Source organism: Scardinius erythrophthalmus (assembly GCF_964197995.2).
Source record: "Scardinius erythrophthalmus genome assembly, chromosome: 10".
In the NCBI taxonomy this organism is placed as follows: Eukaryota; Metazoa; Chordata; class Actinopteri; order Cypriniformes; family Leuciscidae; genus Scardinius; species Scardinius erythrophthalmus.
Genome location: NC_138230.1, coordinates 40,309,505 through 40,420,220, shown reverse-complemented (window position 1 = coordinate 40,420,220; position 110,716 = coordinate 40,309,505). Strand labels below are relative to the sequence as shown.

At 38.1% G+C, this 110,716-nt stretch overlaps 4 protein-coding genes across 11 annotated transcripts; all 4 read right to left on the bottom strand.

The window, feature by feature from the left end:
* Positions 1-3,342: 3,342 nt before the first annotated feature.
* LOC308697450 (zinc finger MYM-type protein 4-like) lies at positions 3,343-41,990 on the bottom strand. 7 transcript variants are annotated; one of them, XM_081376697.1, is made up of 30 exons: positions 26,202-28,451; positions 22,911-23,027; positions 19,655-19,897; positions 19,477-19,558; positions 19,152-19,370; positions 18,945-19,000; positions 18,704-18,787; positions 17,805-17,883; positions 17,465-17,672; positions 17,251-17,380; positions 15,864-16,079; positions 14,965-15,112; positions 13,691-13,806; positions 13,344-13,571; positions 12,100-12,250; positions 11,795-11,970; positions 9,367-9,535; positions 9,071-9,199; positions 8,906-8,946; positions 8,586-8,715; positions 8,339-8,448; positions 7,169-7,340; positions 6,848-7,054; positions 6,190-6,290; positions 5,386-5,515; positions 5,062-5,213; positions 4,862-4,976; positions 4,545-4,784; positions 4,336-4,459; positions 3,343-3,880 (listed from the first exon to the last, which is right to left on the bottom strand). In XM_081376697.1, exons 1-30 carry the CDS (start codon positions 26,499-26,501, stop codon positions 3,670-3,672), a joined length of 4,584 nt encoding a protein of 1,527 aa, XP_081232823.1. In that variant the 5' UTR covers positions 26,502-28,451; the 3' UTR covers positions 3,343-3,669. The 7 variants fall into 7 exon arrangements, with proteins under 7 accessions (XP_081232823.1, XP_081232820.1, XP_081232819.1 ...); XM_081376694.1 differs by lacking the exons at positions 22,911-23,027; positions 26,202-28,451 and adding an exon at positions 40,846-41,990; XM_081376693.1 differs by lacking the exons at positions 22,911-23,027; positions 26,202-28,451 and adding an exon at positions 39,910-40,265.
* Positions 41,937-77,856, bottom strand: zmym4.1 (zinc finger MYM-type containing 4, tandem duplicate 1). Of its 2 annotated transcripts, none has more exons than XM_081376702.1 (27): positions 77,642-77,856; positions 67,855-68,391; positions 65,510-65,562; positions 65,235-65,399; positions 64,283-64,355; positions 63,946-64,183; positions 62,874-63,003; positions 57,197-57,412; positions 56,965-57,115; positions 56,369-56,484; positions 56,058-56,282; positions 55,578-55,728; positions 55,275-55,450; positions 54,998-55,163; positions 54,763-54,915; positions 52,450-52,487; positions 52,178-52,322; positions 51,995-52,101; positions 51,330-51,501; positions 50,740-50,946; positions 50,245-50,348; positions 46,399-46,552; positions 46,044-46,195; positions 45,844-45,958; positions 45,527-45,766; positions 45,318-45,444; positions 41,937-42,799 (listed from the first exon to the last, which is right to left on the bottom strand). In XM_081376702.1, the coding sequence occupies exons 2-27, from the start codon at positions 68,315-68,317 to the stop codon at positions 42,583-42,585; spliced, it is 4,254 nt and encodes a 1,417-aa protein (XP_081232828.1). In that variant the 5' UTR covers positions 68,318-68,391; positions 77,642-77,856; the 3' UTR covers positions 41,937-42,582. The 2 variants fall into 2 exon arrangements, with proteins under 2 accessions (XP_081232828.1, XP_081232827.1); XM_081376701.1 differs by lacking the exon at positions 77,642-77,856 and adding an exon at positions 73,792-74,149 and having other exon boundaries at positions 41,939-42,799.
* Positions 77,857-79,773: 1,917 nt separating this feature from the next.
* LOC308697459 (uncharacterized protein) lies at positions 79,774-83,999 on the bottom strand. The gene is made up of 3 exons (XM_081376715.1): positions 82,502-83,999; positions 82,199-82,423; positions 79,774-80,454 (listed from the first exon to the last, which is right to left on the bottom strand). Exons 2-3 carry the CDS (start codon positions 82,210-82,212, stop codon positions 79,884-79,886), a joined length of 585 nt encoding a protein of 194 aa, XP_081232841.1. The 5' UTR covers positions 82,213-82,423; positions 82,502-83,999; the 3' UTR covers positions 79,774-79,883.
* Positions 84,000-84,545: 546 nt separating this feature from the next.
* On the bottom strand, positions 84,546-102,432 carry LOC308697453 (piggyBac transposable element-derived protein 4-like). Its single transcript, XM_081376703.1, has 9 exons — positions 102,230-102,432; positions 99,888-100,427; positions 99,708-99,760; positions 99,433-99,597; positions 96,892-96,964; positions 96,555-96,774; positions 95,498-95,627; positions 88,051-88,199; positions 84,546-86,995 (listed from the first exon to the last, which is right to left on the bottom strand). Exons 2-9 carry the CDS (start codon positions 100,351-100,353, stop codon positions 85,405-85,407), a joined length of 2,847 nt encoding a protein of 948 aa, XP_081232829.1. The 5' UTR covers positions 100,354-100,427; positions 102,230-102,432; the 3' UTR covers positions 84,546-85,404.
* Positions 102,433-110,716: the final 8,284 nt, after the last annotated feature.

Sequence of the window (110,716 nt, the reverse complement as noted above, 5' to 3'; positions counted from 1 at the left end):
TTACTAACGGCTCTGTGTGTTCTCCTCACGGGTGGACTGATCGCGCTCAGCTTCCAATGTACGTATCCTTCTTCACACTTGTTTAAAAAAAAAAATCCCAATTTTTTGGATTGATTGATTTTATACTTGGCACAAATTTTGGATCCAAATGAGTAACATTTTAATACACAATTTTATGTAAGCCAATTTTTTTTCATGCAATTGCATTGCGAGCATAAGCAAGAACTTTGCGTTCCCTTGCAAAACTTTTGGGTACTTTGCTAGTGAACGCGAAGTTTTACGGAGTCCCTAAAGGGACATGGTGGTGTAAACAAATAATAATAAGATGGGAGGAAAAAATATTAAATTTTTTTGCGTTCGATTGCGAAACTTTTGAATTCTTTGCAAAATAAAGGTTCTTGGGGAACGTAAAACATTGGCGAGAGAAACCAAAAGCATATAGACATATAATTTTTCCTCCCATCTCATATTTTTTCCATCACCATGTCCCAGTTTAGGGGCTCCATAAAGTTTTTTTTTTGGGGAACACAAAAGCTTTGAAATATATTTTCCCACCACCACGTCCCTTTAGGTGCTCCATAGTACACATCTCACTTTTTTTTAGAATTGTGAGATATAAACTTCTATACAATTTTAATGAAGGGTATCTAACAATAACTTTTTGTTTAGATGTATATACAGAGAAAAAGCTTAAAGATCTCCAGAAGCTCCACTCTGCACTAAATGACAATTTCACAGGTAAATACTATACTAACAATGAAGTAATGTATTATATCATTATAAACACACACCACAGTTGATAGGGAACGGTCTCAACTTTACTTTGAGAGAACTTTGTGGTTCGTTAATTAACGTTAGTAAAACAAGTTATCTGGTCTTTAATAATATTCTCACAAAGTTTGCACAAAAACATTTAAACTTTGTTCATGGAATGTTTTTACCTGAAACATTTGGTTGGATGTTCGCCTAATTATTCCATAACGTTCCCTTAATTTTTGCAAATTGTTCCCTTAATGTTTGCATAACCAAAAATATTTTTTTTCAATGGGAACATTAGCACAACACATTTTTGTAAGCTGGGACTAAGTTTTGTCAATTTAATACAGCATTTTCAGCGGTACTTCAAGACATGCATTACTGCAAACAAAATCTGTCCAAGGCTCTGAATGACAGTGGTAAGTGATCATCATCACAATATTCATCACTATGAAATATGGAAAAGATTGATAACCCATCTCAAATGCTATAAACTTCAGCGTGTCCAAGGGATTGGGAGTATCATGCAGGGAAATGTTACTACTTCTCCAAAAACACCCTGAACTGGAACAAGAGTCGAGATGCCTGTGTCTCAGATGGCGGTCATCTGGTGATCATTAACAGCAAAGATGAACAGGTTTGTGTGTATACTCAAAAAAATATATATTCTAAAGTAATGCAATGTAAATAACAAGCCAACACTTTGTCCTTGAAGGAGTTCCTGATGAGCATTATAACAACAAAATATAAAGATTCGTTCTGGATTGGCCTGTCAGATGAGCAGAAAGAGGGTCAATGGCTATGGGTAGACAACACAGAACTTAGTCAAGATATAAGGTAGATGAAATCTTTGCACTCAAAATGCTTAATTTACAGTTATTTTCGAAACTCCAAATATTTGACCCTTTTGACAGGTGTTGAGAAGAAGCTCACTGAAACGTATCATTTCTTTCAGCTACTGGAGTGAAAAAGAACCAGATAACTGGGAAGGGCCTAAAGGAGACTTCAAGACAGGAGAGGACTGTGTTATCATCATACAAGCTGATCTTAAAAGCTGGTCTGATGGATTCTGCAGTATATCATACAAAAGAATATGTGAGACCAGATCCTCCAGACAACCATAGTGGCCATGGAAAGCAATGTATGGCATTGGATTATTTGGAAAATGTGTATATCTTTCCATTTAGGGGCCCATAAGCCCCAGTTGCTTTTGTTCTGACATCTCTTAATTCTTTCTGGCTGGAAGTCTGGCACACCACAGTTGAACTGGGCAGGAATGAGTAGACAGCTTTGCGGTGTCCTATTCAAACCAACTTCTGCTTGTTATAAGTTTTGAGGCCTTGAGATGTTCTTGCCTCATGCAAAGTTCAGTGAAGTCACTGATTTTGAATCTCAGCTCTCTAAATTGGTCATCTTAGATTTTGAAAATAGTTCAAATTTTGACCAATCTTCACCTAAGTTGGCTCAAGGTGACTTTCATGCAAAAGTTATTGGATTCAAATCGTTCCAAATAGCTTCCATTCAACCTGATGTCTGTCAAAGACGTTAAAAGAGAACTCCGGTCAATTTTAACATTTGAGCTCATTTTTCATACCTGTATTTTCTTCCTGTCTTCGGTTGAAGTCCACAGTAGTCGATTGTCGAGTTCATGCGCGTGAACTCGACAATCGACTACTGTGGACTTCGACCGAAAACAGGAAATAAAATACAGGTATGTGCGCTGGCTGAAATAACATCATTTTTATTCATATCTTTCACATCTACTGCAGCCAGATTCACTCGTGTTCACTCAGAAGGAATCACTCACATGCCTGGGCACTTGAAATGACACATCTAGGATGTTAAGAGGCTAAAAGCAGGTTTAAAACTTGCCCCATTGAAGTCAGCAGGGTGCAAATTTTAAAAAGAGGATAACACGGTGTAGGCAACACCGATTTTTGTCGTTGTTCTCTGTACTGACAGCACTCCAAATTTACAAAAAAAATGAGCTCAATGTTAAAATTGACCGGAGTTCTCCTTTAAGATCGGTGATAATCTAAATCATTTTAGTTTTGGATGTTTCCTAACGCAAATGATCTTCCATTGAAATGCAAAGCTCATTATCATTAAATTCAGCCTGGACACACTTTAGCCCACAGCTGAGCTACCACTGCAGGAAAGATCCTTCAATCAATTCATGACCAATTTTTATGCATTTGCAATCAAACAAAATATGACATTTTTTTCACCTGGATGTATTTCACCTGGATGTAAAATTGCAAGAAACTGTTATAAAACAAATTCTGGTCATTTTTCTGAAGGCCATTGCTTTGCTCGATCACAGGCAGCCGTATTTTGTCCTTTTTTTCTAAATATATGGTCACAAATTGTGTAGTTGTAAGTAAATAAAATAAATTTTTAAATCACCAGCAGAGCGCTGTGACAAACAAAACTTCTTTTACAACATTTCTATCATTGATGTGCTTGACTGCGCAGTCTGAGGCTGTAATAAGTGAATAAAGTAGTGTTTGCATGCATGCATCTTGTGTTAATGTGCAAAATGCAAGTGAAAAAGATCTGTATCTCAAGAAAATAAAGATGAAAGGCTTGCAGCACCAGTTTAATTTTTTAATAAAAACAAAACAAAAACAAGAGTTATCCACAGTAAATTGCAGGAACATTCCAATCTATATGGACCAACATGGTTTGCAATGAACAACAACAACTTCAAAATCTGTTTTTGGAATGATGCTGTTAATGTCTTTAGTGTTTAAATATAATACAAAGGAGGCGACTCGCAGCAACTGTGTGATTTCCATTTTCAGTCTTCTTGTAGTTACAAGGATGCACAATGACAAACCGCTTGCTTTCCAGCATTCAGAACTACAGTCAGTCATGCGTTCAGGTTTTCTCAGTTTTGCTGTATTAAAATGTTCAGAAGTCCGAGTCAGTGTCTGAATCGGTCTCGGTCAGTGTTTTGTCCGTCTCCATGTGCAGTTCTCTGACAGTAAGGATACGTGTGAGCATGCTGTCCAGAGCCTCGTCACTCAGCGAGATGGCTGTAAACCACGTAGGACTGCTGGGTACACAGGAGCGCTCAGGGCTCAGGTAGAATTTGGTCGCATGATGTCTTATGCCTGGTGAACTGGAAGAAACAACCGATAGTATGACAACCAAATACACCATGACTCATTTGATTAAGGTGCCCCTATTATGCTTTTTCAGAAATTAACTTTCATGCAGTGTGTAATATATCTGTTTGTGAATGTTAATGCTCAAAGATCAATAAACACGATAGAAGGAGTCCCAAAAAAAGAAAAAGAATAAGAATCGACTGAACTCGAAATTAGGAAGCTTTAAAATAGCATAATGGGGCACTTTAAAGTAACCAGGAAATCCAAATTGACCTTTTTTTTTTTTTTTTTACAGAATGTTGCAGTGTTTATTATAAATGATTATCCATATCATTAAGTTAATGTGCATTCATAATCATGGAACTAAATATCCTCCACAACTGACTGTGAGTTGGGATTCCAATCAGCCTCAATTGACTATTGCAACTTCTGTTTCATGCTGACTTTAAACAAACAGCTGACATACCATTTTGAGAGATAGAACTCGTATAGCTTGACAGGACAGCGGAGAGGATTGTCTGAATTCTGCCGTATCTTTAGCACTCTCTGCCGTTCATCGTCCTTCTTCCTTTTCTTTACAGGGACACCATCTAAATTGGATAAAATGTATAAGTAGTAACAATTAACAACAACAACAACAAACAAACACTATTAAACGTATGACTGACCACTGACCCAAACTTGTGTCCTCTTTCGGAGGGTAGAAACGCAGGTAGGATACTTTGCTGTTAGCTGGACCCCGAGAGTAGCGTTTGACATTAGCGAAAGAGAGGCGACGGTGCTGCTCCACTGTCTTGTAGTTGAAGAACTTGGTGAAGAAATAGAGCAGCGTGTTGAGCAGCACGCCGGGTGAAAACGCTCCCAGCTGCTTACAGTCCCACAGATACTCCTCCTCCACACGAGAATGAACGTAACCTGCACAAACACACACGGGCGTTTGTAGCACAACAGAGAAACAAGCCAGTCTCGTGTCAGTTTCTTAAAATACTCACCAGTGGGTAAAATAGTTGGTTTCCATCCTTTGAGTAAGTTGGACATTTCAAGGCAGAATTTGGTGTAGAAGAGATCCGAGAAGATGTTCTCCATCCGATTGTTCTCAAACAGGAACTGGAAACATAATCGACGAGAGCCAATTAAACTAAATACAACATGACTGAATGTGTTGAGTTTGTGTGATTTCTTCTTGTTTCACCTGCTGGATGCCCAAGCAGAGGTAAAAGACGCTGTCAGGGCTGTACTTCTCTCCGTTGGGTCGACGAACTTCAGAGATGAACTTGCAGAGACCGTAGCTCAGTTCAGCCGTGCAACACTTCAACAGGTCCTCCTTTATTGTCATAGAATGTGCTATGGATGATGAAGAGGACATGTTTAATGCGTAAATGGCACAAAGTCTGTCTCCCAAGTAAATTTATTTAATAATTAATCTCATTCAAGGTGATGTGGTCCAGTATTGCTTCTGAATTGTAGAAATTAGTTTGCTTTATACCCAACATTTCATCCCCAAACTGAGACCTACAGGCATATTTGGGAGTCTCCATGTTGGGTTGGGCGTTCCTCCAGCGCACCCAGTCCTTCCATACATTGACGCCGTACTCATGTTGCAGTTTAGAAAGGCTGTTTGGAAGCGCTGATGCACATTTACGGCCCTACATGCCAACAAAACACATAATAATCAGACTTTCAGCTTTCCATAATGATAATGGTTAGGGTCTGCACAATAATGGTTAAACTGATAATCATGATCATTTTGCACTAAAGTGACTAAGACTTTTTTCTTTTTACATTTCATCAGAATTATGGCACTTTCGCCTAAGCACAAAACTCACACGAAGGGTTTATTTTCCTAATATCAATTCCTATAATTGTTAACGGTTCTCTATTAAAACAACAACAACAAAAAACATTGTATTATAGCAGAGAGGTTGCTTTAGTGCATTTATTTAAAAACCACATATCAAAACAATATAGTCGAGATTCATAATTGGATTTATTTGTTTGTCATTGAGAAGGTCGTGAAGGAACACAGAATGGCTGTCCATTTTTATTTCAAACACGGTCAAGGTCTCACACAGAGACACACAGAATATGCAGACTTCATTTCAATAGCAGTCTTTTTGTCATTTAATTTTCAGACAGAAGCCCATATTGTGGTTTGATTAATTGTACAACCCAACTTTTGATTTATTCACCCAACATTCTGCATCATACAGTAAATTCCACTATATTCCATTTGCATTTTCTGAATAGCGAAAATCATAGGGTCCTATATGTTACGAGTTTTGATGGAGGTGAGGAATAATGTAGCTTTAGTTGTTCTTACCTTTTTCTTCTGAGGGAAGCCGTCGTTTCCTCTCTTGTGAGATCTTCGTTTGCCAGAATCAGTGTCTTTTTGTGTTTGCTCTCTGAGAAGTTCAATGCTTTCTGAAATGTGAAAGGATAAAATATGATTGGAAGAAAATAAGCAACTTGGATCGTGTTTGTGGGTTTGGACCTTTGAACTAAGGATTTGTAACACTATGGCCCGGTTTCACAGACAGGGCTTAGACTAAGCCAGAATTAGACCATAGATCAATTAGGACATTTAAGTAATTTTTTATAAACATGCTTAGAAAAAAACATTACCGATGTGCATCTTAAAACTAAAAAGGCACTGATATATTTTTAAGATCAGTCAGTGCAAGTTTATTTGAGTGGAAACAGCTCAGAATTACATTTTAGTCTAGGACTAGTCTTAAGCCCTGTCTGTGAAACCAGGGGTATATATTGTGTTACATTACCATGAACATAACATTACCAACTATGACGACTTCCACTTCTGAGAACCCCGGAAATTTTAAAAGGGTCCATTGCCAATTTATTCCAGCAATATGTGTTTTCACGGTTATGCGGTAGGGGACACTGTTGCTGGCGCTGGCTGGCAACTTAAAAAAGATAATAACTCTGGCAGGGAAAGAGTTAATCCCAGGAGAAGCTCTTACCGACTGGGAAATCAGCCTCCAGGTCCATCTGTGGCTCTTCTGCTGAGGTAGAGACAAGGGTCAGTGTGGCAGATCTGGATGGAGGAGGTCTTTCAGGCTCTGGGGGTTGATCCCATGTCTGAGCTGAAGACACAGAGTCCTCCTCCCAACTCAGATTGTTGGAAAGGGCTTCAAAATCGAGGTCCTCCATAATGTTACCAGTCTGATCTGTGTAACACAACAAGAAGCTTCAAAAGATACGTATGTGACCAAAACAAATGTACATTTGCAGATTTAGTACAGAGCCTAAACACCATAACCTTCAAATTTTCCATTACATACCACTAGATGGGATGCATTTCTCCCTCTCTGTATCCTCAGCCACCATCTCCGCCATCATGAGGAGTTCAGCCTCCAGAGGGTCATCAGGGATCTTCTCTTTGATTTCCTGAATGGTCTTCACAATGTGCTCAGCGCTGTCCAGAGTCGTGGGGAAAAACAAGGGCACTGGAACCTGCAAAGAGAAATAGAGGCACATTTACATAATCAGACTACAAAACTACTAGGGCTGCCCCTGACCAAAGTTTTTAAAGTTGACAAGTTCGCTGAAGACATTAGTCGACTATCTCACGTTTATAATATTAATTTAACTACTTAAATATAAACTGGGGGGTGGCATCAGAAAATGATTTCAGTTTGATGGCTGAGAAAGAATATTATATGCAGCATTGTTCTACATTACAGTGAAATACTAAACCATAATAATGAGGCATTAAAATATAAATTAAGCACTTAAGCGCATGCATAAAGCTTGCATAACGTGTTGCAGTGCATCGGCAAAAGTAATGATTATAAATGAGAAAAAACAAAGACTATCTGAGCATGTCAGTGTCAGCTGCACAGGTAAAGTTGATGATGCTGACTCATCTCCACAGTATAGTTGGATGCGCATGAGTCAAATGTCATGCAGTAATGGGGCTACTAATTTAGCTTCCACGATCCGCGCAATTACTTATATGTTTGCCTAAGTAGTTATCTAGGTTAACAATTACATTAGTGTGGCAGCCATATTAAGTTGCTAACGTTAGGCTGTGCCCCTTATGTGTATGTAACTTATGTGTCAAATAAGCAATGTTTGAGGTCGATGAATGTTGGACGACGTTTTAATTTCCTGCCCGACATAATTACCACATGGGTCAGCCGTTAACAAACTGTCCATCACGGACTAAATCTTGCCAATTCCTGTGGAGTTTTTTTTCTGCTACTAACTGACTAAATAAAATTTGGTTGATTAAGCCTCTTCTCGTCGACGAGCATTTATTCGACTACTAGGGAGCAGCCCTAAAAACTACATTGAGCCAGAGCGGCAAATGTTTACAGATATACTTTTAACATGCTTAAAGGATGCATTTTAATATATATATATTTATATATATATATATATATATATTCCTAAAGAAAATAATTTTGGCTTGAAAAGTGAGGACGAGGAAGGGTAGAGAGTAGATGTACCGGAAGTGGAAGCCCTACAGACTTTGGAATGTATTGGGTGTAGAGATGCATGGGAACTGGCACATAGACTGGCACCGGCACAGGCAGGATTATCACTTTAGGCTTTTCATCTGCAGGACAAAAGAGACGTCGACATATGCAACGGGTGTTTCAACATATTTTTTGTTAGCTAAAAAGGAAAAACAATTTGTCAAGAATAAGGTTGCTAAAAAAAGAGAGTAGTCACTGTGACGGAGCTGGTTAATACCTATTTGTGTCTCAGCATCAGTGGTGTGGGGTTTACAGGATGTGGCTTTGTTTTTGCTTATGGATTTATATGTCAAGTCCTTGTTGTTCTGGGTTTGGGATGATGAGACAGGAGCTTTCACAGCATGTTTCTGTGAGCAGAGCAAAGAACAAAAGATCTGTTCACAGCAACTCAGATGCATTGAAAAAAAAATAGCTGAAATAAAAATAACAATTGGAACAGTCTGAATTCAGATTCTGCTCTCAACAAATACAAGTTATAGAAAATCTCATGTTTAAGACTATGGGTGTAAATAGAGATTTATTTCCAGACAAACTCACATGTTCTGTAACTTTCACAGTAACAGCAGCTGGAACAGGGCCTGAGGAAAGGGTTAAATGTGAGTGATTTGAGCCACAAACAATGCATCTCAGTCTTTAACCTTATGCATTATGTATAAGTGTTCAGTTCAGTTTAAATGGTTAATGTTCCTGTGGTTAAATCACCTTTCGGATCGGTGTTTCTGAGAACACCTGGCTGTTTGTTAGATGCATTTGAGAGTGAAACAACACTGGCAATGACTGGTGTGCCCTCTTTAATACTTTGAGAGCTTGCAGAGGTTACTGGAGTCGCACCTGTGGAGAGAGTGACATCACAGGACTCCAGGCTAAAGAAAGTGAAACATTTAGGTTATGCCACACTAACCCCCAGCCAATTACAGAATCTACAGCATGCGAGCAGTGAGAGATAAGCAGACCAACCCAAATATCTAAGTAATGTAAGTTAATATAAGAGAACATACTCTGTGTGGCTTGAGATTGCCTTGTAGCTTTGATGACGGCTCCAGTGACGCCCTGCAGACTGCAAAAGAACATCAGGCACCGCAGGCTGCAGAAATGCTTTATTTCACCCAGCCACTTCACGGTCTCTGTGGTTTTCTTGGCCTGCCTGCACATGGAGCACTTTATTTCCTGTCAAAATTGTGCAGCAGGAACACTTAAATGTTACTTTTTTTAGAAGCCACATTGTTTGCATAATGTCCAAAAGTCCAATGTTGCAGCAACTTGGCACAATGTGATATGGGACAACTCTTCATGGCCTTTTTTCTAACTATCTACATAACTAAACAAGTAACTAAATAACTACATAACTAACTTAACTTAAAATAACTAATTCACTTAACTAAGTCAATAAGTAAATTACTAAGCAAATAAACAAAACAAATAACTACAAACTAAACTAAGGTCGCGTTTACACCTGGTATTCAGATGCGTTTTAGTTCCAGAGGTAGTAGCTCATGTGGTCGAATGCGTTCGAAACATCCACAAAAGGCCGCCTTCTGACCTAATTGGAAACATTGTGGGAAGCGCGCTAGACAGACTGGATTAAAACATTGTCAGCTGATGATCTAAGATTGGTTTGAAGATGAAAAGCGTACCAAGCACAATGTTCTCATACCATTGTCTGGTGGCTGTCAAAACACAAATGAAAGCTGATGCTAGCTTTGTTTTTTCGTCATCTCCTGGCACGTTCACAGGGTTTATACAGAGATTCTTAAATTGAATTTATTACCTTTTTACCACCTATTTTACTACCATCACAATATTTTTACTACCAACACGACTTAAAACTTCAACTGTAGCAGTGTTAAGTGTTAAGTAAAGTGACAAGTAAAGACATGAAATATCTTTCCATCCACATTTTTTTCCAAAACGCTATAAATCAATCCATATTTTTTTCCAAAACGCTATTAATCCATCCAGATTTTTTTTTTCAAAACGCTATTAATCCATCCATATCTTTTTTCAAAAGCTATAAATACATATTGTTTCCCCAAAAATTGATGGTTTGTCTTTTTAAAAAGTATTTTGTCTTTTATTTCGTGTTTGCATTTGAGGAAAAAAACATGTTATGTAGCCTAACCGTTCGTTCTCCATTAAGGATGCTTTTAAAACTTTCACAGAGACATCAAACAGAAAACACAAAGCCTCTCTTTGAAACGAATTTCGTTTTGTATTAATTTTATCTTAATTTTAATCCATGTTTCCTTATTTTGTATAATCACAACACGTTCAGACATGAACCGAAACTCAGCGTATAGGTAGCCTACTCGCCTCACAGACCTAAACAAATGAGAAATATCCTATATCTATTATCTACAGAAAGCTTGAAATTTCTACTTTTAAACAGAACCATTCAAAACTAAATAAAAGTAGGCTATAGGCTAATCCATAAGAAATGCATTTTTCTCCGGCGCGTTCACTTCTGCGAAGATTGCGAGTCAGTGTCAACTTCATCTTTGCAGCTGACACAAAAACACTTGTTTATTAATAAACAATAAAAATGTCGTAATATTGAGAGAGAGAGAGAGAGAGAGAGAGAGAGAGAGAGAGAGAGAGAGAGAGAGAGAGAGAGAGAGAGAGAGAGAGAGAGAGAGAGAGAGAGAGAGAGAGAGAGAGAGAGAGAGAGAGAGAGAGAGAGAGAGAGAGAGAGAGAGAGAGACACACACAAGGTCTCTCCCTCTCTGCCGTGCGCTCGCTACACGGTTTGCATGCGCGCTTTTGCTCGCTTGCTCTAGATTCGCAGGAGATTTGAACTAATTTCCAGGCATCATAACATTACAAAAGGCAATTGTAATATTTTGTTATTACTATTTTGGTATGATGAACATTCACATTTTGAACATTGATATTTACTCACCAAATGGAAAATCTAACCGCACTTGGCGCTTTGCGGGTGTTAATTTCAGACCCTGGCTGCGGGCCAATAAAAACTGGACCGCAGGCCGTAGTTTGGACGCCCATCATGATATAGACCCAGTAAGATGGGGCTTCGAAAATTTACTACCTCGTCAGATGACGTTTACTACTTTTTACTGCCCTCAATTTGGCATAATTTAATTTACTACCTTTTACAACCCCGCGGAAACCCTGGTTCATATGTAAATTGCACAAATTAATTTAGTCCATTAGATAAAAAAAAAAAAAAAAAAAACATTTACCCATCCATAGACCCTCCCCTCGGAGAAATCAGGACAGAAATAGTTGAAAGTGGACAGAAGAGACAGACTAAAATACCAGGTAAAACGGGTATGTCTCCCTCGTCTACTTGTGATCCGATCGATCAAAACACATCTTCATACCAGGAGTAAACAGGGCCTAAATAACTACATAAGATAGATGCACAACTAAGTAAATAACTAAAACAAATAACTAACAAAACAATATTACCTGACGGATTAATGAACTATATTTTGACACGCAATCTTTCCCACAGAACGCCTCTTGCGTGCCATCGAAGACCTCGGTCACCACAGTCTTTGAGGCGCTGTCACAGTAGAAGCAGTTGCAACAGTGTTTCTTCCCCCACCGCTTGAACAGGTTATTCTCAAAGAGTGACTTGCATCCTGTACAGAAATAAATAAATCCACAAATACAAGGTCACATATACAAATTGACAACCCACATTTGTGATTATTTAAAAAACATATTTCCAAACAATAAAATAATAAGATCTCAATAATGCTTTAGCTTACTCTCACTGCAGAAAGAACGGTCAACCTTGTTTATCCTCCTCACAATTTTCAGAGTTTTATTGAGCTTGCAGTTTTCACAGCGAGCCACCACGCTGTTGATCCTTCTGAACTCCTCAATGCAAGCATCATCGCAAAAAGCGTACATTTTCCTCTGGATCAGACCAGAAAAAAAAAAAAAAAGAAAGAGTTTAAAGTCGACAACCAATAGAGTTTGGTTGGTTCTTTTTCTAAGTACTTTTAAATGACCTAAATTAAAGTAGCTGTATAGTTTTTCCTTGAAAATAATACTGTAGTTTGGTTAATAATAATAATAATATTAATAAAAACAGGAACAAAAATAAAACCACTTTCAAGGGGTAATGAGATGAACTTTATTTTATTATGTTCCCTGAGGTTCACTTATGTTATAAAATTATTTTTTTGCACGAAAAAATGTGCAACAACTTATTTTCTACCTTAATTCTGACCCTGAACTGATCCATTTTAAACGGTGATTCCTTTAAAGGAGAACTCCGGTCAATTTTAACATTGAGCTCATTTTTTTGTAAATTTGGAGTGCTGTCAGTACAGAGAACAACGAGAAAAATCGGTGTTGCCTACACCGTGTTATCCTCTTTTTAAAATTTGCACCCTGTTGACTTCAATGGGGCAAGTTTTAAACCTGCTTTTAGCCTCTTAACATCCTTTATGTGTCATTACAAGTGCAAAGCTAATGTGAGTGATTCCTTCAGGGTGATCACGGGTGAATCTGACTGCAGTAGATGTGAAAGATATGTATAAAAATTATGTTAATTCAGCCAGCGCTCATACCTGTATTTATTTCCTGTTTTCAGTCGAAGTCCACAGTAGTCGATTGTCGAGTTCACGCGCATAGGTTATCACGCGCGTGAACTCGACAATCGACTAATGGTCTATTTGCTTTTGACACTCACATTCAGTGTGAAACGTCAGACAGTGGGCAGGGCCTACGGTGCTATGATGTATATTCATCGATGTCTGGCCCTGGAGGCGGTGATATACAAATGTACTGGTCACAGATCCCACAATATCAAACAAGCAATTTTTGGAGCTTGATTGAATAAATGCTATGTTTATAATGAATAGGACACTAAGCTATGATGTTTTAATGGTACAAAGAGGACTTGTATGGCTAATTTTATTTCTCATGTCATGACCCCTTTAAAACCAAGTTTTATAATTGACCTAATAAAACAAGTGTGTCCGGTAGCAGTGAACAGGAGTACCTTAAACTCCAGCAGCTCCGGTCTGTGGAAGAATAAGTTCAGACACTGATAGCAGGGGATCTTGGCGACCGTTTGCACCGGACCACCGGGAGCGCTACTTTTCGCTGATGAGCTGGACTCTGATGAAGGAGGTTTGGGAGCAGCAGGTTTTGGGGTAGATGTGGTGGTGTTGGTTGTAGATGTTGCCATGTTCACCTGTTTGCTAGGTTTTGTCTTACTGGAGGATTCCTGAACCAAACAAAACAAAGATCAACACAAACTAATATCATTCAAATCAAATCGCTCAACATTGACATTTCTTCATAGTTCTTTAGGAATCGTACGTGTCAGATATAATGGTACTATACCTTATATGCTAGAACACAGGAATAAGAGCAGAAGTTCTGAACGGATCCATCAAACATGGCTATGTGGTACTGAGGCACTAGTTTCAGCTTGCAGTTGTTGCATTCCACTGGAATACCTTGTTTGCATCCAGACAATAAAGACATTTTTCAAACATCACACAGAAAAAACAACAGTTGTATGTGTCAATTTTTTTTTATTATTATTATTTTTTTTAATCTAAATAAAATGTATATAGAAACATGCATTAACTGTATATAACAAATGCATTAACTTTAAAAGCAATAGTGTTGACTAAACTAATTAAACCAGTGGAATTTATGATGCCTGGATGACCATCTATACGGTTATGTATTTATCATTATTTAAGGGACAGTTCACACAAAAATGAAAATTCTGTCATCATTTACTCACCCTCAAGTCATTCCAAAACTGTATGACCTTCTCTTTTTCTGTGGAACACAAAAGAAGATATTTTGAAAAAAATGTGCAAGTGTTGTTTGTTTATAGCTCTATACAATAAAAAAAAAAAAGTCAATGGGGTCCAATGTTTTGTCAAAATATCTTCTGTTGTGTTCCACAAAAAAAAGAAAAGAAAATTAAACAGGTTTGAAATGATATGAGGGTGAGCAAATGATGAAAGTTCTTATGGAATTGATTTCATAAAAATCTTAAATATACTCCCATACACTATATTGCACTTTTATACACAAATGGTCAAAATTTGGGGGAGACAAAGATTTTTTTTTTTTTAGAGAAATTATTTTACTCTGCAAAGATGCAATACATGGATCAAGAGACAGTAAAGACATTTATTTTACAAGATTTCTATTTCAAATATATGCCGTTCTTTTTAAATTTCTATTAATCGAAGAATCTTTAAAATAAATCACATTTTTCATTGTTTTCAGCATTCATAATAATTACAAACATTTCTTGAGAAGCAAATAAGCACATTAGAATGATTTCTGAAGGATCAGTAATGATGCTGAAAATTCAGCTTTGCATCACAGGAATAAATTGCATTTTAAAAAAATATAAAAATATAAAACCGTTACATGAAATTGCAATAACATATCAAAATATTACTGTTTTCCCTGTATTTCTGATTAAATAAATACAGCTTTGGTTAGCATAAGAGACTTCTTTCAAAACGATTTTAAAAATCTTACCAGCTTCAAACTTTTAATGGTATTGTAGGTATTGGCTAAAAATGGTATCTGTGCATTCCAACAATTAAGCACACAGAGTTGTGGTAAATATATGTTCATGGTACCTGACGAACTGGTCTGGCCTTTACTCGCTGTGACACAGGAAGCGGAGCAGAAAAGCTCCCTGACGCCCTCTGAGTTGGGACTGTCCACCGCATCTGCAGCCGGGCGCAGGGTGTGACACATTTTGCAGGTGACAAGTTTCAGACTTCTCTAAAAGTGAAGATCAGTTTATTCAATTTATTTCTTTGCACATATAATTCACCGTTAAAGTGCCCCTATTATGCAATTTTAAAGGTTTCTTATATTGTTTTGAATGTCTCCTGCAATAGGTAAAAAAACACTTTAATTTCTCATAATATACTTTGAACATCATCTCATTTCTCTCCTCTGATTGGTCAGACCAGTTTGTTGGTGTGCTGCTTACAGTGCGTGTTGGAAACAAAACACCCATTACTGTATCTGTATTTCAGCTCCAGAGGCTTCCTCAGCAGTGATACAAACAGTAACGATGCCGTCGGATTTTCCATATTAATTTCAGCTAGAGTCTTAAACCTTTTGAAGTGCAGCAATGTGGATCTTCTCGACATGTTGACAACACAAACCACTCTTCCAGTCTCAGCTACAACTACACTGTTTGAGGGTCAAAGTAGATGCTGTTTGTGGGCAGCCGATGAAGACCATAAGCTAGCATTATGCAAATTTGTTATACTGTTACATAGGTATGCAACAGCAAGTGAGACTGGAATTAATGACAACGTTTTCGGTATTTCAAAATTGATTCAGATTCTTTCTTTTAGGAGACAATAACTTTATTTGTCGTGCCCTTTGACCTTTAAAACTCTGCAGACCTTTTTCAAAACAGCTACATTACACACTGCATGAAAGGTAATATTGAAAAAATCATAATAGGGGCACTAGGACTGAAACTTAATGAGTCCTATTACTATTCCTTTGCATTTACCTGTTTAAAGGCTAGGAGGCAGTTTTGTTTGCAGAACTTCATAACTCTGTCCTCCATCCACAGAGACGGACACTGACTGTCTGTGCCATAGCAGTATCCACCACAGTTCACACAGCTGTTCATGTTCAGCTTATTGGAGGAGCGGAACTGGTTGAAGCAGCTGTCGCTGCACAGCTTTTGGATGGAGCCCATGAAGTTCACTTCATGACTATGAGTCTGAGAAATGACACAATTTCAGATCTTTAAAAACTCAACCACAAACATTATAATAATTAGACAATTAGAGCAACAAAATATGCCTTTACACTTTATTAAGTCTATTTCCTATTAAGCACAAAAGAAAAATCACAGCCCTGCTTCTTGAAAAAATAAAAAAAATCTAGTGATTTGCAAAAAGGGCCTAATATTACCTATTTAGATGATGCCAAGTTAAAAAATATCAATAAATCTTTCCATCACATAGTTTTGTATTTTTTAAAGCAGTGAAATGTGAAAGTTTTGGTTTTAATGATAAATGGAAAAATTCCAGATGTACTATTTAACATACAATCTGCAGTGGGGAAAAATGTTTAAATACTAAACGACAATAAGCTACTTTTCTTATGAAACAAGTCTCAACTTTAAAACTCTGTCAATTTTAAATGAATAATTAATATTGTTTTGACACTCTTTAATGTGTGACAGATCGCTGTAGTTCCTCAGTTTAAGCGGACTGTGAAATGATCATCTCTTCCTCTTTACTATTAAGTCATAGCACATATAAATAAACAAACATGAATGAACATCGGAAGGTATGTTGAAAGAAACCGAAAGGCGTCATGTCTCATGTTATTGCTCAATCAGTGGAAATACGGCTAGTATGACGTAATGTTACATTTTCCTCAGAAAAGCCATTCAATGACCATAACTTGTTAGGCTTGGTGCAGTAGTCAGTAGTCGGCTGTGCACCGATTACATTACTTGTGGGGGACCGTGGCACTGCCCCCATTGTTATTTAGCTTTTTTAGAGAAATAAAAACCATTTAGTTGCTCTGCTCCATACAGCACAAGCTGCAGAGTCGCAACAGGAATCAGATTTCACTTATCCCGAGAGTAAGGAGAGAAGACTGACAGGACGATGTCAAAAGATCTGGTGTGCAACAGATCCTCAGCATCATCTGCAAATATCTTATCTTGTAAAATGTGTGGATAGTACCGCCGCTCCCTATACACAGAGTACGTGTGATCGTGAATTCGACAGCAAAAGTGAAAAGCTAACGCACATTCAAAAGCCATATCAACGCGGATACAGATAGCGATACAATAATCGAGCATGAATCGATATCAAATTAAATCGAATCACAAGTTTGTGAATTGAAATCGAATTGAATTGTAGAAGTCTACTCACCATTCCTGTCTTCTGACACACACTGCACTTGAAGTTTAAAGTACTGAGGCATTTCTGACTGCAAAACTCCTTCAAAGTCCCTAACATGTCCACCGGGCCAATTACGGTGTTTTGCTGGTCACAAATCTCTCTGAGGGTAAAGAATGTACATCATCAAGTCAAATCATTCCAGCAATATGCAACTATACAGTTGAATGAAATGTAGTAAGCGTACTTAAGGCAGCAGTGACATGTTTTCGTCTTGCTGCTGCAGAGACATTCAGGTGAGCAGAAGAGTTTAGAAGAGTCACTGCGCTGGAATGCTGTTTGTCCCTTCAGCAGGACCTTATTACAGGCTGTGCACAGCAAACCAATTCGATTAAAAGGTTGAATAGGTTTGGCTGAGATTGATGGTGCCTTTGCTGGGACGCCTTCTGGATCTCCTGTGACATGAAGAGGATAATGAAAGAACTGACTTGAGACCCAAAAAGGTGCTTTTTATCATTTAATAATAATAATAATACTAAAAAAAATGTTTTTATATAGCTAGCTTACAACTACTGTAATGCTTATACCTATGGATGCGGTGGAAGTATTTACTCCAACAGAGAATGCAGCTCGGATCTTCACATCATCGGATGTTTGGTCAAAATCCTGAAAGCAGAAACACATTGGGATAATCCAGTCACTCAAAAATCTGTGTATTCAACAATAATAGAAAATAGGTGGCTAACATCAGAGAATTATAACAAAAAGCCAAAATTCATATAGCTCACATACTTTTTAGACTACATTTAGTCACATATGTATTGGCTGGAAATGCCATATGGTGTCATATCTTCAATATAACTTATAAACAACCACTCAAATGTTTGGGGTCAGTAAGATTTATTTTTGAAAAGTCTCACCAAAACTGCATTTATTTGATAAATATACAGTAAAAAATCATTAAATTATGATATATTACAATCTAGTATAATTTTTTTTATAATGTTGTCTATTTCAGTAAATTTTATATTTATTTCTGTGATTTTTGCAGCATTACTCCAGTCTTCCGTGTCACATGATCCTTCAGAAAGCATTCTGATATGCTGTTTTGGCACTCAAAAACATTTCTTATAATTATCAATGCATTATCAAAACAGTTGTGTTGCTTAATGTTTTTTTTTGTTGTTGTTGTTAGAACAGTGATACTTTTTTTTGAGGATTTTTTGATGAATAGAAAATTCAAGAGAACTGCATTTAATTAAATAAACCGTTTGTGGCATTATGTCTTTTGATCAATTTAAGGCATCCTTGTTCATTAAAAGTATTAATTTCTTAAAAAAAAAAAAACAAAAAAAAAAACTTACTGAGCCCAAACTTTTGAATGGTAGTTCATGTTGCTTGACAAATTCATTTTATGACAAACAAACATATTCTCAGCATTTGGAAAATGCAAATTTAAATTTCAGTAAAGTCTCAAGTAAAGCACCTCATCATCCTTAATGTTTCTCTCTGGGGTCTGTGGTGCTTTCTTCCACTCTTCATCCATTGGTTCATCCTTGATCTCCTTGACCTTTAAAGGTAGAATGACAGAGGTTGCTTAAATTTATTATCAACAGCATGTGTTTGATGGATAAATGTAAGTGATTTTATGTGCTCTATGGATTTTCAAACAAACTCAAACGTATTTTCCCTCAGCTGTAAACATTAAACAGTGATGCTGTGCTGACCGTTAGAGCAGACAATTCCTTATTCCTGGTTTTTACGTCTTTGGCCGCCTTTGTTTCTGTTAAACAGGAAAAGCATACAAATCATGTTAAAATACAACAAAAATAAACAGTATAACACTAATTATTAACTTACTATTATTGTTCAATGTAAAGTTTTGAAGGAACAGGATTTTGAACCAACTAAAATGCAATCCTTGGTTCAATTACCTGAATCTGCTGGACCATCAACTTCCATCTTCTCATTCTGGTCCACTGCCATTTCATTAATGCAGTCCTCAACTTTAGTGATCACAAGCTCTTCTGCAGACTGTGCTGTGTCCTCTGCGTTGATCTCTCTGTCTGATTCAATGGCTTCATCCTTATGCTCACGGTGTCCTGTAAAGCCCAGCTGTGAAACTGTAGACTGTGAGGGGCCAGACTTCATTCCTAAAAGTGGGAAATGATTACATTAATCGTTAACACTTCATAGTTTTGGTCATATGGTGTGTTGGTCACCCCTAACACACAGGAACAAAAATAAGATCCTTCTTGCCTTCTGAAGTAGCAGCAGAATTCATGCTGTCCTTTTCATCAAGACTTTCTTTCATTTGGAGTCCTATCTCTGCAGGATCATTCTGACAGAAAACAGTCAGTGGAGCAATATTACAACTAAGAAGAAAACCTGCTCACTAACACTTTCAACTTGTGAGACAAAATATGTGAGGACTTACCACTTGGTAGTACCATGTGGGGGGAAGAGCATAGTAGGTCTCAAAAACAGACGGAGATGTAGACTGATTTGTAACAGTTAAAATGAGTTTTGACTGACGTTGGCCACCTCGTACAGGGCAGGTTCTGTGGTTCTTTTGCCTTCCTGAAGTTGACTGAAAATCATCTGCGATATTCACCTTCTCATCTTCCTCTATATCTTCACAGTCATCTGCTGACAGGGCGTCTGGATCACTCACAATCTCCTAAAACGGCAGCAAACAGATGGTGTTATATGAATAGTTCAACCAAATATGAAAATGCTGTCATTATTTACACATCCTCATGGAGTTTCAACCCTGCATGTTATTATGATCACCTCTGAACACAACATGAAATGATTATTTTCTGTACAATGGCAGTGTATGTATGTTGACCATGGAGTCTCAAACTCCAAAACTAAATGGAGAAAGTACAAAAGTAGTCCATATGACTCGTGCAGCGTTTTCCAAAACTTCTGAAGCCATACTATAACATTGTGTGAGGAAAAAGAGGAAATTTAAAGGAACACTCCGACTTTTTGGGACTTTAGCTTATATCACAGTATCCCCCAGAGTTAGATAAGTCCATACATACCTTTTTCATTTATGTGCGTTCTGTAAATGTTATTTGACGCACCCACCGCTAGCCTAGCTTAGCACACAGACTGTATGTAAATGGATAAGGTAGCATACTAATCCCAATAAGTGACAAAATAATGCAAACATTTTCCTATTTACATGTTGTGATCTGTATGGTCACAGCGTGTACAAATAACAAGGCTATATGAGACAGAGACCATTTTTAATCGTATAAATACTGGGAATTATATTCTCACTAGGCGTAGGAGCCATGGTAGGAGCACATGCAGCTACTTGTTCGGAGTGATTAGCGCAGCACACGAGACGCCCTGTTGATGGTTCCGTAAACAAAACAAACGTGACTAACTAGCTAGTAGCGAACGTGACTCGTGATCATGGCTGACTTTGAGGAATTGTCAGAGATATTTTACTGGGTATCAAACCAAGATCCAGAACCATATAGTTTCGAGCCAGAATACACAGACGAGGAGTTACACACTTTGGAAGCTGTAAGACAAGATGCCGAACTGATTGATGTCGAGAGGAGAATCAGAACGAACACGGACTGGTGGTGTAAATGTGGATCATGCCAACAGAAACCGAGTGCCTTTGTTGTAATGAATGGGACCGGGTATTGCCATCAATGTCAAGGCTTGATGACAATCAAAATATTTGCGTCACTGCCACGGAAGATTTCTCTGCCCTAATACACCCGGCAGTTGTCATTTTTTCCCCCTCATTGTGACAAGATCAACTGGAAGAAACGCCCCATGCCGAGTGAACCTAAAATGGTCAGCTGTCCCCCAAGTAAGTGATTTTGTTATAATGATCATTCATAGTTCAATGAAATTGTAGTATAGCCATTGCATAGTGTGTCAATACACAAAATATGCACACGTCAACTGACATAGCACATTTGAAATAGCCTTTCATGATCACCTGTTTACTTGTAGCTTAGCTATTCATACAAAGTTACGTAATACGTAATAGTGTCACTACTAAGGTTACATTACATTAGCATGGCACTGTTACAGTATGGCTAATGTTAGACATCTCAAAACATAACGGAACACTTACCGCAGCAACAGGGGATCCAATTTGTCCGGTCTTTATTATCGATGGGATGGCTGTATCCTTTAGCACACGTTTCATGGTCCGTGTGGCAACTTGCATTTTTTCTAAATAGTCGTCTATAGTAAAATGTTCAGAGCAAACGAAATACTTCTTGATGCTGTTTACAGGTGTGTTTGGATCTATACCCAGAACAAGTAGCCATCGATTCATCAGGTCGGCGTTTTTGGTTGGAATTCTATGAAACATCATAGTATTACCTGGTCTCCCCTGTTTATTGTCACAGCTCTTTACAATACAGCGAACACCCATGATTTTAAACTATAAATTTACTATCTAGTAATTGCTGACTCTATTACTCCAACTCTGAGCGAACTCTCTGCTCCTCACCACAGGGCGTCACGTGTGCTGCGCTAATGACTCCGCCAAAGTAGCTGTGCTCCTACGCCTAGTGAGAATATAGTTCCCAGTATTTATACGATTAAAAATGGTCTCCATCTCATATAGCCTTGTTATTTGTACACGCTGTGACTATACAGATCACAACATGTAAATAGGAAAATGTTTGCATTATTTTGTCACTTATTGGGATTAGTATGCTACCTTATCCATTTACATCCAGTCTTTGTGCTAAGCTAGGCTTGGGGGATACTGTGAATAAGCTAAAGTCCCCAAAAGTCGGAGTGTTCCTTTAAGAATTATTAAAGAATTGATTTTTTATTATTGAAGACAGAACAAGTAGCTAACATAGGATTGCATAAAATAGTACAATACAAAAGTGTTTCCCACACAGACTAATTTGTGGCGGTGCGCCACAGAATCGGCCACCACATATTGATTTTCGTTATTAATTTTTGTTACGCTATTTAAAAAGTGCAGCTTATTCGTTCAGCTGCATTTCCTCTCCCTCCGTCTCTGTCACACACACACACTTCCCTCCGTGCACACCACATCTGCCTCCATGAAAACGAGATAATCCGAGATCAACAAAATATTTTATATTCTGAATACAATGTCGTCAGTGTGTTAATGTTGGAGTCCCGACCTGACCCTTAGCAAACAAGCGATTGCGCCTTCAAGTCAGTCAAGTAACATTAGTCGCAAGTTTGCGGTAAAATGCAGTTGGGTTGTCGAGGTCAAAACACTATATAAGCTGTGAATCAAATAAACATTATAAATAATATTATGTCATTTTTAGGGTGTTAAATGTATGGATTTTGGGGTGTGAAGCATTTTTTATAAATATTTAATATAATAAAGATCCGTGTAACAAATTAACGAAAGAATTATTTTGACGTGTAAAAGAAATGTGTCAAGAACTTGATATTTAAAGGAGAACTCCGGGCACTTTAAGTTAATCTTGATCGTTATACCTTTGTGAGTACTGTCTACAGAAAAAAAAGAAGAACCGGATTGGTGCTTGCAACACGGAGCTGCTACAGCTAATGCCCAGAGCTCCCACTCAGCTAAAACGGCAGTTATGGGGGCATATACATAAAGAGTGTCTTTGTCTCGTTAGCAGTAACAGCAAATGCTTGTGTGATTTATCTTCATGTCCAGTGCATGTTTCAGCACCACTTTTCATTGCCTTCTGAGGTGCTGATTGTGGAACATCTTTTAGTCCGATGTATGCACCAAGGCACTCTGTTGCTTGACCTTCATCTGACTCGTGTTCTGTTGGCTGGTATGGTTCCTGTACACTTTCCTAAAAAAATATTGCTTGTCATTACAAAGTCAACACTAAGTAGAGTTACACAAACATAAATACACACTGTGTATTATTAGTAGTAGTAGTATCACTGACTGAACCCTTATAGGCAGTGGGCCAAGTCCGTCTATCTCGTTTAGTTTTTGATTTGACAGTTACCCAGCAGCTGTCTGGCTCATTTTTTTTATTTGTCTGTATGAATAATTCACAAAAAGATTACCGATTGTTTCCAACGCCAATTGTTGCACATTAAAGTATAAAAATAGATTTAATTTCGCTAGCTGATCACAAACGTTGGCCGGAGTGAGATCCAATCAACGCTCGTGTTGTTACCTTGTTGAATTGATTTGGCCAATCACGTTATTCGTTGAACCGGCGTCGCGTCAGTCTGAAGCCAAATCAACTCACCCTGGAGAGACCGGTGTGTCTCGGCAAGACAACGTCAAGGTAAGATTTGTTTTGCAATGATTATACACCCCTATATCTTAATGCTTTTCATATAAGTTGTATTTAAGACTGCAAGCAATAATTTTTTTTTGATGAAAACAGTAACGTTAGCCACGAAAGAATGTGGGTAGTGGAGCAGTAAAGCTGACGTTAGGTCTAACGGTATGTTGCTTAGGCTAATCCAAAAAAATCATTCGGTACATACACAATGAACTAAGCAAAGAGTATTCAAATACGGGATAATTACGGGAAAAATATTTAAACGGGAAGACAGCAGGAAATAAGTCTGACTAGTAAGGGAGAATCACGGGGTAAACGGTATGTCCAGGTTGGTTACAGCAAGCTACCTATAGGCTACAAGTAAGCTAGACTAATTATCAGCTAAAAAGAGTGCAAACCAAAACAAAGAAATGATTTCAAATCAACTTTATAGTGGTAGTCATGGAGTTATTTAAGACAATTATGGTTGATTGTCACGATTGATAGTGGTTGGGCTTCACCTACATAACAGAACAGGTATACTGTAGGCCTATGGTGGAAAAATATTTTAGTTAAAGATGGCTGTTTTTGAGTTATTAACAAAATTATTTGTGGTCAGAATTGCAGTAGTCTTGGCAAGCTCGTTTAAGATGGTTAGCATCTTAATACAAATGTCAAGATGAAAAGTGTGATTTAAAATGAGTAATGTGTGCTTTCTGTGTTTATTTATCTAAATATAATTCAGTTTATCTAACACACAGACACGGACAGGACAACATCATATCTCTCCACACCCAAATGACTACAGAGGTGATCGTTGACAATCACATCAACAGCGCCATGATGGAGCAGGTCAAGATCACGGAGTTGCTTAGTATCCACATCACAGATGACCCATCTTGATCTATCGACACCACCAACAGAACCTGGCCAAGAAAGTCCAAAAACCTCTGCACTTCCTCCCACAGTTGAGGAAGGCTCATCTCCCAAAAATCCATCCTCTTAACTTTCTATAGGGGAATCATAGAGAGCCTCTTCCTTCCACCCCCACCCTCCAGTAACCTAAGGGCAGCTGATTGACTCTTACACAAATACACTGGTAGTTTACACTATGATGCTGCTACATTGGTTTATTTTGAAATTTGCTCTGAACATTTGACCCCACTTACACTGCCTTTGCTACTTGTCATGTCATCCACTTACACAATAATACTATATTAATTAGGGATGAGTCACGATTTTCGAATATTCGATTAGCTGATTTTATTATAGAATAGGATGTGCGGGATGATTGTCTTTAAAAAATCCCCATGTTTTAGTTGTGGTTATAAGTTGCATTCCTAAATTCACATAAAATTTTTATACATTTAATAAATATATTCTTAATATTTGTTGTTTTTGTTTCTATGTTTGAGCTTATTTATCTCAATATTAATAACAGTCTGGTTAATTTTGAGTCTTGAAATGTAAACTCTCAAGGGTTGGATTTTTAAATATATATTGGTTGTGTCAATTCAGAATGACTTCTGAGCAGCAACCTTTTTATTTTGGGTATGTCATGTCGATGTATGCATCACTTGCCAAAATTGGGGCTGACTAGTAAGGGGTTAAACTTATATAAATTAAACGTATGTTTAAGTTTTTTAACTTATATTTAAGCGTCACACCGCTCCGCTTTATTCATATGCTCTCATTTTATTAATACAAATAATTTAGTAGCCTATCCTTGCCTTGTTTTTGAATGAATAAATCAAATAGTGTAAAATACATTTCAGAGAATTTTTTTCTCAATCTTTTCCACTGGCCAAATAGTATTTTTAATTGATTTCTATTTTTAATGGAAACAGATAGACCTTGTTGTGCATTATTTGCACAAAACCATTTTCTCAGACAATCTGCTATTATCATAAGCAATTAGTTCAAACATTAAAACACAGCATGCCAGAGGAGAAGTGTTCACAAGCATTGCATCTACAACAAATATTTATATTTATTGAATATAAAAATGTTGTAACTTCTCAGTAATTATTTCATGTAGTTAAAGTGTTTAACACCATTAATGAGAATGGCATATTTAATCTAAATGTTTATATCAGAGGTAAAACATGTATTATTTTATTTAATTAAACCGTTATTGTGAAAATGCACTGTATTTATGATTAGGACTTTACAGAGATTTACGGTTTTACTTCATCTGCCGTTAGACAAGCTATGCGTCAGTTTCACTATATGGCCCAGCTTTCTGGTCACTGACAAAGATTATATGCCTCCGCTGTAGAATCTGTGTTCATTATTTACATTGGTTGTCAAGGAAACGGGAGGTTTTCTAACGTTATGATTAGTACTCCTGCTTCTTTGCCGGTTTAAAAAAGTAAGAGTTTGTAAGGACATTTTGCGTCAAATGTGCAAACAACAAAGTTGGAAACAATGTCTATAGTACTTATACGATTTTATTACATGACCTCAGCAAAAAAAAACGTAGACAGCTGTGAGGTAAGTATTAAATTCGTAATTTCGAGGTCCGGCCCACCGCCTATTATGAGTAGTAAACAGTTTCACATTGGTTTGACTACATAATCTCTCTCATGTAAAACCATTCTTACCAAATATATGGTGCCCATATAAAAAAATAGTAGTTATAGAAATGCAAGTCCCCCCCCCCCATTACTAAATTTTATTGCTCATTTCATGTATTGCCAGCTTTACAAATAGAAAGGGACACATACAAAGACGTTGTTCACATACCTCCGTTGGATGCGAAGACACCATAGGCATAGCTGATGATGTCAGTACTATGCGATCCTCTCCTTGGTTTATAAAATCATCAGGGGAAAAATGATCGCTGCAGACCCTCCTCAACTTTAGTAAGTTTATGGGTGTGTTGATATCCAGCCGAAGAGCGATCAACCATAACTTCAAGAGAGAAGGCTTATAAATTGGGAATTCGTGAAAACTCACCACTCCCGGATGAGTTCGCGCGAGCATACGTAATTGTTTTCTTTTACGTCGGTTTAAACATCCCGGATAAGCGCAAATTAGTACCATTTCTATTAGCCGTCTTACCTAACGTTACAGTCTCTGTTCTGTGTAAACAATGAGTGACGTACACGCACGAGAGATCACTTCCGGCGCTTTCCGGCGCTTGCGCAGACTAATGGGAGTTTGCACATCAAGTTGAAGTAATTTTTTTAATGAACAGTATCAATTTCAAGTTGAAGTACACAACTAGCCACAACTGCAGAATCGCGAGGTCATGGAAAGGAAGACGATGAAAATTTAAGTTCTTGTATTTTCGCGAACCATTTCTTCTTGACTTGTGTTGTGAGCAACTCCGATTTTCACTCTTCACACACTAACGTTACGCTCCTCCCACCTGCACACTGCTATTTACCTTTTTCAGGCTACAATGAGTTCCCACGGGACTACAGCGCGAGACTACTGCTGTCTAAAACACTATTTAGGTGAATATAAACAATGGCTAAGTTGCTAAACGCATCTTGTTGTCATGTAAGGGCCCTGTTCATGTTGGACAGACATTTCAATTGCATTTTGTGTCTGTTAAAAGGCACAAAGACACTCTTTATGTATATGCCATCATAACTGCCGTTTTAGCTGAGTGGGAGCTCTGGGATTAACTTAAAAATTGCCCGGAGTTCTCCTTAAACTAAGACGAGTTGATACATACCTCTCTCGTCTCAGCGCGTGCACTCAATCGCTCTGGCGCGCGGCGACACTTTGCTACTTGCTAGCACTTAGCTTAGCCCAGTTCATTCATTAGGATCCAAACAGAGATGAAGCTAGAAGCAAACAAACACCTCCACGTTTTCCTTATTTAAATACAGTTACACGACCAAGTATGGTGACACAAAATAAAACGTGACGCTTTTCTAAGCGGGTAAAAAGGATAACTATAATGTCTGGCGGAATAGCACTTTCGACTCGGCGCAGTAATATCAACACTCCTGAAAAATCCCCTCCCCTCTCACTTCCGTCAATAGAACCAACGTGACTTTTACTTCTACCCGTGCTACTAGCAAACCGCAAGAGATCTTTTGCAATAGCGGACTTTGTAGACGATGACGACTGGTTTGTAGCAGACCCAGAGCACACAGATTTCGCAGCTAAGTTTACTCGCGTTAAACTCAAGTTGGATAAGCTAAGGTTACTGACACTTCCAGGACAACCAAATACCATGTAAAAGGACACTTACAGTGTTGGGTGTGAACGAGAATCCACTTTGTTGTGTTCGTGATTTGAGTATTGTCGGTGTGGCCGCATTGTTTAGGCGTAATCCTGTGGAGGTATAGCCTAGTCCTCCTGTGTAAAATGCTCGGAGCAAACACGCCATTTCTCCAGAATCTCCACCGGTGTTGTTGTATCTATGTTCAAAGCAGCTAACCAAGTTTTCCGCCATTTGTGGTGAGTTGGAATTCTGTGAAACATGACGGCACTATATACCTTCGGCTTGTTATCACAACCCTTTACGATGCACGTTAGAACCATGATTGTTCACAAACTATCTTCCTACAACCTGATACTTAGTCAACTCTGCTCAAACTACTATTACTGGTGCGAGTAGCATCCGCTTGCAAAACAAGAGACTGCATTTTCAGGACCCCAGTTCTAGGACCCTAGGTTTTTAGTGACAACGCCACCTTTCGAATTAGAGGACCAGCGAAGATGGATGACAATCAGAGTGCGAGTATCAAATGCGAATCAATTTTTATTTGTTTAGCTTTTGATTTGCTAAATAGTCTTGAATGCATAGCCATCATCATATATTAGCCTTTGAATTGTTAGCACATTCATTTAACGGAACTGTTGCATGATAACCTGTGCTGACTTATTGACAGCAAAATAAACTGTAGCATGTTCGTTCTGAAAGCTTAATTACGCATTTGAATTTAGTTAAAATAATCTTAAAGGAGAAGTTCACTTTTAAAATGAAAATTCTGTCATCATATACTCACCCTCATGTTGTTTCAAACCTGTATGCATTTCTTTCTTCTGCTGAACAGAAAGGAAGATATTTAGAAGATTATCAGTAACCAGACAGTTTTTGGGTCCCATTGACTTCCATAGTAGGAAAAAATATACTATGGAAGTCAATGGGACCCAAAAACTGTCTGGTTACTGATAATCTTCTAAATATCTTCCTTTCTGTTCACTGTTCAGCAGAAGAAAGAAATTCATACAGGTTTGAAACAACATGAGGGTGAGTATATGATGACAGAATTTTCATTTTAAAAGTGAACTTCTCCTTTAATGTTTTCACTGTCACGTGCTCACAGTCAGTCTGTTTAACGTTACCCGCAATACATGTTAAGAAGAGAAGGAAATGAATAGTGGAATAAAGTCGTTATTTTTGTTTGTTTTTGCGCACAAAAAGTATTCTCGTCGCTTGATAAACTTAAGATTGAGCCACTGGAGTCACTTGGACTATATTAACGATCTCTTTAATAACTTTTCTGGGCCAGCAAGTTTCGGTCACATAGCAGCCTATGGAGGATTCAGACATGGCTCAGATTTCATCAAAAATATCTTAATTTGTGTTCCGAAGATGAACGAAGGTCTTACGCAGTTGGAACAACATGAGGGTGAGTAATTACTGACAGAATTTTCATTTTTGGGTGAACTAACCCTTTAACATCCCGCTGAACAGCCAGCAGCCACAGCTTCAGTCGCTCAGAATCATTTAATGGGAAAGTGTGAAAGGGAAGACATTCATTTTGTGGCATTGGTGAGGCACTTTTACGTTTTCTCGTTGGTTTCTCACGATTCTGACATCCAGGAACTGCACACTTTAGCACCATTTTAAACACTACATTGAGACCTAAAGCACAATCAAAGTTGAATTCAATAGATTACATACAGCGCACGTCTTCCTCTGCATGTAAACAAACGGTGTAGCACTTCCGGCTGTCGGGACATCGTCTTCTAAGTTCTCGCGCATGCGTTGTGGCGCTCTCATGAACTCATGGCACGTCAGAGGCCCACACGGAAGAAAATGAATTTTTTGCGCACAAAAAGTATTCTCGTCGCTTTATAAACGTAAGGTTGACCAAATGTAGTTAATTGGACTATTTTAAACATGGTCTTTACTAACTTTACTGTTTACTAACAGATGCAATTACCTAGAAGCCTATGGAGGAGTGAGACAGCTCTCAGATTAAATAAAAAATATCTTAATTTGTGTCCCAAAGATGAATGAAAGTCTTATGGGGTTTGAACTACATGAGGGTGAGTAATTACTGACAGAATTGTTTCGCATTCCTCAATGCATCAGGTCAAAGGTTACGCTTTCGCCTTAAATCTATGCGTATGGCAGTCTGCCGGAAGCTAGATATTTTAGTCGATAAAGTTTTAAATATGGATATTTTTACATGAACACATCGCTTCATTTAATAAGGCGTTTATTAACCCCCGGAGCCATGTGGAGCACTTTTATGATGGATATAGATGCATTTTTATGGACTTCAAAACAGAAACAGCCATTTACTGCCATAAAGCTTGGAAGCGCCAGGACATTTTAAAATATTACTCCAATTGTTTTCATCGAAAGAAGAATGCCATATACACCTAGGATGACTTGAGGGTGAGTAAATCATGGGCTAATTTTCATTTTTGGGTGAACTATCCCTTTAAAAATGGGAAAAAAAAAACAGTTTTGTTTATGTCAGCCATTCTGCCAGTGCCAGCCATTCAAAAATTAACAATGTAGTATCCACAGGAGTGAATCACGCACATCTTATTTTCATTACGGGTGCTGGATCACAAGTATAATCCATGTAATAGTCAGTAACAGATCCGCACACCGAATAAGCTCCCATTCAAAAAATGTTTTATTAGTGACGTTTCGGGCCTCACATGGCCCTTCCTCAGACTAACAGGAAGTGTACAAACAGTTACCCTTTTGAAGTCTGTATCACGTGACCCCACCATCACACAAATTGGATACATCCATCAACATACATTGATATTTACATATTTATACATCGTGTCCAGCAAGGATAAAGAATTATATATTTACATATTGATTCCCACTGTTAAATTGTCTAACATATATATTTTTTGACCATCCCTCATATTCCAGTGTAAAAACATATCAGATGGTACATCACACTTATTACATTATTATGTTAGACAATTTAACAGTGGGAATCAATATGTAAATATGTAAATATATAATTCTTTATCCTTGCTGGACACGATGTATAAATATGTAAATATCAATGTATGTTGATGGATGTATCCAATTTGTGTGATGGTGGGGTCACGTGATACAGACTTCAAAAGGGTAACTGTTTGTACACTTCCTGTTAGTCTGAGGAAGGGCCAGGTGAGGCCCGAAACGTCACTAATAAAACATTTTTTGAATGGGAGCTTATTCGGTGTGCGGATCTGTTACTGACTATTACAAAAATTAACAATGTAACCATATTCAAAACCTTTATTAAAGGGTTAGTTCACCCAAAAATGAAAATTGTCATTAATGACTCACCCTCATGTCGTTCCAAGCCCGTAAGACCTCCGTTCATCTTCGGAACAGTTTAATATATTTTTTATTTAGTCTGAGAGCTTTCTGTCCCTCCATTGAAAATGTATGTACGGTATACTGTACATGTCCAGAAAGGTAATAAAGAGATCAAAGTAGTCCATGTGACATCAGTGGGTTTTTGAGTTTTGAGATTCTGAAGTTTTTGAAGCATCAAATACATTTTGGTCCAAAAATAACAAAAACTACGACTTTCAGCATTGTATTCTCTTCCGGGTCTGTTGTCTTTTTTTAATATTATTTATTCATTATAATGTTCTCTGACTCTGAACTTAAAGTTAAATGCATTTTTTTTTTTTTTAGTGCTTCAAACCATGGTTCTCAACCTTTTTTGGGCCAGCGCCCCCTATCCAATATCCAGGTCCCTGAACATTTTGTGCATTTTAATGTTAAATTCATCAATCTGGTGCACTTTGAGAGTTCAAAATTAAAAGCGCCAACCCATATTCAGTGTGCAAATTAAACAAAGAAAAATTCAAACCTCTTTTAGTTGCGTCTGTCTACACTACATAATAATAGTTATAATATTAATCCCATGACAGTAATAGCCATATATTGTAAGACAAATGCACTGAAAAATAAAGGACGGTCATTAAACGGCAATGTTTGCACCTAGGTTTATTACGCATTTAGGAGAGTATTGCAAGAAGCTGCTTACATTAACCTTACTATCGAAAAATAAATAAATACAATCATGATTTTTCATGAAAAATTATGTTCGAATTGTAGTCCTAAAATACCTTGGTATCATCTTAAAATACCTTGGAATCAGCTTGTTTTTATCAATGGTATAATTAATACAATTACAATTAATTTGGTTTGTCATGATTAATTTGTTCATAAAAAAAAAAATTCTTCTAACAAGATTAAACACATATGAAGAACAATTAAATTATTATTGTATTATTAATTATTCTTATATTTTGAAACTACCCAAGCAGCGTTTCGCGCTCAGATGTGATGGCGGAATGAATACATTACCAAAATGTGATTGCAGAATATATTTAAATTATCCATCAAAGTGTAATTTTCTCCTTACTGTCTTGCGAGTTAACAATAATGCCTGACCAGTAAATTACTTGAACAAAGAAAACATTTTGGCATTAGGGATTGGAATTTGTTAATGCCTAAAAATGTAAAAGTTTGACCTTATACATAGAATTTAGTTTAATTCATTTTAAAATTGGTCGCCAGAGTGAATGGGAACATGATTTATTGAAAATATTTGAAAAAAAATGTAAGTGGCAATAAGTCAATACTTTTTAATGGCTTGTCAACTTTCCATTCCTCCGCTGCGTGATTCTTCTCAGCGCTGGATTGTAGTCAGTGCTTGAGCGCTGGTCTATGACCGAAAAAATAATAGAGTCGTTGCAAAAGTAACGATAGGCTACATGTTGCATTAAACTGGAAGATTTTAGAATGTTAGGCATTCTAAAGGTTTGAATAAGAAATAATATCAAGTCGTCAAAAATACAACTCGTCAAAACTCCGCGAATCACAACAAGCGTATCGGTGAGAACACTCACAGCATACACACACCTGGACTTCACTGCACATCATATTTTTGACATTATTGATACTGCTTTCAATCGTAATGCATTAGAAATTAACTAAAAAAAACTGCCTAGTGCCTCCGACTACGTTTACATGCAGCCAATAACCCGTTCAAAAACGGGATATTAGCAATAACCCGGTCGCGCACGGCCACGTAAACACCGGCAAAAACCCGAATATGCTCATATCCCGGTTTTTAAAAACCCGGATATGATCCCTGGGCTCCCTTCTAACCCGATTATTTGGTCATGTAAACGTGTATCGGCATATCCCGATCAAAAGGAACATTGATTTGTGTTCTGCTCATGTTCTATTCGCAAGGAATCTTGGTCTTTTATAGAGACGGCGCATACAAAACCCTGCGTGCAGTATACCGGAAGTAAACAAGAAGTAGAGGTAAACATGGCGAGACGCAGCACAGCACCACACTTTTGGAGCGAGGAAGAAAGCGCAAACAAAGGCGATCGCTATCTGCCCCGAACTATTTATTATCCGCGTGCTGCTGCTGTTGTTGTCGTCTTTGGATACAGGAAGAAGAATCGGAAATGACGCATATTGCGTCTTAAGGTTGTCCGTACGTCCAGACGCTAACCGTGCATCGCCGTTTACATCGGGATATGCCAATTGATTACAAATTCCATGTATACAGGAGTAACTCTCTCTGCTCACGCATGTAAACGGGTTATTCCGAATGTTTCAGAAACCCAAATAGTGACCTTAACCCGACCATAACCCGAATATTGACAGCTTGTAAACGTAGTCATTGTTCCTTTTGATACGCGTTTACATGACCAAATATTCAGGTTAGAAAAGGGGTACCCCAGGGATCATATCCGGGTTTTTAAAAACCGGGATATGAGGATATTCGGGTTTTTGCCAGTGTTTACATGGCCGTGCCCAACCGGGTTATTGCTAATATCCCGATTTTGAACGGGTTATTGGCTGCATGTAAACGTAGTGGTCTTGCAGTCAGGAGTAGAGCGGGTGCGGACGATTTTTAATCTTATGGATGTGAAATTTGACTAATAATATTAATAGATTAATTACAAAAGCCTCCTTTATCACACAGTTATCAAACTTTGAATAACCAAAAATTACAATTTCAAAAAGCAAAACAAAATTTAAAGAGTACATTTTTAGGGATGTCCCGATCCGATCACGTGATCGGAAATCGGGCCCGATCACGTGCTTTCAGACTCGATCGGAATCGGACGTTACCTCCCGATCAGGACTCGGATATATATATTCTCATTATTTTTTAACACATCTATAGTTATGCGGTGGCACAGAGTTATGCCGGTTTCACACTGCACGCGTTAGCAGAGTGTAAGCAGTGCAGGAGCAGTGCATATGGTGAGCAGGGGCAGGACACGCGCGTTTTGCTTTCACACTGGCAGCTTGTCACGCGCGGCTGAACCGCGGGTTGTGTAGGCTACAGACAGAGTAGGCTACTCTATAATGGATAAGTTGGCATTGCTTTTTCCGTTTTCAAATACATTTAAGAATAAAGACTTGTCAAGAAGCTCACATCTCGCTGAACACATAGCAGCCATAGCTTTAGTCGCTCTGGATCGGTTACCGGGAAAGAGTAAAAGTGAATCCTTTTATCTGTCGGCGTTGGTAATGCACTTTTACGTCGCCGTGGTTGTTTTTGGCGATTAGGACATCCAGGACATGCACACTTACGCACCATTTAAAAAAATATAGCGATACCAAAATACAAACGATGTAGAATAGCTTGAACACAGCGTGCGTCTCCCTCAGACTGTAAACAAGCTCGGGCGAACCGGACAACACGTCAGCAGCGTCACTGCGGAGTCGTGAACAAGGATTGACCAAATACTGTCTGACCAATAAAAGTTAAAGAAATTACATATAAGATTATTCACTCGATTTATCCAGCGAAACAAGTAGTCTCAAGATTTTTTAAGGACATGGAAACTACATGCAGCTTTTGTAATACAGAAGAAGAATCAAAACATGTATTCGTTGAATGTGTATTTACCCAGTTGTTTTGGATTGATGTTGAATATCTGATATTTAAATTCACAAAATTAAAGATTATCTGGTAAAGATATTTTTTTGTTATACAAAAATAAGAGTGTGGAGCAAAATTGTTGTTAACTTAATAATTATGTATGGAAAATACCATATACATAAGCAGAAATGGACAAATAATAAACCTAACATTATATTATTTAAAATTGAGCTTAAACATTATATTGAAGCCCTAAAAGATGCAAGAAATAAAAAAGCGAAACACATGTATAGAATTTTTTAATCCTTTTCTTTGTAATTTTTCCCGTGTAATTTATTTTTTTGTTTCTTTGATTGCTATTATGAATGTAATAAATACCACATTGTGTTCCTCTGTACATGCATGTTATTCTGTAATAAAAAAAAAAAAAAAAAAAAAAAAAAAACGCGGATTGACAACAGACCCGGAAGAGAATGCTGAATAAAGTCGTAGTTTTTGTTATTTTTGGACCAAAATGTATTTTCGATGCTTCAAAAATTCTAACTAACCCACTGATGTCACATGGACTACTTTGATGATGTCTTTATTACCTTTCTGGATACATTTTCAATGGAGGAACAGAAAGCTCTCGGATTAAATCTAAAATATCTTAAACTGTGTTCCGAAGATGAACGGAGGTCTTACGGGCTTGGAACGACATGAGGGTGAGTCATTAATGAAATAATTTTCATTTTTGGGTGAACTAACCCTTTAACATTGTTTCCATAATTCACAATACTGTCCTATAATATAAAATAGTATTTAATCTTTACTAAATGTAAATTTGGCCAATTCCATACAAAAACTTTGGATAATATAAAAAAAAAAGTCAACAACACTCATGTTCCTCAAGCTGTTATTTTATTTTGAAAAATAATACACATATGTTTGTTATTGCATTCTTTATCAATCATGTCAACACTGTTTAATATTCAGTTGGTTTAACGTCAAAACAAATGACAACATTGACGTTACGGGACAGAATTATTTTTTTTGGGCGAACATTTCCCTTAAAATAGCTAATAAAAGATAAAAGGGATTTGGATGCAAAAAAAAAAAAAGTCAAAATGAAAATAAGACAACCGCATAATAATCATTAGCAGATTTTTGGAATTGCGAAAAATAAACAAAATAATGTAAATCAATAGATTATCATAATTCATTGTTAAAGGGACAGTTCACCCCTGACAAATCTGTCATCTTTATTTCGTAACCTCTCATGCCTTGTTCGATCAATAACACCAGGATAATGAGCCTTTTCTAACACACACACACCTCGGTTTGTTGCCCAGGCACAGCGGTTGAATTCAGATATCGTCGAGTTGGTCCTGTGAGATCGTCCGGTGAAAAATGGACACTGCAAACCCTCAATGCGCGGACCGATTCAATGGGTGAGTTTATATCCCGTTTGAGAGCAAGCAGCCACAGCTTCAGTCTCTCTGGATCATGCAGCGGCAATGTGTGGAAAATCAAACTTTCCTCTTGTGACGATGCCGTTGGCCGGAGTCTAATTGCTTTCTCTCGGTTGAAACATCCAGGAAAAGCGCACACACGTACCATTGCGGGAAAAAAAAAAATCTAATTGCGATCTACAGGGACGCACAGCGTAAAGGAGCCATGTTTGAAGAGAAGCGAAACGAGACTTGAAAGCTATTGCATGGCACTAGATATCCGTCTATTCCTCTCAAAGAGCAGCCTTTAGGAGGCGCACGAGGTCACGTGGGCTATTGTTATGGGACTTTCTGGAGCTTGACAGCTGCTGTCATCATCCACTTGTCGTATGGAGAAGGTGGAGAGGCCTGAAACTCTTCTTGTGGTTGTTTACAAAGCAACATATGGTGCAATTCCGCCACCTACTGGATTGGTGCCGCAGTGGTTAACCCTGAAGATAATCGACTTTAACTGGGTTAGTTCACCCAAAAATGAAATTTACTCAACCTCAAGCCATCCTAGGTGTATGACTTTCTTCTTTCAGCTGATCACAGTAAGATATTAAATACTCTTATACGGTTAGACTCTTATACTTAATATTAAATAAACTCTTCCCAGCTTTGTAATATCATTTGAATAGTGCTTGAGTTTTCGAAGCTCCAAAAAGCGCATACATTTATCATAAAAGTAACTCCAGTGGGTTAATAAATGCCTTCTGAAGCAAAGCGGTGGGGTTTGGTAAGAAAAATATCCATATTTAAAACTTAATACACCATAATCACTGGCTTCCGGCAACGGTCGTGGGAGTTAAAGGGTCATGAAACCCCAAAACACATTTTTTGAGATGCAAACAGATACGGGCTGCACATCACTGAAAACATGATCCAGCACTTTGATGCACATATATACATACACACACACACACACACACACACACACACACACACACACACACACACACACACACACACACATATATATATATATATATATATAAAAATCAAGTCTTCTTCAAATGAAATACAAAATAACCCAGATACTAGCAAAGGTACGTCTCTAAGATGTCTGCTAAAGATCGCTTAATCTGGAAAACATCTGTAGCATATAAACATCTTAGAAAAAGCAGTTTTGCATACATTCAAGATCATTTTCTAAATGTCTATTTAACATCTGACAGGAAAAGTCATTTCAGATGAATAGCCTTAAAAATACATCTTGAAGATGCAAATGCAGACATCAAAATATACAGCCAAACGTGACTGATCATGAACGCAACGACACGAGGAATTATTCTGATAAACAGTGGACAAAAAAAACAAAAACAAAAAAAAAAAATCCACACATTTTCATATATTGACAAGAAAACGTAATGCATCAAAAATATTATGAAACATACATACATCTGCTCGCTGTAAAAACGTTATGGGCACAGCCGACGCTTTCAGAAAACGACGCTTTCCTTGCTCGGAGGGGCGGAAATCACTGTCGAAAAAATGATCACTGCACACTCTCTTAACTATGAGAGAATGCGCGGGCGTGTTGACATCCAGCAGCAGCGCGAGACACCACAGCTTCAGTCGCTCAGGATTGTGTACAGGTAATCTGTGGAAAGTCACGTGTTTTCCTTGCGGAAAAAATCTTTTTGGTTTCTTAAGATTTAAACAGCCAGGATACGCACACGAAAGGACCATTTTTAAACAATAAACTGACACAAATACAGATAAATGTGTGTAATTCAACACACCAGAACTTTTGAGCCTTCTTCTTCTGTTATTTAAATGGCGGTTGGCAAACCAACTTTAAAGTGCATTTTCCGCCAACTACTGGTTTGGAGTATGAAGCACAGCGTTAAAGAGACTTCCCAATTTATTTATTTATTTTTTTTCCATAAATTCTATAATTTGTCCCTTATCCTAATATTTCCTTAAGTGAATAATTGCTTACACCCCTTTCATTTAGTGACTGAACTAATTTAAGTCGTTCTCTATTGTATGCTGTGCATTCTAGTGATTTACTGTTTCTGGGTATCCACATTTATCACAATTACATTGTCATGTAATATGTGTCATATCATTACGCCTGCTGGACTCATGGTACGGCAGCAAATTTTCTTGATTATTACGCAGGAATGAGAGTATAGTTCCTATCCATATCAGCCTAGAAAATAGCAACTTTTAATTTTCTGTCGGTCTTATACACGATGTAACTACAGAAGAGTCAAGTTTTAAATAGGAAAAATATCGAAACTCTTTGGTCATTTTTTGAGAGAGATGCTAATGGTTCTGTCCGATTCAATGGTCTATCTATGCTAAGCTATGCTAAAAGTGGTACTACCAGACCCGGCTGAATGGATTCGAAAACGGTAAAACTCAACTGTTTAAATGTAAGTTAAGAGTTTTATCTCTAAAAACAGATAAGCTTATAACGCTAGTATATAGAATAACTAAAAGTAAATCGCTAGTCAATACCACTAACAAGGCTCTTAGCCTCACACTAACACGGTAGCATAATGAGGGTCCCTACATGCAAACCGAAGCATTGTGAACTTTGTAAGTGTACAGACAGTTTAATAAGAAAATACTTTATAAAGACAGTACATTGCGCGTATACAGGCAGGAGCCATCTTGGAAAACAGTCTCGACTAGTCGAGCCACGAACGTCGTGCTAACTAAGTGGGATGGGAATCTCATATGGTCCGCGGTTTCCTGAAGAAAGCACTCAACGCAAAATAAATAAATAAACAATTTTAAAAAAACTGAACGCACCAGAGACTAACTTAGTGCTTCCACGGGATACACACTGTAAATGCAATAAAATAAATGTACAGTTTCAATGAAGGTATACCTACAGATTTACGGCAGAAAGGCTCGACTTTAGCAACAGCAAGCAAATAATGTTTCGTATTCACACATTACCTCGTCCAAATGATCTGCAACAGGTATTTTGGCTCTCGGTACAGCAGTTTTCTTGAGGTGATTTCTTCTGAGAGTATCGGAGGTTCTTTTGGATATGATGAAGTCATCCTTATCGAAATGTTTACTGCAGACGCGGTGGTCTATCTGTCGAAGCGTTTCTACCGGTGTTTCGACATGGAAATGTAATACGACCAGCCAATGCTTCAACATGTAACTATTCTGCAGAGGAAGTCTGTGAAAACTTTCCGGATTGTAGCGCTTCATTTTCGTTTCGCAGCCGGGAAAAGCACAAACACGAACCATTTTCTTGCACACGTACTGTTCACTCACCTTTTCACTAACTTACTTTTGATTCGTTCACATCTCACGTGTAGCCTACAACAACATTTCACGCGAGATTCACCTCTTGGAGTGAAAATGCTTGAGCTATGTTTTTGTTAAAATATTGAAAGTATGAGGCCCCTTATAGTTAGTCACCCCTATATTTCAATAAACAGATATAATTCATGCATTTCCATGTAATTAGATCTCACAAACTTAATTCCTATCGACCAGCTCACTTAGCACGGCGTTCTTGACTCGACTAGTCGAGACTGTTTTCCTAGATGGCTCCTGCCTGTATACGCGTATATGTACGCGTCTTTATAAAGTATCTTCTTATTAAACTGTCTGTACACTTACAAAGTTCTCAATGCTTCGGTTTGCATGTAGGGATGCTACCGTTAGTGTGAGGCTATTTTGAGCCTTGTAAGTGGTATTAACTAGCGATTTCATTTGACTTATTCTGTTTTTTTTTTTTTTAAAAAAACTCTTTAACTTACATAACGCATCCCAGAGAACGATCGACTCGGTAACCATGTGTTTATTACCCCTAGGTTAATTTTTCTCCGGAATTGTCCTTTAACTCTGGGGGAGTTGTAAAATGAGCCTATTTCCCAAAAAAAGAAAAAAAAAGTGGAGTATCTTATCCCTTTAACTTGCCTCTAATATGTCCGGTGGGCCCCCTCGTGGAATAGCATTCCTTTTCAGGTGTACTCTAATCGGGTTTTTTGAGTCCTTCGCTCTACTAGGAAGATGGAAGTCGTCTTCATCGAAATGTCTGCTACAGACTCGGTAGCGCTTCTCCTTTAGCGTCTCGACTGGTGTAGTGGTGTCAATTTTGAGAACGACGAGCCACTGTTGTAGAAGCTCCGGGTCATTGCAGCGAAACGGCAGACCGTGGAAGGTCTCCGGATTGAACCTTTTAGCTTTTATACCGCAGCCGGGATAGATACATGTGTTTGGCATCTTGTCCTATCACGCTGCAGTAGTCCGACTGTCTCACAACAATCCTCTGCTCAGTCACGTGTAAGTTACACAGTTGTTTCCGTCAACAAAGTTTCACGCGAGAGTATAAAAACGTTATTTCTATGTAGTGTTAAATTCAGCTTTTCGCTTATTTACGGGCTTTTCCCAAATCACGGAAGTGACCATCAGGCAAGTGTTATTTAAAGGAACACACCACCGTTTTTTTTGTTTTTGTTTTTTTTTTAAATAGGGGTTATTCACCGTTTGATAGGTGGGCAAACGCATTTTTGTCTCGGTGTTACCTGTTAGCATGTCGTGAGTAAAAGTGAAAAAATTAAAAAACGGTTGCCTTCTCTGTTGTAAGTAACGTTATACTACAACTCCCGAGTCAACAGAACCAGGCTAACTCGGTGAGAGAAATATAGCTAGCCCTCACTCATTTAATTTCACAGGGAACGATAATCGATTTTTTTTTTCAATCCATGCTAAACAGGTTGAACTCAACATGAGGTTATACTAGAGGAGGCAATTTGAACCATACTCCGCATGTGAACCAGGTTCTCCGCACCTATCTTACAACTGAACAAAGACACATATTCACGTAAGAAATAGTAATAAAAGACAACTTACATGTGCACTTTGTTCTTCCTTTGCTTTGAAAATGGATGGGACGGCCGTATTCTTCAGACGTAGTACAGTCTTTCTGGGCCCAAATTGGCTAAATTGTATTTTTTCAACGTAGTCCTCCGGTGCAAAATGCTCTTCGCAAACACGATACTGGTTAATTCTGTAGAGAGGTGTTGAAGGACAGATCTCCAGAGCTGCTAGCCATTGATATCTCAGTTCCACATTTGATGGAATTTTGTGAAACATTAAATTCGTGTATGTCCTTTGCTTGTTCTCACAACCTTTTACCATGCATGTAATTACCATGTTTGCTGTAGCTGCTAACTTCTCAAACTCAACACAATCCGAAAGCGAAGATACTCGGTGTAGATAACGCCGATTTCAGGTGTTGTGTGAAATCTCTGCGCCCAAGTAGCAGTGCTTCACCCCAATGGTCCCAAGTCAATATCTGCCTAGGAAATCGCCTAGTCTTGATCTGCATTGCTATTTGTACTCGCTGTGAATACGAGTAGTAATTCGTTTTTTTTTTTTTTTGGATCACTTTGAGTCACGACATGCTATCCGGCAACAAAGGATTCCATTCATTATGCTAAGCTAGCGGCGGCGCTGCCAGACCAAGGACAATGCATGCACCGAGACAAAAATGCGTTTGCCCACCTATCTAAATGTAGGGGAGACGGCGAATAACCTCTATTTCAAACGGTGGCGTGTTCCTTTAAATAAACTCCTGATGTACTTATAAACTTTACAATGCCTCGTTTTGTGAATGCAGAACCTATTTGTTCTACTGTAGAAGTTTTGTACCATTCCGGGCATTATTAGTAATTTACGAGATACAAACTTGGATCCATTAGCGCCTGCACTAAGCCATTCGGCTGATATCTCTAAATAAGTTCTAACTTAAATAATGTTCGACCAAGGCAAAGGACCCTAGGTTGAAATTACTCCAAACCATCCCTTTAACTTCTCTCATTTGCATCTTTGTATCTCGAACCAGTTTCTTGCTCTTCTGACCTACATTTGTTATTTTGTAAACAGAATATCAATGTGTACATATCTATATTTAAAAATGAGACAGCAATGCTCAAATGCATGTCTGTGGAAAATGCAAGTATGTCATTTTGCTTGTTTTATTTTATTTGAAATGTCAACTTTGTGATGATACACCTTGAACGCCAGTATGTTGAAACATTAAATGAAAGATTCAGTTTTATTGTCTTTTTTTTAATCCAAAGAAATACAGTGTTGCCTATTGTACAGGATTTAATAAAACCTGGAATGGAAAGGTTGCAAAAAGAACGAAAACCCACATTCATTTTTACAATGAACAAAGGTTAGATACACCAGCCACTGTTTTTAATGCCTGTTGTACAAAGATGCTGTCAATGTTATTAGTGTTTCATAATAGACAATGGGCAGTAATCCCTTTAAAGATCACTTGTGTATAATGTGGTACTGTATAAAATTCAGCATTGTCCTCTAAATGTAACCCATACAACCAAAAGAAAAAAAAAACTGTACAGCCTCATAACTACTATAACATGGAAAATACAATGACAAAACACTTGCTTTCCAGTCCTTGGAAACATTATCAATATTCCTTAAGCCAATTCAATGGTATTCAGGTTTTGTCAGCTTTGTAGAATTACACAGAGCCATCTACGAGAAACGTTTCCCCGGGACACCTCCTTCACACTGCAATTTTGATGTGCGCTTTATGGCGTGAGTCTCAGTTCAGCGTCACGGTCTGTAGTCCGTGTCAGTGTCTGAATCGGTCTCGGTGGGCGTTTTGTCCGTCTCCAGGTGCAGCTCTCTGACAGTAAGGATGCGTATGAGCATGCTGTCCAGAATCTCATCACTCAGCGAGGTGGTCGAGAACCACATGGGACTGCTGGGTACACAGGAACGCTCAGGGCTCAGGTAGAACTGGGTCGTGCACTGCCTCACACTGGGTGAGCTGGAGGAAAAATACGAGTGTATTATAGGGCAGCAATGATATTCCCTTATTTTTATAGCATTTACTTTTTAGAAAGTTTAAAAGAACAGCACTTATCTGAAATAAAAATATTTTGTAACATTACACACTACCAGTCAAAAGTTTGGGCTCAGTATGATTTTTTTTTTAAAGAGATTAAAACTTTTACTCAGCAAGGATGCATTGATCAAAAGTGACAGTGATGACATGTGTAGTCACAAAATCAGGGAAAGACACATTTTTTGCTCACCAGCCACTGTGACAATAGTGGTTTTCCAAAGTCAGGGCTCCAGACTGCGACCAAATGGTCGCATTTTGCGACCAAAATTTGAGAGTGTGCGACTAAATTTTACATCCAGTCGCACATGTGCGACCAGTAAATTTCATCTCGTTCATAGTGGGCGACAACCGACGTCGCGTCTGCGATGCTTTGTTTACGACATCACAACAATTATTTTTTTTAACGGTCCTCCATGAAGGGTTCCGAGTGAATGAGTGTGTGTGTGTGTGTGCGCGCGCGCGAATGAATGAGTGTGTGTGTGTGTGTGTGTGTGTGTGCGCGCCCGCGCGCAAGTGAGTGAGTGTGTGAGCGAGCGAGAGAGAGTGAGAGAGTGTGTGCGTGCGTGTGTACATGTGCGAGTGAATATGTGTGTGAGACGGCTCGAGATGACTGGTCGTAAAGCAATGTGTAGTCTGACAATGTTTCTTGTCCAGGACATGACAAGATTTTTAGGAGTCGAGACTCAAAATCGTGTAATCTGATACATTGACTATAGTAACAGACAAAAAAATTGCGTATTCTGAACCAGACATAACTATAACTATGGTATACTGTGGTTATGAAAGTAGCCTACACATCTTTTTACAGCACTTCAAAACTATATCCTATTAAAATATATATATTTTTTTTTATGTGTCGACCAAAACATTTTTGTTCATCCTTTAAAGATTGTCTCTATTTATAAAACTGAAAGTTTCAAGAAGTAGGAAAACTCACACTTATTTTTTTTTAAAAAAAGAAGACTAAATTACCATTGTAAACAGCTGCTGAGGGTGCTTATTGGCTATTTTCACTCCCTAATATCTATTTTGTCACTCATTTTGCTTTTAAAATAATATTAAGACATTATGAAGGATAATAATTAAATTTAACTTTATCTATACACCTCAAATTTAGCTCAGTGCTTTGTCATCCCACAGTGCTACCAAATACTTTCTGTAGAACTTAGAGCCGCGGCCCTCAGATGTTAGTCTGGAGCCCTGTGATCTTAAAATAAAACTGCACCATAATTTCTGTACGCTTAATCTATTTATTATCAAAGCATTTGTCTGTAATAGTTATTTATGGGGAAAATGTGAAGGTGTGCCCCTAAATTTTCTGCTTGCGCTCCTAAAATTTTAAGTCAGGGGCTACAGCGCTCCTAATAAAAAAAGTTAGTCTGGAGCCCTGAAAGTTACTAGCCACTCATCATTTTCACTGGGAAAAACTGCCATATAGATATTTTTAATATCTCATAATTTGGCAGCAGGAATATAAGGCTGCTGTCACTCTAAGACCTGATGCACAGATCCATTATACTGTTACACATGCATTTTCTTTTTCAACCGTTTACGTACACTTAAAACATAACTGACTGTGTTTACGTGAATACTTGCCAAGACTGGCTTTTTGACATTATTTTGTGTGTATTTGACTGTTTAAGCACAATAAGCAGTGAAAGAGAACTCAATTTAGTACCGAGATGCGGCTTTATGTGCGCACACTTTGGGTGTGAGCACAAAATCTGCGAGAATTAGTCAAATTACGTGCAATCCCACGCCAAAATTACACCAACAATGTTCATCGGGAGCAAATGAAACGAGTGAGTGAGGGGAGGAGGGTTTGTACGTGACTCGCTGTCGGAGAGATGAGAGAGTGAGAAAGTGCAGCTGGTATCGTGCATCTATTCTGCGAAAAATTGAGTATTGGAAGCATTTCAGATATTTCAGTATTGATATGTATCGATTTATTTTTTGATAACTAGGCTACATTGCACTTAGTTTATTTCAGGTGCATTTTAAAAGACTACAATTGAAAAAATATGTATAATAAATATAATTCTAATACTATGAATAAAATTCAACCCTCCAAAGTGGCTGATAGGAGTAACATGCCACCGCTGAAATCCACCCGCATTTGGAGGGTGTTAATGTCAAACCCTGTAAGTAAGTAAGTAAGTATATATATGAAGAGTTCAGATGCAAGTGCCATCTGAAATTTTCTTCTAGAATGATCATTTTTATTAAGTTTGTATATTTAAGTTCAGTAATTTCACTTAAATGGCAATGAAAATTACCTAATAATTGCCATTTAAGTGAAATTACTGAACTTAAAAAAATGAGCTTGATAAAAATGATCATTCTAGAAGAATATTTCAGATGGCACTTAGAGGCTTTTGCATCTAAACTCTCATATATAAATTAGCTTTATAAGCTAATTTCAAATTTCAAATGAACATACCATTTTGAGATATAGAATTCATACAGCCTGACAGGACAGCGGAGAGGATTTTCAGAATTTTCCTTTATCTCATATATAGTGTCATTGTCATCCTCCTCTTCCTTTCTTTTCTTTGCAGGGACGCCATCTACATTGAGCAAAAACAAATGATACCACAAGAAGAACACAAAACACACAATCAGGCTATGACGGTATGACTGACCACTGACCAGAGCTCGGGTCATCTTTGGGGGGATAGAAACGCAAACAGGCCACTTTGGTGCTGCCCTTGCTTCGAGAGCAGCGGACGATGTGGCCGAAAGAGAGGCGACGGTGCTGCTCCACTGTCTTGTAGTTGAAGAACTTGGTGAAGAAATAGAGCAGCGTGTTGAGCAGCACGCCGGGTGAAAACGCTCCCAGCTGCTTACAGTCCCACAGATACTCCTCCTCCACACGAGAATGAACGTAACCTGCACAAACACACACGGGCGTTTGTAGCACAACAGAGAAACAAGCCAGTCTCGTGTCAGTTTCTTAAAATACTCACCAGTGGGTAAAATAGTTGGTTTCCATCCTTTGAGTAAGTTGGTCATTTCATGGCAGAATTTGGTGTAGAAGAGATCCGAGAAGATGTTCTCCATCCGATTGTTCTCAAACAGGAACTGGAAACATAATCGACGAGAGCCAATTAAACTAAATACAACATGACTGAATGTGTTGAGTTTGAGTGATTTCGTCTTGTTTCACCTGCTGGATGCCCAAGCAGAGGTAAAAGACGCTGTCAGGGCTGTACTTCTCTCCGTTGGGTCGACGAACTTCAGAGATGAACTTGCAGAGACCGTAGCTCAGTTCAGCCGTGCAACACTTCAACAGGTCCTCCTTTATTGTCATAGTACGCGCTGTGGAGGATGGCATGTTGAAGATTGTGTAGCTTAACTAGTAAAGCATGATGTAAGCAATGGTAAAGTTTATGGTTCAAATCCCTCTGAATGCATATAGTCCAAAAATATATATAACTTGTGAGACACGTTAAGCCACTTTTATGTATAATTGTTTTACATTGTGGAACTTTCTTTTGGGTATAAAGCAAACTGAGACCTACAGCCAAATTTGGGAATCTCCATGTTGGGTTGGGCGTTCCTCCAGCGCACCCAGTCTCTCCAGGCATTGACTGCGTACTCATGTTGCAGTTTGGAGAGGTTTGAGAAGTTGTCTAGAGCTGGTTTGGCTGGAACCACTGCTGCACTCTTGCGGCCCTACACACAAATAAAACATAGTCAAACATGTAATCAGTGATGGTGATAAAAGTATTATAAAAGTTATAAACACTACCACAACTACAAATTAATATTTTTAAAAGTTACAAATTTCATGTTATCTATCCAATGTATTGAATTAAAGAGTATATTTGAACATCAACTGAGTAGCACTTTATTTTACAGCCCTATTGCTCATGTACATACTACGTACTTTTTCAGTAATTCTATAATAACCGAGAAATAACTAGGCACTAATCCTGAACCTATCTCTACCCGTAGCCTTTCTTATTCAAAACATTAGTAGGTAACACTAGGAACCAATAAGTTTCATTAGTTAACATTATTTAACTACCTCAGTTAACATGAACTAAGAATGAACAATACTTCGACAGGATTTATTAATCTTACGAAATATTCATTTAAACATTTACTGATACATTATTAAAATCAAATGTTGCATTGTTAACATTAGTTAATGCACTGTGAACTAACATGAACAAATCAATGAACAGCTGGAATTTTTTTTAACTAACATTAATAAATACTGTAACAAATGTGTTGCTCATTGTTAGATCATGTTAGTTAATACATTAACTAATGTTAACTAATGAACCTTATTGTACCCATTAGTATAACCCAGCATTATCACTACACTTCAAGTCCACCAAAAGAATCGTGTGCAAATTAGCAGAACATCAAGGAAGGAAGGCCTTATTAACCTTTGTTAATATCAATTTCAACATTTACTAATACGTTATTAAAATCAAAGGTTGTATTTGTTAACATTAGTTAATGCACTGTGAACTAACATGAACAAACAATGAACAGCTGTATTTTTATTAATTAACATTAACAAAGATTAACAAATACTGTAACAAATGTATTGCTCATTGTTTTACATTAACTAATGAACCTTATTGTAAAGTGTTACCGTAACAGTTTAAATAGTATCTAAAGAGTTCCTAACGAAAGACAAAACCAGGTTTTTAAATTTATGTTTTTAGATGTTGTCTACTGCTGTTGCATCAGCGTTTCATGCGAGGGAACCTCTGGGAAACAGTCTTAATGATGAAGCTTTGTAGGTTCACTGGCAATGCAAATCTGCCCCTCGCACCAGCCCAGTTTGTATTGGATGCCCACTCTTACACGATTCGGCCGCTTCTGACTCCTCATACAGAGAAGATCCAGCTGCACCTTCAAGGGAGGATGGAACTTAAGATCGGGGTGGCAATGTGGCGTTGTTTGCAGACTATCTGTGTTGCTACTCAGGGTAACACCGTCCACACTCGTACAGTCTGCCGCTGGGGTGCGTGATCCGTCGAGCCGAGTCCTCAACTTCCGTGTCGTCACGTGCCTCTCTCAGCTGCAGCACAACAGCCCTGTGGGCCTCCACGAGCCCCTTGTGAGTGCTTCTCAGATCCACTACAGCTGCCATTGCAATCACGACGTCCCGTCTCAGTTGCGGAGTCAAGTCCCTCAACCAATTCTGTCCTTGATGTCCTGCGCTTGAGACTTGACGATTTGACAACTCCACAATACGAATGTGCGTGAGGATGAAACGGCCTTAAGGGCCCTACACACCGGGACGAATATCGGTGTTTTTCAACGCGTTTTTTGTGTTCACACCCAAACGATTTTCGCTGACGATGAGCCGAGTGAACATGCAAATTCATTCCCTGACATTAGATGGCGCTTAATGTAAAACAGAAACCACTCCATAACAGTTCTCTTTTTATCAAGATGTTTGTAGTCGCTGTCGTGTTTGTCATAGTTTTTTTATGTTCCGACACCAACGAGACCAGCAGCTCTACATTCATCTTGCCTTGCATCTTCCTCGTCTTATTTCTTCCCGGCAGTGTAGACGCTACCTGGTGTATATCTTCTTTGCCATTACGTATATGTGCTCGGCAAGACCGTTTTGTGTTTGAGCGCCCCCAAGTTGTGTTTTACTGTAACTTCAGAAGCTCCAGACATGTGAACAAAAGCGCCAATCTCATTGGTCGGATAGTTTTTGAAGCGGAAACCAAAAAAACGAACCCGAGGCGTTTTAAAAAAAAAAGACGCTTTTACGCGTGGCATTTTTCGCGCCGGTGTGCACACTCACATTGGCGCCCTTTGTTTAGTCACGAGGCGTTAAAGGTGCAATGTGTGATATTTCTGAGGATCTATTGACAGAAATGCAATATAAGATCCATAACTATGTTTTCAGTGGTGTATAAAGACCTTACTTAATGAACCATTATGTTTTTATTACCTTAGAATGAGTCATTTATATGTACATAACCGCGGCCACCCCTTCTATGAAGGTTGCCATATCGTGACGTCATGTTTCTACCTTAGCAGACAGCGAACAGACAGACGCGTTTCATCACTAACTTGAATGAGAAGCAGCAGAAAAAGACGCGGCTTCCTACGTCGGCCACCGTAGCCTCTCATTCGAGTTTGAAATTTCAAGGAAAGGCCGCGAATTATTGACCGATTGCAATTCGCAAATCTCACCACTAGATGCCGCTAAAAATCACACACTGCACCTTTAAACGTCGTCCCGGTGTGAACAGGCCTTTAGTAGAGCAGGAGAAATAGGGCCGTGAATCGCAACTTTTTTTTGTGAACGCAAAAAGGGTGTTCAGTTTCTTTTTACGGAATGACAAAATGTGTTCAAAATCTGCAGTAAGTAATGTTTAAGCACCCCACACTAACCGGATTTAAAGTGCCCTTATTGGCCCAGTCTGTTGTGATTGGTCTACCGCTTACAGTGTGTGTCAGAAACTAAACGGCCATTAATATTAAATTAAGTATCAGCTCCAGAGGCTTTATTTGAATAGTAATGTATACTAATTTATTGAAACAGGTTTAGAAAAAAAAAATCACTTTTTTGAAAGCGAAAATGTTTTGGACGCAACGTTGTTAGCATTCGAAAATCTTTTAAGCAGCTGTAGTTCATCCAGATATTAATACTATGAGATAATTCGCTCAATTTTATTGCTTCGCGTTCCACGCATCCTTTGACAGCAGCAGAACAAGAGCCGTATTAGGGGCTTTCAAACCGGAGGAACCTTTTCATAGTTCCAAGAACTATTGGTGGAAGTACCCGGATTTTGGTGTGTTCGCAACACAGGTACTAGGGACGATTTTAGTTCTAGGATCTCCTTTTGAAGGAAGTAATTTAGCACCTACTTCACAGCACTCTAGGAACTACCAGTGACGTTAGTGTACGCTGATTGGCGAACGCACTTGAAACACCAGCACCCGCCATTTTTAAGAAAGCTGTGTAAACAGGTTATAGCCTATATATGTCCTCCACAAACTAACTCTACGAACACGGAAAGGAGAAATCCAACGCAACTTTAAGGGGACCAAGCCAAACATGATTATGCATTTCTGCTCAGCTAGCAACACTGGACATCAACCACACGCCATACGTTAATACCCTTTCATATACTGTCTACTTTCTATGTATAACAGCTCTATCTAATACCGTATTAAGAAAGGACTGTTAGACAGATCGAAAAATAATTAACACAGAGAACGCGAGTACAAAATGCTCTCAAAATATTGCAGTAAAAACAAACTGATTTATGTCATACACCTCAGTGTGATAAGATAAAAGTTATCCTGCATTGCTATAGTTAAAGTGTTTGAACGTTTTGGTGAAACATTGAGAATAATTCAACAGTAGTTGTTCTTACCCGTTTCTTCTGAGGGAGGCCATCACGTCCTCTCTTGCGAGATTTGCGTTTGCCAGAATCCGTCGCCTCCTTTTGTGTTTGCCCTCTGAAAAGTTCGATGCTCTCTGAAACGTGAAAGGATAAAGATTAGTGCTGTCAATCGATTACAATTTTTATTTTTAAAATGTAACTTTCTGTAATTAAAAGAGATTGATCGCACCTAACATTAACGTTTAATATATTTTTATATTGTAATAATGTCACATTTAATCTCCAAATTAATGTAGAAACAAAGACAGTAGGTCTATATTTAAAATATTTGATTTAACAGGTAGAAAATATACAGAAATTGAATAAAGTTATCAAACCTTTCACAGTCTTCACTGCATAAATTATGAAGTTAAATACAGATTAATCCTTATTAAAACTTCAAAAGTTATTCAGTCAAGAGCAGTTAGTGATTCTGTCTTTGTCTTTTGTTCTTTTAAGACTTTGAATCTCAGTCAAAGCTCTTACCGACTGGGAAATCAGCCTCCAGGTCCATCTGTGGCTCTTCTGCTGAGGTAGAGACTGGGGTCAGTGTGGCAGATCTGGGCGGAGGAGGTCTTTCAGGCTCTGGGGGTTGATCCCATGTCTGAGCTGAAGACACAGAGTCCTCCTCCCAACTCAGATTGTTGGAAAGGGCTTCCAGATCAAGGTCCTCCATTATATTTTCAGTCGGATCTGAATAACAAAACAAAAGGCTAATGAACAAAAAGAAAATGTGTGTGCATGTGTATATATAAAAGTTAGTTAGATCAGAAGACAAAGCGAAGCAAAAAGCAAAGCAAAAAGTCACTCCAAAGGGAGTTATTCTCTATTTCAGTGTGCACTGTTTCTGAACTCCCTGAAGCGGTTGACCAATCACAACACACAGATCCAGCCAACCAATCAGAGCACATTGCGCTTTTCGGAAAGAGGGGTTTTATTTAAACAGGAACTAAACAGAGCGTTACTGACAGACTGGGAAGAGAGGAACTGCAACAATGTAAGTGAAAAATAAGGTGGTTTTTGAACATTCAAGCATGAAAACCATATTAAAAACCTTCAAATTGTCCCTAACTTACCAGCAGATGTGATGCATTTCTCCCTCTCTGTATCCTCAGCCACCATCTCCGCCATCATGATGAGGTCGGCCTCCAGAGGGTCATCAGGGATCTTCTCTTTGATTTCCTGAATGGTCTTCACAATGCGCTCAGCGCTGTCCAGAGTCGTGGGGAAGAACAAGGGCACTGGAACCTGCATGAACAGACAGACACATGATGATTCAAGTATATACTAAGGGTGTAATCAGGGGTGGGAGTCTATAGGTTGCCTTCAAATTTAAAATATGATCTGCAACTTACTTTAATTATAATAGTTTAGGTTTCAGTTTGTCTAGTTTTCACTATTATCTTTAGTATTTTCCCCCCTAAAGTTTGTGGTTTCAGATTTTTTTTTTTTTAATGAGCTAACCAGAACAATAATAATAAGAAAAAACAATGTTCTTAGTAGTCTAGTGATATTTTAGTCATAATACAAGTCTAAGTTTAAATTTGTCATTTTATGAGTGATGAACATTTATTTAAGTTTAGAGTGCTATGTTAGTTTTTTTGCTTTATTTCAGTTAACAAAATAAATCATCATATTGATTCTGGTAGCAAACATATAAAAGTATAATAGTTTCAAAACTCAAAGATGAAGATAAGGAAAGGGAATAACGAGGAGGATGGGAAGAGGTAGAGATACTCACCGGTAGCGGTAACCCCACAGACTTTGGAGTGTATTGTGTGTAGAGATTCATGGGAACCGGAACATACACTGGCACCGGCACAGGAAGCACTATCACGGAAGGTCCATCTAGAAGACAACCGACATGAGTGTCAGCACATGCAATGCCCACTATAAACATGTCTGCAACAGTGCTTCCTAGTACCTGTTTGTGTGTTCATGTCACAGACATTGGGTTTACAGGATGTGCCTTTGTTCTGACAAAAGGGTTTACAGAGTAGGGCCTTGTTCTTCAGGATTCGGGGTGGTGGAGCAGAAGTCTTTACAACGTCTGTCTGTGTGCTGGCCGCCTAGGGACAACACAGATAACGACTGATCAGTGGTTGATTTTATACACATTTCAAGAGGAACGTCAGCTTTTATTTAGATTTAATTGACATGACCAGTCACAGTCTATTGATATTGTGAAAAACTCACATTTACAGAAGTTTTTGCAGTAGCAGCTGGAATAGAGCCTGAGGAAGCAAAAAGGTAATTGTGAGGGATAACACAGAAAATAGTTCACTAGTTGCTTAGTTTGCAAAAAAAAAAAAAAGTATGTAACTGGCAATGTGTTTGGCACCAATATTACAATTCTTACAAATATAGATAAGCTGATAAGTATTTTCATGTTGACCCTTTCAAAAATATATATCGATATTTTCAAAGTTTTGTTGATAATAATTAGATGATATTTTACTGATTGTGTTTTTGTACTGGTACTATGGCTGGTTTAGGCCTGTTGTTGACAGCAGACTCAGATATTCATATTTTTCATATTCTATGCAGTGGTCAGTTCACAGCAGTGACCGAAATTAACATTTTTATTAAGGGGCAATATTTGCCACCTTAAATTGATTTCCAGGGGCATTTTCACCTATATATGGACATTATATGTTATACACTGCCACGAATGACGCAAATTGTCACGTGAACAAGCAAATCCACAAAGGTAGAATAATAAAAATTAATACGTACGCTAATTATGACCGCCGCTAGCGTAGCTAGCGAAAGCGGTCATATAGGGATTGTCAAAGTTTTTTTTTTTTTTTTTTCCCGTCACCTTACTGAATTTTTCGTCAACGATACCAGGGACACCGAAGCACCGGGGAACATGAAATTTGGTGGGCATGTAGCCCCACTACACTTCTACGGAAAAATTTCGTTTGGTCCCCGGGGGCCACTCCCCCCCCGCGCTGGGCCCCCCCAAACCCAAAAAAATGCAGTTTTTCCTAAATAACTACCTGAACCATGGCACCGAGGATGAAGAAATTTTTATGGTATGTTGGTCTACTAGACTTTTACGGAAAAATTTCGTTTGGTCCCCGGGGGCCACTTCCCCCCCCCCCCCCGCGCTGGGGCCCCCGTAAATTTTTCGTCAACGATACCAGGGACACCGAAGCACTGGGGAACATGAAATTTGGTGGGCATGTAGCCCCACTACACTTCTACGGAAAAATTTCGTTTGGTCCCCGGGGGCCACTCCCCCCCGCGCTGGGCCCCCCCAAACCCAAAAAAATGCAGTTTTTCCTAAATAACTACCTGAACCGTGGCACCGAGGATGAAGACATTTTTATGGTATGTTGGTCTACTAGACTTTTACGGAAAAATTTTGTTTGTTTCCCGGGGGCCACTTCCCCCCCTGCGCTGGGGCCCCCGTAAATTTTTCTTTTTTGGTAATTTTTTATGGTATGTTGCTCTTAAGGGCCCACATCAACCTAGGCCATAATCACTCATTTGTGATTTGCGCCCCTCCCATAAAAAATGAAAATGCAATATTATTCTGCTTTAATCGCCCCTATCTTCAGTGGAGATGTTCAGAACTGCACCATATTTCATGTGTATGATTAACTTGACATCCTCTGGGGGTATCCTCTGCTAAGTTTCGTAGAATTTCATCCATGGGGGGGGTATAAAATAAATTCATTTATGTGCACATTTAGTGACTGTACACTCATCGGCCTGTAGATGGTGCGGTTGAGCGAAGGGTTGCTGGTTTAGGATGATACTGTCACACACATACATGCAGGAATACAAACAAACGCAAGCATGCACACACACTGACATCCACGCACAGACACACACCCATACACACACATACAAATCCACATGCACAGACACACACACACAAACACACACGCGCACACATGTACGCACACATACATACACGCACAGACACACACACACACACACACACACACACACACACACACACACACACACACACACACACACACACACACACACACACACACACACACACACACACACACACACACACACACACACACACACACACACACACACACACACACACACACACACACACACACACACACACACACACACACACACACACACACACCTACTTTTTTTAGGTATATACATAAACACGCAATACAGCCAAATTACTCCACGTCATTTATTTTTGTGGAAAGCCAGTGCAGGCCTGAGCGGCGGTCATATTTTGTACCGCGATGCGGTACATCTAGTTAGATAGACATATCTAAATGCTATCTAAGTCAAAGTGTCATCTAAAATTTAAGACCTTTCATAAGTAAAAATAAGACTTTTTATGGCCTGAAATTTGAATGACTTTTAATTTAAATTGCTAATTTAATAAAATAAATCAATATATTTATAATTGACTAATAAATAAGTAAATAAATATCTAATGTCGCCCGATAACCATTTTGGTATCGATATACACGGTGCATCCCTCATGGTACAGGGATGATAGAGGATAGTCACCTTGCAGAGCGCTGTTTCCTAAAACACATGGCTGTCCATTGGATGCACTTGAGAGTGATATAACATTGGCGATGACCGGTGTGGCCTCTTTAGTGATCAGTGATGTGCGATTAACTGTAGCTTGAGGGGCTGGAGACGGCGCTGGGCTTGTCCCTGAGGAAACCAATCATCAATAGATATCAAAAGAGAAGCCACAGAGGGGAAAAAATCCACAAATATCTCCAGGTAGACATACCTTGTGTGGGCAGAGGTTTGCTTGCAGGTCTGACTGGCCCAGTGATGCCCTGCAGACTGCAAAAGAACATCAAGCATTGCAAGCTGCAGAAATGCTTAATCTCGCCCAGCCATTTCACGGTCTCTTTCATCTTCTTGGCCTGCCTGCACATGGAGCACTTTATTTCCTGTCAGAAATGTACTCACTGTTAGTTAATTGAAAGCCATAACCAAGGCATAATGTCTTAAGTGTAATGTTGAAGTTCTCATTAATAATAATAAAAGAGATCAAATATTACCTTACGCATTAATAAGGTATGTTGTTGTAAGCATACGCTCCCACAGAACTCCTCCTCTACTTTATCAAAAACTTCAGTGACTAGAGTCTGAGAGGAGCCACTACAGTAGAAGCAGTTGCGACAGTGTTTCTTCCCCCAGCGCTTGACCAGGTCATGCTTATAAAGTAACTTGCATCCTGTACAGAGATGAAGAAAAAAATAATTATAACATCACATTAACTTGGTATTAAGACATGCATGTGCAAATCAAAAAGAAAACAAACGGTATGCTAATAATATCTTAGTTTTGCTCTTGGCACATACCCTCGCTGCAGAAACAGCGGTCAATCTTGTTTATCCTTTTCACCTCCTTAACAACTTTATCGATCTTGCAGTACTCGCAGCGAGCCATGACGTTGTTGATCTGTTTGAACTCCTCAACACAAGCAGAACTGCAGAAAGCGTACATTTTCCTCTGAAAGGTCAGGAAAGCATGCAGCCAATTAGGTTTATGGTCACTGTCGAGTAGCAAATACTGATCAGATTGTTAATTATACACTTTACAATGCATGATATGTCAGCAGTCATATCAGTTTCAGCCAATAGATTCTAGATTGTGACCTAATAAATGGCCAGTATATCAGTTATTGACTTTAAAATAATAATTGTCGGTGTATCTTGAAAAAAAATGTATGCAAATTGTTGCATGTCATTCCAAGAATTCATTACACCTGTAAAACCATGAACTCCAGTTATGTGAAATATATTTTATTAGTTGCAGTCTACAGTAGTGAACAGGAGTACCTTGAACTCCAGCAGTTCTGGCTTGTGGAAGAATGAGTTCAGACACTGAGAGCAGGGGATCTTGGTGACCGTCTGCACCGGACCACCGGGAGCGCTAGTCGTTGTTGATGAGCTGGACTCTGATGAAGCAGGTTTGGGAGCAACAGGTTTTGGGGTAGATGTGGTGTTTGTGGTGGAGGTTATGGAGTTTACCTGGTTGTTAGGTTTTATCTTACTGAAGGAATCCTGAACAAAGTCAAAAAGTGAAACATTGAAATCTCTAGTTTGACACATTTTGAATCCGACTGATCTGTAAAAGCACTAAACTCTACCTGATATGATACTACGCAGGAAAAGGAGCAGAAGTTCTGGATGGTTCCATCAGACATGGCTAGATGATACTGAGGAGTTAGTTTCAGCTTGCAGCTGTTGCATTCCACTGGAGCACCTGGTTTGAATGCAAACCAAAAGGACATTTGAATATACTTTCCAAAAGAGAAGACCACTAAGAATGTGAATATGTGACCCTTGATCACAAAACCACACAGTTATATATATGTGTGGCAATAGCCAACAATACATTGTATAGGTCAAAATGATTGATTTTTCTTTTATGCCAAAAATCATTAGGATATTAAGTAAAGATCATGTTCCATGAAGAAATTTTGTGAATTTCCTACCGTAAATATATAAAACATTTATTTTTGTGAGTGAATGCAGCACAATCGCGAACATAAATTGCCAACTTTAAAGGCAATTTTCTCAATGTTTCCCAGATTTTCAAATAGTTGTATCTCGGACAAATATTATCCTACCTATACAATAACAAATCATACATTTATTCAGCTTTCAGATGATGTATAAATCTCAATTTATAAAAAATTGACCCATGTGACTGGTTTTGGGGTCACATATGTGGTTGTGTTACCTGAAGAACTGACAGTCTGAACTTTATTTGCTGTAACGCACGAAGCGGAGCAGAAAAGCTCTCGGACTCCGTCTGTGCTCGGACTGTCCACCATTTCTGCAACCGGGCGCATGGTACGACAAATTTTGCAGGAGACAGGCTTCAGACTCTTCTACAAAAGGAAGATCAATTTATTTAATAATGACATCCAACAAAATAACCAACCCTTATTTAGGTATTCCTTTGCCGTTACCTTTTTGAAGGCTAGGAGGCAGTTTTGTTTGCAGAACTTCATAACTCTGTCCTCTATCCGCAGAGACGGACACTGACTGTCTGTGCCATAGCAGTATCCACCACAGTTCACACAGCTGTTCATGCTCAGCTTATTGGAGGAGCGGAACTGGTTGAAGCAGCTGTCGCTGCACAGCTTTTGGATGGAGCCCATGAAGTTCACTTCATGAGTGTAAGTCTATGAGAAATGCAATTGCAACACGCAACCTTTTAAAACTACTGAACTTTATTTTGATATGGATCCTATAAAGCAGCCACAGAAACGGTTATACAATTGTCACAGACAGAAAAAAACAACTATAACATACTTTGTTTATTCTAGAGAAATATAAAGTGACAAATGCAAGTTTAGACTACCAGAACAATAGTGTTTTCTAGAGAAAGATAAAGTAACAATGTATCAAACAGCAAGTCAGTTATGATACAGATTTGCTTTTCATGAACCTAAAGTACACTAAACAGTAGTTGCAGTCCTACAATGTGTGAGCAATATGTACAGTGCAAACAAAGGTTGATTTTCTAACAAATACAAACACAGTGGATTCAGAAAGCATACTAACCCCTTAATTATTTCATATTTTATGTTGCTGCCTTTTGCTAAACGGCACCACACCACAACCAGCTCCATAAAGCTTGATGACAAAGCAAAAACAAGACTGAGAACTTTCCACACTGATCAATAATAAAAAAACTAAAATAATTAAGGGGTCTGAATAATATTTCTAAATTATGCATATAAATATAGGCAGACATTGGGCCATAAAACATTGTTCACAAGACTTTGGACTACTGGATTTTGTAGATCAGAGTCTGTCACAACATGTTGTGAAAATGATTGTGTCCAGTCATTCAGAAAACACTTTAATTTAACTTTTGTGTGACACTTTGTTTCACATCTGGGGAGATAATCACATCTGGGGATGCCACAGCAAGGAAACCAAAAGAAATTATGTGAAGACTAAAAGAAAGAATATCTTAGTTTGTTTGTAGTTTATTTACAATAGTGTACAACATCATACAGAGAGACAGAAAGATAAACAGACAGAAGGTCAAAAGCACATTTTCGAGCACACAGTCACAGAGTTTTGTGCCATTCCTGGAAACAGTTCCTGGTCAACTGAAGACACAAGTGCACGTCACATGCCTGGCATTTCCAAGGTGTTTGCTGCTTCTTGCCATGCGCTGCTTTGCAATGCACACAGATCCGACGTCCAGCAGAGGCAATTTTCCTGGCATCTGAGCTCAGCTGGGCTCCTGGAACAGGCACATGGTCACAAGAGCTCTGTTTTCGGGGTATTTTCAGTGACATATCACAGAGCTCTGCGATAAGTTGCTCCATAAACCCTTTGTGGGTCATGTTGCCGTACAGCTCTTTGTGCAACGTAAAGGAGTTGGTGGCAGCAATGTCCAATAAGTGTAGAAAGATCTTTCTGTACCACTTGAGGGTTTTGTGCTGTGCGGTGTAGTATTGCAACAGCTGATCGGACAGGTCAACGCCCCCCATGTGTTGGTTGTACGCAACGATGGGTGCGGGACAGGGAAAGGTCTTCAAGCTCCATGCTTCTGTTTCTTTCACCCTCCTCTGCACAGTGTCTCCGTTGTAGGCAGGATGGATAGTGGAACAGACAGACACCTCTCGTGTGTCCATCCACTTCACAAACACAAGTGGTCCATCCCGAATCCACCTAATGGATCCCCTGGCGGACTTTTTGGTCAGTGAATTAGCTGCATTCTGGGGGCTGTCCTTCCTGTAGTCTCTGTAAGTCCCACAGGCACCATACTTCAAGGCTAACAGGTCTTTTAAGAGCTTCGGACTTGTGTAGAAATTGTCCATGTACACATGGTACCCAGATCCAAAAAATTTTTTGTCCACAAGAGACATCACTGTATCATATGGTAGTCCATGGCCAGTGGCATTGGTATTCTTTCCAGTGTACACAGAAAAGTCCACAGTGTATCCATTCGATGAGTCTGCGAGGACAAATAGCTTGAAGCCCCACTTGGTTGGCTTGGCTTTCACGTACTGTGTCATTCCCGTGTTTGCTTTGCATGCCACCATTCTTTCGTCCACGGCTAAATTTCTTCTAGGATGATAGCTGGTTTTGCATGCAAGACGGATTGTCTCTATGAGGGGTTTGACCCTGAAAAGGCGGTCATACCCATCTGTGCCCTTCTTTCTGTCATTCTCTCTGTCTCCAGCTGGGTGACTCATGTGCAAATTCCAAGAAATGGTGCGGTATCTGTCCCTTGACATAACTGTGGCGGGAAAAGGCACAGAGAAAAGACTGCCCTGCCGCCAGTAGTCACTGATGGAGCTCAGCTTCACCATGCCCATGTAGAATACCAGACCAAAGTAGCGGTACATCTCAGAAACGCTGATATCATTCCACTTGTACTTGCGACCCCTCGCAATTGACCTGGCGGCCTGAGCGTTTGTGTTGTAGCACAGAGTTGACACAGCGCTTTCAGTGAAAAACAGTTTGAAGAGACTAAGAGGGGAGTGCGAGTCAGTCGCACGCAGCTGCGGTCCAGGTTCCCGTGAGGGCAGGAATCTCAGATTCTGTGGGACCAAGTCGACTTCTGTCTCTGTTTTCCATGACTGATTCGGCATCCTGATTGTCTTGGCTTTCTTTGCAACCGGCATCAGGTCACAGTCATTCTCACATCTGCGAAAAATAAAAATAAAGCAAACACCTGTGAGCATGCTAATAATAGGATCAAAGCAACTACACTATTTAACATTATTGATTGCTAATACTTAAAAACACATGCATATATTTATAGCACATTACAAACATTTACACCTAATCAGATATTTGTATTTTACATTAAATATATTATAAATAATTATATCATTTTTATTTTAATATACAATGACATTCAAAAGGTTTGGGGTAGGTAATATGTTTAATGATTTTGAAAGAAGTCTCAAATGCTTACTGAGGCTGCATTTATTAGATTCATATTTATATTAGATTATTGTGAAATATTAAAATGACTGTTCTAAAGTAATACATGGTAAGATGTAATTTATTCCTGTGATGCAAAGCTGAATTTTCAGCATCAGTCTTTATTGACACATGATCCTTCAGAAATCATTCTAATATGCCGATTTGCTGCTCAAGAATCATTTATTACAGTTGAAAATGGCTTTTCCCCCCAAAAGGTTCTAAAGAATGGCATTTATTTGAAATAGAAATATTTAGTAACTTTATAAAATGTCTTTACTGACACCTTTTAATGTGCATTTAATGCATTCAATGTGTCCTTGCTAAATAACAGTGTTAATTTCTTTCAAAAAACACACCTTAGTGACCCCAAACCTTTGAACGGTAGTGTAATATAGTACATGCTTGTTTTGAACAACATTTAGATGCAATGACAAGTTGCCTAAGTCAAGGGCAACAAATAATTGCACTAAAAATATAACAAACCATCTTATTTTAGTCTGGCAAAAAGCCCAACTAGTAAAATATGTACATGCTTCTCTAAAAATAACATGGGTAGCACTTTATTTTACAGTCCTGTTCCACATGTAGGCTACATACTGTATACTTGCTGTAGTCATTACAATAACTGGGTAACAACTAGGTACTAGTCCCGAACCTAACCTTAACTTTACAGTACTTTATTGGTAAGTACACCAAGTACATTGAAAGTGGACGTACTGTAAAATAAAGTGCAACCATAACATGCTACCTAAAGAAAGAATAGACTTACTCATCAGAACTGAAATCCTCTGCTGGATCAATTCGCTCTTCAAAATGCAACCATTCTTCATCAGACTCGTGCTCTTCTTCTGAGGAATAGGTGAGTTCATCCTCACTGTCCAGGATCTCGATAGGTTCCTCACACGTGCATTGTGCCATCTTCCAAAAGCGATGAAAAGTGAATGAATCGGATGAAGCTATGCTATTTTTATCACATTGATGGGGGAGCTTTTACCATATTTGTATGGCTCGCCCAGGTCAAAACCGAGTGGGAGCGAATATAACGCGATAGATAGATGAGGCAGATAAACGGTAACGTTATGCATCTAACAACTTCAGTACGAGTAAAATGTTCGCATAAATATTAAATATAGCGTGCGTGAATACATCGAGTTGGACCGCAGAACGCTGCGTTTAATGCGCACTCTTTTGTTGATCAATAGATTAACAGCACGGTCTCTATTGTGTGGACCCCTCACTCACCGGCGCTTCACTGACAGCGGCAACACACGCACACACACACACACACACACACACACACACACACACACACACACACACACACACACACACACACACAGAACTGACGCGCTATATGACGACGATATTCATTAATATTATTGTTTTTTTCTTGTCAAAATGACTAACTTCGCTTATTTATTATTTTTGCCGGTCGAATCCTTCGGCAGATGGAGGATAAACAAGCGGCAATCCCATTGGCTATCGCTCACCTATCACCATCCAAGCCAATCAGCTTGGGCGAACGCAGACAAATGTGATGAATATTCATGAGCCCAGCAGCCGGTCAGACCCCAGAGTTTGAGATCACAAAGAAAAAAAAAAAACGGCAGAAAGCACATCCTGAATGTCTTCTGTATTTTACCAGAGCACTTGTTGTTGTTATTGTGAGTGGACATATGAAAGCAGACCCTTTACATTTTCTTACAGTCTCTAATCTGTTTAACCATAAATCAGAGTATTTTAAATTGTTGCCATTGTTATAAGAAAGAAAAAAAGACACAGGAACCTCCAGGGCATTCAAGTACACTAAAAAGTGCTTTTGAGTCAAATATGACTGAAATTAAATACCTGTAGCTCAGTCTTTTTGTGCGATTTATTAAAATAATTGCAGCCAGAAAAGATAATGCAACAAAGTTTTTGTCTTGACATTATTTCACAGTACCTTTATCTCATATCATCTGAATGAAAGGCCTGTTCACACCAACACAAATGTTAAATGTCAAAATTAAGTGTGATTTGTGCAATTTGTCAGTTCAGACATTGGTTTAATTTCACTACTGGTATTTATGAACAACAGCAGCACAGATATCATACATAGTGAGTTTCGATGCTCCCTTTTCAGGGTGCATTGTGGCACTTTTTAGGAAGCGAATGTTTCAGTGCACTCTATTCTTCTGACAGTAGGTGGCGCTTTTAGAAAAGCAGAAATGGGTACCAGTTTCAAAATGGAAAATGGTAAACCTGGTTAGCCAAGAAACAAAAGCACAGCGCAACTTTCTATTTCCTACTTGTCACAGAGAAAGGAAGTTAAACCAAAATGTACATGTTTTCAAAGAGCCGATAAGATTTTTGTATTTGCTGTGGTGAGAAAGCCAGTTCCAGATTCTTCCTCTAGCCATTTACTGTCGCTTAGCAAAATAGTTTGTTTGTGAGTGCCTCCAAGTCAATTTCTCGATGTAACATCAGCAGCAAATGTGCAATGGAAAAGGGATTTTTTTTAACACTAAAAGCATGTAAACGTTTGTGTCTGAACATACACAATAACAGCTGTTCATTTAAATTAAATTAAATCACATTGAATATTTGTCTTGGTGTGAACAGGTCCTTAGAGGTCAAAAACATGATTAAGTTTGCGTGCCGAAGAGTCAGTAGGGGTGCTCCAGTGAACAGATAGAGATGGACACTCACCATTCCTGCTTTCTGACACACACTGCACTTGAACTTTAAAGCGCTGAGGCATTTCTGACTGCAAAACTCCTTCAAAGTCCCTGACATGTCCACCGGGGCATTGACTACATCTTTCGGTTCAACAATGTCTCTGCACAGAAACAGAAATGGTAAAAAGTTAGATAATGCTATATTGTTATATATTATAATGCAACCTTTTAAAATAAAGCAACATGTCATAATTTTAAAGAATTAAAGGGAAATCTCAGCCAAAAATAAAAATCTGTCTTCATTTACTCAACCTTGTGTCATTCTAAACCCGTAAGACTTTCATTCATCTTCGGAACACAAATGAAAATATTTTAATGAAATCTGAGAGATTTCTGTCCCTCCATTGAAAGCACAAAACTCTGATGCTTCAAAACGTTCATAAAGAGATCATAAAATAACTCAAGCTGTTTAATCCAAGTGTTCTGAAGAGACATGATCACTTTATATTATGAACACATTTAATTCAGGCTTAGCTAGATCGGCAAACATAAATAAAAGCTCAACCGTACCTGCTTGAAACGCGAGAAAAGAAATTTGGTTTGCGCAGTTGAGCTTCCATGACCAAATTTAAACGCTCTATGTATGTTCACTAATCAAAGCAATCAAGACTTGGATTAAACTGCTCAATTCATATGGATTTAATTCATAATCTCTTTATGAATGTTTTGATGCATGCAATTTTTGGGTGAATAGACTTTCAATTGAGAGACAGAAACCTCTCAGATTTCATTGAAAATATCTTCACTTGTGTTCTGAAGATGAACAAATGTCTCATGGATTTGGAAAGATATGAGGGTTAGTAAATGTCAATTTTCATTTCTGGTTGAACTCACTAAGTTTTGGTGTGGTAAAAAAAAAAAAAAAAAAAAAAAGGCACAAGACACAAAAATGCCAATTAAGACAAGCCTAATTCATATTCAAAAACAATGTATTTGAATGCTTTGGAAGTCATTTCTGAATGCAAAAGCATAAACATCAAATGCAATGCAACTGGTATGATCATTTGAAAAATGAAGATCTAAAGGTTTTAATGTAGGCATACTTGAGGCAGTGGTAACATTGCTTCTTCTGAGGTATCTTGACCACCATGGTGGAGGTGCTGCAGAGACACTGAGGTGAGCAGTAGAGTTTAGGACAGCCTTTGCGCTGGAACGCCGTCTGTCCCTTTAGCAGGACTTTGTGACATCCTGTGCAGACCACACCGATCGGATTGGCAGGGGCCAGAGGACGAAGGGATAGTGTAGGGCCTAGTGCTGCCTTTGCTGGGTTGTCTGTTGGAACTGCAGTCACATGAAGAGGAATAAGTAAGAAATATAAGATGTAACTTTCACCATTCACCCAGGCAACAAAATATCATAATATATTTTTATAGTTCATACCGATGGATGTGGCATTTCCTCCTACAGAGAACACTGCGCTGATTTTGATCGCATCAGGTGTCTGGTTAAAATCCTGAAAGCAAGAACACAATGGTTGCATGTTTATAATCGCCTGAAAAATGTCATACAGTTTGACTTGTTGACTTATTTCATTAATCTCATTGTGATTATTGTGCACCTTACATACCAATTACATTTTGCTATTTGAATAAGGACGTTTTAGGTGACTACATTTTATTTTCTAGTGCAGTAAAGAAGTGGAGGAAAAGAATATTTAGGAAGGATGCATTAAATTGATCAAAAGTGACAGTAAAGACATGTTACCAAAAAAAAAAAAAAAAAAAAAAAAAAAAAAATCAAATAAATGCTGTTCTTTTGACCTTTCTATTAATCGAATCTTGAAATAAAATGTATCACTGTCTCCACAAAATTACAAATTAGAAACGTTACAATAGCAGCAAATCAGCATATTAGAATGATTTCCGAAGAATCATGTGACAATGCAGACTGAAGTAATGATGCTGAAAATTCAGCTTTGATCACAGGAATAAATTACATTTTAAAATGCATTCAAATATGAAAAACAATCATTTTAAATTGTAACATTTCACAGCATTATTGTTTTTACTGTATTTTTGATCAAATAAATGCAGCCTTGGTGAGCATTAGAGACTTCTTTAAAAAAAAATGTAAAAAAATATGTTGTGTGTTTGTATTTAGCCTGTTTTGACTTTAAATTCAATTAAATTATTAATCACAATTATTCATATTACAATTATTTGTCAGACTAAATCATGACAGGCCTACATATAGGTGTAACATTTATAGAACAGAAATTACCCACATAAACCCACCCTGTATTCAAAACACCTGTTCCTCATTTACATTGCTTAACCTTCGTTACCCCTTTAAAAAAAATACATAAAAGGTGGAAATCACTGGTGAAACTCACAGCTGCGGTGTCGGGTTCATCTTTAATGTTTCCCACTGGCTGCAGATGTGTCGACGCTTTCTCATACTCCTCATCCATTGGCTCATCCTTCACCTTCACTGGTATGGCGATGGAGGGATGGGCCACTTGAGGTTTCAACTCAGTTTTTACCACTGAATGTGTTTGCTGGATTTAGATGAAGAGGGTTTTAGTGTAAGGAGTGTACTTCTCCATGGAGTAACAAATGAACTCAATGAAATTCAATGGTAAAAATAAAATAGTAAAATTGTGCTTACCATGGCAGAAGGCTCAGTTTTCTCACTTTTTATGGGGTTAGCCAACAATTTTCCTGTTAAATATAAAAATTGTGTAACATGCTTATCAATAACATCAATCATTAAAGCTGCAAGCAGCATTTATCGGGGTTCAAGCAATTAAGGCCTTTAAGCACAAAAGCATCAAAAGTTATTAAGTTTTATTTAGCAAGCATGTAACCACTGACATAATAGATGGAAAACACCATTTACAGCCAATACAGGCAATGTACCATAGGAAATATATGGTTTTAAAGCTTTTAAACAGTTATAGCTCCAGCTATCGTCCGATCTCCATAAAATTCCGCTTGTTTATGATGTTATTTTTTTAGGTCAATTTTGGTGAAGTTCTGAGTTTTCATTTGGGATTTATAGGCTTCTTAGTGTATTTTGCCACGCCCCTTTTCTAAATGACCCTGTTACAGCCACCCAAATGCAAAAGTTCAACTTTTTTTCAATAATTATTGATCTAGAGAGTCCAGAGAATTGTCCTAGACTGGTCTGGTTCCGATCGGGACCAGGGACTAGTTCGCAAAAGTAGGTATTGGACAAAATGCGACATAGCAGAAAATTATTCCTGCCTAAATCGAATTTGGAGATAGCCATTTTGTCCGCCTTGAGCCAGGGATCACAGTGGTGTAAGGCACTTGAGTCTAGGGCTGCGTTCCAGTCCAAAATTGTCATGCCCTTCACTTGCTAACTTCCCTTCGTCTCGTTCACTCGGATGTACGTCATTGCGAGTGCCCACTACTGGCGGAAACTGCAATGGGCTGAACTGGAACGTCCTAAGCCCTTGATCACTTGGAATCAGCTGTGGAGTTGATTTATTATTTACATTTTTTTCCCTTTAAGAATTTGTTTAATGCAGCATCCAAATGTTTATAGGTGTGTTTGGGTTGTTTTAAATTTAAAAAAAATTATAATTAATATATCATAGAGTTGTTTGTGTGGTGGTGATTAGACGAGATATGCGGTGACGTCACAATCGTGTTGCATTGTGGGACATATAGGTGCCTGAAGTGTACATTTGAAGCAGACTCGCTCCCTCGGTCAAAATCGAGGGAACGAGGGTCTGTCCATATAAACTTCCCTCGTCCACTTCACGAAGTGGAACGCACTTCAAAATGGCGGCAGGGATTCCCCCGAGGGGAAGTGCTTAGGGAAGTTCGCAAGTGCGTGTCTAAAAGTGGACTGGAACGCAGCATGGGTCAAAGAGTTATGAGCGATTTTGTACTTTTGGTTGCTGAAGCACCACCTATGGGCTAGGGGTGGGAATCACCAGAGGCACCACGATACGATATTATCCCGATACTTAGGTCACGATACGATATTATTGCGATTTTAAACATATTGCGATATTCTGCGATATATTGCAATTTATCACCTTTTTCCAACTTCAAATTATGTCCGCAAAGGAAAACTGTCAACATCTGTTTGTTCATGTCACATCAATTTTATTGCCGAAAAATGTGATTGTCAAGCGGACTAACTAAAAAACACTTACATGAACCTGTGATAACGTGCAAACTGGGTGCCGGTGTGGTGAGAAGTTCGAGCTCGGCCAGATTCGGCTCGAAGTCGTTCATCTTCGGATGCGGCGCCGCGCGCGTTGTTACAAAATCTGCCGTGCAAATGGGCCCTTGCTCACCCAACGCGCGCGACCGCCCACACCGCGATGACGTAATTTTTGCCGCGTGCACCTTCGCGCTCGTGCGGACGTGTCGAGTATAAATCAGGCATTAGAGTGCTCCTTTGTGCTGTGACGATGTCTCCAGCCGTCGAGAAGACTTTCTTTCTCTGATGCTGCCATGTTTATTTTATCTACGTCCTCCTGCACGCTGACAGTCAACCCGACAGTCACCCCGCTGACCTCACCAGAAAACAAACAGCACCATCTAGTGGACTGAATGAGCAATTGATTTTTAGCATTCTACTACCAAAGTTAAATTCTCATGTGTAATTTAAATAATAAAAGATCGATACTTGGCGCCCGTGTATCGATACAGTATTGCCACAGAAAATATCGCGATACTATGCTGTATCGATTTTTTCCCCCACCCCTACTATGGGCCAATCGGTGTCATACTCTGATAGGTTGTCCCCAAATTGAGGCCTACCATCTGGCCAGGTTTCACGTCTCTAGGCCTTACGGTTTGGCCTGCACGATGTGTTTTACGAATCCTTACAATTACAATAGGGTTTCAGCATTTCATGCTTGAACCCCTAAATATAAATAAAAGGTTTGCAACTCATCTCAACAAAACGTTAAAGAAAGCATCTAGTAACATGCAAAAAAAAACCAAAAAAACAAACAAAAAAACACCAACCTGCATCTTCTGGTTTATCTACCTCCATCTTCCCATCCCGATCCTCAGTCTGGTCCACATCTATTGCCATTTCATTCGTAAAGTCCTCAACTTTAGCAATCACAAGATCATTTGAAAACTGTTCCGCGTCCTCTGCGTTGTTCTTGTCTTCGTTCTTCACTTGTTCTGCAGCAGCCTTCTGTTCACAGTGTCCCTGTACACAATTATTTTCTTTTTCTTCACCCTGGTCAGTTGGACTGTCCTTTTCTGGACTGTTTCCTTGGTCCACATCCGGTTGCTGTCTTAAATCCAGATCTTCCTCCATCTCCTCCTCTTCCTCCTTCTCCATCAGGCTGTTTTGAGGGTTTGGCTCATTCACACCTGCTTCAGTGGCTTCCAGCTTGCATGACTCCACCGCATCAGGCTTCTCTTCTGCACCAGATGCATCTCCAGAGAGATGTCCTGTGAAATCCTCACTGGCCATAAGGACACCCGACGCAGACGTAGAGTCCAGGTGTGAAACTGCCTCTGTAGAGTGTGAGGGGCCAGACTTCGCTCCTGAAAGTGGGAAATTATTTAATTTATCTATATGGCAGAGTTCAACAATAAAGGCCCGGACTATAACGACAACACTAAAGATAAAGTTTTAAAAATCATATTAAATTTAAAAGAATGGCAGAGTCCTCACCACAACTATAACGACAAAGAGAAACGATATTGTTGCAATGTTTTTTTTTCCTCCATCCTGCAGCGTGCATACTAGGGTTGGGCGGTATTACGGTAATATCGGATACCGCGGGATCTTAAAATAGCACCGGTATCAGTTTCAATACCGTCATTACCGGCACTTATATAGCCTATAATATATATAATTTATTTATTGCCTAAAAAATGCTTATGTGTGGTTGCAGTTTGGTAATATTTCTGGTTCCAACCGAATGAGAAGGGAGAGGCGGTAAATACTGACGAGGCAATTTGTAAATTGTTCCATAAAAATGTGACCGCGAGAGATGTAAACACCTCTAACCTAATGTCGCATCTCCGAAACTACCACCCACTCACTGCTGCCAGGATGCATTTTGTTCTCGAGTTCATTAAATAAGCGCATTAAGTTTCGTATTTGTTAAAATACTATAATGTTATTTTTTCCATCTTTCTTGATTATGAAAAGTGAACAGCACAAATAAGATGGGATGCATCGGGAGTCAGACGATTTGACCACTTCAATAAATTTCGTTTTGTAAAAGGCCTCTTTAAAACGAATTTCGTTTTGTATAAATTGTATCTTAATTTTAATACATTTTTCATCAACCAATTGCCTATATATTTAATATAATCATGACATGATGGGCGATGGCATGCCGCGGTCACTTGCATTGAAATCTCATAAATTAACCGAAACATGGAGATGGCGATCGTCAATTTCTTTAAACAAAACAATTCAAAACGAAAAGAAATATAGGGTAGCCTACTCTCTGATTAATCCATGATGTGCATTTCTCTCTATGGCGTTCAGATGGCGATCGTCAATTTCTCAAAACGAAAAGACAAAGGCCACTCTGATTATTTGATGTGCATTTCTCTCTAGGCGCGTTCATACGGAGATGTAATCATCAATTTCAGCAAACGAAACCATACAAACCGAAAATATATAGACTAGCCTATACTCTCTGTAATCCATGATGTGCATTTCTCTCTATCGTTCACTATGGAGATGGTGATCGTCAATTTCTTTAAACGAAACAATTCAAAACGAAAAGAAATATAGTCTGATTAATCAATGATGTGCATTTCTCTCTATATGCGCGCTCACTACAGAGATGGCGATCGTCAACTTCCACCTTTGCAGAAAAGTTTTATTAATAAAAATCAAATGGACACGCGTCACCGGATTACAAAGGCACTTCTTGCTTGTTGCACGCACACAGTATTATGTTGAATAATGGTGGGCTCGGGCTCATAATAACAGTTAATGCCGTCGACCGGACTCAGACACAACGTGCACGGCTTGATTTTTTTTTTTTTTTTGCCCGATCTGGCATTCAGTTTCTGAACTGTGTAGGCATAAACCAACAGTTTGGTGACGCCGTCTGGGCCCATTATGTCATAATTTTTAATTAGTCACGGTAATACCGTATACCCCGGTAAAATAGGGAGGGGGTTTGACGGTATCAAAATTCGAATACCGCCCAAGCCTAGTGCATACTAAGGCCTGTTCACACCGGGACGAATTTCACGCGCGATATTCGCCGACGTTTAACGCCTCGTGACTAAACAAAGGGCGCCAATGTGAGTGTGCACACCGATGCGAAAAACGCCACTCGTAAAAGCGTCATTTTTTAAAAAGCGTCTCGGGTTCAGTTTTTTGGTTTGACGCGGATAATTATTATCCGACCAATGAGATTGGCGCTTTTGCTCACATGTCTGGACTGGAGCTTCTGAAGTTACAGTAAAACACAACTTGGGGGCGGTCAAAACGGTCTTGCCGAGCACACATACGTAACTGCGAAGAAGATATACGCCGAGTAGCGTCTACACTGCCGGGAAGAAATAAGACGAGGAAGATGCAAGGCAAGATGAATGTAGAGCTGCTGGTCTCGGTGTCAGAACATAAAGAACTATATGACAAAAAGAGAAGTTACGGAGTGGTATTGCAGAGAAAATGGGCCACTTAAAAATAGGAAAATTCATTTAAGTGAAATGAAATTGTGAGTTTCATTTCACTTAATTGTCTTTCATGTCAGCGCCATCTAATGTCAGGGAATGAATTTGCATGTTCACTCGGCTCGTCAGCGAAAATCGCTTGGGTGTGAACACGAAAAACGCTGGTGAATAACGCGCGCCGATATTCGTCCCGGTGTGTACGGCCCTTTATAAACAGAACGACTACTCCCATGAAAAACTGCAAATGATATAATCGAGTTGATCTCTCTAAACTCTCAAATTACTTATTCACGTGTACAAATGTTGATTATATATATAAAAACATTACATTTTCAGTTTATTGCAAAATATACATACATACATACATACATACATACATACATACATGCATGAAAAAAACTTAGGTCTATCTATATTAGTTTATATTATCTATATCTATATTATCTGTATATATTAGTTTAATATATATTAAACTATCCATTTAAAAGCTATGGAGAAATGTAAGACTTCTCATGTACAAATGTTGATTTTTTAAAAAAAACGTTGATTTTTTATATCTATGTTGCATATATATAAAAAATCAACATTTGTACATGAGAAGTCTTACATTTCTCCATAGCTTTTAAATGGTTAGTTCACACAATAATGACATTTCTCTCACTAATTAGCCTACCGGTACTCACCCTCATGTCGTTCCAAACCCGTAAAACCTTCGATCATCTTCAGAACACAAATTATGATATTTTTGATGAAATCCGAGAGCTTTCTGACCCCCCGCCCATAGACAGCAACGCAACTACATTGATTGTTTTTTTTTAGGTCTTGGTGAAGTGTTTAAAATGATGTTTAAGTGTGCAGTTCCTGGATGCCCAAACCTGGAGAAACCAGCGAGAGTACATAAAAGCGCCTCACCAATGCCGATGATTTCACCAATCAGGAAATCCACTTCGAGATGGTGCAGGCTGGGCACAGCTGTTGATTTGAGAAGTCGTCGTATCTTTCCTTGAATCGGTTTGAAGTCGTCTGGTGAAAAATGTTCACTGCACATCTTCATTTGCTTGACGTATCGAAGCGGTAAACTAACATCCCGCTGAACAGCCAGCAGCCACAGCTTCAGTCGCTCAGAATCATTTAATGGGAAAGTGTGAAAGGTAAGTCTTTCATCTGGTGGCATTGGTGAGGCACTTTTACGTTTTCTCGTTGGTTTCTCGCGGTTCAGGCATCCAGGAACTGCACACTTTAGCACCATTTTAAACACTTCACCAAGACCTAAAACACAATCATTGTGGAATTCAATAGCTTTCATACATCGCGCGTGTTCTGCTTGTAAACAGTGCAGAGCTTCCAGGTTCTATGTCAGAAACGCATGTGTCGTGGTTCCCTCGTGAACGCGCAAAGAGAAGGAATTGTAGAATAAAGTCATTTCTTTGCACATAACTATTCTTCTCGCTTCATAAAATTAAGGTTGAACCACTGTAGTCACATGGACTATTTTAACGATGTCTTTACTACCTTTCTGGGCCTTGAAAGTGGTAGTTGTGTTGCTGTCTATGGAGGGGGTCAGAAAGCTCTCAGATGTCATCAAACATATCTTAATTTGTGTCCTGAAGTTGAACGTAGGTCTTCCGGGTTTGGAACAACATGAGGGTGAGTAATTAATGACAGAAATTTCATTTTTGGGTGAACTAACCCTTCGATTAAGCTGTTCGCAATACTTCATGGGATTGTAATAGAATAAATAACTTTATTCTAGAGCTGCTGTAAAGCTAAAACAATCTCTGTTACTTTAATTTCCTGTATCACTGTAAAGCTGCTTTGAAACAGTCCATATTGTTAAAAGTGTTATATAAACGAAGGTGCCTTGTTGTAGTTCGTTCCCTCACTAAAGCCGTTAAGTAAACAGTCTTAGTTGGTGTACCCTTTTTGTACGATTTTCAAAAACTTTGCTTCAAAATCCGAGTTTGTAATATTATGATTCACCTCGTAGCTTGGTTCATGGCTCTTTAACGAGTTTTTTTTTTTTTTTTTTTATCCCTATGGAAAAGAAAAATACTTCTGGAACCAGCGCTGCTGAAAATGGGGGCGGGAACTATTGAACTCTATTGCGGTAACATTATAGAGTATTTTTACTTTTCATGGACAACCAAATACATTTTTTTTATGAAAAATACATTATATTATTAATAAATTAAGTATTATTATTCTATCAATCTATTTTATTTAAAATTATACAATTAACGTTCCCAAGCAAAATTGTAAATAACTTTTAATCGCATGTGTGGCAACAAAAAAACAACTACTAATAAATATATCCTTATATATCCACAGTTTTATGGATGAAAATATCCACTTTCCTGCAATAGTTTATATAATTCAGATAGCCTAGAGTTATTTTTTTTAAAAAATATTTCATAACTAAAGAAAACTCCTATTTCAAAACAATGGATTTTAATCTACAGCTGCACATAACATGGAGTCTCAGGATTATAAACGTGCATATTAAGCTAATAACAATACTGGCTGGTCATACATACTCAAATTCTTCAAAATAGCATTAATGTATGGAGGTAGATTTGTGTCTTTATTATTCAATCAAAAAAAAGGTTGCTTCAATCAAAAAATATATTTTCAATCAAAAAAACCCGTTTCAATCAAAGAAAAAAAGTGTTTGAATGCAAAAATATATTTGAGACTCAAAAAAATGCATTTGAACACTATTTTTTTTTGCTTGAAAATGTTTTTTTTGATAGAAGTGAAGGTTTTTTTGTTTGAAGCAACTTTTTTGATTGAAGTATTGTTGTTTTGTGTTTGGGCCATATTATGGGTAGGACATTTGTGTCTTTATAATTCAATCAAAAAAGAAGTTGCTTCAAACAAACAAAACATATTTTCAATAAAAAAATCACTTCAATCAAAAAATAAACCTTTTCAATCATAGAAAAAATGTTTTTGAATGCAAAAAAATATTTGAGATTCAAAAAATTGCACTTGAACACTTTTTTTTTGATTGAAAATGTTTTCTTTGATTGAAGTAATCTTTTTTGTGTTTGGACCATGTTATGGGTAGGACATTTGTGTCTTAATTATTCAATCCCAAAAAAGTTGCTTCAATCAAAAAAAAAACATTTTCAATCAAAAAAAAATAATTTCAATCAAAGAAAAAACTGTTTAAATGCAAAAAAAAAAAAAAATCATTTGAAGTGTTTTTTTTTATTGAACTTTCTTTTTTTTTGAATGAAGTGAAAAAAGTTTTGAAGTCGTTTTTTTTTTTAAATCATTTTGACACAAACGTACCGCAGTGGGGGCGGGTGCTTCCCCATTGGTCAGACATGTTTGAGTGACAAGTGTCTACACCAACGACGTCTTTCTGACAAGCAAGTCATGGTCGCCACTCGCCAGCGAGCCAGGAAGCAGTGGTGGAGTTGTTGGTAAGTAGATAAAACCGTATTAAAATGATTGGTGTCACGTTATTAGCCTACTCTGTTTGATATTTCGATTAAACATACAGCTTGCTAACTTAGCTCACGTTGACTAATTTGTGTGATGGTGTTAGATATCTGACGCCTCATATTGTCAGGCAGGCTAGCAGGGTGCGCTAACGGCTAATTGAATTGTTTATTTCACTTAAGTAACGTTACAGAGGCTTGCTATGTGCTAGTGCTATATTGTGTTATAATACGTAACGTCATTAGTGGTCAAACAACAGTCCACAGGCCAACTGTTGCCCACAGCGCTGCCTGTTTAGCAGCAACAGGTCATGCAGAGCCTGAGTCTATCTTCTCACACAGCCCACAGGATTACAGCTATTTGACCGTCCCGCTCTCTCTCTCGCTCACGGGTAGTGGTCTCCCCACCATCACAGTCAAATGCTCGCAGACACAGAGGCAGATGCTGTTATTTTGAGAGCGGGGCTTACATATGCCGTCCCGTACGGAAAATAATGTTGCATACCACCGGTAACATGAATATATATTCCGTTGCTCGGTGCGCAAACTAGCTGTGTCAGGCATTATTTATAAGTAGCCTAATGTCCTGCACAACTCCACATGGAAAACTGGCAGTTCAATGAAGTGATGCTTATTGTCTGACATAGTGTACAAGTAGTTACTAGCTTAAAGTATTGTGCCAATAATGATCCTTCTGGTAAATTTGGCATTCAGTTGAGACACAAAAGCTCTTAGTTTAATGAAAATCCTTGGAAAAGAAGACAAGATGGTTTGTTTAATTAGTATTCATTTATTTATATTTCTAATATCATATAGTATTGTCCTGTCAACCCATTACAAGTCTTGCCTTATTCAGTGTTGATTTATTGACATGTTTATGTAAGATGTTTTATTAGAAGGTGTGTGAGTGAAAGTTGTCTGAAGTTGTATTTTTCTATTTTATTGCTGATTGATAATGTAGGACTCTGGTCCTGGCTTGGCCTAAGTTTTGGTGTCTCTAAATGCTGTGCTCTGTAGGCATGACACATTAATTTCTTTATGTGATACTTTATTTTTTGCATCAAATTATTTGAAGTATTGATAAGCAGTATTGATATCGATACAGGTATTGCTGCACTCTCAATTATAACTGCTCAATAGTGTCGTATGGTTACTTTTATTATACAAGCCATCAATTTTGATGTTAGTTCTTGGCCTAAAAAAACATAATTTGATCAACAGGAAAAACAATTAGTCCATCTGCTGCCTGGAAAGATGTTGCAGTTAATGTAGGTAGCTATCGTTGTCTGTGTGTGTGTGTGTGTGTGTGTGTGTGTGTGTGTGTGTGTGTGTGTGTGTGTGTGTGTGTGTGTGTTGCTGCAGACAGAGACATGAGACAACTTAATTTCAGCTACTTAAGGCTTTAGCTAGTTAGCTACTTTAAAAAAAAAAAAAAAATATCTGGCTAAATGTACGCTATATATAGCATTAATGCCATTATGCTTAACGGTTACACTAACAAGCCATCAAAATTGATGGCTTGTATAATAAAAGTAACTAAAGAAATTAATGTGTCATGCCTACAGAGCACAGCATTTAGAGACACCAAAACTTAGGCCAAGCCAGGACCAGAGTCCTACATTATCAATCAGCAATAAAATAGAAAAATACAACTTCAGACAACTTTCACTCACACACCTTCTAATAAAACATCTTACATAAACATGTCAATAAATCAACACTGAATAAGGCAAGACTTGTAATGGGTTGACAGGACAATACTATATGATATTAGAAATATAAATAAATGAATACTAATTAAACAAACCATCTTGTCTTCTTTTCCAAGGATTTTCATTAAACTAAGAGCTTTTGTGTCTCAACTGAATGCCAAATTTACCAGAAGGATCATTATTGGCACAATACTTTAAGCTAGTAACTACTTGTACACTATGTCAGACAATAAGCATCACTTCATTGAACTGCCAGTTTTCCATGTGGAGTTGTGCAGGACATTAGGCTACTTATAAATAATGCCTGACACAGCTAGTTTGCGCACCGAGCAACGGAATATATATTCATGTTACCGGTGGTATGCAACATTATTTTCCGTACGGGACGGCATATGTAAGCCCCGCTCTCAAAATAACAGCATCTGCCTCTGTGTCTGCGAGCATTTGACTGTGATGGTGGGGAGACCACTACCCGTGAGCGAGAGAGAGAGCGGGACGGTCAAATAGCTGTAATCCTGTGGGCTGTGTGAGAAGATAGACTCAGGCTCTGCATGACCTGTTGCTGCTAAACAGGCAGCGCTGTGGGCAACAGTTGGCCTGTGGACTGTTGTTTGACCACTAATGACGTTACGTATTATAACACAATATAGCACTAGCACATAGCAAGCCTCTGTAACGTTACTTAAGTGAAATAAACAATTCAATTAGCCGTTAGCGCACCCTGCTAGCCTGCCTGACAATATGAGGCGTCAGATATCTAACACCATCACACAAATTAGTCAACGTGAGCTAAGTTAGCAAGCTGTATGTTTAATCGAAATATCAAACAGAGTAGGCTAATAACGTGACACCAATCATTTTAATACGGTTTTATCTACTTACCAACAACTCCACCACTGCTTCCTGGCTCGCTGGCGAGTGGCGACCATGACTTGCTTGTCAGAAAGACGTCGTTGGTGTAGACACTTGTCACTCAAACATGTCTGACCAATGGGGAAGCACCCGCCCCCACTGCGGTACGTTTGTGTCAAAATGATTTAAAAAAAAAAACGACTTCAAAACTTTTTTCACTTCATTCAAAAAAAAAGAAAGTTCAATAAAAAAAAACACTTCAAATGATTTTTTTTTTTTTTGCATTTAAACAGTTTTTTCTTTGATTGAAATTATTTTTTTTTGATTGAAAATGTTTTTTTTTGATTGAAGCAACTTTTTTGGGATTGAATAATTAAGACACAAATGTCCTACCCATAACATGGTCCAAACACAAAAAAGATTACTTCAATCAAAGAAAACATTTTCAATCAAAAAAAAAGTGTTCAAGTGCAATTTTTTGAATCTCAAATATTTTTTTGCATTCAAAAACATTTTTTCTATGATTGAAAAGGTTTATTTTTTGATTGAAGTGATTTTTTTATTGAAAATATGTTTTGTTTGTTTGAAGCAACTTCTTTTTTGATTGAATTATAAAGACACAAATGTCCTACCCATAATATGGCCCAAACACAAAACAACAATACTTCAATCAAAAAAGTTGCTTCAAACAAAAAAACCTTCACTTCTATCAAAAAAAACATTTTCAAGCAAAAAAAAATAGTGTTCAAATGCATTTTTTTGAGTCTCAAATATATTTTTGCATTCAAACACTTTTTTTCTTTGATTGAAACGGGTTTTTTTGATTGAAAATATATTTTTTGATTGAAGCAACCTTTTTTTTGATTGAATAATAAAGACACAAATCTACCTCCATATTAATGCCCTGTTTTATTATACAAGCGCCGTTCTTTTGTCCTTTGTTCACAATTCGATGGGAACGCAAAAATGAAATACTCCATCACGTGGCTTTAAAATATGGATACAAAGAAAGTTGCAGCCAGAACGGAGCGTATAAATGTGAAATACTGCAGGGCATGCATGTTTCTGCAGCGAATCTCTGCAGAGACGATAAACAACACGCGGGCCACCTTTCCAAACAGTTAAAATACTCACCTTTGAGCGCTTGACGTATTCTTCCAACAATCCCTCTCGCGACACAGCCGATACACAACTCCTGAGTGATGCACGGTGAGTCACTACTGTTTTAAAACATCAAAATAGTGGAAAAAGTTGGTAGAACAGGATCAACTAGCTGGATGGACTAGCTGGCTCTCCCGCGAAAGCACTTCCCCTTCTGCGTGCAGCAGTGCATTGTGGGAGATGCACACAACTAGCGGTGGGCGGGCGCATAGACATAAGGGCGGGCGCGCGGGCGTGATCGATTTGAGCACTTCGTTACAATAAAATATTCAACAGCTCATATTGATTATTTCTATTCATACTAGGGCGGTCAAACGGTTAATCGCGATTAATCGCATCCAAAATAAAAGTTTTTGTTTACATAATTTATGTCTGTGTACGAGTATAATTATTTTCTATATATAAATACACACCCAATGCATATATATATTTAAGAAAATGTGTTATTTATATATAAAATATTTATATATAATATAAATATATATACACAGTATATACATGCAAATATGTCTTAAATATATACATGCATGTGTGTGTATTTATATATAGAAAATTATTTTACACCGTACACACACATGTATTATGTAAAAACAAACTTTTATTTTGGATGCGATTAATCGTTTGACAGCCCTAATTCATACTGATTAAGACTTTTTTTTTTTGGATAACAGATTGATAAAAAATATCCGAGAAAAAAAAAGTTGATTGATGTTCAAAAAAAAAAAAAAGTGTAAACAAGTTAGTTTCATTTGACGACTACTAGCTACTTTTAATTTCAGTTGTGATGGTTTAATGGATATAATTAAAATGTAATACCATCATCCAAACAAACAGGAGAATTAAAAAAATATTAATACTCTAAGTATTATAGAACTAAGGGGTACTTATTCTACTATTATCATACAACAATCTTACATTTGGGAGCAATTTAGTGAGAACATACACTGTACCTTTTTGTAATAATTGTGTACCAATACAAACTGTATTAGTTTTTATTTTAAAGGGCTTTTTAAAAATTACAGGATAGATATCTATGCATTTTTAAAATTGGTACCAAATGTGATTGTTGTATCATAATAGTAGAATAAGTACCCCTTAGATCTATAATATTTACAGTATAAATAAAAAAATCTCCTGGTTGTTACCCCTTTATTCCCCAAACTTAAGCACGTTATAGGTACACTAATTACAGAAAGTAACACTGTAAAATGGCTTTAATTATGCAGTACTTTTCAGGCTGTAATCTAAAGCGTTACCAAATTAACATTTGAACTCTCTCTTGTGAAATTAGCATCACCATTTAAGACGAAAGTCTCACCTCAGTCTAATCCTAATCTACATCTCTTTCCCTTGACCCCCGTTCCCCCATTCCTTCTCTCCCTCATGCTGACATCACGAAAATTCACCCAAAAATCTATATGGTTTAATTATCATATTATCATACAACACTATATGTCTGGTATCATTTGAAATGTCTCAGTGCAACTGGTACAAAGCAGGTCTCATTCCTAAAGAAGTTAACCAAAAGGTTAAGTTTTTAAGAGTTTAGAGATATTTTGCTTACAGAGGAGGGTGGGGCTTTCATGCAAATGGCATCATGCCCTTAAAAAGGTGTAAACTGGAGACAGTGATTAATGCAAATTCCCATTGTTAGCATATATTTAGGTTTCTGTCTTGGTCTGAGTATATAAAGAAATTTCTCAAAAGGCTCGGGGTGATTTGTAATGAGATTATTCGGGGCGAATTATGTATTTCCTGAGCCAGGTACATCTTTTACTCAATCTCTGAGCATTTGATGTTCTTGTATTGATTATCTTTGAACTGATTATGTACTTTGCATCCATTGTTACCGTAAATCTGCGTCAGATTAGTGATGGACTAGAGTCCAGTTTTGAGTGGAGCATAGGGCACACCAACTGTGATTTTAGAGTTCCGGCTAATATTTGGCACTAATTTAACTTGGTTTGTAAAGACTAAAAGGGAATTTCCGTTTAGGACAGCAAAATGTTGTTTGACCAACCTAAATAGGGCAAGTCTTATAACAACCTGTGGGGATATTATTAAATTTACTTTATATACTTTATATACAGGACACAACATCTTTTATCATGATTTTGTTTTATTATAATGACATGAATTATACACACATTGCTTGAGAGTAAACATTTGTAATTTCTAGTTATCTATCAGATATCACTAAATATGAAATGCTACACTAAGATGTTGATTGTACCATTTCACCTGACAGTGATTTTTCTAAATCAAACTGCATGGGTTTCTTTGGATATTGTTGAAGCCTCGCCCTCAGTGTGTTGACTTTGCTATCCAGCTCATCCATGATGAAACCCTCATCGACCGACTCACTGTCCCTGTCTTCCCCCGGCCCAGCGCCCTCTGCAGGGAGGAACACATGCAGCTGGTGTGTGTGAGACCGAGACGTGGCAGATGAAGCGCCGTCGGGGGAATGGCGGGTGGGGAGGAAAGTCTTTCCCCTGACTGATAAAGTCTCGAGGTTTACGGGCTGCTTGCACTGCCTCTCTCTGCTCTCCGTGGGCCGCCGCTGACTGCGAGGAAGGGTTTGTCCAGGCTTTGGTGCAGGCCTGAGAGGCTGAGAGAAATGCATGTACACTTGATGATAGCTCTGCTGAGGTGTCTTTGTGTTCTCAGGGGTCTTGCAGGAGGGAAGGGATGGGCCACCACGTTTGCGTAAAAGGGGGTGGCGGTTTTTGGAAAACCCCTCGAAAACAGCCCTCTGGCCTGGGGTGAACAGGGAAGGCTCACTGATACTGGGAGGGAGACCAAAAACAGACACATATGAGGTTAATCAGAAAATATTCATGTAAGCGGAAGGAATGGAAAGATAAAGACCTACCGTTCAAAACAGTATATTTTTGGAGGGGAAAGTTATTTCCAAGTTATTTTATTAAGTTTAATAAAGACACATTAAAAGGATCAAAGGAGATAAACATTTATAATGTGAAAAAAAATCAATAATTAATATATATATATATATATATATATATATATATATATATATATATATATATATATATATATATAAATTATTAATTTCAATATTACAAAATGTTTCTTGAGTTGAGCAGCACAAAAGGTGCGCAGACTGATCAGTGTACGACATCAAAGTACCGCGAGAGTTCCTTTCGCATCGCTCTCGCGGGATCAGTCTGCGCAGCGTCTCTTTAAGTTGAACCAGAGCCATAGAGAGAAAGCAGCAATGTAAGTGAATGGTGTCCAACGCCAAAATGACAGTGTTTGGAACTATTCCGGTCTTCAAATCCCGGAAGTAGGCGGTTAAAAGCGCCGCCATTATTTACAACGGAGGTCTATGGGAGTGTCGCAACTCTTTCTCTCTATGGCTCTGAGTTGAACAAACCAAAGGATCATGTGACAATGAAGACTGGACTAATTATGATGAAAATTCAGCTATGATATCTCAGAATAAATTTTAAAGTATATTCAAATAGAAAACAGTTGTTTTAAATATTTAATTTTTAAATAAAGACTGTTTTGACTGTCAGTTTTGATCAATTAGATGCAGCATTGCCTTGGTCAGCATTAGATTCGTAAAAAAAAGAAAAATCTTATTGATACCAAACTTGAAAAGTAGTGAATATTTTGACTTTAAAATGTTATAATTTTGATAACTACGAAATACCAACTGAGCTGCATGACAGTAACATGGACAAACGGGTCATTCTGAAGCAAATGTTATGATAAACAACAACAAAAAATCTTGATAAATTGCAACATCAAATCTTCCGCTCAAGATGTAGGAATGATTCTATGGCGAACATGTTATTTAGTTAGTTCAGGTTGTAAAATTTGATGAGACTCCCAAAAATTTTTTAATAAATAATTTATGATATTTGTAAATAATAATAATAGTGTACTGCATGAGAAACCCTAGGAACATTAGCTGCTGTCATTGGATAATCAGTGTAATATAGCTGTTGTTTTCTCCAGCGCTGTTTGGGTGTGTTGCCACGCAAGAGGAATGTTTCTCAGGTTTCTAGAGCGTTCTCCATGGTGTATAGCGGTTTTTAACACTTCCTGTTACTGGCTGGTGAAGTTTAATGCAGACCCCAACAAACTACTAATTCCGGATATTGCATTGCTGTACGCATTAAACTTACTCTGAATTTTAAAAATTATTAAAATGATTTGAAACAATTAGATGAAAATTAATGTATTGAAATACTATAAATATTAAAACTACAAAAACACAATTTCATGTGCCTTAAATTTTCTTAAGGATATTAATATCCTTTAAAAATATTCAAATAATAAAATATGTAATACATATATCCTGTTATTCAATGATTTTTTTGATGCATTAATTCCCCTGTATTTCCTCCTGATTTAATGCATTAAAAATAGTTTTGTTGGTATAAACCAATGTATTCAGATGGATTCAGCGATATTTTTAATTAAGGACTTTTCTAAAATTGATCCTGGAGTCCCAGCCAATAGATTCAGCGCTAGACTTCGAGGCGCCAGATATCAGCTTACCTGAGAGGCTCCATGGTGTTCTGACCATGTGTTGATCTGGACAATGATGGAAGCCTGAAATCATCTCTGCTCCATGAGCCTGGAAGAGGGATCACGGAGCTGGAGAGCAGGTTACGAAGCGGAGCAGAAAAGCTCTCGGATTCCGTCTGTGCTCGGACTGTCCACCATTTCTGCAACCGGGCGCATGGTACGACAAATTTTGCAGGAGACAGGCTTCAGACTCTTCTACAAAAGGAAAATCAATTTATTTAATGACTTTCAACAAAATAACCAAACCTTGTTTAGGTATTCCTTTGCTGTTACCTGTTTAAAGGCTAGGAGGCAGTTTTGTTTGCAGAACTTCATAACTCTGTCCTCTATCCGCAGAGACGGACACTGACTGTCTGTGCCATAGCAGTATCCACCACAGTTCACACAGCTGTTCATGCTCAGCTTATTGGAGGAGCGGAACTGGTTGAAGCAGCTGTCGCTGCACAGCTTTTGGATGGAGCCCATGAAGTTCACTTCATGAGTGTAAGTCTATGAGAAATGCAATTGCAACACGCAACCTTTTAAAACTACTGAACTTTATTTTTATATGGATCCTATAAAGCAGCCACAGAAATGGTTATACAATTGTCACAGACAGAAAAAAACAACTATAACATACTTTGTTTATTCTAGAGAAATATAAAGTGACAAAAATGCAATTTCAGTCTGCCAGAACAATAGTGTTTTCTAGAGAAATATAAAGTAACAAAAATGCAATTTCAGTCTGCCAGAACAATAGTGTTTTCTAGAGAAATATAAAGTAACAAAAATGCAATTTCAGTCTGCCAGAACAATAGTGTTTTCTAGAGAAATATAAAGTAACAAAAATGCAATTTCAGTCTACCAGAACAATAGTGTTTTCTAGAGAAATATAAAGTAACAAAAATGCAATTTCAGTCTGCCAGAACAATAGTGTTTTCTAGAGAAATATAAAGTAACAAAAATGCAATTTCAGTCTACCAGAACAATAGTGTTTTCTAGAGAAATATAAAGTGAAAAAAATGCAATTTCAGTCTGCCAGAACAATAGTGTTTTCTAGAGAAATATAAAGTAACAAAAATGCAATTTCAGTCTACCAGAACAATAGTGTTTTCTAGAGAAATATAAAGTAACAAAAATGCAAATGTATCAAGACAGCCAGTCAGTTGTGATACAGATTTGCTTTTCATGAACCTAAAGTACACTAAACAGTAGTTGCAGTCCTACAATGTGTGAGCAATATGTACAGTGCAAACAAAGGTTGATTTTCTAACAAATACAAACACAGTGGATTCAGAAAGCATACTAACCCCTTAATTATTTCATATTTTATGTTGCTGCCTTATGCTAAACGGCACCACACCACAACCAGCTCCATAAAGCTTGATGACAAAGCAAAAACAAGACTGAGAACTTTCCACACTGATCAATAATAAAAATAAATTAAGGGGTCTGAATAATATTTCTAAATTATGTATATAAATATAGGCGGATATTGGGCCATAAAACATTGTTCACAAGACTTTGGACTACTGGATTTTGTAGATCAGAGTCTGTCACAACATGTTGCGAAAATCACTGTGTCCATTCATTCAGAAAACAACACTTTGTTTGATGTGTTTCACATCTGGGGAGATAATCACATCTGGGGATGCCACAGTAAGGAAACCAAAAGAAATTATGTGAAGACTAAAAGAAAGAATATCTTAGTTTGTTTGTAGTTTATTTACAATAGTGTACAACATCATACAGAGAGACAGAAAGATAAACAGACAGAAGGTCAAAAGCACATTTTCGAGCACACAGTCACAGAGTTTTGTGCCATTCCTGGAAACAGTTCCTGGTCAACTGAAGACACAAGTGCACGTCACATGCCTGGCATTTCCAAGGTGTTTGCTGCTTCTTGCCATGCGCTGCTTTGCAATGCACACAGATCCGACGTCCAGCAGAGGCAATTTTCCTGGCATCTGAGCTCAGCTGGGCTCCTGGAACAGGCACATGTCTCTTCTACAAAAGGAAGATCAATTTATTTAATAATGACTTTCCACAAAATAACCAAACCTTGTTTAGGTATTCCTTTGCTGTTACCTGTTTAAAGGCTAGGAGGCAGTTTTGTTTGCAGAACTTCATAACTCTGTCCTCTATCCGCAGAGACGGACACTGACTGTCTGTGCCATAGCAGTATCCACCACAGTTCACACAGCTGTTCATGCTCAGCTTATTGGAGGAGCGGAACTGGTTGAAGCAGCTGTCGCTGCACAGCTTTTGGATGGAGCCCATGAAGTTCACTTCATGAGTGTAAGTCTATGAGAAATGCAATTGCAACACGCAACCTTTTAAAACTACTGAACTTTATTTTTATATGGATCCTATAAAGCAGCCACATAAATGGTTATACAATTGTCACAGACAGAAAAAAAACAACTATAACATACTTTGTTTATTCTAGAGAAATATAAAGTGACAAAAATGCAATTTCAGTCTACCAGAACAATAGTCTTTTCTAGAGAAATATAAAGTAACAAAAATGCAATGTTATGATACAGATTTGCTTTTCATGAACCTAAAGTACACTAAACAGTAGTTGCAGTCCTACAATGTGTGAGCAATATGTACAGTGCAAACTAAGGTTGATTTTCTAACAAATACAAACACAGTGGATTCAGAAAGCATACTAACCCCTTAATTATTTCATATTTTATGTTGCTGCCTTATGCTAAACGGCACCACACCACAACCAGCTCCATAAAGCTTGATGACAAAGCAAAAACAAGACTGAGAACTTTCCACACTGATCAATAATAAAAAAACTAAAATAATTAACGTGTCTGAATAATATTTCTAAATTATGTATATAAATATAGGCAGATATTGGGCCATAAAACGACTTTGGACTACTGGATTTTGTAGATCAGATTCTTTGTCACAACATGTTGTGAAAACCATCTTGTCCATTCATTCAGAAAACAACCCTTTAATTTAACTTTTGTGTGATGCTTTGTTTGATGTGTTTCACATCTGGGGAGATAATCACATCTGGGGATGCCACAGCAAGGAAACCAAAAGAAATTATGTGAAGACTAAAAGAAAGAATATCTTAGTTTGTTTGTAGTTTATTTACAATAGTGTACAACATCATACAGAGAGACAGAAAGATAAACAGACAGAAGGTCAAAAGCACATTTTCGAGCACACAGTCACAGAGTTTTGTGCCATTCCTGGAAACAGTTCCTGGTCAACTGAAGACACAAGTGCACGTCACATGCCTGGCATTTCCAAGGTGTTTGCTGCTTCTTGCCATGCGCTGCTTTGCAATGCACACAGATCCGACGTCCAGCAGAGGCAATTTTCCTGGCATCTGAGCTCAGCTGGGCTCCTGGAACAGGCACATGGTCACAAGAGCTCTGTTTTCGGGGTATTTTCAGTGACATATCACAGAGCTCTGCGATAAGTTGCTCCATAAACCCTTTGTGGGTCATGTTGCCGTACAGCTCTTTGTGCAACGTAAAGGAGTTGGTGGCAGCAATGTCCAATAAGTGTAGAAAGATCTTTCTGTACCACTTGAGGGTTTTGTGCTGTGCGGTGTAGTATTGCAACAGCTGATCGGACAGGTCAACGCCCCCCATGTGTTGGTTGTACGCAACGATGGGTGCGGGACAGGGAAAGGTCTTCAAGCTCCATGCTTCTGTTTCTTTCACCCTCCTCTGCACAGTGTCTCCGGTGTAAGCAGGATGGATAGTGGAACAGACAGACACCTCTCGTGTGTCCATCCACTTCACAAACACAAGTGGTCCATCCCGAATCCACCTAATGGATCCCCTGGCGGACTTTTTGGTCAGTGAATTAGCTGCATTCTGGGGGCTGTCCTTCCTGTAGTCTCTGTAAGTCCCACAGGCACCATACTTCAAGGCTAACAGGTCTTTTAAGAGCATCGGACTTGTGTAGAAATTGTCCATGTACACATGGTACCCAGATCCAAAAAATTTTTTGTCCACAAGAGACATCACTGTATCATATGGTAGTCCATGGCCAGTGGCATTGGTATTCTTTCCAGTGTACACAGAAAAGTCCACAGTGTATCCATTCGATGAGTCTGCGAGGACAAAGAGCTTGAAGCCCCACTTGGTTGGCTTGGCTTTCATGTACTGTGTCATTCCCGTGTTTGCTTTGCATGCCACCATTCTTTCGTCCACGGCTAAATTTCTTCTAGGATGATAGCTGGTTTTGCATGCAAGACGGATTGTCTCTATGAGGGGTTTGACCCTGAAAAGGCGGTCATACCCATCTGTGCCCTTCTTTTTGTCATTCTCTCTGTCTCCAGCTGGGTGACTCATATGCATATTCCAAGAAATGGTGCGGTATCTGTCCCTTGACATAACTGTGGCGGGAAAAGGCACAGAGAAAAGACTGCCCTGCCGCCAGTAGTCACTGATGGAGCTCAGCTTCACCATGCCCATGTAGAATACCAGACCAAAGTAGCGGTACATCTCAGAAACGCTGATATCATTCCACTTGTACTTGCGACCCCTCGCAATTGACCTGGCGGCCTGAGCGTTTGTGTTGTAGCACAGAGTTGACACAGCGCTTTCAGTGAAAAACAGTTTGAAGAGACTAAGAGGGGAGTGCGAGTCAGTCGCACGCAGCTGCGGTCCAGGTTCCCGTGAGGGCAGGAATCTCAGATTCTGTGGGACCAAGTCGACTTCTGTCTCTGTTTTCCATGACTGATTCGGCATCCTGATTGTCTTGGCTTTCTTTGCAACCGGCATCAGGTCACAGTCATTCTCACATCTGCAAAAATAAAAATAAAAATATAAAGCAAACACCTGTGAGCATGCGAATAATTACAAGCAACTGCACTATTTAATATTATTGATTGCTAATACTGAAAAACACATGCATATATTTATAGCACATTACGAACATTTACACCTAATCAGATATTTGTATTTTACATTAAATACAGTATAAATAATTATAATTTTATTTTAATATACAATGCCATTCAAAAGGTTTGGGGTAGGTAATGTTTGATGTTTTTGAAAGAAGTCTCAAATGCTTACCGAGGCTGCATTTATTAGATTATTGCTAAATATTAAAATGACTGTTCTAAAGTAATACATTGCAATATGTAATTTATTCCTGTGATGCAAAGCTGAATCTTTAGTGACACATGATCCTTTAGAAATCATTCTAATATGCCGAATTGCTGCTCAAGAATCATTTATTACTATTATAACAGTTGAAAATGGTTAAAAAAAATATTTTTATGGAAATTGTTTTTTTTCTTCTAAAGAACAGCATTTATTTGAAATAAAATATTTAGTAACTTTATAAAATGTCTTTACTGACACCTTTGTTGCATTTAATGTGTAACCATGCTGAAAAACAGTGTTCATTTCTTTAAAAAAAAAACACACCTAAGTGACCCCAAACCTTTGAATGGTAGTGTATTATAGTACGTGCTTGTTTTGAACAACATTTAGATGTAATGACAAGTTGCCTAGATCAAGGGCAACATATTTTACTAAAAATATAACAAACCATCTTATTTTAGTCTGGCAAACAGCCCAACTAGTAAAATATGTACATGCTTCTCTAAAAATAACATGGGTAGCACTTTATTTTACAGTCCTGTTCCACATGTAGACTACATACTGTATACTTACTGTAGTCATTACAATAACTGGGTAATAACTAGGTACTAGTCCCGAACCTACCCCTAAAACTAACCTTAACCCATGTAGTTACCTATTCAGTACTTTATTGGCAAGTACATTGAAAGTGCACGTACTGTAAAATAAAGTGCAACCATAACATGCTACCTAAAGAAAGAATAGACTTACTCATCAGAACTGAAATCCTCTGCTGGATCAATTCGCTCTTCAAAATGCAACCATTCTTCATCAGACTCGTGCTCTTCTTCTGAGGAATAGGTGAGTTCATCCTCACTGTCCAGGATCTCGATAGGTTCCTCACACGTGCATTGTGCCATCTTCCAAAAGCGATGAAAAGTGAATGAATCGGATGAAGCTATGCTATTTTTATCACATTGATGGGGGAGCTTTTACCATATTTGTATGGCTCTCCCAGGTCATAACCGAGTGGAAGCGCATATAATGAAATAGATAGATAGATACATACATTACATTACCGTTTATCTGCATCATCTAACAAATTCAGTACGAGTAAAATGTTCGCATAAATATTAAATATAGCGTGCGTGAATACATCGAGTTGGACCGCAGAACGCTGCGTTCTCTTTCAAGCATACGTTTCGGTGTCTCACTATGGGATACGCCCCTTCCGTGGATTCCTCAGAAGTCCTATTACATTACGCCAGCCCCAATTGGCTGGCAGACATGACGTAGTGTCTGGGAGTGGCTACCCCACCCCTCAGTATAAGAGGAGCAGCACTACGTCATTATGACATTCAAAAACCTCTTCTCGCTTCACACCAGAAGCCTACAAACTTTTCTATGAACTTCTGGTCGAATTACTGGCCACCACGCCGTTTTTCGCCTGGCTCCTTTGATTAGCATTCCAGCCGATTGCAAGGATTGTTCGACACTACGGTGGCTGCAGCAATGCAGACTATCCCGGCTAGTGAAGGAGATTCTGTGCGACTCTGTTCATGCGGGAACAAGTGCCCACGCATGCGCAGTACAGACCACAAACTCGTTCACGACTCAGCCACACGATAAGCAGCGTTTGTCGCACTGGATAGTGGAGGCGATTTCATTGGCATATTCCAGTAAGGGTCATGCGCCCCCAGCTGGTTTACGTGTACACTCAACAAGGGGAATGTCAACTTCGTGGGCTCTTTAAAGGAGTCACGATACAGGATATTTGTGAAGCGGCGAGTTAGTCCTCGCCGCATACATTTGCAAGGTTCTATAAACTGGATGTTACAGCTCAAACTTTAGCACATGCAGTATTGAGCGTTGGAGTTGAGTCATGATTCGGGACTCATCCAGCCCTAGAGGCGGTGCTGTGGTTGGCAGGAGACTTCGAGGCAGGCTATCTGGCAATACGGGAGTTAGAATATCCCATAGTGAGACACCGAAACGTATGCTTGAAAGAGAACAATAGGTTACTTGCGTAACCCCGGTTCTCTGATAGCATTAAGTGAGGTGTCTCACCAGATCACCCTCCTTGCTGTGTGAAGCGAGGAATAGGTGTGCTTGTTTTGAATGTCGTAATGACGTAGTGCTGCTCCTCTTAAACTGAGGGGTGGGGTAGCCACTCCCAGATACTACGTCATGTCTGCCAGCCAATTGGGGCTGGCGTAATGTAATAGGACTTCTGAGGAATCCACGGAAGGGGCATATCCCATAGTGAGACACCTCACTTAATGCTATCAGAGAACCGGGGTTACGCAAGTAACCTATTGTTTTAATGCGCACTCTTTTGTTGATCAATAGATTAACAGCACGGTCTCTATTGTGTGGACCCCTCACTCACCGGCGCTTCACTGACAGCGGCAACACACGCACACACACGCGCACACACACGCACACACACACAGAGAGCGAGGGAGCAAAACAGTAGTAGAACTGACGCGCTATATGAAGACGATATTCATTAATATTATTTTTTTTCTTGTCAAAATGACTAACTTCGCTTATTTATTATTTTTGCCGTTCGAATCCTTCGGCAGATGGAGGATAAACAAGCGGCAATCCCATTGGCTAGCGCTCACCTATCACCATCCAAGCCAATCAGCCTTTACATTTACAGCGTGGTTTACATTTTAGCGTGTTTTTAAATTACTATTAATAATCAATCTTTACAGAAACACTGAATGACCAAGCAAAACCAGCAAGTTTTGTTTAACCCTCTGATGGTCCGCGGGGTCTTTTTGACCCGCAAATGACTTTTGCTCAAATTAAAAAAAATGTTCCCTTTGTCCAAATGGTATGAAACCTTCTACGGCTCTTAACACTTTCTAGATCTACAAAAAAAAATAATAAAGTGGAATGATATCTGTTTTTATGTTAGCGTGACAAAATTTGTGACACTCGAGGTCCTCGGGGTCTCTGGAGACCCCGCAATCAAAATAGACAAAATTCATCATCAAAATCAGAAACAACACAGAACACATCGACAGAAATGACAGAAATAAAGTGGCACACTTCCACCAATTCAAAAAGCATCCACAATGCTGAATTATTTTGCTCACAACAAGCGCACACACACACACACACACACACACACACACACACATATAGAGGAATACATTTTTGAGACTATAAAAACTGTTCTCTTATCATTTGTAAAATAAAATCATCCAAAATGCAGTACCACCACAAAAATAAATTGGTGACACTGACACATTGAAAAATGTGCACACACACACACACACACAGACAGACACACACACGCACACACACACACGAACATTTGTAAGGCTATAATTTGTCAAATAAAATCATCCAAAATGCAGTACCACCGCAAAAATAAATTGGTGACACTGACACATTGAAAAATGTGCACACACACACACACACACACACACACACACACACACACACACACACACACACACACACACACACACACACACACACACACGAACATTTGTAATGCTATAATTTGTCAAATAAAATCATCCAAAATGCAGTACCACCACAAAACTAAATTGGTGACACTGACACATTGAAAAATGTGCACATACAGACACAGACACAGACACAGACACACACACACATTTGTAAGGCTATAATTTGTCAAATAAAATCATCCAAAATGCAGTACCACCACAAAAATAAATTGGTGATACTGACACATTGAAAATGTAACACACACACACACACACACACACACACACACACACACACACACACACACACACAGGAACATTTGTAAGGCTATAATGTGTCAAATAAAATCATCCAAAATGCGGAACCACTACAAATATAAAGTGGTGTGGTGACACTGGCACATCGACAATGTGTACTCACACACTCTCTCTCTCTTTCTCTCAGACACACACACACACACACACACACACACACACACACACACACACACACACACACACACACAAAATTGTGTGTGTCTAGAATCTAGAATTAGATTAAAAATAAATGATTGAAATAAATGATAAAATCTTAAGACTCCAACATTTCTCTTTGTAACATTTTGTTCAGGTTTGGTTCTAATCATAATGTAACATTATTGAAAAACTGGGGGGGGGGGGGTTTAGTACAAAAAATGCTAAACTTTGACAAAAATATTTTATTTTTGTTATAATTGTGATTTTATAATATTTAGATATGAATCCAACTGAATCCAACTTGTGAAAAGATATCTTTCAGGTAGTCTAATAGCAAATAGCATATACTGGAGCTCTATAGCCATCTAGTGGTTAAAATTATTATTTTTTATTTTAAAACTGCATTTTCCAAAAAATGGGCATAAATGTTACATTAAACCATTTAAAATCATCCATGTTATCCCCATGAATGAAAGTTAGAAATCTGGGTCTTTTATAAAGTGAATTTTACATCAAATGCTGTTTTTTTGTAAAAAGGCTATTTAAATATTTATTTATTTATTTATTTATAGAAATTTAAAAATATTATAAATTCTCCAAAAACTGCACAAATGTTGAGTAAAAACATTAACAAACAGAATAAAATTACATTTGTAAAAAAAAAACTATTATCTTGTTACAAAATTAAATGTTATTGTCTGGAGAGAGACCCCAAAGGACTCGAGTGTAGACATAAAAAAAGACCATCAGAGGGTTAAAGTGCCCCTATTATGGATTTTCGAATATTCCCTTTCATCATGCGCTAGGGAGGGGCTAGCAGGAGCGTCAGCACCCCCAAGAAAGACTAAAGCAGCCCAATAGCACCCCCAAAAATTATTTCTGGAAGCAATTATATTCAGGCAGTATTCTATGGAAGCCCTGAACCGCATGGTGAAGTAAAAAAAGAAAAGAAAAAGAAAACTTATCTTGTTATTTTGAGATATTAAGTCGTTATTTCAACAAAATATCTTATTTGGACAATCTCTCATTATTTCGACATAATAAGGGGACATTCTAATCTGCATTATGCCACATTAAGCGTTCTTATAAAGGTTTTCTATGTGAAGAAAATGCTTAACGTACAATTAAACGCGTTGCGTTCAAATTCTGGGCTCATCTGATTATATATATATATATATATATATATATATATATATATATATAGTTATGGTAAAGTACATATAGTTATGGTAAAGGACGTGTAGCTTCTGACAGGCGCTGTACGCGGTTGACCAATCACAACAGACTGGGTCATCTGGCCAATCAGAGCAGAGCAGGCTCGCAGAAAGGAGGGATTTAGAGAGACGGATTCATCTGACAAGTCGTTTGAGAATCATTGAACAATGTGGTGATTATATTATGAGACAATTAAAGTGTTTGACTTTTGATGCATGTAAATATTTGTAAAAAAAAAATTAGGAACCTTTAAAATAGCATAATGGGGCACTTTAATATGAAAAATGTGCATTCATATTTGTATTCGTACTAGAGGTGGGCATAGATTATTTTTTTTTTATCTAGATTAATCTAGATTAATTTTGAAATTAATCTAGATTAATCTAGATTAAAATGGCTCATTTGAATTCTGCCGAAGGCATTCAGAATATGTGTGCTACCCAAATAATGACTATAAAAGTAAGTCTTTGAGAACGGGTTTCTCAAGCCAGGTGGCGCATTAGACCAGGGGCTCATCTCCTGTTTCCAAAATGCATCACAAACTGCTTGAGAAAGCTGTTCTACTCATAGACTGTAAAAGGTTACTTCTGTACTGTTACCGTCCGTAGGCAACATAGGCCTATGTTATTATCAACTACTATAGGCTATCAATTAGGGATGGGCGATATGGCCTAAAATCTATATTGTGATATACATTGCAGCCTCTTGCGATAACGATATACAGTATATTATAATATATATTAGTATATTATTATATTTATTATATATATATATATATATATATATATTATTATTATTATTATATATAAAACCATTTCAGAACAGGTTACACAGACCCCGCTAAACAACTGCTAATTTTTTTTTTTAAACGGGTATATGTAGTTTTGAGAACATATATTGTGCAAAACTGTAAGTATACAACATAATTTTGCAGATAAATAAAATTTAAGTACACTAGCTGCAGAGATCTTAAGTAGGTCTAATGTTTATTATAGCTTTGAGCTTATGAAACCCCAAATTTAAAGTTATAATATTGGCTAACTGATGTATTTTCAGTTAAAAAGAAACACAACAACGATTCTTAAAATCGGGCGTAGACAGAGATTATGTGTTAACGTTACACCACTAAGATATATTGGAATGAGAATAATACGCGCGCGCTGGTAGGCTATTCAGTGATATCATGTTTCGTTTTGAATTTGAGGTGGTAGAACGGTTTAGTCGTGTGTTAACTTACCGAACCGTTACCCCACACACTCGGATAGTTTGCTGCTGTTTGTCGGACGGCTTAAATCCGAACCAAGTCCAAATAATGGATGTTGCAGCTTTCACTTTCAGCCGTGTTTACTTAAGATGACGACGAATATGCGTTGCAGCCGGGTTTACCTCGCGGCCGCGGGTAGATTGCGTCATCATAGCTTGTGTAGTAGAGCCATCTCCCAACCCAACTTGGGGAATAGATTAACGGCGATATTTTTTTATCGCGCGATAAGAGTCTCGCGTTAAAGCAGCGCGTTAACGCCGATATCGGCCCACCACTAATTCGTACATGTTTGCCACATTTTAGTTCTAATTATTAAAAGTATATCAATCATTTATAAAAGAATGCTTGTTACCTAAAAGCTTGGTCATGCTTTCAAATTTATATGAATGCTTTGTTTTAAGTGTTACACTCGTAAATTGAATAAATAAAGTGATACTATATATCAATTTAAATAAGGCATCTAAATTAAAATTACAGGAGTAAATACACAATACAGCTTTTTCAGACAGCTAAGTGTCAATTTCATTTGCATTAAATAATCAGAGAATATTTGTTTTTCGATTCTAATCGGTTCATTTAAAAGTACACATTAGGGTTTTTGTAGAGACATTTGTCATGTCAGTGCAACAAGTTTCTGAGATCACAGAGACCAAAACAGCAGAAAGCACATCCTGAATGTTTTCTGTATTTTACCAGAGAGCTTTTTTGTTGTTATTGTGAGTGGACACATAAAAGCAGACCCTTTACAGTTTCTTACAGTCTCTATTTTAAATTGTTGCCTTCATTATAAGAAAAAAAAAAAGCATTAAATTACACTAAAGAGTGCTTGCTTAACTTTGAGTCAAATATGACTGAAATTAAATACCTGTAGCTCAGTCTTTTTGTGCAATTTATTAAAATAATTGCAGCCAGAAAAGATAATGCAACAAAGTTTTTGTCTTGACATTATGTCACAGTACATTTATCTTTATCTCATATCATCTGAATGAAAGGCCTGTTCACACCAACACAAATGTTAAATGTCAAAATTAAGTGTGATTTGTGCAATTTGTCGGTTCAGACATTGGTTTAATTTCACTACTGTTATTTATGAACAACAGCAGCACAGATATCTTTCTGAAATAATAAAATAATGGTTTGTTTTTTAAAACCTATATCGTGTCTTCATGTGTGGCGAGTTGGCTCGAGTGATTTCTTTCGCGCTTTCCATTTTAAGGGAACATAGTGAGCTTCGATGCTCCCTTTTCAGGGTGCATTGTGGGACTTTTTAGGGAGCGAATGTTTCAGTGCACTCTATTCTTCTCTGACAGTAGGTGGCACTTTTAGAAAAGCAGAAATGGTTACCCCAAAATGGAAAATGGTCAACCTGGTTAGCCAGGAACCAAAAGCATAGCACAACTTTCTATTTCCTACTTGTCACAGAGAAAGGAAGTACAACCAAAATGTACATGTTTTCAAAGAGCCGATAAGATTTTTGTATTCGCTGTGGTGAGAAAGCCAGTTCCAGATTCTTCCTCTAGCCATTTACTGTCGCTTAGCAAAATAGTCTGTTTGTGAGTGCCTCCAAGTCAATTTTATGTAACATCAGCAGGCTCTGGGCATGTGACCAAAAGCGCAAATGTGCGACGGAAAACACTAAAAGCATGTAAACGTTTGTGTCTGAACATACACAATAACAGCTGTTCATTTAAATTTAAATGTTCTTCACATAGAATATGTGTCTTGGTGTGAACAAGTCCTTAGGGGTCAAAAACACGATTGCGTGCCGAAGAGTCAGTAGGGGCGCTCCAGTGAACAGATAGAGATGGACACTCACCATTCCTGCTTTCTGACACACACTGCACTTGAACTTTAAAGCGCTTAGGCATTTCTGACTGCAAAACTCCTTCAAAGTCCCTGACATGTCCACCGGGGCATTGACTACATCTTTCGGTTCAACAATGTCTCTGCACAGAAAAAGAAATGGTAAAAGGTTATATATGCTATATTGTTATATATTATAATGCAACCTTTTAAAATAAAGCAACATGTTATAATTTTAAAGAATTAAAGGGAAATCTCAGCCAAAAATAAAATTCTGTCATCATTTATTCAACCTTGTGTCATTCTAAACCCGTAAGACTTTCATTCATCTTCGGAACACAAATGAAAATATTTTAATGAAATCTGAGAGATTTCTGTCCCTCCATTGAAAGTCTATTTACACAAAACTCTGATGCTTCAAAACATTCATAAAGAGATCATAAAATAAATCAAGCTGTTTAATCCAAGTGTTCTGAAGAGACATGATCACTTTATATTATGACCACATTTATTTTAGGTTTAGTTAGATCAGCAAACATAAATAGAAGCTCAACCGTACATGCTTGAAGCGCATGTAAACATTTGGTTTGCCTTCCATGACCAAATTTAAATGCTCTATGCATGTTCACTAATCAAAGCAATCAAGACTTGGATTAAACTGCTCAATTCATATGGATTTAATTCATAATCTCTTTATGAATGTTTTGATGCATGCAAATTTTGGGTAAATAGAGTTTCAATTGAGAGACAGAAACCTCTCAGATTTCATTAAAAATCTTCATTTGTGTTCTGAAGATGAACAAATGTCTTATGGATTTGGAATGATATGAGGGTGAGTAAATGTAAATTTTCATTTGTGGGTGAACTAAGTAAGTTTTGGTGTGGTAAAAAAAAAAAAGGCACAAGACACAAAAATGCCGATTAAGACAGGGCCTAAGTTCATATTCAAAAATGATGTATCTGAATGCTTTGGAAGTCATTTTTGAACGCAAAAGCATAAAAATAAAATGCAATGCAACTGGTATGATCATTTGAAAAATGAAGATCTAAAGGTTTTAATGTAGGCATACTTGAGGCAGTGGTAACATTGCTTCTTCTGAGGTATCTTGACCACCATGGTGGAGGTGCTGCAGAGACACTGAGGTGAGCAGTAGATTTTAGGACAGCCTTTGCGCTGGAACGCCGTCTGTCCCTTTAGCAGGACTTTGTGACATCCTGTGCAGACCACACCGATTGGATTGGCAGGGGCCAGAGGACGAAGGGATAGTTTAGGGTCTAGTGCTGCCTTTGCTGGGTTGTATGTGGGAGCAGCAGTCATAAGAAGAGGAATAAACAAAAAATATAAGATGTAAATTTCACCATTCACCCAGGCAGCAAAATATCATAATATATTTTTAGAGTTCATACCGATGAATGTGGCATTTCCTCCTACAGAGAACACTGCGCTGATTTTGATCGCATCAGGTGTCTGGTTAAAATCCTGAAAGCAAGAACACAATGGTTGCATGTTTATAAATCGCCTGAAAAATGTTATACGGTTTGACTTGTTGACTTGTTTCATTAATCTCACTGTGATTATTGTGCACCTTACATTTTAGGTGACTACATTTTATTTTCTAGTGCAGTAAAGTAGTGGAGGAAAAAAATATTTAGGGAAGGATGCATTAAATTGATCAAAAGTGACAGTAAAGGCATGTTACCAAAAAAAAAAAAAAAAAATTATACATATATAAAATAATATACAGTGAGGAAAATAAGTATTTGAACACCCTGCTATTTTGCAAGTTCTCCCACTTGGAAATCATGGAGGGGTCTGAAATTGTCATCGTAGGTGCATGTCCACTGTGAGAGACATAATCTAAAAAAAATTATCCAGAAATCACAATATATGATTTTGTAACTATTTATTTGTATGATACAGCTGCAAATAAGTATTTGAACACCTGTCTATCAGCTAGAATTCTGACCCTCAAAGACCTGTTAGTCTGCCTTTAAAATGTCCACCTCCACTCCATTTATTATCCTAAATTAGATGCACCTGTTTGAGGTCATTAGCTGCATAAAGACACCTGTCCACCCCATACAATCAGTAAGAATCCAACTACTAACATGGCCAAGACCAAAGAGCTGTCCAAAGACACTAGAGACAAAATTGTACATCTCCACAAGGCTGGAAAGGGCTACGGGGAAATTGCCAAGCAGCTTGGTGAAAAAAGGTCCACTGTTGGAGCAATCATTAGAAAATGGAAGAAGCTAATCATGACTGTCAATCTCCCTCGGACTGTGGCTCCATGCAAGATCTCACCTCGTGGGGTCTCAATGATCCTAAGAAAGGTGAGAAATCAGCCCAGAACTACACGGGAGGAGCTGGTCAATGACCTGAAAAGAGCTGGGACCACCATTTCCAAGGTTACTGTTGGTAATACACTAAGACGTCATGGTTTGAAATCATGCATGGCACGGAAGGTTCCCCTGCTTAAACCAGCACATGTCAAGGCCCGTCTTAAATTTGCCAATGACCATTTGGATGATCCAGAGGAGTCATGGGAGAAAGTCATGTGGTCAGATGAGACCAAAATAGAACTTTTTGGTCATAATTACACTAAGCGTGTTTGGAGGAAGAAGAATGATGAGTACCATCCCAAGAACACCATCCCTACTGTGAAGCATGGGGGTGGTAGCATTATGCTTTGGGGGTGTTTTTCTGCACATGGGACAGGGCGACTGCACTGTATTAAGGAGAGGATGACCGGGGCCATGTATTACGAGATTTTGGGGAACAACCTCAGTTAGAGCATTGAAGATGGGTCGAGGCTGGGTCTTCCAACATGACAATGACCCGAAGCACACAGGCAGGATAACCAAGGAGTGGCTCTATAAGAAGCATATCAAGGTTCTGGCGTGGCCTAGCCAGTCTCCAGACCTAAACCCAATAGAGAATCTTTGAAGGGAGCTCAAACTCCGTGTTTCTCAGCGACAGCCCAGAAACCTGACTGATCTAGAGAAGATCTGTGTGGAGGAGTGGGCCAAAATCCCTCCTGCAGTGTGTGCAAACCTGGTGAAAAACTACAGGAAACGTTTGACCTCTGTAATTGCAAACAAAGGCTACTGTACCAAATATTAACATTGATTTTCTCAGGTGTTCAAATACTTATTTGCAGCTGTATCATACAAATAAATAGTTAAAAAATCATACATTGTGGTTTCTGGATTTTTTTTTTTTAGATTATGTCTCTCACAGTGGACATGCTCCTACGATGACAATTTCAGACCCCTACATGATTTCTAAGTGGGAGAACTTGCAAAATAGCAGGGTGTTCAAATACTTATTTTCCTCACTGTATATTTCAAATAAATGCTGTTCTTTTGAACTTTCTATTAATCAAAGAATCTTGAAATAAAGTGCATCACTGTCTCCACAAAAATATTGAGCAGCACAAATTAGAAACGTTACAATAGGAGCAAATCAGCATATTAGAATGATTTCCGAAGAATCATGTGACAATGCAGACTGAAGTAATGATGCTGAAAATTCAGCTTTGATCACAGGAATAAATTACATTTTAAAATGTATTCAAATATGAAAAACAATCATTTTAAATTGTAACATTTCACAACACTACTGTTTTTACTGTATTTCTGAACAAATAAATGCAGCCTTGGTGAGCATAAGAGACTTCTTTTAAAAAACATTAAAACATTTTTTATTTTTTTTTATTTAGCCTGTTTCACCATTTAAATCCAATTAAATTATTAATCACAATTATTCATTTTAAAATTATTTGTCAGACTAAATCATGACAGGCCTATATATAAGAGTAACATTTATAGAACAGAAATTACCCACATAAACCCACCCTGTATTAACATCTGTTCCTCATATACATTGTTTAACCTTCTTTACCCCTTTAAAAAAATAAAAAGGCGGAAATCACTGGTGAAACTCACAGCTGCGGTGTCGGGTTCATCTTTAATGTTTCCCACTGGCTGCAGATGTGTCGACGCTTTCTCATACTCCTCATCCATTGGCTCATCCTTCACCTTCACTGGTATGGCGATGGAGGGATGGGCCACTTGAGGTTTCAACTCAGTTTTTACCACTGAATGTGTTTGCTGGATTTAGATGAAGAGGGTTTTAGTGTAAGGAGTGTACTTCTCCATGGAGTAACAAATGAACTCAATGAAATTCAATGGTAAAAATAAAATAGTAAAATTGTGCTTACCATGGCAGAAGGCTCAGTTTTCTCACTTTTTATGGGGTTAGCCAACAATTTTCCTGTTAAATATAAAAATTGTGTAACATGCTTATCAATAACATCAATCAATATAAATAAAAGGTTTACAACTCAACAAAACGTTAAAGAAAGCATCTAGTAACATGCAAAAAAAAAAAACCCACCAACCTGCATCTTCTGGTCTATCTACCTCCATCTTCCCATCCCGATCCTCAGTCTGGTCCGAATCTACTGCCATTTCATTCATTAAGTCCTCAACTTTAGCAGTCACAAGATCATTTGAAAACTGTGCCGCGTCCTCTGCGTTGTTCTTGTCTTCGTTCTTCACTTGTTCTGTAGCAGCCTTCTGTTCACAGTGTCCCTGTACACAATTATTTTCTTCTTTTTCTTCACCCTGGTCAGTTGGACTGTCCTTTTCTGGACTGTTTCCTTGGTCCACATCCGGTTGCTGTCTTAAGTCCAGATCTTCCTCCATCTCCTCCTCTTCCTCCTTCTCCATCAGGCTGTTTTGAGGGTTTGGCTCATTCACACCTGCTTCAGTGGCTTCCCGCTTGCATGACTCCACCGCATCAGGCTTCTCTTCTGCACCAGATGCATCTCCAGAGAGATGTCCTGTGAAATCCTCACTGGCCATAAGGACACCCGACGCAGACGTAGAGTCCAGGTGTGAAACTGCCTCTGTAGAGTGTGAGGGGCCAGACTTCGCTCCTGAAAGTGGGAAATGATTTCATTTATCTATATGGCAGAGTTCAACAATAAAGGCCCGGACTATAACGACAACACTAAAGATAAAGTTTTAAAAATCATTCTAAATTTAAAAGAATATTAGAATCCCTCACCACAACTATAACGAAAATGACAGAGTATATATGCATCATCTAACTAATTAGCTAATCTAACTAATCTTCTAACTAATTCTCTAATTAGCATCATCTAACTAATTCTCTCACTATTTAGCCTACTCACCCTCATGTCGTTCCAAACCCGTAAAACCTTCGATCATCTTCAGAACACAAATTATGATATTTTTGATGAAATCCAAGAGCTTTCTGACCCCCCGCCCATAGACAGAAACGCAACTACATTGATTGTTTTTTTGAGGCACTTTCACGTTTTCTCGTTGGTCATTTTTTGCACATAAAAATTATTCTTGTCGCTTCATAAAATTAAGATTGAACCACTGTAGTCACATGGACTATTTTAACGATGTCTTTACTACCTTTCTGGGCCTTGAAAGTGGTAGTTGTGTTGCTGTCTAAGGAGGGGGTCAGAAAGCTCTCAGATTTCATCAAACATATCTTAATTTGTGTTTCAAAGTTGAACGAAGTTCTTACGGGTTTGGAACAACATGAGGGTGAGTAATTAATGACAGAAATATCATTTTTGGGTGAACTAACCCTTTGATTAAGCTGTTCGCAATACTTCATGGGATTGTAATAGAATAAATAATTTTATTCTAAAGCTGCTGTAAAGCTAAAACAATCTCTGTTACTTTAATTTCCTATTATCACTGTAAAGCTGCTTTGAAACAGTCCATATTGTTAAAAGTGTTACATAAACAAAGGTGCCTTCTTGTAGTTCGTTCCCTCACTAAAGCCGTTAAGTAAACAGTCTTAGTTGGTGTACCTTTTTGTCCGATTTTCAAAAACTTTGCTTCAAAATCCGAGTTTGTAATAATATGATTCACCTCGTAGCTTAGTTCATGGCTCTTTAACGATTTTTTTTTTTTTTTTTTTTTTTAAATCCCTATGGAAAAGAAAAATACTTCTGGAACCAGCGCTGCTGAAAAAGGGGGCGGGAACTATTGAACTGTAGCGGTAACATTATAGAGATAGAGTATTTTCACTTTTCATGGAAAACCAAATACATATTTTTTTTTTAATGAAAAATACATTATCATTAATAAATTGTGTATTATTATTATTATTCCATCAATCTATTTTATTTAAAATTATACAATTAACGTTCCCACGCAAAATTATTGCAAATAACTTTTAATCGCATTGTGGCAACAAAAAAACCCCCAACAACTAATAGATATATCCTAATATATCCACAGTTTTACGGATGAAAATATCCACTTTCCTGCAATACTTTATATAATTCAGATAGCCTAGAGTTATTTTTTAAATATTTCATAACTAAAGAAAACCTCTATTTCAAAACATCGGCCCCCACAATGGATTTTAGTCTACAGTTGCACACAATATTTAGTCTCAGGATTATAAACGTGCATATTAAGCTAATAACAATACTGGCCGATCATACATACTATCCAATTCTTCAAAATAGCATTAATGCCCTGTTTTATTATACAAGCGCCGTTCTTTTGTCCTTAGCTCACATCGATGGGAACGCAAAAATGAAATACTCCATCACGTGGCTTTAAAATATGGATACAAAGAAAGTTGCAGCCAGAACGGAGCGTATAAATGTGAAATACTGCAGGGCATGCATGTTTCTGCAGAGACGATAAACGGGCCACCTTTCCAAACAGTTAAAATACTCACCTTTGAGTGCTTGACGTATTCTTCCAACAATCCCTCTCGCGACACAGCCGATACACAACTCCTGTGTGATGCACGGTGGGTCACTTCTGTTTTAAAACATCAAAATAGTGGAAAAAGTTGGTATAACAGGATCAACTAGCTGGATCAACTAGCTGGATGGACTAGCTGGCTCTCCCGCAAAAGCAATTCCCCTCATGCGTGCAGCAGTGCATTGTGGGAGATGCACACAACTAGCGGTGGGCGGGCGCATAGTCATAAGGGCGGGCGCGCGGGCGCGATCGATTTGAGCACTTAGTTACAATATTCAATAGCTCATATTGATTATATACTTTATACTTTTTTTTTTGGTTAACAGATTGATAAAAAATATCCGAGAAAAAAAAAGATGATTGATGTTTACAAAAAAAAACAGTGTAAACAAGTTAGTTTCACTTGACGACTACTAGCTGCTTTTAATTTCAGTTGTGATAGTTTTATGGTTATAATTAAAATGTAATACCATCATCCAAATAACCAGGAGAATTAAAAAAATATTAATACTCTATAATACTTCTCTAAAAGTCTAAAAGTATTATAGAACTAAGGGGTACTTATACTACTATTATGATACAACAATCTTACATTTGGGAGCAATTTAGCGAGAACATACACTGTACCTTTTTGTAATAATTGTGTACCAATACAAACTGTATTAGTTTTTATTTTAAAGGGCTTTTTAAAAATGATTTTTTTTTTATAGCGAAAGTGCCGATGTTTAAAGGGTTAGTTCACCCAAAAATGAAAATTCTGTCAGTAATTACTCACCCTCATGTTGTTCCAACCATGTAAGTCTTTCGTTCATCTTCGGAACACAAATTAAGATATTTTTGATGAAATCTGACAGAATTCTGACTCTTCCATAGGCTTCCAGAGTGACCGAAACTCGCCGACCCAGAATAGTTATTAAAAACATCGTTAAAATAGTCCAAGTGACTCCAGTGGCTCAATCTTAAGTATATCAAGCGACGAGAATACTTTTTGTGCGCAAAAACAAACAAAAATACCGACTTTATTCCACTATTCAATTCCTTCTCTCTGGGCCTCGTAGTGTTTATGCGTAGCGCGTCTGTGTTGCACGTCACCACGTAGGCTCACAATTGGCCGAAGCAGGTCATGTGTGTGATGCGTGATGACGTGCAACACAGACGCGCTACGCAAAAACACTACGAGGCCCAGAGAGAAGGAATTGAATAGTGGAATAAAGTCGGTATTTTTGTTTGTTTTTGCGCACAAAAAGTATTCTCGTCGCTTGATATACTTAAGATTGAGCCACTGGAGTCACTTGGACTATTTTAACGATGTTTTTAATAACTATTCTGGGTCGGCGAGTTTCGGTCACTCTGGAAGCCTATGGAAGAGTCAGAATTCTGTCAGATTTCATCAAAAATATCTTAATTTGTGTTCCGAAGATGAACGAAAGACTTACATGGTTGGAACAATATGAGGGTGAGTAATTACTGACAGAATTTTCATTTTTGGGTGAACTAACCCTTTAAGTTTGGTTTTACATGTTTCAAGGCAAGTAAAGCTAAACCTATTGCAATTTTTTTAAATACTGGGAAATATACTCTTGTTCCATGTTACAGGGTAAGTGGTGCTTGTTACCCTCTTGTTCCATGTAGTTACAGGGTAAGTACAATAAAAATACACACAATCTAATATCACTGACTTGGAAACCTTTATAAATTGGTCCCAAATGTGATTGTTGTATCATAATAGTAGAATAAGTACCCCTTTAATATTTACAGTATAAAACAATTCTCCTGGTTGTTTTCCCTTTATTCCCCAAACTTAAGTAGCCTACGTTATAGGTACACTAATTACAGAAAGTCACACTATTAAATGGCTTTAATTATGCAGTACTTTTCAGGCTGTAATCTAAAGCGTTACCAAATTAACATTTGAACTCTCTCTTGTGAAATTAGCATCACCATTTAAGACGAAAGTCTCACCTCAGTCTAATCCTAATCTACATCTCTTTCCCTTGACCCCCGTTCCCCCATTCCTTCTCTCCCTCATGCTGACATCACGAAAATTCACCCAAAAATCTATATGGTTTAATTATCATATTATCATACAACACTATATGTCTGGTATCATTTGAAATGTCTCAATGCAACTGGTACAAAGCAGGTCTCATTCCTAAAGAAGTTAACCAAAAGGTTAAGTTTTTAAGAGTTTAGAGATATTTTGCTTACAGAGGAGGGTGGGGCTTTCATGCAAATGGCATCGTGCCCTTAAAAAGGTGTAAACTGGAGACAGTGATTAATGCAAATTCCCATTGTTAGCATATATTTAGGTTTCTGTCTTGGTCTGAGTATATAAAGAAATTTCTCAAAAGGCTCAGGGTGATTTGTAATGAGATTATTCGGGGCGAATTATGTATTTCCTGAGCCAGGTACATCTTTTACTCTATCTCTGAGCATTTGATGTTCTTGTATTGATTATCTTTGAACTGATTATGTAATTGGCATGATACATTTACCTGACATAATAACTTGTTTACATTTGGATTTATTCTGACTTACTCTGAAATCATTAACTTTAGTACTTTGTATCCATATACCGCAAATCTGCATCAGATTAGTGATGGACTAGAGTCCAGTTTTGAGTTCCGTGATTTTAGAGTTCCGGCTAATATTTGGCACTAATTCAAGTGTACTTGGTTTGTAAAGTTGAGTTTGTGATCGTGGGCCAACATTATATGAACGGCTAATAATAATAGGATAATAAGAATAAAGAGTTAAATAGAACAAGCAAATGTGCTGCCAAACTGCATAAATGACCAATAACCAATTTATATTTTAACCTAAATTTGAGGTTGTGATAAAATGGAGTCAGATAAAAACTTTAAAGGAGAAGTTCACTTTTAAAATGAAAATTCTGTCATCATATACTCACCCTCATGTTGTTTAAAACCTGTATGAATTTCTTTCTTCTGCTGAACAGTGAACAGAAAGGAAGATATTTAGAAGATTATCAGTAACCAGACAGTTTTTGGGTCCCAATGACTTCCATAGTATTTTTTTTCCTACTATGTAAGTCATTGGGACCCAAAAACTGTCTGGTTACTGATAATCTTCTAATTATCTTCCTTTCTGTTCAGCAGAAGAAAGAAAGGTTTCATACAGGTTTGAAACAACATGAGGGTGAGTATGTGATGACAGAATTTTCATTTTAAAAGTGAACTTCTCCTTTAAGCTGCAGTCCGTAGTTTTCCCTCTTTGTCGCCATCTCTGTTAGAAATCTGCAATTGCAGTTATTCGCGGAATTATCAACTTTACGTGGGTTGTGCCTCGGCATGGCACAGCGCGGATGAATCCAATGTTTGGAGGAGAATGTTTTGAGGTCAAACCGTGCAAATTATACTTGGTTCTTAAATTGTTAATGTTAACATCAGCATTGCATGACTACATTTAATGCCCTTCCGATATTTATCCTTGTTTTCACATGGGCCGGTTGCAGATTATTTTTTTCCCACTCCGAAGTCTTTTGCATTTTACAACGGGTGAATCTCCAGTTGTCACTGGTGATTGTCGTTTGAACCTTTCTGGATCCGCCATCAAATTGAAGTTTAATCATATCAACTGCTGTGAGAAAAGGCTATAAATCTCCACCTCCAACATCCTCACACGCAACATAGCCTAGTTGAGACTCCTTCTTTATGTGTACAGATGTGACGTAATGATGCAAAGACATCCTCGAATTTCCCACGGAAATCCACCAGTACCACTGGAATTAAAAACATTAATACAAGCTTACCGTTTTTAATCGTGTTAAGGCAAGTAGATAGTTTTGAACACTGGCTGGTTATTTGCTCAAAAAAATATTTTGGATAATTTTTAACCCAAAAAAGTTACGGACTGCAGCTTTAATTGGAATCAAATTACTTTGTCACGCTGAAAAGACCGTAACACGCAGTAAACCTTAACCCGCTTATCAGAAACTATCATTGGACTGATAGGGCAGGCCTTACATCATCAAAATCATTGATCCATAATTTGGCAAAAGTGAGAGACTGTAAGTTTTAAATGCTTATTTCTTCAAGTGCGAATTTTGTCATTGTTTTGGAGCACACTAGCTTATAGATAGCAGTAAGGCTAACAAAGCCAAAAAAAAATTCAAATTTGATTTCATGGGGACTTTAAAATTCAGGGTATATGCAGGAATCTTGAAGTTAATTTTAATACCTTTTCAAGACTTTTTCAAGACCTTCTCAATATTTTTTAATACCTCACCACCACGTCAAGCTGTAACCATTTACATCAGTGATACTTTTAACTTAACAGTTTTAGTTTGTGATAAAGACTATATGCACTACGTAATACGTAATACGCACTGGGACCGCCAGAGCGTACATTGCCGGGCTCACAAAACTTCAAAATCGCTGGTAGCCCTTCGGGCAGGCACTCTCCAGATTTTGGTAGCCCGAAATGAATTTTACTAGCCCATATAAAAAGACTACATTTTTAATGTAGAATATTGGTTAGGAGTCAACACAATGAATCAAAAACTTTTTCAAAACACAAATATCAACAAATATGCATCTGATTCTAACTGAACTGAAATTTGTGTGACCAGTATGGAACATGAATCAGTCTGTGTCGGTGGCTCAGCCCCCAATGAGGGTATGATAACAAAATAATAATAAGTAACTCTTTAGTTTAGGGTTTAATGCTCACTATTAACTTGTTTCATTAACATGCAGATGGCAGGGTTTTTTTATCACTGAGGTCCCGAATGTGAGATATGCTAGCTAGGGGGGTTCGGGGGCACCCCTGAGAAAATTTTTATTTCTCTGATCTACATATGTGCATTTTAAGATGTTTTGAAGGCCAAAAAAAATTGGATAATAATAGCTTTAAAACCATATAAGTGGGCAGCTGATTATTTTTCTCTCCAAATCAGCATCACACTCCTATTCTCTTTGTTTTTATCTTGCTCAGTCTCTTCCCCTCCTAAAGCTGAGCTTTGACCGATAGAGGCTTTTCATTTTTGTCTGTCAGTGAAAAAAGTAAACAAAGGGTCAACTGACAGGTTGATTTATGAATCATTTTCTCAGATGCATTAATTTACTGAAAGCTACTAGGAAAGCTAGGTAGCCTAACTAAGTTTATTGAATTCATTCACAATATGTACACATTCATTATTGATCTTATTCCTAATACAGGGCCGTAGACAGGGCTTTATAATCAAAGAGGTCCTACATTTAAGGTTATTAGGGGGTTTAAATTTTTTATTTCTCTGATATGTCAATTTCAAGACGTTTGAAGGCCAAAAAAGGATAAGAAATAGCTTTAAAACCATGTCAGCAGGCAGTAGATGACCCCTGCTCTCACTTCTTATCCATCACTCTTTCTTTTTCTCTCAGTCTCCTCATCTTGCCATCTCTTCTCCCTACCTAAAGCTGAACTTTTTTAATTTACTGAAGGCTACAAATTGTATATTAATTCTCAACATGTACACATTCATTATTAATCTTGTGCCTATGATGAAAACGGCTTTGTTAATGCTAATGTCCCCTCACAATGACAGTAAACTAATTATTAGTCACATTACATAGGCCTATTTTCAGTTCCAAATGGCGAAATTCGACACAAGTATATTCATTTGCCTGATTATTTTTGTCATTTGTTTCACATTTATGACCAAAAAAAGCTGTCAAATATGAAATGTTTAGTTTAGCTACTTACATCTTATCTCGCACTTGACCGTAAACTGAAGCGTCGAGTCGCTCTGCTCAAATTCGCGCTCAGCAGCTTCTTGTGAACATAAAGCCCGCCTACTTTGATTTGATTGGTCATCTCAATATTCTGACATTGACGAGCACAGCAGACCAATGAGACTCAGATGAACACACACACACACACCCTGTCCTCTCTGTTTCTGACGTGCTCGGCGCCGCTTCGGATTGAAGATGAAGAACGCGCTGAATCTGATTATAACAGTCTGTATTGTAGTTCATAACAACCTGTGGGGATATTATTACATTTCCTTTTTTATATACATCAGCACACAACATCTTTTATCATGATTTTGTTTTATTATAATGACATGAATTATACACACATTGCTTGAGAGTAAACATTTGTAATTTCTAGTTATCTATCAGATATCACTAAATATGAAATGCTACACTAAGATGTTGATTGTACCATTTCACCTGACAGTGATTTTTCTAAATCAAACTGCATGGGTTTCTTTGGATATTGTTGAAGCCTCGCCCTCAGTGTGTTGACTTTGCTATCCAGCTCATCCATGATGAAACCCTCATCGACCGACTCACTGTCCCTGTCTTCCCCCGGCCCAGCGCCCTCTGCAGGGAGGAACACATGCAGCTGGTGTGTGTGAGACCGAGACGTGGCAGATGAAGCGCCGTCGGGGGAATGGCGGGTGGGGAGGAAAGTCTTTCCCCTGACTGATAAAGTCTCGAGGTTTACGGGCTGCTTGCACTGCCTCTCTCTGCTCTCCGTGGGCCGCCGCTGACTGCGAGGAAGGGTTTGTCCAGGCTTTGGTGCAGGCCTGAGAGGCTGAGAGAAATGCATGTACACTTGATGATAGCTCTGCTGAGGTGTCTTTGTGTTCTCAGGGGTCTTGCAGGAGGGAAGGGATGGGCCACCACGTTTGCGTAAAAGGGGGTGGCGGTTTTTGGAAAACCCCTCGAAAACAGCCCTCTGGCCTGGGGTGAACAGGGAAGGCTCACTGATACTGGGAGGGAGACCAAAAACAGACACATATGAGGTTAATCAGAAAATATTCATGTAAGCGGAAGGAATGGAAAGATAAAGACCTACCGTTCAAAACAGTATATTTTTGGAGGGCAAAGTTATTTCCAAGTTATTTTATTAAGTTTAATAAAGACACATTAAAAAGATCAAAGGTGACAGTAAAAAATAAATAAAATATATATAAATATATATCTATAATATTACGAAATGTTTCTTGAGTTGAGCAGCGTCGCTTTAAGTTGAACAAACCAAAGGATCATGTGACAATGAAGACTGGACTAATTATAATGAAAATTCAGCTATGATATCTCAGAATAAATTGAATTTTAAAGTATATTCAAATAGAAAACAGTTGTTTTAAATATTTATTTTTCACAATATTACTGTTTTGACTGTAAATTTTAATCAGTTAGATGCAGCCTTGCCTTGGTCAGCGTTAGATTCTTAAAAAAAAAAAAAAAAAAATTTTGACAAACGGGTCAACTGTGATAGACAAAAAAAATAAATAATCTTGATAAATTGCAACATCAAATCTTCCGCTCAAGAGATGTAGGAATGATTCTATGGCGAACATGTTATTTAGTACAGGTTGTAAAATGTGATGAGACTCCCAAAAATTACAAAGATATATTTTGAATAAATAATTCATGATATTTGTAAATAATAATAATTTACATCTTTCCATTTCCTCCGCTGCTTTTAAAATATGGCCATCGTAAATGTGTACTGCTCGAGAAACCCTAGGAACATTAGCTGCTGTCATTGGATAATCAGTGTAATATAGCTGTTGTTTTCTCCAGCGCTGTTTGGGTGTGTTGCCACGCAAGAGGAATGTTTCTCAGGTTTCTAGAGCGTTCTCCATGGTGTATAGCGGTTTTTGACACTTCATGTTATTGGCTGATTAAGTTTAATGCAGACCCCAACAAACTACTAATTCTGAGTTAAAAATAATTAAATAGTAATGTATTGAAATACTATAAATATTAAACACAAAAATACAATTTCACGTGCCTTAAATTTTCTTAAGGATATTAATATCCTTAAAAAAAAAGTCATATGTAATTCATAGATCCTGTTATTTAATGATTTTTTGATGCATTAAAATTCCACTGCATTTCCTCCTGATTTAATGCATTAAAAATAGTTTTGTTGGTATAAACCAATGTATTCAGATGGATTCAGTGATGTTAATATTTTTAATTAAGGACTTTTCTAAAATTGATCCTGGAGTCCCAGCCAATAGATTCAGCGCTAGACTTCGAGGCGCCAGATATCAGCTTACCTGAGAGGCACCATGGTGTTCCGACCATGTGTTGATCTGGACAGTGATGGAAGCCTGAAATCATCTCTGCTCCATGAGCCAGGAAGAGGGATCGCGGAGCTGGAGAGCAGGTACGTCCGGACCAGAGTGTGATTTCTCTGCATTGCCCACTGATGTTTTAACTCCACAGTGTTCAAACTCAGTGCAGAAGGTCTGGTTGCACTCATGTCTGCAGCGACGGCACCAGACGGACTGCAGCCGCCCCTCGGGGGAGCATGTGTCTACATACAGTGATCAATCATTCATGCACATTAAAAATACATCAGGCAAGCCCATTGGTCGCACACCACCAAATTCTCCCTTTCTTTCGTTCCGTTGTCATCTTACAGCACAAAGACAGACTGACGGTTCTGAGACATCATGGCACATGGAGATATCTGATGGCAGGGTTGTCTCTGA

Coding starts and splice junctions, on each gene's coding strand:
- zmym4.1 (XM_081376701.1), bottom strand. CDS start 73,828: ATGTCTGACCAATGGGGAAGCACCCGCCCCCACTGCG. Junction 64,184..64,282: donor AGGAAATGCCACATCCATCG/GTATGAACTATA, acceptor ATGTGACTGCAG/TTCCAACAGACAACCCAGCA. Junction 52,102..52,177: donor TGACATGAACACACAAACAG/GTACTAGGAAGC, acceptor GTTGTCTTCTAG/ATGGACCTTCCGTGATAGTG.
- LOC308697450 (XM_081376697.1), bottom strand. CDS start 26,501: ATGGTACTAATTTGCGCTTATCCGGGATGTTTAAACCGACGTAAAAGA. Junction 13,807..14,964: donor AGGCCAGACCAGTTCGTCAG/GTACCATGAACA, acceptor GATGCAAACAAG/GTATTCCAGTGGAATGCAAC. Junction 7,341..8,338: donor CTGTAGGGCTTCCACTTCCG/GTACATCTACTC, acceptor TTCTCTTTGCAG/GTTCCAGTGCCCTTGTTTTT.
- LOC308697453 (XM_081376703.1), bottom strand. CDS start 100,353: ATGGCCAGTGAGGATTTCACAGGACATCTCTCTGGAGATGCATCTGGT. Junction 95,628..96,554: donor CAATGTTACCACTGCCTCAA/GTATGCCTACAT, acceptor TTTTCTGTGCAG/AGACATTGTTGAACCGAAAG. Junction 88,200..95,497: donor TGTGTCAGAAAGCAGGAATG/GTGAGTGTCCAT, acceptor CGCTTTTGGAAG/ATGGCACAATGCACGTGTGA.